Below are 144,179 nucleotides of genomic sequence, written 5' to 3' on the forward strand. Positions count from 1 at the left end.
ATACTGCAACCAATTTTGGCCATCATACTACAAAAAAGATGTTGAGACCTTGGAAAAAGTTCAGAGAAGAGCAACTAATATGATCCAAGGCCTGGAGACTAAAATGTATGAAGAAAGGCTGCAGGACTTGGGTCAGCAACCTGAAACAGTGAAAGAGCCACTCGGAACCTGTTCCCTCACAAAAGGAAAAACTGGGAGCCGCAAAAAATGCGTGCATATGCGCGTACATGCGCGCATGCGCAGAACAAGGTTTGACTGAAGAGTGGAGCCAAGGTGAGATATGCACCTACCCTGCATATTTGAATTGATTGGTTGAACTTTTTTAGTCCCACTTTTTATTTATTTTTTGGGACTGCACATGGCAGAGGACTGGGAGCCACAGGAGACGGCTGAAAGAGCCACATGTGGCTCCGGAGCCGCGGGTTGCAGACCTGTGGACTAGACTAAAGAAAAGAAGAAATAGGGGTGTCAGAACATCTGTATATTCTTATATTGGGGAGAGGAGAATCTATTTCATTTCTTTCTATTTCTTATGGAGGGTTCTGCCATTCTCCTGAGGAGGAGGGAAGAAGGCTCTGTGGGCTGTTTCTCTGCTTTGCTACAATGTATCCTTACCACTATTGCTACATACTTGCTCTTTGAACTCTCTCTCCCTTGATGTTACCTTGGGGTGAGAAAGGAATGTGCCTCGGGCCATCTGGCTTATCTTTCACTGCTGAAGGGAAGGTGCGAAGACCTAACAACATCGTCAGAAGCCTGGGAATGGACTCCGTTATCACCTCCTTTCCCACAGCGAACTTAACACCTGAGGATTGGCCCATTCAAACTGACCAGATGAACTATTGAGATGGGATTTTCCTGGGACTCTATTGACCTGAGTGGGAAACCTTCAGATCCTGCCCATTATGCCTGCTCTCAGCTTCTCCTAATAAAAGTTCCTTTTGGAAGAAACTGCTCCAAATCTTAGGATGAGGTTTTGAAGTGGGCCCTGACATGGGGTGACATGATAGAAGTATTTCAGTATTTGAGAGGCTGCCACAAAGAAAACGGGTTCAAATTATTCTCCAAAGCACCAGAGGGCAGGACAAGAAACAATGTTTGGAAACTGATCAAAGAGAGAAGCAACCTGGAATTAAGGAGAAGAGACTGGACAGTCACTTGTTTGAGATGGTATAGGTTCTCCTGCTTGAGCGGGGGGTGGACTAGAAGACCTCCAAGGTGTCTACCAGCATTATTCTATTCTAGTATAACCCCACTCATGTTTGATGTACAATTTGGGGTTCTCCTGGACTTAGATCTTCTACTTGAAGAAGACATTGCAGGGGTGGCTGTTCCAGACGTCTTCTTTTAAATCTTGTCGTCTTATCAGAGTGAGGAAGCCTGCCTTCTTTTTGTTCACTCCTGCTCTCTGGAATGATTCCCCCCTCCCCAAATATATGACAGGTCCCAAAGTTAAGACCTTGTTTTTCCCCCACCTGAGTAGAGTCCCTTTTGTTTTTATGTTATTTTGCTTAGCTGCCATTTTATATGTTATATTTATATGTTGTACACATTTTGGTGTTGTATGATTTAGAATTTTATTTTTTTATTGTTTCTTTTTATGCTGTATGCCACCCATAGTCACATGTTTGTGTTAGGTGGGCTTGGAAATCTAGTAAATAAATTCTCCCTTTCTATCATCTCATCAAGTAAAACCAAACTATATATGTGATTCTTACATCTTTTACATAAAGAATAGACATTTTTATCAATTCCAAATACAATTTGTTCATATCTTGATAATTACTTGGAAGTTTAGTCCTTAGTTAATCATGACTATAATATTGATCCTACTGCAATTTTCCCTCATGCTTTAAAATCGCTATGAATTACTGTAAGAAATTTGTGTGAGAAATTTACAGTTCTTGTAAAAAAGATTTCACAAAATAAATGTTTTAAAAAAAGAAACTGCACTGTAACAATGGGTTGCTCCAATGCAAAATTGTAATTTTTCTTTTGTTTACAAAAACATGCGCTAAAAGGGATATTCATACTTTAAATTGGCTAATTGCCAAGTGAATTTTAAAACAATCTGAGCTACTGAAAAGGAATTTGGATTATATAAAATTGTGGACAAACAGTGCAGTCAGCTAAAAAATTTTTTTAATCTTATGATATGGCCAAGATACATTAGCAGCATCTCCTGAGATATTCTCATTATTTAAATGTATATTATTATAGATAATTAAAGAATATTGCTATAGTGAATATTGGCTATTTGCAAGAACTTTGGCAAAAATATTGATACACAGTACTCCAAATTAGAAATCAATGGTTAAGGACTTTTAAGACTATTGTAACTTTCCTATGATCTTACAGATGAGATTAATTCAATAGAAGATATTTTTGACTTTATTAGACTTCTTAGAAAGATTTGGCATTATATTGGAATGTGTGAAAATGATTAAGTATACAATATGGAATAACCTCATTGTTATCTTATTTTGAATTAATATCTGTACACTTATAACCAACAGGCCCAGGCAACAAACTGGTTGGCCAGCTTTTTAGTTGCAACCAACATGACCAGGATGCTGCCAATGATGGTGTTCGTCGATCCAAAAAGTAGATCCTGCACCTGTGGGAATTATGCTAGGAAGATGATGATGACCTCTATATTTGTAAATATATTTTTGGGAAAAATAACATGGTTTAAAGATGTGACATTTTTTAAAAAATGGAATCCATCTTTATCTGAAAAGCTATGGATCTGGTGAAATGAAGCTTCTCTCTCTCTCTCTCTCTCTCTCTCTCTCTCTCTCTCTCTCTCTCTCTCTCTCTCTCTCTCTCTCTCTCTGATACTTAAGAGTATTTACTCTTGGCTAGTGAACTGACAACAACAACAACAATAGTAATAATAAAAGTTGGAAGGGACCTTGGAAGTCATCTAGTCCACCTCCCTGCTCAGGCAGGAAACCCTATACTATTTCAGTCAAATGACTGTCCACTCTCTTCCTAAAAATTTCCAGAGCGTTCACAGCTTCTGGAGGCAGGTTGTTCCACTGATAAATTGTTCTAACTGTCAGGAAATTTCTCCTTAGTTCTAGGTTGCTTCTCTCTTTGGTTAGTTTCCATCCGTTGCTTCTTGTCTTGCCTTCAGGTGCTTTGGAGAATAGCTTGACTCCCTCTTCTATGTGGCAACCCCTGAGATATTGGAACACTGCTATCATGTCACCCTCTTCATTAAACTAGACATACCCAATTCCAGCAACCATTCCTTATATGTTTTAGCCTCCAATCCCCTAATAATCTTTGTTGCTCTTCTCTGTACTCTTTCTAGAGTCTCAACATCTTTTTTACATTGTGGTGACCAAAACTGGATGCAGTATTCCAAGTGTGGCCTTACCAAGGCATTGTAAAGTGGTATTAACACTTCATGTGATCTTGATTCTATCCCTCTGTTAATGCAGCCTAGCACTGTGTTGGCTTTTTTGGCAGCTGTAGCACACTGCTGGCTCATATTTAAGTGATTGTCCACTAGGACACCAAGATCCCTCTCACAGTTACTACTATTGAGCAAGGTACCACCTATACTATACCTGTGCATTTGATTTTTCTTGCCTAAATGTAGAACCTTACTTTTTTCACCATTAAATTTCATTTTGTTAGATAGAGCCCAATGTTCAAGTCTGTCAAGATCCTTCTGTATCTTAAGCCTATCTTCTGGAATGTTGGCTATTCCTTCCAGCTTGGTGTCATCTGCAAATTTGATGAGTTCCCCATCTATCCCCTCATCCAAATCATTAATGAAGATGTTGAAGAGCTCTGGGCCCAGAACAAAGCCCTGGGGCACCCCACTACACACTTCCCTCCATGTAGATGTAGTTCCATTGAGGACCACATGCTGAGTATGGCCAATCAGCTATGAATCCATCTGGTGGTGATGCTGTCTAACCCACATTTTTCTATCTTATCAAGTAGTAGGTTGTGGTCTACTTTATCAAATGCCTTACTGAAGTCCAAGTAAATTATATCCACAGCATTCCTCTGGTCCACTATTTTGTCACTTGGTCAAAGAATGCAATAAGATTTGTCTGGCATGATCTGTTTTTAACAAACCCATCTTGGTTTTTGGTAATGACTTTGTTTGCCTCTAGGTGTTCACTGATTCGTTGCTTGATTATCTTTTCCAAGATCTTCCCAGGTATTGAGGTCAGGCTGATAGATCTGTAGTTTCCTGGATCCATATTTTTTTTGAAGATAGAAACTACATCAGCTCTTTTTCAGTCCTCTGGTAGTTCCCCAGTGTTCCAGGATCTTTGAACGATATAGTTCAGTGGTTCTGAGATCACATCTGCCAGTTCCTTCAGAACTTTGGGATGTCGTCCAACTGGTGCTGGTGATTTGAACTCATCTAGGGTGGCCAGGTGCTCACTTACCATTTTCCTTCCTATCTTATCTTGTGTTTCTAATCTGTTTTTTATGGTACTGCTTTTGATAGGTTGGACTGTTTTTTCCCTTTGTGTAAATACAGATGCAAAAAAACGAGTTGAGTAGTTCTGCTTTCTCCCTGTTGCTTGTCACCTTCTTGCCACTTTCTCCCACTAATGGACCAATCATTTCCTTATTTTTTTCTTGCTTTTTACATGTTGAAAGAAACTTTTTTTGGTCATTTTTGACTTTTGTTGCAAGCCTTAGTTCATTTTGAGCTTTAGCTTTCCTCACTTCATCTTTGCAGGCTCAGGTTATTTGCTGATATTCTGCTTTAGTTATGTGCTCCTCTTTCTACTTTTTATACTTGTCCTTTTTGTCTTTCAATTTATCAGAGTTCATTATGCAGCCATGCTGGGGGGTTTTGAGAGCTGTTATTTTTCTTCTTCGTTGGTATTATGCTAGACTGGGCTTTTATAATCTCACTTTTCAAAATTCCCCAAGCTTCTTGAGTTGTTTCCCCTTGAGGGTTCTCACCCATGGAATCCTTCCCAAACTCTAAGTTTGTTGAAATTAGCTTAATATCTTAAAGTCCAAGACTCTAGTTTGACTGTGTTCTATTGCTTGTGCTTGAATAATGTTGAATTCCAATATTGCATGATCACCCCACCCCCACCCCAAGATTCCTGTGGTTTCAACACCTTCTATCATTTCATCTCTGTTAGTGAGAATTAAGTCCAATATGTCTGATCCCCTAGTTCCTTTCTCTACTTTTGGGGAGACAAAGTTGTCTGCTAGATTTGTCAGGAATCTGTTTGATCTTCCACTTGGTGCAGAGTTTGTCTCCCAGTTGATATCAGGGTAATTAAAGTCCCCATTACTATTGTGATGTGCTTCCTACATACCTTAGTTAACTGACCAGCAAAAAGTTCATCTATCTCCTCTGTTTGGTTGGGTGGCCTATAATATACACCTATGTCATTTCTTTCCCCTTTTATATTGACCCAAATGCATTCAAGACAGTTTTCATCATTGTTGTGCTCTATTTCTGTAGAGATGTAGTTATTTCTTATAGAGAGAGCAACTCCACCTCCTATTTTATTTGGTCTGTTTCTTTTAAATAATTTAAATCCCTCTAACTGTGTGTTCCATTTATGGGTTTCATCCCACCAAGTTTCCATAATGGCAACAATACCATATCTTCCCTCATTTACCTTATACAGTGTAGTCAATGTTAAATGCCATGAACTGATTTCTGTATGTACTTGTTTGTTTTTTGTCCTTTTTCTATATGTAACTCCCCCCCCCCCATTTATCAAAACAGAGAGCAAGAATAGCTTATTGTCTGATAGCCTATTTTCTGGCATTGCTCAGTCTGGTGGAAGATCTCCTACAGAGCCACTGCCATGTCCTCTGTACTTCAGAGTCTCTTTTTCTTTCCCTCAGGACTCAAAAACTTGTCTTGTTTTGGCCTGTAAATTATTCCTGAATTCCTGTAATACAGATTATGGTCTGCCTTTCTCGGTCCCGTCTACCCAGTTTCTCCTTGGTTTGATACTTTCCCTCATAAAGATTGCTTCCTGGGGTTTTTTTTCCCTTTCTTTCACCTAATCAGTCTTCATGCTTTGCTTTCGCTGCCTTCTTTTTCCTTTTTCTAAGTTTTATTCTCTTGCATTAGCTGAAGGGTCTGCACTTGCTGCTCCATTCCTCTGATTTTCCTCAAGCACTACTATAAACTTATATTTTCTCCAAGAACCTCTCAGGTAATTTTCAGTCAGGAACACAAAGATGGTATAATATGTTAGATCACAACTGTACAATCTGATCTCTTTATCTTTGTTTCTTAAATCACTACTACAGATCAAGACTCGCAGGAATGTAAAGAGAGTGAGAATGACAATCTTATTTTTATTTTCCATGGTGGGGGAGGGGAATGAAGAAATATTTTATTTCTCAGGGTTTGCAGCAGCTTAAACAGAGGTGCAATTCTTTGATTCTTATTCTCAGTGTTGCAGAATCAGCATATAAACAATAAGGGTCTTCAAACTCCTTTTGTCAGATTGAGAGTGGAAGTGAACAATGATGCAGGGTGCAGGGATGGGGGCAAGTTGATACTAAAGATGGTGTTTGCCTTCCTGATTTTTTGATACCCCCCTTGCAAGTAGGTTTTTATATGAAAGATATATTTAGTATTGTAATGTATAGAACTAGCATTAACATTTCTTACTTCTCTCAGTAAATATATTACTAAATATTACAATTGTCCCTTGAAAGCCAAAAAGGAGGTTGTTTTCTCCTTCTCACCACCCTTTCTGCTTTGGAAACATAAAGCTAAAGTTCATATTTTACAGATATCAAGAAGTTATACCAGTCAGGAAATGGAGAGGACACATAACGAGTTAATAATTTTAAAACTATTTTCTCCTTGAGGAATTCATCTTTAACTAATTGTTGTTTCTTTTTATATGAGGCAAATGGACTAATTCAACCACAAATGTTTTGTAGGTATCACATACCAAAGACAATCAACATACAAATCTCTGTATGTTTTATGTTCAAAACAATATGAAACCATCTCTCTCTGTCACACACACACACACACACACACACACACACACACACACACTCACCAAATTCTGTCATGTAGTATCACAGATTCCTTTCACAAACTGCTCTGTACCTTTAAAAATGTGTGGATACATGTAGGCATCTCTCTCTCTCTCTTTTGTTTTATTCTGAGAAAAAAGAACTGAAAGATTAATGTGCTGTTGTCCCAAGATAAAGCTGAACCCAGATCTCTGTAAATTCAGAAAATTTTTAAACAGAAAGAAATAACATCACTTCAGCTGGTATTTTTCTTAAAGTGAGACTCAGGAAAAGGTTTTGAAAAAGTGTCAAAATGCTTGACTCAACCGACTCCAATTTTCCTTATTTTTGCTTTCAATTAATTTCTGTGGCTGAAATTTCCAAGCACATCTTTCATTTGGGGGGTTTCATAAGACAAGAGAGATTAGTTGGGGCAGGGAGAGAGCTCCAGCCCCAGTAAGAAGAGAAAAATGCACAGCAGAGAAGCCTCAGTTTAACCCTATCCTTGCTTGTTTTTCCATACAACATATTTTCTCCCTCCCAACTCCTGCTAAGAGGGGGGGGGGGGCTCTGATTTGGAGGAGAGCAGTTCTGGCAGATGGAAAGATTAATTCCTTATTCCACACGTGTTTTAGTTTTTAAAGCATCTGGGCTTTGATACACAAAGGTCCATGTAATGTCTCGTTATTTCCAAACACAAGCTACCTAGCTCTACCAATCCAAAGCACTCCGCAATTTTTCCACTCTTCCCTCTCTCACATATTTTTTTAAGGAAAAGAAGAACAAAATGGCAAGAAAACAAAGATGAAATACAAGTAACAGACTGTGTTATGTAGACCTTCCCCCATTCTATTTTACATTTCCATCAGAGGGCTGCCCATAAAAGATTTTGGAGGAACTCCAAATCTATGCGTTATTTATTGATGTCTGAGCTTTCACGGTAAGCGTAGTAAACAACTATTTTTATATAATACACGATGCAGATATTTTAAGATAGTTAAGTTGAACTTATGGACAGTTAGACAAAAATCAGCTCTTTAAGTCACCTTACTTTCAAGGGCTTCCCTTAAGAAAAAGGAGACATTTTTTCCCCATGAGTCACTAACCATTGAGTTGTTTTTATGGTCAGGCTTGGAATGTGAACTTCTCATCTTCCACTCATTCTAAACCTGATTATTCTTCAGTTCCTTAAACTTTTCTTCAGCATGTTTCGGTGGTAAGATGGGGGCTTCTTATAGCATTTTTTTATATTACTTTTACATAAACTGTACTAATATAGCAAATATTCAAAGTTAGCAGTTGATTTTTTTTAGGCAAATAGAAAGAACATAGTATCACACAGCCAAAATGAGAAAAAAAATGTTTTGAAGTTAATTCATCTTACTACTAAAATCATCAAACAATTAAAAGTTGAGTGACTATTTTAGTCAGTTAAGTTATTTAGATTTTAATAATTTAATTTGTTTTAGGATCAGGAACATTAAAGAGCAGACATGTCAAACACAAGGCCTTGGGCCGGATCCAGCCTGCAAAGGGCTCAGATTTAGCCCGTAGCATTGTCCCAGAGTTAGTAGGGATTGGCCCTCAGTGCCCCACACCTAGCCTACACCAACCCGGCTGGGTGCCCCATCTCCCCCGGCATATGCACAGGAAATGGCGAGCACTCGGGCTGGCAGTGCACAGCAGCAGCTGCAGCTCATTTGACTCACCTTGTCCCGCCCCTCCTGGCCTCGCCCCATCACACCTGGCCACACCCTGCTTCGCTGGGCCTCTTCTCATCCGGATCTGCTTTGCTGGGCCACACTCACCACACCTGGCCCCACTTTGCTAGGCCTCTCCTCTCCTCGCTGAGGCCATGGAGTTCTGTCAGCCGTGTGCCCCAAGGCATGGGGTGCAGCTATCCTTGACGGGGTGGCTCACACATTGCCAGTCGCCAGCAGTTCCAGGCTGTGGCGTGAATGCCACGTTCCCCTCTCAGGCCCTACCACGTGGCAGAGACGGTGACCGGGAGCCAGCCCCTGCCAACACTTGGCTTGCACCACCACATGCTCCCATCTCCCCGCCTTTTGTGTTGTTCTATATATGCCTGGCTGAACAATGTGTTTGGAGTTGCCTCTAAATGGGGGAGGGATGTGCTGTTCATATTTTCCTTGGGAGAAAGTTCTATAATTGGGGTGCTGTCTTTGAGAAGGCTCTGCTTGTGGCCACTGCTCTATAAACCAAACCAGTGGGATCATCTGGTCTTAATAGATGGTAAACAAAGATGATTAGGGGGCTGGAGGTTAAAACTTATGACAAATGTTTGTGGGAATTGGGTATATCTAGCCTACTGAAAAGGACTAGAGGAGGTGACATGATAGTGTTCCAATATATGATGGGCTGCCACAGGGAAGAAGGGGTCAACCTATTTTCCAAAGCATTAGAAGGCAATAATAGATGGGAACTAATCAAGAAGAAGGAGGAACGTGGTGGCTCAGTGGGTTAGGACGCTGAGCTTGTCGATCAGAAGATTGGCAGTTTGGCGGATCGAATCCGGGGTGCCATGTAGCAGAGTGAGTGCGTTACTTGTCCCAGCTTCTGCCAACCTAGCAGTTCGAAAGCACGTAAAAATGCAAGTAGAAAAATAGGGACCACTACGGTGGGAAGGTAACAGCGTTCCGTGCGCCTTTGGCGTCTAGTCATGCTGGCCACATGACCACAGAGACGTCCTCGGACAAGCGCTGGCTCTTCGGCTTTGAAACGGAGATGAGCACCGGCCCCTAGAGTTGGAAACGACTAGCACGCATGTGCGGGGGAACCTTTACCTTTACCTTAATCAAGAAGAAAACCAGCCTAGAACTAAGAACTTATAAAAACAACTAACCAGTGAAAAGGCTTTCCTTCAGAAATTGTGGGTGCTCCATTACTGGAGGCTTTTAAGAAGATATTGGATATTCCATTATATGGAATGTTATAGGTCTCTTGCTTGAGCAGGGGTTTGGACTAGAAGACCTCTAAGACCTCTAAGAAGACCTCTTCCAACTCTGTTATTCTTTGAGAGAAGCGCTGCCTACCTCTTCCCCTCCCCTCGTCCCTTCCTGGGCACAGAGAGACGGAGGGAGGGAGGAGGGGAAGGAAGGAGGGGAGGGAAACAGGAAGGAAGGAAGGAAGGAGATTGGAATGAGAGGGAGGGAGGATCTGAGGGACGCCCTGTCTTAGCATGGCCACCAGGAGCCCTGCTGCCCTTTCGCCAACCCCTGGTGGTCTCCCATCCTATTGTGGAGGATGCTTTGGTTACAAAGCCGGGTCTCCTTGCATGGAGAGGGAGTGGGCCTCCCTCTGACCCATGCACTTTGCCCTCCTGCACCCACCATGAACAACCTGGCCATGGAGAGCAAGCACAGCCTTGAGAAGGTGGTAAGTGCAGCTTGGCGCCCCCTTGGAGGAGTGGGGCTGGGCTAGGCTGGTCCTGGTGCCGTGGGAGCTCGAGGGCTAGGCTGGGTGCATAATCTCCACTGCCCAGGGCTCCAGGCAGCCCGTGCCACTGTCTGGGGCCCCCCAAGCATGGCCTGAGAGGGATTATGCGGCTCCTCCAGTGGACTATACCTTGATGCTTGCCCTGGTCCCAACCCCCTCTGCTGGAGACCCTTGGAACCATCCCAGGCCCCCACAGGCACCCCTGATGTGAATGATGTTGAGCTGGCCATGCCCACCCAGTAGGCCACACCCACCCCAGCCACACCCACCCAGTAGGCCATGCTTCCCCAGCCACACAGACCCACCCCTCCTGAGGGCAACCACAATGCTGATGCAGCCCTTAATGAAATTGAGTTCAACAGTCCTGTTAAAGACGAAACAGTTCCTGTTAATGGGAATAGGCTTTAAATTCCTTTTTCCTCAAATTCCTCACTAGATATGCTGTTGCTGATAAAGGATGCACTATTAATTATTTATTTATCTACCTCTGTCCTTTGGGAACCTGGAAACTGACATGTACAGGTAAATATCTCTAATTTCAATTGAGCGTGGTCAACTTTAAATTCTTCTAATGCTGTTGACCAGCTGCAAAGTCATTTTTACATAGAAACTGGGAAAAACATCTTTGTTTTTCCATTGAATTTGGCAATGAGAAGAGGTTATCTCTATTTTGGAGCAACCTGAAGTTTATTAAACTAATTCTACCCTTTAAAAAAGATAAATATCTATCTGGGCATAGATCAGCATAATGGGAAAAATGACCTTTTTTCCTACTATCGTTTAAGATATTTATTTGCATTTACACCTAGGTTTTAAGGTATTTATCATATTACAAACAGCTATAGTTTCTGCTTCAATGTATTTTTCAAAAAATCATTGCTGAATAGGTACAATGTGTGACACTATATTGTGGAAATAATGCAAGATATATAGTTGTTTGGAAACAGCTGGAAAGACAAAATAGACAAAGAGACTTAGAAATTCAACATTATAGTTGCTGTATCTAAAATGACTTCAAAGAAATTTCAAATTAACTAAAAAAATAGTTCCTAACAACCTTGGAATTTTACCATGGATTAGAAATCAATTCAATAAAGGAGGGCAAATGTATATTACACTCTTTACTGCTTCTTGATGTTGCCACTCTACAAATGGAAAATATTATTAAATAGTCATGGTATAAGACTCTTTTCCAAAATGTAATTGTTATACATTTTCTCTCTTTGTGATGAATTGGGCAAATTTTATCAATAAACTATCAATAAACTATCAATAATAACACGCAATAAGCTTTGGCATGTTTTTCACAGGGGTTGTCATAACATCTGATGGACATAACATTTTTTATGGTTTGGGTGTCATCAGGTGCTTTTCTGCAGCTTAAAAGATGAAAGGAATGAAGAAAATTACTTCTGTCAGTATAGAATAATATATGTATTTGACATGTGCAGGGTTGTGGAATGAATAAATGGATCTAAAAATAAAGATAATTGAAGTATTAAGTATTAATACAATTATTATACATTTGGAGAATGCCACCTGTGGGTTTCATGCTAATGTTAGTGTAGTGTATGCGACTAAAAGCATACACAGGATGTCAGCACAGCAGGGGGCTGGACAGCTCCAGGCTATAACCGCTTTTGGCGGGAAAGCCTGGTTCGAACAAAAGCCTGACAGCCTGGGGCATGATCAGCTCTGGCGGGAAGCCAGGGTTTAAATCTATTGGTCACCTGCACTGGCGGGAAGCCCAGGTTTGAATCCATTGGATGGTATTCACCTGGGCAGGCATAAAGATACGCCAGGTAACCCCTTTTCCCCAGCCTTGTTCCTGACCTCAATAAAGAAGTTAATACCCAGCTGAGTGTCCGTCTCTGTGTGCGACCACGCGACTTTACAGTTAGTCCAAGCATACCCACATGCTATTTCTGACCACTTACTGATATTAACATAATAACAGAAAAACATAAACAGAAAAACTACCTTTTTCAGGAGTGAAACATTTGAAACATTTGTTTTGATCCTCAGATGACACTATTGAAGAAAGTACTTCAGAATGCTTCAGAATTCAATGAAGTGAGGGAGACTGAAAATCTAGTACTTAAGGAACAGTTTTTTTCCTTTTTGATGTCCAATTACTGAAGTAATTAATATCAGTGGAGAAGGTGCTAATAGTTAATATCTGCCTTATGCAAAATGCTCGGGTCCAAATACACTGTGAATTATGTGTGTTTAGAATAACAGAATTACAATATTTGAAGGGACTTTGGAAGTCTTGGATTAAATTTGGATGAGATAGCAAACTATGTGGGTAGGAAAAGGTAGACACTCGAAACTGTACTTTCAAAAAGTCGAACTAATGTTTTTGGAGTTTTTGTTTGTTTGCAAGAGGCGAGAAATGACAGAAACCCAATAAAGTCTCATACCCAAATAACCAAGTGGTACATGTCTAATGAGAAATGCCAAAAGTGATGTTGATACACTCATTGTGAAAAGTGACACTGATTTAGATGTTACAGTTACGATCACTGCCATCATCATCAAAATGGATGCACTAGTAATTCTTCATCACAGAAATTGGAATGTTATGACCCAATGTGCAGAGGAAAAAAATGTTCTGGATTTGAGGGAGGCAAAATTCTCTTTTCTCCCACATTCCAAGTGTTGTGATTTCACTGGTTCCTTAGCTAGAAAAAGCAATTCATCAGTAAATACAAGTGTGTGTTTCAGCATCATTATCTGGATAACAAAAACAAAGCACCAAAGAATGACTGAATCAAATCAGCACATACTGTCAGGCAGCGTACAGAATTGTGGGAATGTAGAATAAAGATCATATAAATCAACTACAGTATATAAGTTTTACATTTAAAAAATTCAATGGGAAAAGAAATTGATGAAATCTCTTAATTCTTAATGCTTGGCAGCAACATATTCTAATTTATGATAGTGGCTACTATCAGGGCTTTTTTTCTCATAGAACGCTCAGAACGGAGTTCCGGCACCTTTTTTGGATGGAACATTGTAGGGTAGGCAAGGTGGGTTGTATGGCATGTGTGAGTTCCAGCACCTTTTTCTTTTACAAAAAAAGCACTGGCTACTATTTTATTATATACTATTATATACTATATTGGTTGGTATGCATTTCATTCTACACTTAAACTGTACCAAGATGTTTAGTAATCCATGTTCTCAGAATGAAATAATGAAATGTTTATTAATATACAAAAATATTTTAATTCAACATACAAATGACCCAGATTGTTGGGGGCAATTAAGCTGACTTTGTAATAATGCCGCTTGTGTGTGTGTGTGTGTGTGTGTGTGAAAGCCCTAATAAGCAGGCGTATACATAGAATGAAGGCTACTGCTAAGCTTGTAAGCCGCCCTGAGTCTTCGGAGAAGGGCGGGATATAAATGGAATTAAAATAAATAAATAAATAAAATAAAAATAGAGCATATACTTAGAGCTCTATGACAATATAATTTGGATATACACAGGAAATAATGTGTGCAATATCCGGCAATAGTCACATGAATAAGTTATCTAATTAAAAACTGTATGTTGAACATATCATTTAGTAGAACATAAAACATAAGAGTTGAAAGAGACCTTGGAGGTCTTCTAGTAAATGAACAATATATCTACAGATGGTGAAACAATCTGTTTAGCCAGACTTCCCCAACCATCTAAAGATGCTGTGATAATAAACTGTCAGAATTATCACCCAGCCTAATCCAGGCTAGGCGGGATTTGTACAAATTGCAGTTACAACACATCTGAAGGACCCCAAACTAGGAAAAGAAATAATAAGTACTAAAACGTTATGCCAAAATAAAAAAGGGGGGGGGAAAGGTATTTTGTTTGTTGACTGAAGTTACAAAACTGTTGAAAACACCAAAGCAAAGAACAGGGCCTCCAAGTTGCAATACTATAGTTCTAAGGTTAGGGATGGAACAGCAGCTTATGCCTTGCAAAAGCAACAATAACCTTTCTTTTGAGACTGGAGCTTTGTTTTGCTACAGCTCCTATTTCAGTACTGATATTATATTTTACATATATTATATGCTGTAGAAAGAAAAACCTTCATCAGAGTCCAGTCCAAGCCGGGAATAAACAACATGGAGACTGCTTTAGAAAGAAGGTTGTAGTTTATTGAAGAGGAGAGCCAGACAGGAAGATGGCTTTGGAAGAAAAGAGAGAGAGCACATGTAGAGAGTGGGTTTTTATACCTTTTGGGGCTCTTGAGGTTGTTTCCTGTTCCTGTTTGAGGCTTTGTATTTCCTGTGTCATGTACTTTGACCTGAGTCTGAATGTGCCCTTCTGATGGTGTTGGGTTAATCCTATTATGTCCCAAAGGTCATATCCTGCTTCCCTGGGGCAGTGGCTGATGACTGTTAAGAGCTTTGGAATGAGGGACTGTTGATTCTAGGGATCTTTCTTTCTAATCCCAGCTTCCTGACTCCAAACTTTCTGACAAACTTTCTGCAGACCTGGTTTCTGTCTGGGGCAGAGAGACTTGGGGAAGGGGGTTGGATTCTGTCTTTAAAATCCTTTGGGGAAATATATTCTGCCTTTTTAATATTTCTCAAAATATTTCTTTCTCTGGGTTCTTCCCACAATGCTAAACATCAAGATAAATTCAAAAGACTGTGTCCGTGCTGGACGGTTACAAACAAAAAGCAGTTTATTTCTGAACCTATCACAGAATCCACTATTTGATATAGGAGAGCTAGTATCAAAGCACTTTTAAAATTAATAATATACTGGATATTCTGATTTTGAGTTAACAACTTTTGTTGATCCGTTCAAGAACAAAAACAAAAAAAAACAGATAAGGGACTCTTACCTGATCGCTGAATGTTTCTAATGATATTGTTATTTTTAATGTGTAAAGAAAAAATATAATCTTCAAAATATTTTCACTTCTATGCAAATAGTTTGTTTGATATACTTATTTTCCACTCCTGATCAAACCACATATAATTTTGTTTCTATTTCAGAGATGTGTGAAAACAGATTAGAGCTCCCTCTATTGTTAAGTTTTAGTCCACAGAATTTGAAGAATTCTGTGCCTCAAACAACTTATTTCTCTCTGGCACTGTCAGCGTTTCTTAACCTCAGCAACTTTTAGACGTGTGGACTTCACCTCTCAGAATTCCCCAGCCAGCCTTGCTCTAATCTACACTGGAGTAGGTTCCTCCAGATACAGGTCTCTCTGTCCCCCAGCTATTCTGAATCCAGTTTAAAATGCACTGACATCAATTCAGGATGTCTTGGCTATTTTCAAACAGCAGGACATTACAATACAGTCATATTTACTTCTCTGCAAGTCTAGAATCTGGCTGCTGCTGAATACAGAAGACTACCAGCAAATCAGGGTTCATTTGCTAACCAACAACTGAGCTTTGCCCTAACCTCAGAGCTGTACCTAATTATAGAATCATAGGGCTGGAAGAGACGTTGGAGAACTTCTAATTCCTTCCCCAGGGCAGGAGACTTTATTGTACCCTAACCCTAAGGGACGCGGTGGCTCAGTGGGTTAGGACACTGAGTTTGTCGATCAGATGGTCGGCAGTTTAGCGGGTCGAATCCCAAGTGCCGCGTAACACAGTGAGCGCCTGTTACTCGTCCCAGCTTCTGCCGACCTAGCAGTTCGAAAGCACGTAAAAATGCAAGTAGAAAAATAGGGACCACTACGGTGGGAAGGTAACAGCGTTCCGTGTGCCTTTGGCATCTAGTCATGCCGGCCACATGACCACGGAGACGTCCTCAGACAAGCGCTGGCTCTTTGGCTTTGAAACAGAGATGAGCACCGGCCCCTAGAGTCAGAAATGACTAGCACGCATATGCGGGGAAACCTTTACCTTTACTAACCCTAAGTTGCAGACCCCATCAGTTAAAGAATTTCGGGGGGAAGGAAGGAGAGGCAGTCTAGGAAGACAGACTTCTCTGTTTTTGTTCCCAACCTATAGAATAGAATGGGCTGCCCCCATTCTCCACACAATCTCAAACGGCTTCAAGACCTGGCTCTGACAACTGGCATGGAAGGTCGAAGAATGTCATACAACCTTGGGGCCGGTTGGTGACTTAAGAGCACTCTTTCTGCCTTATAACTTTTAATGTTTTAACCTTAGTTTTAATTCTGTTTTTAACATCACTTATTTATTAAACACATTTATATGGCCACCCAATTCAGAGTTTAGGTGTCTTACAACATTAAAAATCCACAACATAAAAACCTGTAAAACCTCATCCCGCCTCCAAAAAAATCGCACTATATTTTTATGATTTTTATTTGTAAAATGGCCACTGAAATAGCCATTGTAGAAATTTGATAAATTACTGAGTTTCACAGGTAGTCCTTGTTTAGCAACCACAATTCGGATTTGCAACTTGGTCATTAAGTGAAGCAGCTGTTAAGTAAAACAGTACTAAGTGAATCTACAACTGTGCTTATGCTCTTACTTCAGCTTTTCTTTGCTTTACAGAACTACCTACAAGCATTGTATATGTGAGGATTGGCTATAAATTTAGTTTGTCATCACCATCATAATTGTGAATAGTTGCTAAATGAGGCAGTCACTAAATAAGGACTGCCTGCATTAGTTTTATATCCATAAGCTCAAATGAATACGCAATGTGGTTGATAAAAAAATCAGGTTGTAAATAAATTGTTCTCAGGCATTTTCACAGGTATTTCATTTCTGCTTGCTTTAATTGCTTTAGTTAATAAGCATTTTTTTAGCTGGGACTAGGATAATTGGAAGAATTGAACCCCAAAGTGTGGATTCCTGGTCTACATAAGGAACTTGGACAAATCTTCCTTGATTTCAGCTTCATCCCAAGGCCCATGGATATTGTCTTTGAAGAGTTGCAGCCTAATGAGGCAGTAAGGGCACAGACATGAGATGGCAATCAAAAGGAGAACAAAAAGAACAGTGCCAACACTAGAAATGGTTAGTAGTCCCATTAAGGTAGATAAAGCAAAGAGTAAGGTAGCTATTGTGTAACAATGTGGGGTTTGAGCTTTGAGCTTCTTCTGTAGCATAGGCCATAGGGCAAATATCTGGATAGCAAATGTCACCATGACAAAGGCATGTAAGGACCGTGGCAACCGTGAGGCTAAGCAGACTGAAGCAAAGAAAGCCATGTTGAGGGACAATGTACTGGACACAATAGCTGCATTTGCCCCATAATCGTAAAAGATCAGATGTCCTAGGAGCATTAGAGCAGACATAGCATAAATTGTATCAGTGCTGATGGACTCAGTTAAGGTCTTCAGGATAGGAGAGAAGCCGTAGGTGAATGCCACAAATACCACAGAATTCTTCAGATCTCCCCATCGTGTCTGGCCGCTTTGATTTCTTTCTAATCCTGAATCAATGGCATCAAAGAGTACATAACCAATCAGGGAAGCAATCAAGCCAGCTCCAAACAGCCACTGGGGAGCCAACAGACCCATATCCATGTACCACCAGATGACAACAAAGACACAGACGCTACATAACTGTTGTATCACCACTCCAGATTCAAACACCACTGCCCAATAATGATACTTTCGCGCATGGATATTCTTGCGCAACTTCTCTAAGAAACTTTGATCCACATAGTTATCAGGAAATGACTGCCTTTTGTACAACACTTTCTGCCAACGTTGCCTTGTGGTATGTTCCAGTTGGACACAGAGTATATTTCTTGCCATTGCCTCATACTTCTTCACAATATCATGCTACGATGTTCTTATCATCTAGAAACAAAATAACATAATTTACCAGTGGTAGATAATCACTCTCCACATATATAAACAATTTCCAACAATTTAATCAATAGAAAAGTGTTTTCACTAAAAGTTGATGGTTTAATTATATCACTTGGCACTCATAAGGCAGGTCAGAAAGAAAGAAAAATGCAGGGCACTTTCTATTAAAGTGAGCATCTGCTACATTGAGAGGGCTAGAAAGAAGAGAGAAGAGACAAGCTTTACTGCTACACAGCAGCCTTATTTGTAATTGTGATATTTTCTGACTATGAAAAATTCCTGACAACTACTATCAATGTTTGTAACATTGTAATTAGTGCACAGAGACTGCATCTCTTACTCATGTGTTTCCATTTTATGAACAATTGTTCCCAACCTAAGGGATTTGTGGTCCCAATTCACCTTAAGAATACTAGATTAAGGAAGGCTATTTTAGAACTACCATGCTCCTTTGTGCAACTAATAATGTTGAGATAAATGTAAAAATTTTAGCTAGCTGCTCTTCCTGGTAGTCAAATGGCGGCGCCTGGAATGGCTGTGGCTGCATTGGCTCTTGAAGGCGAATAGTTTTGGGAGGGATAGTAAGGGCTATAGGCCACATGATCAGGAAGATTTTAATGTGTTTGAGCAACATGGTGGAACTAACGTAACATACGACATACGACCGACAATCTTTGCTGGCCTGGCGAGTTTCTAGTTGTTTTGGAACTGTTGGTGAGACCGTTAAAAGTCGTTGGCGCTGTTTGAATTTGTTCTGCCAGCAGCAAGATCTGACTGCTGGCCCAGTGATGGATTCTACTGCAAATCAGGGCTGTTTCCAGAGGAGGCAGAGGAGGAGAGGACCTGGAGCTTATGAAGCGAAGGAACTGGATGAGGCTGTCGGCAGGCCCAGAGGAAGAGAGAGAGGCTTTTGGAGGAGTTGGTGGTGGCGGCAGCAGCGTGCTCCAGGGGCGAAAAGAAGCAAGGCCTCTTTAAGGAAAGGGTGGAAGAGTCAGGATCAGAAAAAGGAAAGAAGGCGAGGTTGTCAGAATACAAGCGAATTTGAGGGCTAATCCACATGGAGCCCCGTTTCCATCTGTCCTGTTTGCCATCGTTCACTCCCTAGAGACTAAAATGGACAATGTGAAATTTGAGCGGGCCCCGAACAAGGAGTATATATCGGAGGTGGTGACCCTTTGAGAGCTGTATGCAACGAAATTTCATTTTGATGTATGCCAATTGGTGTACATTCAAAGTGACAATAAAGTTATCATCATCAAAATTCTACAGCTTCTTGCCATCATTTTCCCCCGCAGACTTGCAACTGTGATAAGAGCAGTTCCTTCTACACAGAAATATTTGAGTAGAGGGCTTCTTACTAGGCGCCATTCCGTAAACACTACAAAATTAATTTATGCAGCAAAATTCTCTGATGATACACAATGAATACTCTAGTGCAGGGGTAGGCAACCTCGGCTCTTTTATGACTCATGGACTTCAACTCCCAGAATTCCTGAGTCAGGAATTCTGGGAGTTGAAGTCCATGAGTCATAAAAGAGCCGAGGTTGCCTACCCCCGCTCTAGTGCCAATGTAAGGCGTAATTTGCGTTTTGAGAAAGGCAATCCTAATACTGCAATCAAGATAGATGGGAAACCATGTGTAAAGTGGGGGGGCTGTTGTGGTGGAAAGATTTCATTCTAGCTTCCTGGCTGGAGTCGCGTCCCTGCTGCCCCTGTATTGATTTTACTTTCTGAACAAATGCACTTTCATTGCCTCTAAGTTGAAATGACTATGCTGTCATTTTTCTGTAGTCAATACTGGAGATTACAGCTACAGTAACGAGCCAGAAGAGAAAAAAAAGCTTCTTGAATAAATAAATAAATCAATAATAATAATAATAATAATAATAAAAACCCCTCTCTTACCTCGGTTAGAATTGTGTGTCGATAAAGGAAATTCTGCTGTGACGACACATCCGACTGAGGAATAGAAATTGGATTCGTGTTGCCCTCTGCTGGCCAATTTATAGACAAAACGCCTGCAAGCCGTTTATTACTGGATGTGCTGCACGCAAGTCCTTTTCGCAATCCAATATAGACGTTGTGTCACCTGGGAGAGGGTTCTAACCATATTTGAATACAAAAGGGATTGCATGTTGTGAGGCTTGATGGACCTGGGAGCACATTTCCTTAGATGTACATTTTATTGAATATTATCAGGGCTTTTTTTCCTCATAGAACGTTCAGAACGGAGTTCCGGCACCTTTTTTGGATGGAACCTTGTAGGGTAGGCAAGGTGGATTGTATGACATGTGTGAGTTCCGGCACCTTTTTCTTTTACAAAAAAAGCCCTGAATATTATAGAGAATCGCCAAACCCAAAACTCGCCCAACAGAACTGCCTCTAGGAAGATGGGCATTCAGTGATGACTCCAAATTGGAACCAAACTTCCCTTAAGGCTTTGCATAAAAAAGTATCATACCTCAAAAGGTACTATAGTATTCTATCTCTGACTGAGGACTGCAGACATATACAAAACGTGGATTGTAGCTGTTATTTGGGTTGAGGAAGGGAGGGAGTTGGTAAGGACCCAGTACATGGGATTTGAGGATGGGGTTGTCAAAATATTTGAACCAGGTTTCAGGTTGTATCAAAGTAGTTCAAAGCATTCAGCACTCTGTAGCAGTTCTCAAAAAAGAAGGCTCCAGTTGGATATTTTGGAATGGAATACACTTCTACCTGGACAAACTGGTTTGTGTTAAATCCTGTCCTGCAGCAATCAGAATATTTACTGATTGAGCTTTAGCATAATGAAGATAATCTTTGCATAAATATGTGTGCTGTGAAGGCTACAATTTATAGAAAGTATAATATTTACTTCTGGATTGGTGGAACCTTGGTGGAGCAGTGGGCTAATGCCTCCTTAAGTAACACCAGCTGCCTTGACTCAAGGTTGACTCAGCCTTCCATCCTTCCGAGGTAGGTAAAATGAGGACCCAGATTGTTGGGGGCAATTAAGCTGACTTTGTAATAATGCCGCTTGGGAGGGGGTGTGAAAGCCCTAATAAGCAGGCATATACATAGAATGAAGGCTACTGCTAAGCTTGTAAGCCGCCCTGAGTCTTCGGAGAAGGGCGGGATATAAATGGAATTTAAAAATTTTTTTTACTTATTATGAATTTACCCGAAATTTCAACAGAGATTATATGTTGTGGGAAATGTCAGATCAACTGTTATTAATGGGATTCCTTTTATTGTGGGTTAGGAACTTTAAATCTAAGTATGCGAGTTGTGAAACATCTGGGGGAAAAATAAGGCTGATGTTTTTCAGTTTATTGCTGAACAATCAACAAGGACCCTCTCTGTTCTTCCATCTCAAACAAAGGGCTTAAACTATGTCATTCGACAGCAACTACTACTTAAGTTTTTTCAGTCCTCTGGAGAACTGAGCATAAAGCTTGGTTTGAATTTAACTTAAATGGAAAATATCAGCTGCCAGATGTCTTATCAGAGGTTGTATTTGTAAAGTTCCAACTGTGGTACTTTTAAAGAAGAAAGCTGACATGCTGGACGACAACTCACAGGGGCATAGACTAACTGATGACAGGGATTTCAAAGTCCATTTGTTCCAGCGGATGAAATCACACTTCACGTTACTACAACATACTAGGTCTGCACTGTGACCCCATAAAATGTAAACATGTGGGATGAATAATAGCTTTGTGTATGCATAATGTAATGTACAGTCCTGGTAGCAGTATACATTTGCTTTCCATGGTTATAAAGAATCCAGAATTCTGGTAGCAATGAAAGGCAAACATAGCAAATCCAAATAGCCCAAATTCTTCATCTAGCACAAGGACAGCAACTTAAAGTCTGTATGTAATATATGAGTTATCTCTCTGGCTACTGTACCCTTCTGACCATAATGACACCATTTCCCACTACCTTAAAGCTGACAGAGGTAAAGACTGCAGCTATATTATAAAAAAGAATTAATACAGTGAATTTTTTAACAGTTTCACCCTTCAGAATTGAGGGAAAAATACAAAAGGCCAGCTATGATCTGACCTTCACTTACCTATGAAGGTTGGGTGACCTAGTCACTAAAAGGTTACCCATCCTTGACTCAACCATTTTAATTAAAACAGTTTTATTTTTAAACTATTTTTACTACTCCAATTTTTAGAGATATACCATACCAGGTTACTCGTTATGATAGCAATCATTCTCAGAGTTGGGTAAGTAGTATCTTTTGCTTTGTCTTAACTGATTTTCTCTTTTAATTGTCTTTATTTATTTTAATTAAATGAGAAGGACTGGGGTGACATGATAGTGGTGTTCCAGTGTTTGAGGGGCTGCCACAAAGAAGAGGGGGTCAATTTATTTTCCAAAGCACCAGAGGACAGGACAAGAAACAATGGATGGAAACGAATCAAGGAGAGAAGCAACCTGGAATTAAGGAGAAACTTCCTAACAGTGAGAACAATTAACCAGTGAAACAATTTGCCTTCAGACGTTGTGGATGCTTCAGCACTGGAGGTTTTTAAGAGACTGGACAACCATCTGTCTGAAATGGTATAGGGTCTCCTGCTTGAGCAGGGGACTGGACTAGCAGACCTCCAAGGTCCCTTCCAGCTTTATTCTGAATCTGGTCATTTATCTAAACCAGTGCTTTTCAACCTTTTCACAGATTGTACCGCTTTTAAGACATGACAATATTTGAGAACCATCGGTGCTTAGCAAGATGTCAAAAACTTGATGACCAAAAAAGAAAGGAAAAAAGTACCAGTTTTAATTTCTTTGGTGGCAGTTCCTTTGCTGAATCACTTTTCCTTTGCACTGACAAATGTATGACAAATGTATCCATATTTATTAATATGCACCACTACCTTGGTGGTCAGCCCTTCTTCTTTCCCTCTCTCAATCTCCTGCCAAAACCTTCTTTTATAGCCTCTCCTCTCTTGCCCCTTCTCCTTTTTTCCAGGGGCGCCACTCTGGGGCTCAGGGACAGCTCCAGTGTCAGCCACTACCCAGTGTCACTCCCCCATGCGGTCACCCACTCCCCAGGTGGCCATTGCACACAGCACTGGTCAGCTGGAGCTGTGCGCGCTGATCCTGGGGCCTCTGCCAAGCTCTCGCAGCCCTGCAGCTCCAGCTTTCTTGTCCCAAGTCCTTTCTGCTACTCCTGTGATAACAGAGGACACCGGAAGCTCTGATTAGTTGGAGCCACGCATGCCAATCATAGGCCCTCAGCAGAGCTCCAGCAACACTGCAGCTCCAGCTGACTCTCTGCCTGAAGGCTGCATGTGGCTGCTGGCCACCCCTGAGGCCGCCGGAAGCCCCAATCGCCTGGAGTCATGCACACTGATCCTGGGCCCTCAGCAGAGACCCAGCAACACTGCAGCTCCAGCTGACTGTGCAGCGCTGCCACCACTTCAGCTCATCAGCAATCACGTACCACCTGCCAGGTGCCAAAGTACCACCAATGGTACACACACCAACGTTTTAAAAGCCCTGATCTAAACTATGCAATGCTTTATGATGTGCAGTCATATCCTATGCATGGGATAATATTCTTTGAAGTTTGGATCCTCATGGATTCCAGTGTCCCTATGGACAATTGCTTTCATACCCAATAGACTTTATTTTCCACTTATCTTTTACTTTAAAGAAAAACAGAAGCTAGTTTACTGAAAAGCAAAGTGTCAGCTTTAGGCATAGAGTAATTATCATTTCCACAGATGTTTTGCTCAATAGATATCCCAAAAACATTATTTATAAAGAAAAAAAATGATAGGGGTCTGCAATCCCGTACTCTTTTGCATGCATTCTCCCTGCCAGGAAAAAGAAGGCAACAGAAGTAGAAACTAATCTGAGAAGCTAGAATGGAATCTTCTACTTTGTTACATGGATGTTTTGTGACTAGCCATGCCCCCTAGCAAAAATACTGTGCGAATAAGCCTTTGGGTTATTATTTAAGAATTTACATAATACCCTGTCTAATTTCCCAGTGTCCCTACCTGCCAAAAATATTTAAACATTCTTGCAGTAGGATACTGTATTTAAACTGCCTAACAAGATACTTCCTTTTGATTAACATGTGGATGTAATATGGCAGGTGTGGGGTTTTGTTATATTAACAAATGTGGGCACTATGCAACTAGTTTCATCTTAAAACTCATCAGACATAAGCATCCCGATGTTATTTTACAGGGTTCAAATCCCTTTACCAGGAATTAAACTCATAGACTTTTACACTTTAATTATGTATTGTTTAATTAACAGTACAGTTAGGTATCCATATTTGCAGGATCTATATTCACAGATTCATTTTTTACTCAGAAAACTCATACTAAAAATCAATGCAACTGGTAGTGGATAGGACACCATGTGACCTTTGTCTGTTGTAGTATCAGTACAGTTCCATAGATATACAAGGAAACAAAAAGCAGATCAGAGAGGCAATGCAAATTGGCAGAATTTCTACTGGTAAATTTGTGGCTTAGGTACATAATACTGGTAGTTTCTACGAATGGAGAATGAACTGTTTATTTGTATTTAAGACCAGCACAACGAAAAAGTACAGAGAAGATGGGTAAGATTTTGCTAAGGAGAGTCTTCTTTACAACAGATTTAGGCATCAAACCTCTTGTACCAACCACTCTGTAGAAAACACTTATCACTGCCAGGAAGGACTGTTTCCACAAACTGAAGGGGTATTATTCACTCCGTAATTTTGCAGGCAAGTCTGCCTGCTTCAGAAGGCTGCTAAGATCTATCCCGTGGAAATCAGGATGGAATTTGTCAGTTTTTCATGTTTTCCTTTGTAAACTATCCAGAGTCTCTGGGAGTCGCGCAGCATATGCATTTAATAAATAAGTAAATAGTGAGTATGGTAAGAGCCTGCGATGTGGGGATGAGGGTTGTTATGAAGCATGCTACCGGATTCAAAAAAAAACAAAAAACCAACCACAAAAAAGAAAGCTATCCCTGCCTGCCTGGTAGCAATTCTAATTTCCACTCAGAGAAAATGCTTAAAACAAACAAAAGAAATTGGATGATTTCCTCATTGTTGTTGTTAGTTGCGAAGTCGTGTCCGACCCATCGCGACCCTATGGACAATGTTCCTCCAGGCCTTCCTGTCCTCTACCATCTTCTGGAGTCCATCTAAGCTCACGCCTACTGCTTCAATGACTCCATCCAGCCACCTCATTCTCTGTCGTCCCCTTCTTCTCTTGCCCTCAATCTTTCCCAGCATTAGGCTCTTCTCCAGTGAGTCCTTCCTTCTCATTAGGTGGCCAAAGTATTTGAGTTTTAGCTTCAGGATCTGGCCTTCTAAAGAGCAGTCAGGGTTGATCTCCTCTAGGACTGACCGGTTTGATCGCCTTGCAGTCCAAGGGACTCACAGGAGTCTTCTCCAGCACCATAGTTCAAAGGCTTCAATTCTTTGGCGCTCAGCCTTTCTTTATGGTCCAAGTTTCACAGCCATACATTGCAACTGGGAAGACCATAGCCTTGACTATACGCACTTTTGTTGACAGGGTGATGTCTCTGCTTTTTAGTGTGCTGTCTAGATTTGCCATGGCTTTCCTCATTAGCCCCCGCTATATCAAAAAGCCCGCTTGCCTCGCACCGTGCAACAAGACCTTTTTTTTAAAAAAAAATCCACGAACCTATCAGCTACCTTTCAACCCCTGACGTCAAAGGAACTGCGTCCCCGGCGTTGCTGTAGCCACTCCCCTGACGTTATCAGAAAGCGATCGTACTCCTAGAGCAGGAACCAATTAGATACCGTTGGTTGTTGTGTTTTTTTTTTTTTTGAGAAACGTCACTTGCCAGACCCGGACGGTTGGGCTGCGCTCTTCCGAGGAGAGAGGGGTGGGGTTTGAGGTGATTTTTTTTTCCTTCAGTGCGCAGGCGCAGAACGCCCGTCGCGTTCTCTTCCCTTCCCTCAGGGCTCCTGTGGCTGACGCGTCACATTCCACGAAGGAGGCCGAGAGGGCTCCTGGTTTTGTTGGGAGAAGCGGCGACCGAGTCAGGGGGTTGATTGAGGTGGGCCGCCGACGCGCCTGCTTCGAGCCTGTCCTGGGAGAAGTCCCGCCTCGGCTTGGCCCTGTCTCGTAACCAACAGCAACGGCCACCGAGAGGATGCGTCGCCACCCCCTGGCCCGAAGAAGCGCACGGAGGAGACGATGAAGGAGGTGCTGCCCTGTCGGCTTCTGATACTGGCGGCCTCCTCCCTCCTCGGTTGCTTGCTTGGGTGAGTGCTTTAACCTCCCGAGAATCTAGAGGCGGTAGGAAAGGGACGGAGGGTAAGTCTTGGGTCTCGGAAACTTCTTCTTTCACATTTGCGCCGCTTGTTTCCTGTACGTATCAAACGGCGGTCGTTTTAAAACTTTCTCCTTGTCCAGTCCTACAGCTTCTAGTTCCTGGAGCGAAATTTTAATCTCACCAAGGCTTTAGACTGCAGGGGTCTTCAAACATGGCCCTTTTATGACTTGTGGACTTCAACTCCCAGAATTCCTCAGCCAGGCAAGCTGGCTGAGGAATTCTGGGAGTTGAAGTCCACAAGTCATAAAAGGGCCAAGTTTTGAAGACCCCTGCTTTACAGTCTAATTTCGGTAAAGAAAATGCCTGCTTCTGCTTGGCCAGGGGTTAACGCTTGAAACCAGACTTTTTTTTCCTCCCGAATCTCTGTCTCCATGCTTATCGGAGATAATACCTGTGTGCTTTTAAAAAAAAGTGTGCCTGGTTTATAAGAAATGAAATGCTGGGGAATAATTTCTCACATGGAATGCGCTTTTTGAAACACATGAGTTGAGCTGGGTAGGTAACAGCCTTTCCCAGCCAGGTGGGATCCTTCCTGCATTCTAACCCTGTCTGAAACTGATAGCAGTCATAGATATCAACACATCGTACTCGAAATTTTAAGTGTAGCTTTTGAGAAGTTGTGGTGACCAATAGTATTCTGTGCAAAAGGTGTCTTGAGAACAAACATGTTTTATTTTACATTTACTTTTTTTTAAAAAAAAAGATTCATAATTTAGATTTTTCTAATAAACCCCAAATGTTACAAAAAGCAAAGTCCGAATTATTAAAATAAAAAAAATATTTTAAAAATCAATAGTAAAACTGGATTTACTATTAAAATATTAAGACAATATATAAACAAGGCACTCCCCAGATATTGGTTGGATTGTTAGTATTGGTGGACGCCAGTTGAACTTACTGTGTTACGTTTGAGAGAATGGGAAAGGTTGTTAAATGCAAGGTCAGTATTTTAAATTGGGTCAGGAAATGAACTGGCAAGCTACATAGCTGTTACCGCATAGATCGGGCATGTCAAACTCGCGACGTCATGTGACGTGCGACGTATTGGGGCTTTTTCCTCATTGCCGGCAATGGGGTGGGCACGGTTTTGTCGTGGCACGTCCGACCTGCGGTTCTGCAGTTTGACGCCCCGACATAGATGATCACATGAAGTGATCAAGTAGACATCACTATTGTCTTTATATGACAATTTTTATGTGAGCACATAGCAGCTTGAATTTCTAGACTGTTTTTTTAAAAAGTTCTATATAGAGGGTATGAAAATAATTGTTATGAGACCATGAATAGTTGAAGCGAAGTTGTCCATCTAGATAGGGTCAGAACGAGTACCAGCCTAAACTGGTAAAAGAGACTAAACATTCACCTGTCTGAGGTGGTATAGGTTCTCCTGGTTGAGCAGTGGGCTGGACTAGAAGACCTCCAAGGTCCCTTTCAGCTCTATTCTATTCTAACAATGATTAGCTTCACTGTAGAATTCAGAAAAAATCTCAACTTGTATTTGATTGTTCGCATAGAGTGCAATTTCCCTTTGACTCACTCACCTAACATCTGGAGCAGTCACCCACTCAGCATCTGCTAATGGGTAGCTTTTCCACAGTACTAGGTATTGTAGTTTTCCCTTGTGATATCTGGAGTCAAGAAACTTTTTGAACTCATAGGGCTCTTCTCCCTTAACTAGAATGGGAGGAGGTGTTTCCTTGACTGGCCTCAAGCCAGATTTGTGAAAAGGTTTTAAAAGACTGCAATGAAATACCAGATGGACCCACCTGAGGCTTTTAGGCAACTTCATCTCCCTTGGCATCATGGAATACAACTTTTATGTAAATATATAAAAGAAAAAATATTTTTCAAAATGGAGAAAGGTTTGTTGGTGCAAGTAAAACCAATAGATGTCTTAAAGATTTATCCTAGATTATTGTGACTATATTTTAATTCTAACTGATAAAAGAAATAATATCCACAGCAAAATATATATTTTGTGCAAAATATATAGTGTGCAAAATATATATTTTCAAAGAAATGTCTGTTATTGCCATCAGGAGTCAAAGAATCAAGACAGACTGCTTGGAATTATTCAGAGAATTTTACATTTATATTGTTAGTTACAAACAAATTTTGATATTTTTATCAAGCTGTATATCACCGTCTAATCCAACACTCTGCTTCATAAGGAAGATTACAGATAGTCCTTGCTTACTAACTGCCTTGTTTAGCAACTGTTCAAAGTTGCACCAACTGGGGAAAAAAAGGATTTGTTACCAATCATTTACAGCTTTTGCAACGTCCCACAGTCACATGATCGTCATTTGCACACTTCCCAACTGTTTTTTTCCAAAAAACAGAATTAATTAACTTTTGGGCATCTTATGCTTTAACAACTGCAGTGATTTGTTTAACAATGGAAACTCAAGTAATATAAATCTAGCACCATCACATGATTTTTCACTTAGCAACAACACTGCTTAGTGATGGAGTTGCCAGACTCAGTTGTGGTTGGTAAATGAGAACTACCTGTCTCTAGCTACTGAGTGAGGACTTTCAAATCCAGCAGCTGGTCTTTTTATTAATAAGCTGTGCAATTTCTCCTAAACTTCAGATGAAGTTAAAAGAATGACCTAAGTCCATTAAGTCTAATATGTAATAACTGCTATTATGATTCTGCCAGTCGTTTTTTTCTCCAGCTAGACAGCTGGCTTCCTTGGGATTTTGTCTTCTCAGTTTTTTTAACTAAGACCAAGTTCTTTACCATTTTTACTATTTAAGAATTTGTCACCAGTATTTTTAAACTGCAGCATGCCGAACTGGATGCTTATCACAACTATTAATAGAACCCCAAAATCTAATTAGCTGCCTACTAGGGTTGTACAAAGCACTTAAGGAGTTGTGTTGCAAAACATACTGGCAAAAATAAATTTCATCTTCTCAAAGCATTGAGGCAACCATAATCTATAGAAAGCTCAACACAGTTGTTTTGAGTATTTCCTCGTCTTCTCTTGTCTTCTTCAAAGACAATACTAACCCCTGGCTAATTTTTTGTTGTTGAAGAATGGAGCTCCTCCATCTCCCTGAGTGTCAGCAAATATAGCTTTGGCTTTGGTAACTTAGCTCCAGGCATGATCTCAATTGCACAGTCTGTGGGGCGGTGGGGTGGAAGTGTGTCAGACTCCCTCTTGCTAAAGACTTTGGCCAGATCATAATACTCTTTAGAAATCGGCAGCTCTAACCTATCTCCTCCTTGCTTATTGGTGGTTTCTGCTTTTGCTTTCTTAACCGGAGGTGTGTGGTGGCTTTCACTAACTTGCTGGTTAGATATCAGCCCCAAAAGTACTTATGACACAGTCCTGAAGCTAGGAATGTTGCAGCATCACGGCAGTCATTCACCCTTACGACCGATCGTGGAAATACTGCAACATTCCCCCTGGCTATTCCCACCCACTCACAGAGACTTAACAGGCACTGGGCCTGTGGAAACTCACTTACCTTGTGAAGATCTCCATGATCAAGCAAGCTGTCTCCTCTCCAGCCTCTCTGCCCTGGTTTCTTTGCCTGCTCCTGGAGCTCCAGTAGCGGAGCAGTGAGACCAGAGGCAGAGCGGGACAACATGCCTGTTGTGATTCAGGGTCAGCCTGTGGGTTCGGCAGTTGGGTCGGACGACTCAGAGGAGGAGGAGGAGGGGGGTGTTGAAGAGCTTGCTGAGGGAGTTGGACAGCTTGATGAGAGCCCTCAGCCAGGCCCCTCTCACCTGGTCACGACGCAGACCCAGCTGTGTGAGCCTGACAGCGTGGATGAAGATGACCCACAGCTGGCCCTGTTCAAGGACGCCCGACGCAGGAGGCAGTCAATCAGGAGTAAACAGAGGAAGGCAATGGGGCTCCTCGGAAGGAGGCAGAGAGAAGCCACGCCCTGAACTGTATTTAAGCGGGAATGCGTGGGAGGGCTGGTTTGTTGAAGGCAACCGCTTGAAAAGCTCCTGTTTCTTGGTTCGTGTCTTGTTCTATTTGTTTTTGTAGCAATAAATTTGGCAAGTGTAATTCCAGCCTCTTGCCTTCTTGTAAAAGGGGTTGTCCCTGCCTTTTCTGCAGGGCCGGTAGCAGGCTGGTATAGAACAATGCCCTGCTCAGCTTGACTGATTCACCGAGGCTGCATGCACAGGATACCCGATCCAGTTTCGAAACGCTGGGCAGCCTCAGTGAGTCTAAAGAAGTGTGAGATTGTGTCCCTTAATGCTTCCAATCTCTGGGCCAAAAGCTTTTACCAGGCCTGCAGGGGCATGAGATGGTGCTTCTTCAGCTCTCCTTCCTCTGCTGTAAAAGCTTTTGCAAAGGGGAACAGAAGATTTCAGGGATGCGATCTTGTGCTACTTCAGGCCTCCATTCTGCAACAAAAGCTTTTGCAAAGGGGATGGAGGCCTGAAGTAGCATGAGATCATGCCCCTGAAGTCTTTCATCCCCAAAACCCACTGCCTATGATGACCTGATGAGGCAGGATGGGGGGGGGAGGAATCAAGGGGACCCCAGGGGAGCATGAGGTATCTCAGTGGGTTGCAGGAGGCCTTGGGCGGTCTGACATAGGTGGCCTGTTCCAGCACTAGCCCCCCCATGGTCTTCCCCACCCTGAGAATACCTCATTTGTGCTTACCAACCTGAGCATACGATTAACGAATGTGTTGTGCAAAGCAGGGAGGGATCACATTAAATGAACATGATCCAATTAACAAACCCTCAGGTTACGACTGTAATTGGTAGGCTCTATTACATTCATAACTTGAGGATTACCAGTCTGTGTGGGTCCCACCTTTCAGTTCCACAGGCTTGGTTAGGAAGGTCCCTGGCACTCCTCCCATTATCAAACCATCTAGCTGAGAAAAGGCTGTAAAACTCATTCCTTTCTACCACTTGGGGGCTGATCAGGCATTGGTGCACCTTGAATCCAACAGGGCCATTAGGACTCCCTTTACACCTGAGGAGGACATTGAAATCTCTACCCTAGCAGTCATAGGGATGATGGGGCCTCTTACCATCAGGTCTTCTACTTCACTGTCACTCTTGTATAAGACCAGCAGGGGTCAGAGTTCCCTCTCCCTCGCTGAATGGAAGGGAGGACTCTACAACCTGTTGCCCTACCTAAGTTTTCTCCCTTGCTTTCAGCAGCGTCTTTTTTCTTCGGTTGGCTTGGAGGTGGGGGAGCGGTCATCAGTCGTGGCATGAGACATGCCCCTCTTCCTTTCCGCAGTGAAAGCAGCCACCAAAGTTCTGCTGGGGTCTCCCTGCCCTGGCTGGAGGCACACACCCCTTTTCCCTCTAGGAGCCGGTTGCTTCTCCACTGAGCAGCAGGACCGACTCTCCAGCCCAGTGTGTTCGTGGAACTCCATTGGGTTGATCTCTACCTCAGTGACCATATGGTACCACGTGTTGTGACCCCGGCCCCAGAGGGTGCTTTATCATCGCATGCTGACTCGGAGGATGATATGGAGGAGGAGGAAGCTGACACGAGCAACATGCCAGAGGGGCCGACTCCCCTGCTGAGTCAGCAAGAACTGACTGTGGCTGACGTGCCTATGGACCCCAGCCAAACAGAGGAGGAAACAGAACAGCAAGTAGAGGCCGGCAGCAGTGAGGAGGAGCCCCTATTGGATGCACGAGAAAGACATAGGATACGTCTTCAACAGCAGCAGCAACTATTGCAATGCCCCAAGAGGCGTGGCCTGGAGACATATGGCCACACCCTACAGAGTATAAAAGGGGTGTGGCTGCGCAGGAGAGGCGTGGTGAACAATTTGTTGGCGTTTTGAAATTTGTAACGTGTCTGCATCTGGGCTTGGGAGCTGCTGGCCGACTGCCAAAGACTTTGGAGCATTGCCTGGTAAATTACAGAGGTGTTGTGTGATAAACACTGGGAAAGAGTTGGCTGTGAGGGGACCAGCTTCTGTGTGTTCAGCCTGTGTTTGGCTTCTGCTGGGCTTTTGAGCCTCTTTACGGCTACTCATCGGGAGGGGACAGAACACCACGCTTGCAGATTGTGCGACACCTTTGGGGTAGGAAATTCTGGTACAGTTCCTTGTTTGGTCCCGCTTACAAATGGTAGAGCAGCAAGCGTTTATGTCAATCTCCTAAGTGGCTGGCCAGGCAGTGGAAATCTTGAAATCTCTATTACTGGTCACTTCCCTGGCTTCAGGGCATGGATACAGGCTCCTGGGGCTTCCATAAAGGCATTGAGGTTGTCCAGCTCTGGGGCATTTTCATCATGGAGTGAAACCGACCAAAGTGCTCTTTTCCAAGTTGACCACAATGACATGGACCTGGGCCAAATTTGGGTACATCAGTCCATAACGTTCCACGTGGTGCCAGGCTTGAGGCAGGAAGTGGGCTAGGGGGGTTGGGTGTCCATTCAAACAGGCCACCAGGGAGGTTGGCTGGCGCTCCTCCCATACCAGGACAAAGTCCTTGGGCAGAATACTGGCTGCTGGTGCCGGTGCTGGAATTCTGGACATGACTGCTTGTGCCAGGACCCTGACTATGGCTGGGGCCACCAGCACTGCTGGTTGCAGTAGAGGAGGAGGAGCGGTGAAGCCCACTGTTGCTGCTGCCTGTGCTGGGGCACCGGCCACAGTCAGAGCAGCCCGTGCCGCTGACTGAAGGAGGAGAAGGAGTAGCCAGGGCCACTGGGGCTTTCACGGCTTCCAGCCCACCAATGGTAATCACAGCTCCTGGTATTGCCACAACACAAATTTCCATCCCTCTGAACTTCTCCCTTACCTGTTCCGTGGACAGGCTGCTGCTGGCAATCGGGAGCTTCCACTCAGTGAGGGTCGTCCCATTCAGCTAACTGCTTCACTTTCCACTTGTTGCCTCAGACCATCTTGACCTCAGAAGGGAGAAGGGGGTCTTCGGCCTCTGCTGCCTTGCCTACGTTTGTTGCCCAGCGAGTCTTCAGCCCCACGTACAGGACATCCCTTGCTTGCTCCTTTGTGGTGTGGCCGGTTGCTCGGCCTTCTCAGTCTTTGGTTTCAGGCATGCACCGGCTGATTGGGCTCCTGCTTCAGCCTGAGGGAGTGCCGGCTGTTCCTGATCCAGGGCCTCTCCCGGTTTTTTCTTCACTTCTGAGTCTTTGCCCGTAGTCAACATCTTGGGGTTGAACTCCAGGTGGGCTATTTCTTTGAGAACTGGCTTAATGCCAACTGTCCCACTGGGTTATACAGCAAATCAACTCCTGGGACTTTTTTTTTTTACCAAGAGTATAACTTTGCTGACGATTCCATATGGGTACCAAAGTAGAAAAGCCAGTTCTAAAGATTTTGCACGCGAACAGCATAGAAAAACTTTCCCTTTCCCTCCCCTGGACCTCCCATTGTCCATCATCCACCAATCATTTGCACTCGCTTTGTTTTGGGAAGAGTTTGTCTGCCTCGGACCTTCCCAGCTGGCGTCCTGGGGTTGTTGGATCCATCTCAGGCTTCCAGACAGCACAGTTGCAACCCGAATTTCCCTCCCAAGCCTCCCTTACATTCCAGTGCCTTCCCTCTCCTTTCCCATTATTGTCTGATTGCGAGTGGGGCTGCATAGCGAGTCAATCATGACATGCTTTGTACCAGTACATATTCTTTTATAATCTTCCCTTCTTTTAAACATTATAATTATTGGATCATATGGTAGCTTTTTGCTTACATCGTTCCCAAGGATTTTTCAGAAATGATAGATTTTGAGTATGTCATAGCACAGTAGCACTTCTAAGTTTGTAAATCCTTTTGAATTTTCAATATTTCTGCCCAAATGTTATCTAAAACATTGTTTGCTATGCATCCTAACACTAGATAAAGAGAAGAGAGAGCAAATTCTTTAGCAATGACTATATACTGTTCTTGTTTCATCATAGCACCATCTTCATTGCGAATGCATCTCAGTCCATTTGTATTTTATTGTTGTTTTTAATTTAACAGATTTCCCAGCTGGCATGTATTTTGTAAAGAGAGTCCTGTATCTGCATCTTTGCATTTACCAAATGAGAACTCTCCCTTGTCAAATGTGGATGAGAATATCCAGGAAAAGGTAAACATTTATAGGCTATATGGAATTATTTTAGTGCAAATAATTGATGAATTAATGTAGCCACTTGGTAAGAAACTACAAAAACTGAGGCAAATTTTGGTGGTATATCAATCTTTTAATTAAGCAACAAAAATAGCCTTAATAGAATTTATAAATATATGCAGAAAAATAAAAGCAAAAAATAATTTTCTAAAACTGAGAGGTTTATAATTTGTTTGTTTAGTTCTGTTGAAGAAACACATTTTCAGCTGGATATTATCAAAAGAGAGCTTTCTGTAGACCTTTGCTCTTTGTGTTGCTCTTTCAAGCTTTTTTTGTAGCTTGAGGGAATAGGAATTAGTATGTCTATATTGCACACTTCCTGGAGCATTCTTGAAATGTTATTTTGAGGAAGCACAAACTCACGTGGCTAAAATAGGAATTAATATTAATTAATTAAAATAAGATTACCGTAATATTCTGAGACAATGCTGTTTCTGACATAGCTCATTTTAATCTGTGAAATCATTCTAAAAATTATTCTTCATTTAAATCAGCTGATAATTTTAAAATAATAAAATACAAGTTCTTGCATTTTTTTGGAAAATTTTACAGTATTGGAGAGAAGAGTATAACTGCAGAAGTGGCAACAGTAAAACAATGAGAGGGTCTTCTGTTTAAGTTATTTTTATCTTGTACTCATGAAGTTATAGCAAGTTCTAAAGTAGCAGTATGGAATTAAAATAGCTAACTTTAATGATTTTTGCTGTTAATGATGTAAGATCAGAGAGTTGGTTATTGATGTATGCTTGGTTATAAATCAAGATCTGTAAAATATTTTGGAATCAGAGGATGTTGGTTTTTAATTAAATGCAGTGCAGTGTTTACATGATACACAGATTAGAGGGATCAGTCATGTGGTATCATAGATGCTATGTATCCATGGGCAGGTAAATCAATAATAACAGTGAGGAAGAGCTAAGATATGATATAATATTAGTTTTGATACTCATATGTTGGCCTTGAGAGAGCTTTAGAAAAAAATGTATATCCCAATTAAGTTGTAAATACCAAATTTAAACCATGTAAAAGAAAAAAAAACCTTTTTAAAAAAGTTTAAATATATTCCATTTTCAAGGTGGTGTTTTTATGTAAATGGCAATTGCATTTATATGAACATGTTTTGATGTCCTATAACTAGGAGGACACTGATGGATCTCTTGGAACATTGCCTTTGCAATATATTGATTCCACTACAAATATTTATTCTGACGATGATTCAACTGACACTATAATGCAAAAAGAGGTAAGTTTTTTAATCAGTATTTTTAGAAATCATTTTTAAATCATCTGATGAATTTTGATAATACAGAATAGAATTGAATTAGTGTATTATTGTTTTAAGGGGACGCGGTGGCTCAGTGGGTTAGGACGCTGAGCTTGTCGATCGGAAGGTCGGCAGTTTGGCGGGTCGAATCCCGAGTGCCGTGTAACAGAGTGAGCGCCTGTTACTCGCCCCAGCTTCTGCCAACCTAGCAGTTCGAAAGCACGTCAAAATGCAAGTAGAAAAATAGGGACCACTACGGTAGGAAGGTAACAGCGTTCCGTGCGCCTTTGGCGTCTAGTCATGCCGGCCACATGACCACGGAGACGTCCTCGGACAAGCGCTGGCTCTTCGGCTTTGAAACGGAGATGAGCACCGGCCCCTAGAGTCGGAAACGACTAGCACGCATGTGCGGGGGAACCTTTACCTTTACCTTTATTATTGCTTTAATTACTTATATAGTTCAATTTATTACAAAATGGCAACTGAACATGGACAGTACAGGTCTATTTATTTATGACCTAAACAACAACAAAATGATTCCAACATGTATTAAATCCAGGATTTAAGATTGACCCAGATTGTTTAGCATTATCTTACAACAGGTGATCCTAGTTTAACAACCACTTTTCAGTGACTGAATTTGCAATGGTACTGAAGAAATGGTACTTATAACTGGTCCTCAGACTTCCAGCAATTGCAGCATTCTCACAGATATGTGATCGCAATCTGGGCACTCAGCAGCCCTGGTGCTTTCCCTTGCCACTGCTTTGCTGCTGCACATTTGGGGCAACTGGCCACATAGCCCTCAGTGTCCTTCTTTAAAGAGGGACACCAGAATTGTTTCTTAAGAAAGTGTAGGGTTTTGACGAACCCCAAGTGTCCAGCTATTTTTGAGTTGTGGCCAGCTTGCATTACTTTTAGTCTCAGAGCTGCTGGAACATATAGTTTCTCTCCGACCCAGGCCAGGTTGTCTTTTTATTAAACACAAGTTTTTATGGTTCAAAAACCACTCCTCTGTTTCTAGTGCTTTCTTAAATTTGTGGGCTGTTGTCTAGTGGCACAGGGGTTCTGGTTTGTGCCCTTGTGACTAGTGCTGCCAGCTCTTTTGGGGACAGCATTGGTTTAACTACTTCAGATTTTACACCAGGGGTCTTCAAACTTGGCCCTTTTACAACTTATGGACTTCAACTCCCAGAATTCCTCAGCCAGGCACGCTGGCTGAGGAATTCTGAGAGTTGAAGTCCACAAGTCGTAAAAGGGCCAAGTTTGAAGACCCCTGTTTTACACTGTTGTATTGCAGCATTCTAGACAGGGTGTCTGCCAGAAAAAAAATTTCCCCCATGAGGTAATGAATCGTAAAGTTGAATTGGTGGAAGTGTTGAGCCCACCGTGCTTGCTTTGGGGGACAGTTTTCTAGGGGTTCTCAGTGCTTCAAGATTCTTACGATCAGTCCACCCCTGGAAGGGTATTTTTCTCCCTTCTAGGAAATGTCTCCACGTCAGGAGAGTCCCATCATACCACATAGGCCTTCTTCTCCCAGGCCTCCACCTTTGTTCAGTTTTAGATAATTTTTTGGACATGTATGCACAGAGTTGTAGCTGGCCCTCCTTGTTTCTCTGGAGGAATATCGCCTCTACTGCCATGTCGCTGGCATTGGCTTGAATGACAAAAGCCTCCTCCAGATCTGGGTGTTTCAGCACCAGCTCTGCAGAAAAAAGTCTCTTTAGCTTTTCAAAAGCAGCCTGGCATTGTACAGTCCATTTCAGTGGTTGGCTGGGTGTTGGCTTATTCCTGCATTTGGTCTTTAACAGATTTGTAATGGGGAGTGCAATCTGTGCAAAGGAAGGGATAAAATGCCAGTAACAATTTGCAAAGCCCAGGAAGCTGTGTAGTTGCTTTCTGGTACAAGGGGGGGGGCATTCCAGTACGGCCCGAACTTTCTCTGGGTACGTCTCCACCCCCTCGCTTGAGATTTGGTAGCCCAGATAATAAATACGATCTTTGTGGAATTCACACTTTGAAAGTTTGGCATATAGCTTGGCATAGTGCAGTTTGTTTAATATCGCTCTGACCAGTTTGATGTGCTCTGCTTTGGTCTCAGTATAGATTAAGATATCATCAAGACAAACCAAAACCCCCTTGTACAGGTGCTCATGAAGAACCTCGTTGATCAGTTGTTGCATGAAAACAGCTGGGCTTCCCTGCAGTCCAAAGGGTAGCACCCTAAATTGAAAACAGCACAGGGGGCAATTGAAAGCAGTCTTCCATTCGTCCCCCTTCCTTATTCTTATTTGATAGTAAGCCTCCTGCAAGTCTAGTTTGGAGAAAATCTTTCCTTTTGACAGGTTTGCTAGCATATCCCTTATTAGAGGAAGGGGGTATACATTTTCCACGCACACAGCATTCAGTCTCCTATAATTCATGCAGAGACGAAGAGAACCATCCTTCTTTTCCCTAAATAGCACAGGGGCAGCCACTCGTGGTCTGGCAGGTTGAATGAAACCCCGCGCTAAGTTTTCGTCAATGAACTTGCGAAGTTTGTCCAACTTCCTAGGGATCATGGAATACAAATTTGGCTTTGGGAGTTTCGCTGTGACAGTCGACTGCTCGGTGGGCTTCTTTTCTGCACATAAAGCAAGCAGTGGAGCCTGTGCGGTTCTCTCTGCTTCTCCTTTCTTCTCTGGTTGCAGCTTATTTCCTGGTCTCACCGAGCAGTGCTGATGCTTGTGCCGATCTATTTCTCCTTCTTCTGCCAAGAGGCACCAATTGTACAATTGCCGGGGGGGGGGCTCCGCGTGCCACACACATGTGTTGTACAGGCCTTTGTTAAGCCTGGTCAGCTCTCGGAATTCCTTTGTGTATTCAGCTGCCAGTCGTGGCCCTTGCTTCACCATTTTGATGAGGTCGCGAGCTTTCTGGCCTGCGAGGTGGTCTTCAAACCGATGTCGGAGAGCTGACCATCCAGTCAGCTGCTCTATCCTCCAGTGCCAGGGTGACTGCCCTGACCTTCTCATCGTTCGCCGGCAGCGTCCTCCTGTATACTTGCATGTAGGTGAAGACCTGGGCAAGGAAGAACCCCAATCGCTTGGGATTTCCATCGAACTTCACCTCCATGGGATGGAGTTAGTGAAGGCAAGGAATCAAAGCGAGGTCTGCGGAAAAAACCTGCTCAAGCAGTATATCAAAAGCAGTATTCATTACTCCCCACCCCTCTCCAGCCTCTCACTGTTTGAATCTTGGCCAATCCACGGATGGTATATTGTTTTGGTAACTGGCTTTTTCGGTGCGCTCTTCAAGGTCTCTCTCGGTTTCATTTCTCTCTGGTTCCAACCGCAAACCCTCTTCCAGATAAGGCTGATGGTATTCGGGCACATTCTTTCCTCTGGGGGAAGAGCAGTATGGCACAGACAGAGCAAAACATATTGTATATGCCCACATCAGACTCCCCTCCTCCCAACATAGTGGCAGGCCCCAAAAAGCATATATAGGTTAAAAGAATAGTAAGACATTTCTTTGGGGACCTGACAGTTCCATTTCATTCCATTCCTACCTCAAAAGTATAGCACTTGTGCTGAGCAGATACTCAAAATCTGCTGTAGCTAGGTACAGGATCCTCACACAAGATTATACAAATATTTGTTACAAGTAAAATCAATGTTAACCATACATAAATTTTAGATATGATACCTTGCATGGGAATGAAAATTCTGTTCCCAATTGTGGGTGATAAGTCAAGGACTAACTGTATGCATAAAATGTTCTGTTGGAGTATATTGATAAAAAGTCAAAATATTGTACAATTTTTAATACCTTAGTCCTATGTTTCCCTGAAAGTAAGCCCTACGCCCAAAATAAGTCCTAGTGTTGGGGCGAGGTGCACACCTATAAATCATGCTAGCAGTTGGAGCCACCCCATGCGCCCCACACCAGCTTACCTTAGGACGGCTACAGCCAGGCCTTCCACACCCTGACACTGTCACGCCGCTGCACCAGTTCTTCTGTGGCAGCTTGCGGCCACACATCACATGTGGCATCACGATACTGCCAACACTCGCAGTGTGAGGCTCGTGCCGATCTTGCCACTGCTGCCACTCATAGCACTAGGCCACGATGGTCATCGCACTGATTGCGGTGCAATCGGTGGCAGCGATGCAGTTGGTCTGACGAGCCTCATGGTGTGAGCAGCGGCAGCAGTACGCAAGTGGGCGCAGAAGAATTCAGGCAGTGGCACAACAGGTGTCTGGGTGTGGGACGCCTGGCTGTGGCAGTCCGAAGGTAAGACATCCCCCATAAATAAGACCTGGTCCCTCTTTTGAAGGCAAAAAAAGAAAAAAGTCTGGGTCTTATTTTCGGGGAAACACGATATGTGAATCTATTATAAAAACCCTAAGGTACATGTAGATCTGTTGGATATGCAGTATATAGTTATATATATGCTAACTTTATTTCCAGTTGTAGCTCACCCTTCATAAAAATATTCCAGGATCAGTAACAACATGCAGTTGCCATAATGAAACAATTGTAAAACCACTCACAAAAAATACTATCAGAAAACAAAAGGATTTAATGAATGCTTGTATTTAAAAAGCATATACCTTCCTATAACTACATTAGAAAAAAACTGACTACCTGAACAGGGTAAGTATTTAAATTTACTGGGCTAATTACAGTCCAGTTTGAAGCAGAAAAGCATCCTGAATTAGCACCTGGAATATTTAGTTTCTTTTGGTAGGAAGTTGGGACATAAATTGAATGCCATATGCTAAATAAATAAATTGAATAAATAACTTTATTAATAGCTTCAAGATTAGCTTTTAGCTATTAGCTTTTTCTGTTCCCTCCCTCTTTAAAATCTTTTGTTCAGTTAGTTTACTCTGTATTACTAAAACATTTAACATACGCTTCTTTGTTCTGAGTAATAAAATGTTAGTTCTGAAGTTGGTAGAATTCATGTTAAAACCTGTTGTGCTTTTTTGAACAGAACATGGAAAAGGGGGACTTAAAGAAATCTGAAATTCAGGAACAATCTTCAATTAATTCAGATGAAGCTTCTTTCATCATAACTGATATTCCTGAAAATATGTTCAGCCTACCTACTTCTGAGATCTCACCAGACTCTCAGTCCAGGTAAATATTTCTGTTTTTTTCATTTTATTATTTACTATTTTAAATTTCCTTTGTATATTTTATCTACATGGGTTAGTTGTATGAGTAAGCAGCTTCTCTATGTATCCTGTTCTCTTTCATATTATATTTATTATATATTATGTTATATATTGTATTGTATTGTATTATGTTTTGTTTTGTTTTGTTTTGTTTAGCTGGCTCACTTATTCATGGCAAGTCATTGATACTATATTACAGTTGATATTTTTAAAAAATCTTTTCAGTAGTACTGTTTCATAATTAGAATTTTCAGTCCAGCCAGATAGTACTAGTATTTATTTACTGTTAAGAAGTAAGCAAACCTGGATAGTCTCATTAGCCAACTCAGAGCTTCTTGGTGCATGGTAGAAATTTTTACTAAGTCTCATCAAATCAGCTGATCATTATGCTGTCCTGCTAATCTAAATGGGAAGCTAGTAATAGACTTTCAGAGCTTATGAACTCTAAACAGCATTGGCAAAGAAGCTGAAAAAGCAGATAATATTTTTGCTGATTCCCTTTATTGATGATCAGGAGATAAAAATAAGACCCTGAAAGTGTACAACAATGGGAAGTCCTTGAATTATAACAACAATTGGGATTGGAACTTCTTCACTAAGTGATGTGGTCATTAAATGAGGCATGTCCTATTTTACCACATTTTTGCCACAGTTGTTAAGGAAATCGGGGTTAAGTGAATCCTGCAGTTATTAAGTGAATCCAGCCTCCCATTGATTTTGCTTGCCATAAGTCAACTGGAAAGGTTGCAAATGGCCATCAGGTGACCCCAGGATGCTGCAACTGTTGTAAGTGCATGCCAGTTGCCAAGAATCTGATTTTTGATCATGGTTGTAAGTACATGGCCTGGTCAAGAGATAGGTGTAACAGTGCCTTTGAACACTCGGGGCACTATGTGCATTAATCTGGAGCTCCATTCTTAGCTGCAGAGGCATTTCCTGAAGGCCTCTGACAGCGAAATGGAGGTCTGGGCTGATACACATGTGTGAACGGCAGCAAGCAGCCGCAGAACAAGTGGGCTGGCGAGGCGAGGCAGGTGTCAGGGCACGGAAGGCCTGGCTGCAACGATAAGTGGATGTGGGACGCTTAGGCTAGCTCCACCTCCTGACCCTAACTTGATATTTAGGGATGTGCCTCACCCCCAAACTAGGGCTTATTTTGGGCTAGGGTTTATATTAGGCCATCCCCCACAAAAATCAAGCTTGGGCTTATTTTGGGGGTAGGTCTTATTTTCAGGGAAACACAGTAAATGATTTAAACCTCTCACTGTATGCTGCTGCTTCTCTGTGAACAGAAGGTGGGGCAATGTGGCTGGGTTGTAGATCTTTACCTAGAGGAGTAGGTTTAAGGCATCAGGTAATAATTCTGCTAGCTTCATTCAGAACAACATCTACTTCGCCAGCATATGCTGATTTGTACCAGACTGGGAGTAATGGTTGTCTTAAGTAATGGTTGTCTTAAGGACCCATGTTTTGGCACCCCAAGTAGAGCTTATTAATTTCCTGAGGATGTTATTTTTTCCACTGACCTTCAGTTTAGTATTGGTATGTTAGGCTCCTATCTAGAGTGAGCCCTAAATAGTTAAGCCTAAGGCAATACTCCAATAACATCCCTTTCCATATAATATGCAGCTTCTTAGCAGCCTGTGAAGATGGAAGGTACGTACCATGTTTCCCCAAAAGTAAGCCCTACCCCCCCAAAATAAGGCCTAGTTTTGGGGTGAGGCCACGCCTAAAAATCAAACCAGGGCAGGGTAGGGTGGTGGAGCTGCCCCACGTGCCCTGCACCCACTTACCAGGCCTCCCAAGAATCAACACCTGCCTCTCCTTGTCAGCCCACTTCTTTTGCGACATCTCCCAGCCTGCATTTCACAGTCAGAGGCCTTTTCAGAAGGCCTCTGCAGCCGAACACCGAGCTATGGATTCAATCTGTAGCTCGGTTCTCGGCTGCAGTGGCCTTCCGGAAAGACCTCTAACTGCCAAATGCAGACCAGAGCTCCATTCTCAGCTGCAGAATAAAGTTGCTCCTTCGGCTGCAGAAGAAGTGGGTCAGCTGGACCGGGCTGTAGATGCTGCCGCCGTGAGTTGAGTGGAAAAGACACCTCCTGAAAATAAGACCTGGCACCTCTTTTGGAGGCAAAAAAATAAGACTGGGTCTTATTTTCAGGGAAACACTGACCTGAGTTTTTGTTGGATTTCAACAATCAGTCCAGCTCTCCCAGGGCTTCAGTTCAACCTCTTCAAATGTTTTTCCTTGTATGGCCATTGCTCAATTGTCAGTGTACATATAGTTGTTAGTACCTTCAGGGAGAGGCTGATCGTTGATGTAAATATAAAAAAGAGTTGGAGCTGATATACTACTCAGTGGTAAACTGTTCCTTTGGTTCCTTCATCTACTTTGCCTTCCCTGGAACTCCACAAAAAACATATGGTTCTGAAGCAAATTCATTTTAATTTTTAAATTAAAATTTGGTAATAAAGTAAAATAATCCACAGACCATTCAGTAGACCCTGAATCATTTCCTGCTCCATTCCATTTGATACCAATACTTTTGACTTCCCCACATTTCTTCAGTATAAAAAGTCATACCCATATCAAAGTATGTCTGAATCCACATCCGAGTCTGATATTAGTCTGGCTTAGCTTTATACTGAACAGTTAGTGTTGGAATCACTTTGTATGACAGTGAAGTCATCTAAGATGTTGATTGATCAGTTTGACTTGGAAACTACTTCATGCAAATTTATTTCAGTGAAAAATTCCCAACTTCTGTTTAGCTTCCTCATTTCATGCTGCTTCTTTTCTACCACATCCAGTTCTTCAAATACCTGAATTTAGAAAACATATAATTTTGGATATATTTTTTGCTAATGTTATTTAGACATCATTCAAATCTTGGATTTGAACTGAAATGTAGATCTAAAAGCATGACAAGTGTTAATTTTTTTCACAAAAGATTGGGTTTGATATATTTATAGTGTAATCTTGTTTTTTATCTCTGAATTGCATTCTAAATCTTTGGTTTCTTTCCATCTCCCTTCAGTGCAATAGAAAATTCTAGTGCTGATATCCTTATAGTTAGCGCTACTGAAGTTGAACAGTCAGAATCTGACTGTGATATAAATGGAGCACTTGAAGCTGATTCTCAGAGTGAGCCTTCTTCACTTGTTACTTCCCCAGAGGGGTGAGTATTAAAATGATTTTTGTAACGATACCTTAATGGCAGTTCTGTTTTTTCTATTTTATGTACTCATATGTCCATATAATAATTTATTATAATGTATTAAAAGTTTTAATGACAAACGTAGCTGGAAATCTTTGTTTTGAATGTTTACATATTTTATAGCCTTGTAGGGCAGCATACAGAAAATATTTCTTCACAAAGGAAAGGGAAGTTGACGAAATCGGAATTTGATCCCAAAATTTCTGCAAGTGAGCAAAAAACAACTCCGAAGTCTGCTTTGAATGCTTCGGGTAACATAAGAGCAGAGGTAAGTAAACTTTTCCTTCTCCACTTAAACTACTCCAATGAAGCCTGCTTCTTGGGTTATTTCCACAGCAAAATTAGTCTGCAGAGACCTTTGCTGTTGGAAAAAAAAAGAATTTGTTTCTAAGTACTGCTCTCTGTGTTTGGAAAAATGTTACCAAGAATTTGAACTACATGAATTTACTGAGCATTATCCAATCCATTTAAATAGCTGTAGTTTAAAGCTAACTAAAGACTTCATAATTAATATATTGTATGTCCCAGACCACCTGCGGCTACAAGTCCTGCAATGTAGCCACAATGCTAAGCAGGCAGGCCACTTTGGGTTCCTGAAGACACTGCCTCTCGCAGATCATCAGTTCTGGTGGCCAAAGATGAAGAAAGACATTGAGAACTATGTGGGGAGCTGTGCTGTTTGTGCGGCCAGCAAAAGACTACCAGGGAAGAGTCTGGGGCTGCTGCAGCAAGTGGCTGACCCAGCCAGATAGAAGAGATAGCCATGGACTTTATAGTGGAGCTGCCTGAGAGTGGGGGGAGCACCGTGATTTGGACTTCATTGCCTGTACTGGCCTCTCCCCAGCCCAGAAACTGGCGAACATGTTTTTGCAACACATCTACTGACTGCATGGGGCACCTAAACGCTTCATTTCAGATCGTGGGGTCCAGTTTACTGCTAAGTTCTGGAGGGAGTTTGTGAGGATGATTGGGTTCTCTCAGGCCAGAGGCACAGTTCTGCTTTTCATTTGAGTACAACTGGATCTGCAAGATGAGCTAATGCCATAGTGGAGCAGTACCTGCGCTGCTATGTCAAGTACCAGCAAACAAACTGGGCAGAGTTGTTGACATTTGCAGAGGGGGCGTATAACAACGCAGTGCACACCAGTACTCCTTTCACTCCTTTTAAGTTAGCAACAGGTGGAATTCGTGCCAGTACCAGAGTGCCCACAGGAGCCTCCATCCTTGAGCACCCTAAGTGATTGGGTGGATTCGTTCCAACAGGTCTGGAGCAATGTGAAGAAGGCTTTAGCTAAGGCAGCTGAAAGCCAGAAAAAAACATAAGAAACAAGCTCCCCAGAAGACGTTCCATGTAGGGCATAAAGTACATGTGTCAGGGCCCACTTCAAAACCTCATCCTAAGAAAGCAGGAAACAGTTTCTTCCAAAAGGAACTTTTATTAGGAGAAGCTGATAGCAGGCATGATAGGCAGGATCTGAAGGTTTTCCGCTCAGATAAATAGGTTACAAGAGTCCCAAGCAAACGCCACCCAATAGTTCGGCCAGTTTGAATGGGCCAATCCTCAGGCGTTAAATTCGTTGTGGCAAAGGAGCTGATAACACAGGTCTTTCCCAGGCTTGCAGCAATGTTATTGGGTCTTCACACCTTCCCTTCTGAAATGGGAGATAAGCTAGATGGCCGGAGGCACATTCCTTTCTCCCCCCAGGGTAACATCAAGGGAGAGACAGTTCAAAGAGTAGATATGCAGAAACAGCAGAAGGGAAACATTGTAGTGACAGAAACAGAGACAGCCCACAGCGTGTTCCCCCCTCCCCTTCAGGAAAACGGCAGAACCCAGAATAATGAAATAAAAGGAATGGAAAAGAGTCTCCCTTAATAATATATGGGTTCTGACAACATGTCTACAAAGTATCTTAAGCTGAGACAAAAGTTGCAAGAAGTTAGGGCCAAAGTACATAGGTCTTTTCCCCACAGTGAAAGTCATTAACTCGGTGACATTAAAGCTAAGACTACCAAGGTTGTTCGGTAAAGGGCACCCAGTATTCCATTGCAGCATACTGAAGCCATACAAGGAATCCACACTGAGAACAGTAGTAGTAGAAGGGGAAATACTGTATGAAGTTAAGCGAATCCTCGATTCCAGAATCCACAAAGGGAAATTGCAGTTCTTAATTCAATGGGACGGTTACATGATGTCAGAATTTGGATGGATAAAAGCCCAATACATAAAAACGGATCATTGCTGTGGTCTGTTGGCTGCTAGCTCACAGGAGGAGGGGGAATCTGGGTTAACATCGGAGCTTTTGGAAGGCTCCAGTGAGCAAGAAGACTCAGAGCCAGATGCAGAGCCGGGGCCATCTGCCCACGGTCAGGCAGAGAATCAGCTGTTTTAGAGGCCTGAGTGAGGAGGAGGAGGAACACATGGGGCCCATCCCAGATGTGTGTATGCGTAGAGAGGAGAGGAGAGCAACGGAAGGCAGTGGGCTGGCTCTCAGGGAAAAGGAGACGTTAGCCAGCCCCTCCCTGGCTGGAACATAAATAGAAAGAGTTTGAGAGTGGCCTGTTGTCGCAGACAACCATTTTGAGTTACAGGATACTTCAGTCGGATTTCCTTGCCAAGATTTCTTCACTAAGACCCAGCTTTAATTCTATCGTACCGGTTTGCTATTGTCTAATAAAGTTAATATTAGAGAACATAATGCCTCTGGTGCTTTGCTTCATTGGGCTTCTCAGCCAGAAATCAACACTTTAAGCAGTGGTATTGCATGAATAACATAGAAAGTTTTTTTCAAACTGGGTATGCTGCGTTTTTTATTGTGGCTTTGTGCCTGGATTCATTTATGATAATGAGTTGATAAAATATTTGTTGGTATAGGACAGAAATTTATTTAATAGTCTATTTTGTTAAAATGAGTTATTTTCAAATAATTGCTCCAAATACAACAGGAAGATCTGCAGAGCAGGAGCCTTGCCAATTAATTGTTGGGTCTATTAATGATAGCCTATATTTTAAATGATCAGTTCAGTATAAACTGATCATTTGGATACCCATCACATTGCCTACATAATCTTGATCCTTAGTTAATATCAATAAATTTTATTTTTACTACTATTTTGCTGCCTTGTGCAGAGAAAAGCAGGAGAAATTGAGCCTACTTCTGTAATACCTCCAAAGGACCCAGGAGATATTCCCACATTTGATGAATGGAAGAAGCAGGTTATGCAAGTGGAAAAAGAAAAGAGTGAGTTTAATTGTTTTTAAACAAACTTTGAACAGAATCCGCCTTTTAAAATAAAATGGTTAAGGTTCATTTTGTAGTGCATTTTTTTAGTTTCCTTTAAAGAAACATGCTCTAGTTTTATTCAATATCATTAATGTCAAGTCTTTTTTTATTCTGAGATGCATTATACAGATTTTCCAAAGGAACCAAAGCATTGTTAATAGCAGTCCACAACATTTCCATAAAAAAGCGGCCTTAACTTTAATGATGTAAGTCTGCTTATAAACTCATGTGAAAGAGAAAGTACACCCTCCTTGAGTTCTGTGGTTTTTATGTATGAAGACATAGTAAAAATCATATGGCCCTTAACAGTTCTTAAAAGTAGGTAAATATAACCTCAGATGAATAGCAACACATGACATTGCGCCATATCATCACTTATTTTACTAAAGGAAAGCCAAAATAGAGAAACCATGTGTGAAAAACTAAGTACACTTACTGCTTTCATAGGTAGGAAGAGGCTAAGTAGCAAAGAATAAATACATCAACAATTATCTTAGAGAAGCAATTGTTGCTGCCCCTCAATCTGGGAAGGGTTATAAGGCTATTTCTGAAGAATTGAGAATCTATCTTGATACAGTGAGGAAGATTATTCAGAAGTGGAAAACATTCAAGATAGCTGCCACTCTTTCCCAGGAGTGGATGTCCCAGCAAATTCATCCCAAGGTCAGACCATGCAATGCTTAGAGAAATTGCAAAAAATCCAAGAGTTATTTCTCAGACTTTACAGGCCTCAATTGGTATGATAATGGTTAAAGTTCATAACACTACAATTAGAAAAAGCATGGTTTGTTTGGAAGGGTTGCCAGGAGAAAGCCTCTTCTCTCTATAAAGAATATGGCAGCACAGCTTAGGTTGCATCTGAACAATTCACAAGACTTTTGGAACACTGTCCTTTGGACAGATGAGACCAAAGAGATGATTGGCAGTAATGCACAGTGTCATATGTTTGGCAAAAGCCAAATACAGCATATCAGCACAAACATTTCATGCCAACTGTCAAGCACAGTGCTGAAGATGTGATGATTTGGGCTTGTTTTGCAGCCACAGGATCTGGATACCATGCAGTCATTGAGTCTACCATGAGCTCCATTGTATATTCAAATTCAGAATAAAGCTAGGAGAGACCTTGGAGTACTTCTAGTCCAACTCCTGCTCAACCAGGAGACCCTATACCATTTCAGACAAGTAGCTGTCCAGTCTCTTCTTAAAAACCTCTAATGAGGAAGTACCCACAACTTCTGAAGGGAAGCTGTTCCATTGGTTAATTGTTCTCACTGTTGGGAAGTTTCCTTAATTCCAGGTTGCTTCTTTCCTTCATTAGTTCCCATCCATTGTTTCTTGTCCTACCCTCTGGTGCTTTGGAAAATAAGTTGACTCCCTCTTCTTAGTGGCAGCCCCTCAAACTGGAACACTGCTATCATGTCACCTCTAGTCCTTCTTTTCTTAAACTAGCCATACCCAAAATCTGCAATCGTTCTTGATATGTTTTAGTCTCCAGGCCTTTAATTATCTTACTTGCTCTTCGCTGCATTTTTCCCAAAGTCTCAACATATTTTTTGTAATGTGGTGATTAAAATTGGATGCAGTATTCCAGGTGTGGTCTTAGTAAGATTTTATAAAATGGTACTAATACTTCATGTGATTTTGATTCTATGCCTCTCTTTATACAGCCAAGGTGTCAAGGTCCCGGCTGACAAACCCAACCAAGCAAATACCTTCGAGATGTTCCAATCTCTTAATGTAAAACTTTATTGAGTACATCATTTCGGCACATATGAAAGCAAAACCAGCTCTGGCTAACTCCAACCCAAACCCCTATAGTAAAGGTATAGAATTCCCCCTCCCCAATCCTGGACAGGTCACATTGCCTAATTAGGTGCAATTATGTTGTTATGAGAAAGTATCTCTGAGTCTGACCAGACACCTGGTTAATCATCCTTGGTTCTCATGGACTGCCTTTATCTTTGTAGCCTTCATTCCATTCCCCCCTCCCTTTCCCCAAGTTTGTTGGCAAGCTGAGAAGCAATAATTGTCGTACCAGCAAAGAGTTCTTCAAGCTTGACACCAGGATTCTATTAGCTTTTTGGTGGCTGCCACACATTGTTAGCTCATATTTAAGTCCAGTAGGACTCCAAGGCCCCTCTCACAGTTACTATTTTTGAGCCAGGTTTCTCCTAATCTGTACTTGTACCTTTGGTTTTCCTTCCTAAGTGTAAAACTTTTCTTTTCTCTACATTAAATTTCATTTTGTTGGATAGGGCTCATTGCTCAAGTTTGTCAACATCTTTTTGGAACCTGAGCTTGTCTTCTGGGGTGTTGGCTATTCCTGCCAGTGCCATTGCAAATTTGATGAGTTCTAGAGACAAGTATGAGGCCATCTATCCAAGAACTAAAGCTTGGCTGAAACGGAGTGAGGGAGATTGCCAGGAATGCGAATTGGCTGATCTTGCGCTGCTGCAATCTGCCTCGTTTCAGCCTGCTTTCTCTTGTAGCAAGGGAAGCTGAAACCGAGCGAGGGAGTTTGCAGGAGTGCGAGATCGGCCGATTCGCATTTCTGGCAATCTCCCTCACTCCGTTTCAGCTTGCTTTCTGCAAGAGAAAGCCGGGCTGCAGGGCCGCCTCCGCGGGTACTGCTCTAATGCAGAGAGGGAAGGACAAAGAGGGAGGGAAGGAAGGAAGGAAGGAAGGGACAATGGGAAAGGGAGGGAGGGAGAGAAAGAGAGAGAGAGAGAAAGAGAGGGAGAGAGAGAGAAGGAGAAAGATTTTTTTTCTTGTTTTCCTGCTCTAAAAACTGGGTGCGTCTTATGGTCCGGTGCGTCTTATGGTCCGAAAAATACGGTATTTTCTCAACCTTGCTCCTGACCGATGCAATATACAGGTGGTCTATGGAAGGCAGGCTGTTTGCAGTTGTTCTTTCTTCAGTTCTAACTATCCGTTGAAGTCAGTACCTGTTTGGTTTTGTTGTACCAAACCAGACAGTTATAGAAGTACAAATGACAGACTCAATAATTCCTCTGCAGAACTGTTATCAACAGGTCCTGGAGCCGTCTGAACTTCCTGAATTGATACAAAAAGAACATTTTTTGTTGGGCCTTTTTAATGATGGTTCTAATGTTAGGTGTCTATTTCAAATATGTATTTTAAACACACACACACATACACACACACACACACACACAAAATACCAAAATTAAACAGCTCCTTACTAATAGTGGTAGTCCTCACTTAACACACACTTGTTCAGCAACCATTCAAAGTTACAGCAGTGCTGAATAAGGGATGCTTACAATGGATACGTATAATTGGGGCCATTGAAGCATTCAGTGGTGATCACAATCTGGGTACTCTCCAGCTGTCTCACTTATATTGTAGCATCCCATAGACACAGGATCACTGTTTGTGAGCTTCGCTTCCAGCTTCTGACAAGCAAAATAAATGTGGAAGCCGGCAGGAAATCACAAATGGTGAACATGTGATCATGGGATGCTATGACCATGTGGGATTTGCCTAACAATAGCAACTGGAAGTGTCATAAATAGGTAGAGTCAAATGATGTATTTTGTAACCATGCTGCTTAGCGACAGAGTTTCCAGTCCCAATTACTGTCAATGAAAGCTACCTGTAGAATTTTGTTTTCATTCATTGTAAGTTCTCTCTTGTCTTTAATTACAACTGATCACTTTCTCCTGCTTGATTCCCACTGTGCTTTAGGTGCCTCTGATGATCTTGAAGTGGCACCTTTGCTTTTTCAACAGTTCTTCATTACTAATAGGACTGTCTCTTCCTTTACTGTTGTCCTTCATTCTGTTCATGTTTCTAACATGCAGTGTACTTGACCACCCCATTGAATATCAGTGGTAATTGGATGCTGACTATGAAAGGCAATTCTCAAAAATTCAGAGGCAAAAAGCCTAAAACAAGAATAGCATATTACTACAAGAGATACATGGATACCTTCCCTCCAGCCAAGAAAAGAGTAGATTCATGAGTAGGAGAAAAAAGTACAAGAACTTGAATAATTTCATTATAAATAGGACTTATATTTGATACATAATAGTTATTAGGATTCATTACAGTTTAATTAACTTTTCTTTAATATGTCTATTGATCAGAGTTTTTGTATCCTTAAATGGGGACATGGAAAAGATACTCAGCAGATTTATAGATGACACAGCTGGGAAGGTTTGCTAGCAGAATCAGAAGTCAGGGTCAAAGTTCAAAAGGTTCTTGAGATACTTGAAGATTGAGTATTTTCCAGTAAATGGCAAGAAATGTAAGGTTCTGCTGGGAAAACTAAGTGGTGATTAGGGCGTAATCTGGCCTGATAACTCTGTGGAATGGCAAGATAAAGAGAAGACATTCAAATAAATAATAGGTATCATCAGTAACTTGTTCAGATTCTGATGCTACCCTCTTCTGCTTGAAAATTATTGATTTATTTTAGAAAAATTTACGTACCATCATTTTTGAGTAAAAGAATAAATAAATTTTGTACAATAAAATGTAAGAGCAGCGTATATGTTTCTTAAAAACAGACTTCTACAAAGTAATGAATGGTGGTATGCTTAATTTTAAAGAAAAAAAATGTGTCCACCAAGAACATGAATATTATACTAGTAGAAAACAGATGATCTGGGAATAGCTTTTATCCCCTGTGTTTTCAGTGTTTTGTAAACTTCTGGTAGGATACCCTATTAGTCATATTTCATGACTGACCTTGCAATACCTTAGGCTGTATATTCATTTAAATAAATGGTGATTTTATAAATCCTTTTTATAATACCATCATTTCACGTTATACCTATTGAAACTAATATTGTATTAACATGTAGGTAAAATAAAAGAGACTTCAGAATAATTACAGGTAGCTGATAATATGGTATGGAAATTACTACTGATAGGTTATTAGTACCAAAGAATGTTAGTTATTTTTATGAGTTGCTTTAGCTTCAGAGCTTGGTGATAAAGATTTAAAGTGTTTCTTATTAATTCTCTGGTACATTTTGTCTGGTATGCAGGTCAATCAATGCATCCTTCTTCCAATGGAGGTCAACATCTTACAAAAAAAGTCCAAAAAAATAGAAATAATTATGCTTCAGTTGAGTGTGGTGCCAAAATACTGGCAGCTAACCCAGAAGCAAAGGTAATAGCAACACCTAACAATGCTATCTATAGTTTATCTTTTTAGAAAACTGCTGAATGTGGGTTCATTTGTTTCTAATAAATATATTTAGCTGCAATCAAATTTGAAATATTCTACGGTACAAATAAGTTTCATTTCCCACCAGCATTGTAAGAGGTTTTCACTGCTGCTTGTAGAATAAATCAGCCTGTCATTTATCAGAAGTAGAGAACAGCATCAGTTACATTGAGCAGCAGTGGCGTAGCGTGGGGGGTGCAGGGGGGGCCGGGCGCACCGGGCGCAACATCTGGGGGGGCGCTCTCTCACTCGAGTGCTAAAATCCACAGGTTAGGGGGCGCAAATTACTTGCCTTGCCCCGGGTGCTGACAACCCACGCTACGCCACTGTTGAGCAGTGATAATACAAGCCAAAAAATATCCTATATATGCCATTTTAAACAACTTGCAGACATGAGACGATGTGGAAATAAAATATAAAATTGTGCACCTTTTGTACTTCTGCCATTAATTGTATCTGAGTTTGTACATATACATATATGTAATGATACAAACATTCTACCAAAAAGCCAAAAGATAATTAACTACGTTACAGTTTCTGCTAATGAATTATGTTCTCATTTTTGATAGAGTACATCAGCAATATTAATGGAAAATATGGACCTCTATATGCTAAATCCATGCAGTACTAAAATCTGGTAAGTACATTTTCAGTAAAGTGACTATTTTAATTGAAGAATTTCTTTTGCAAAAGTAAAAAAAGATTTCAAGAAACAGTGCTAGGCATCACAAACACATGGTGTACATGATTTATTATTGATTATGTGCTATCAAATTTGTATCAACCCTGAAAAAGTCACATAAATAGATAAATAGACCAGCTTGAGAATGATCTATCCCCAGTCTCACTCTTCAGGTGCCCTGATGGAGTGCTCATTATTGATTGAGTCCATCCACCTTGCTGCTGATAATCCTTTTCTTTCTACCATCCTCAGCATTATAGATTTCTCAAGGGAGTTATATCTATGAATAATATGTCTAAAATATGATAGTTCTGTTTTTTCCACTGTGCTTCCCGCTTTCATTATTGCAGCTTGCAGAGCATTTTCAACTATCAGTTGATTATTGATGTTTCTTCCTTTAATTAAAAAAATATTCAGTCTCTAGCATATGGATTTAATAAATCAAAAAAAGAACAAATAGCTTTGTCTTACTCCTTTCCTGACTTGGAATCAGCTCTTTTGCCATATTTTGCTAGAACTATGTCTTCCTGTTCTGCATATACTTTTCATGAGTACATGTTTTGGGATTTTTTCCTAAGTTTATTCCATGTGGTTAGTACAATCTAATGCCTTCCTACAATCAAAAGAAGAACTTCTTTTTGGTATTTTTCAAGTTTATTCGGCCTTTACCCTGCGCGGCTTCGGCAGGTGTCTGGCAGGTGGAGGAAGCTCCACCAGTCTCACCTCACCTCATGGCAGCAGCACCGGCCGGGCTGGGCTGGGCGGAAGGTGAGCCAGTGGCAGCAGCCGGCGGCAGACCAGCCGCAGGTGAAGTAGAAGCCAAAAGTGGCCAGGGGCAGCCCTGTGTTTGCCTCGCATAGCTGGGATGAGAGTTGCAGCGCCCGCCAGGGCCTGAAGTACGCCAGGCTCAGCCCATAGCCCTGCGCCTGCAGCACTGAGTAGGCGTGCAGACTGGTGCTCAGCAGCCCAAAGGTGGAGGTGTGGGCAGTGCGGTTCCACTAGCGGCTGCTACCAAAGGGACCGTGGCAGGCTGGCGGCGGGGGGATGCTCCAAAGGTTGTATGGAAGATCTGCGCTGAATCGCCCTGCACCAGGCAGAAGCAGCCCAGGAGGGCGGCCCAGAGCAGCCTGTCCAGGAGGGCAAAGAGACCCCACGAGGCCAGAAGCAGCACGGGCTGCCGCTTGGCGCCCACTGTGGCCAAGAAGTGTCCCAGCAGCAGCAGGACCAGCAGGCAAGGCAGCCGGAGACTGGGTCACTCCAAGGGCTTGGCAGATGGGATGGAGGCTGGGGCCAGAGGTAGCATCTCTCCCACTCCCTTCGGCCCCTGCTCTTTTTGCCTCCCTTATGTGAAAATAATGACATCCCCCGAAAATAAGACCCAGTGCCTCTTTTGAAGGCCAAAAAAATATAAGACCAGGTCTTATTTTTGGGGAAACATGGTAAATAAAAATCCACTTTATATATTAAATATTAGTAGTGACTAACAAATATCACAAGATGTTATAGTTATAGATACAAAGTAGGAGATATAAGAAACATAGCCAAGACCTATAAAGGATTCAAATGCCTGTAGACAAACACTCAAAGTTTAGGGCACAAAAAGGATGAACCTGAAATACTAGTACATGAAGGTAAATATGATATAGTTGCCATTACTGAAACATGGTGAGATGAAACTTATGACTGGAATGTACTGATGGAAGGATACAAACTATTCAAAAGACCCAACAAAAGAGGAGGTGGAGTTGCATTATATATAAAAGTTCACTACATCTCTACAAAAATCTACAAAACAAAGGATAAAAACCTCCTAGAATCCATATGGGTCAATATAAAAGGCAAAAAGAATGACATTGCTATAGGCGTATACTACAGGCCACCCAAGCAAGCAGAAGAAATAAATGAACTTTTTGCTAAACAACTAACATGTATGTAGGAAATATACCACAGTAGTAATGGGAGACTTTAACTACCATGATATCAGCTGGGAGAGAAACTCTGCAGCAAGTAGGAGATCAAACAGATTCCTAACCAACCTGTTGGCAACTTTGTTATCCAAAAGATACAAGAGGGAACTAGAGGAAAAGCTATATAGACCTAATTCTTACTAAGAAATCCAAGAAGAAACCAGCATGGTTGCACAAAGCTCTCTCTGATAAAGACAAAAAGGTCAAGTACGAAAAATGGAAAGAGGGACACATAACTAAGGCAGAGTATTGGCAGATAGCCTGAATCTGCAAAGATGAAGTCAGGAAAGCAAAAGTTCAGAATGAACAAAGACTTGCAACAAAAGTCAAAGATAATAAAGTTTCAACATCTAAATAACAAAAAAAAAGTCAAGGAAACAGTAGGTCCACTTAAGAAAGAGGATGGCAAGAAAGTAACAGGCAACAGAGAGAAAGCAGAACTGCTTAACTGCTTCTTTGCATCAATCTTCACACAAAAAGAAACCATAGCACAACCTACCGAAAACATAAGTGTAAAAGACAGACTAGAAATAAAAATTACAATAAGCAAGAAAATGGTTAGAGGATACCTATCTGATCTTGATAAATATAAATCAGCGGAACCTGATGGATTACATCCCAGAGTTCTGAAGGAACTGGCAGATATTATCTCAGAACCAGCATGAAGCAGCATGAAGTTTCTTTGAGCTTGACACTTATATTGATAAATTTTTATTAAGCCTTATTTAACACAGTGATGCTTTCTTTGTATGGAAACCAACTGTTTGCCCTTTTCAGTGGCTCTACATGGATCTCTGCTCATTCATCGCCGAGGGGGTCCTCAAATCGCCTTTTCAAGGCTTGCATAACACAAGAATAAATCTATTATAAACTAAAATAGAGTGAAAAAAGAAAAAGGAAAAATAAAGGTACAAAAAGAAAAAAACGAGCAGAAAAATAGAAAAAAGATACAAAGAAATGTCTCCCAATCTTCATTTCAGCAATTATATCTACAGTTATAAATTGACTTCTCTAAAGATACGTTGTGACTCTTCTTTGTATACCGATAGTCCTTGACCTATGACCACAATTGAACCCAAAATTTCCATTGCTAAGCAAGACAATTATTAAGTGATTTATGTCCCATTTTACTACCATTTTTGCCACTCTTGGTAAGCAAATCACTACAGTTATTAAGTGAATCATGCGATTGTTAAGCGAATCTGGTTTTCCCCACTGACTTTGCTTGTTAGAAGCTAGCTGGGAAGGTTACAAATAGTGATCATATCACCCTGGTGGGATAGTGTAACATTCAAAAATACGTGCCCAAATTTTGATCAAGTGATCACGGGGATGCTGCAATGGTTTTAAGTATAAAAAATGGTCATAAGTCACTTTTTTCAGTGCCGTTTTAACTGAATAATCACTAAGTCAGTAGTTGTAAGTTAAGGACTGCCGGTAGTTCACCCTATCTAATCGTCAAAAACATAAATCATATTCATTTTTTCTTTTTTATTAAGACATCCATAAAATTTTCTACTCACCAATAAACATACTGGGTTTGTTTCTAATCAAACAACTCAGTTTGGCCCTTTCTGTGAGTTCTCATCAACTATTCTTCAATCATATATATTACCAAATCTTTCCATCTTTGAGTATACAACAATCTTGTAATCATGTAGTCATGTGAAAACAAATGTTCCATGATTTTTTAAAAAATATTTATCCATCAGTCCCAAGAGGAAAGGTTCTGGTTTCATCCAAGTATTTAAAATTCCCTATCGTTAAGATTTGCGAAAGCTGTAACTGGCTTTATCTTTATTCAGAATTCTTCATTAAAGTACCTGTTCATTACCAAGTTTTGACCGTGTAATATTCTTAGAGCTGCAGTCCCACAGTCACATGAGGGGAAAAAAAGTGTATTTGAAAGCATGCATACTCTTTCTAGAACACATTCATTTCTTTGATATATTTGGCAGTGAGGTGAATAAAGCAAGTTGTAAGGACCTGCCTTAATTAGGCCTCCCAAGAAAGCAGAACTCTTGAAACAGGCATTGACTCAAAAGGAACTTTTATTAGGAGTTAGTGATAGCAAGGAAGCAAAGCGAGGTCTGAGAAAATAGCCCGTGCAAGTAATATATTAAAAGCAGTGTTTGTTACTCCTCCCCCCAGAGCGCCACTGCCTGTTTGAATCTCAGCCAATCCACAGGTGGTATATTATTTTGGTAACTGGCTCCTTTGGCACGCTCTTCAAGGTCTCTCAGTTTCATTTCCCTCCAACTCCAAGTGCAAACCGTCTTCCAGATAAGGGTGATGGTATCCGGGCACATTCCTTCCCCTGGGGGAAGGGCAGTGTGGCATAGGCAGAGCAAAGCATATTGTATATTCCCACATTGGAATCCCCCCTCCCAATAGATTGGCAGGCCCCCAAAACTGGTTATAGAAGCATGTAGACGTTAGCAGAAATAGTAATATATTTTTTCGGGGGTATAACACAATTAGTATGGCAATTAAAATGTCTCCAAGATAATCTTTTTGTCAAGGTTCTGACTGATGATCCCAACGAAGTAAGCACAGCTGAGACATTCCAATCTCTAATGCAAAACTTTATTGAGCACACAGTGTCGGCACTGATGAATAGAAAACCAGCTCTGGCTAAATTGGTGCCAAATCAGTATATTAAAAGTATAGAAACTTTCTTTCCCTCTCACAGTGCAGGTCACATTACCCAGTTAAGCTTCAGACAATTATTATGAGAAAGAATCTTCGGTTCTCAGAAAACAAAATCTTGAATGACCTTGGTTATCAGGCTCAGCAGCTCCGTACCTCCAATACACATTCCATTCTTCCCTGCTCCCTCCTGGGTCTGTAGGCAAGCCAAGAAACAGAAATAGCCGAAGCAGCATGAAGTTTCTTTGAGCTTGACACTTATGTTAATAAACTGTTATTAAGCCTTATTTGGCACAGTGATTTTTATTGTATTGCTGATGCTTTCTTTGTATGGAAAGCAGTGAATAATACCTTTGAGAAACTTTCCATATCATTTTGAAGCACATTTCTGGGATCAATTGCCATAAAATGGTTGTTGGCTCAGTCAATAGTTTTACCTATTTTTTGAGAAATATCTTTGAACATGCTTTGAACATATTGTAATTTTTATCTGCCCTGAAGGTTTGTTGTTGAATTGTGTGAACCCATTCAAGTAAAACAGCTGGATATTGCTAATCATGAATTATTCTCATCCACTCCCAAGGATTTTTTGGTGTCTATCAGTGACAGGTATGTCTCATGATCAAAATACAATTGTAGAATTTATTGTCACGAAGTTTAGTGAAACTGAAAGTCAGTTTTTGTAATTTCATAATTTTTTACTATGTTCATGACTTTAGCAGACAATCTAGCATACTTATTTAAAGTTTAATATTCAGGCCTGTTTTTTTTAATAAATTCTCATTTACAGTTCTTTGCAGAAAAAAATAGAATGCTTAACTTTACAAGTACATAAGGCTTCAACTAGTTTTTATTGTGGTTACACTGAATGCTTTTTAAAAATAATAAATTTAGCTAACAGGCTGCCTTTAGTGCTTTCCATTTTAATTTCATATAACTTTATCAGATGTGGACAAAGAAAAATGCCGATACAAAATACTAACAGGTGATTTTAATGCAAGTAAAGGAAGAACAATACCTGGAGAAAAAGTGACTGGCCCATATGGAAATGGTGAACAAGATATAGAGGCAACAGACTAGTAGATTTTGCTGAAGGATAGGAACTTTATATCATGAACTCATTTTACAAGAAAAAAGCTAGCAGTAAATGGACATGGAAGAGTCCATATGGGTGCACAAGCAAAATTGACTACATCATGTCAAGTGATAAAAACCATATCCTGCAATTGTACTGTCATCAATCATTTTAATGTTGGAAGTGATCATTAGAATGGTATAAGCTAAAGCAAAGAAAGACTGTCAGAAAGAGCATGTGAAAATGATAAATACATCAAAAAAACCCCCCAAAAATAGTTTGTTAGAGAACAGCTAGCACCCATGTGCATGCGCAAGTGGGCCATGCATACCTGCAGTGGCACCAGTGCCTGTTCAGGTGCCTGTGCACATGTACAAACATGCCGTTAGCACCCACGCATGTGCACAAATGTGCCGCTAGCACCCACAAGCATGTGCAAATGGGGCCACTGGTGTTTGCACATTGGTGCTAGCGCGGGTGGGGGGTGCACACACACTCGCCAGCCATTCCGCGTCCCATGGCCAACAGGCTGTGGCCTGGTACCGGGCCACAGACCACAGGTTGGAGCACCACCAGAAAAACACTTTGTACAGTCAAAAATCTATGGTGAAACTATTGATTTAATAAAAAAATGATGGACAATGAAAAATACTGAAAAGTTTCGTTAATAAACTGGATTATGTTGAACTTTGCAAGGCCATAAGAAAATGTATCCAAGAAACATCAGTTTCATGTGAAGCTTGGGAAAAAGGCAATTGAAGAAAACAAAGGGATTAATAGAGCAAAATGCAAACTTATAAATACAAAAAAGAAGGTTTTTGCATTAAAACGTGAAGATGGCTCTGTGTATAGAAGAATCCAGGAATGTTAGAAATAATTGGAAAATTCTATTAAGAGTTATACAAAGATCAAGAGTACTCAAAAGTAACAACACCCATGAAAGAAGAAATGCCAGATATCCTAGTGGAGGAATTATGGTGGCGCAGTGATTAGAATGCAGTATTGCAGGCTACGTCTGCTGGCTGCTGACTACCAGCAGTTTGGCAGTTCAATTCTCAGCCTTGACTCAGCCTTGATAAAATGAGGACCCAGATTGTTGGAGGCAATATGCTGACTCTAAACTGCTTAGAAAGGGCTGGAAAGCACTGTGAAGTGGTATGTAAGTCTAAGTGCTAAGTGCCACAAAATCAATGAAAAATGGCAAAGCTTCAGGAAATGACTGCATTACGGTTGAAATGCTGAAAGCTGGCGGTCACAATTTACACAAGATACTAACAAAGCTATACTTGAGATGCCTCAGAAGAAAAAATACCCAATGCATGGAAAAATGCTGAAGTGATTCTTATACACAAGAAAGGGGTCCAAGATGATTTAAAAAACTTATCACCCAGTAAGCCTTCTTGCAGTCATCTACAAGGTTTTCACCAAGATACCGTAATACCAAAAAGAATATCGAGAACATTAAATAATGCTCAGCCAAAGGAGCAGGCAGGGTTCAGAAGTGACTACAGCACAATGGATCACATCCAGGTTTTTCAGCAACTCATTAAAAGGCACAATGAGTACACTATGCTTCTGTGCATGGCTTTCATTGACTACGAAAAGGCATTTGACTCGGTATTCCAGCAAGCAATGCATTACTCAACCAAAGCATAGACACTGCTTATATAAACTTACTACATTCATATATGAAAAAACAATGGTGACGATTTGCCTTAATGATCTTAAAGTGGAAATTAACATCGAACGAGATATCTGACAAGGCGATACAATATCACCTATCCTTTTCTTAGTCTGCCTTGGAGAAGTATTTTGCAAACTAGACTGGGCAAAAGATGGAATAAAAATCAGTGGCGCCAATTTAAATCACTTAAGATTTGCAGATGATGTTGTTCTCTTCTCACAAGACCCAGAAGAGCTACAAGGACACATACAAGAGCTGCACAAAGCAGGAGAAACATTTAGCTTAAAAATAAACCTAAAAAAGAGCCAGGTTATGTTTAATAAATTCACCAAAGAATTTTTTTATATGTGGAAAAGAACTGGACATAATAGCCCACTATATATACTTTGGCCAACAGATCCCAATGGAAGGTGATACAATAAAGGAAATTGAACGGTGTGTTAAATGTGGTCGGCAGGCATTCAGCAAGCTAAGCATTATTTTTAAGAACAACCTTCCCCTATGCCTGAAGAGAAAGGTTTCTGATCAGTGTGTGCTACCTGCTCTATGCCGATGGAATATGGACACTAACCTCACAATCGATACAAAAGCTACAAGTGGTGCAAAAAGCCATGGAAAGATACATGCCCAGTATTACAAGACAAGATAGAAAGACCTGCACATGGATTAGAGAACAGACAAAAGTATATACAGTAATATCAAGAGAGTAAAATAATTGAAATGAAAATGGGATAGTCCCATAGCAAGAAGAACCGATGGCAGGTGGACCAAGGCAGTCGTAGAATGGATCCCACTTGATAAAAAGCATCCACAAAAGAGACCTAGAATAAGGTGGATCTACAATTGCGGTCCCAATTGGCAAAAAAAAAAAAAAGCTCAGGACCATATTGGTTGGAAACTTGTGGAAGAGACCTTAATCTTACAGTGGATAGACAATTGCTAAAATGATGATGATGATGATGATATCAGCTGTAAAGTAGAAAGCATTGTATAATTTATGACATTTTAAGAAGTATCTTATTTGCTATTTAATCAGAAAATCATTGTGCTTTCTGATTCTTTATGCATTATTCTCCTAGGTACCCAACAAATAAGTGGGTCAAGCTAGGTACTTTTCATGCCAGAGATGAAAGAAATGTCCAGAGTTTTCCTCTGGATGAACAAATGTATGCCAAATATGTAAAGGTAATTTATTTTTGGTGATTGCAACTTACTAAAATAGACAAAGAGGAATTATATTATTAGGAGCACATAACTACAAAGTTGTGTGTGGCACTATATGTTGACCTGCTGTTACTCATGTGGGTAACTAATACATGTATGTATTTAAACAAAATTTCACTTGTCAGAAGAGGACAGATGAAGTAAACTCTAGAAGGGACCATTTAGATCAGGGGTGTCAGACTCGCAACATCATGTGACGTGTCGGGACATATTGTGACTTTTTCTCCATTGCTGGCAGTGGGGTGGGTGCGGTTTTGGCATGATGCATCCAGCCGGTGGGCCGGCAGTTTGACACCCCTGATTTAGATCATCCTATAAACCTTCCACAAGAATCTTGTTTATAGTATGTTTATAGTATTATATATATCTAGTTTATGTCTCATAGTTTATACTGTGTAGTTTATACTATACAGTAATCTATGGTTTTAGTAGTCCTGATGGGCTTCAATTCAAATTCTCCTTATATATCAAAAAATGAGCATTTGTCACCTATCAGTGGATTTCTTATTAATCTCTTCCTATTACCAGTTCTTTTTCCTCATACTCTAATAACTGCTTTTCTGTGACTTGAATACACATCATTGACTCTCAATCCTTAGAAACCTATATTTGAACGCTAAATGTATATTGCATGTGCTGTGTGAACTTATGTGTGCTTGCAGAGTGAAACTGATTATGGGCCCTTTTTAGTCAGTATTCAAAATACAGGCCTAAGGCTTGGTCATGCTTATTGATGATGACAAGGGAGATCTGAATGGTGGGTGAGAGGAGTTGGATCTTCCTGGTCCAATTGGTCTATTGGCATTGTTCAGTGCCGTCTACTATAGTATTTATAGTCTGATCCTGGACAGATCTGTGTGGGGAAAATGGGTTAAGACTCAGTCCTGGCACAGTAGAATGACTGTTCCTCCAGAAGCCATCTGGAGGAATGGCTGTAATACCATCTTTGACTGATTGGTGGCATTCCCATTACAGAGCAGGTGTACAGTCTGGAGGATTGTCTTGGAGTCATGTCATCTGTAATAGTAGGCAGAATGAAAGAATAGTCTCTGGGTAGTTGTGGAACAGAAGGCTTTATTGATTGTCACTCATTCCCTGTAATCTCTTACTAAATTACTTACAAAGTTCATTATCTGGTGGCTAGATTCTGTTCTGTTCCAGCCTACAACCGGCCCTGCAGAAATGTCAGGGACAACCCCTTTGTTATACTGTATTCAGTAGGCTGGAATTAAGCCAACCAAATTTATATGCAAAAACTAAACGAAACAGTTCAAAACAGAGTAAAACAAATACAGACCGAGACTATATCAGAAGCTCTGCAAACGGTTGCCTTCAGCAACCAGCACCTCCCACACATTCCCCTTTTAAACATCAGTCTCAGGGCGTGGCTTCTCTTTGCCTTCTCCCGAGGTGCCTCATTGCTTTTCTTTGTTCACTTCTGCATGTCTGCCTCCTGCTTCGAGCGTCCTTGAACAAAGCCAGCTGTGTATCATCTTCGTCTAATCTTTCAGGCTCACACAGCTGGGTCTGAGGAGGAACAAGACAGGAGAGGCCTGGCTGAGAGCTCTGCGATGCATCTGCAACCAAAGGCTCTCCAACCCCCCCTCCTCCTCCTCCTCAGAATTGTCCGATTCAGCTGCCGAAACCACAGGCTGACGCTGAATCACAAGATTCTTACAAAGCTAATTACATGGGACTGCCATTGAAAAACATTTAGGAACCTAATTTGGTCCAAAATGAAGTAGTCCACCAACAGTTTCTATCTGTTTTATCATTTGCCATATATATTGTGGGAGCTTCATGGATTTTATTTGGCTTCTGGATGCAATCCAAGTTGTTGGTTATTACCTTATAGCTAAGTGTTTGTATCTGCAAGACTGTTAAAGAGAATTCTGCCAGTCCAATAAGAAAATCTAATAGAGGGCATTTACAGGTACTTCCACCTAGTGAATGTCAGCAAGGTGGGACCCAGAAATAAAACACCTTAATGGTGGCAGATGTTCTACTGGGTAACAGCTTATCCCCCCCCAAAAAAGATGGCCTTATCCCAGTTGGTAGGTTAGAAAATGGTTACAACCCACACTCCTGTAAGTCTTTTGAAAACACAATTAGTGTGTTGCTAAGGTGAATGAAGATGCCAGTGCTTGATTTATGTTTCTTGTTTAATCTTGATTTTAAAAATACTGGCAACCTCATAAAAGGAAGCCCATTTATTTGACTCATTAGTTGCATGGATTCTATCGATATCTAGAATATTAGGCTAGAAATTTCAATATTGCTATTACTGGTGGCTTCTTTCATTCCATTCCTTTGACATCTGCTGTTAGCAAGGGAAGATCAAGTTCTTGGCACTTCTGTTCATTATCACAACAGTTAATTCTGATTAGGGAGGGAGGCTATCCTAATGGTGATGACTTCCTAATGATCTTTGACATTGGCAGTTTTTTCTTTCTTCCTTTCTCTTAAGAGAAGCAAAACCCGCTCCACCCATTGATGGACCCAGTGGGGTTCCAGAGAGAGCTTGAGGATTTCTGTAAGGATCTCTTCGCTTGTTGAAAAGGGCAGATGACTTTGACTTTGGACCATATAACTCAGACATATGAAACACAAGGCCCGCGGGCCGGATGCAGCCCACGATTAGCCGATATTTGGCCCTCGGGAATGCCTTGGAGATGGTGAGGGACTGGCCCCCGCTGCCCCACCCACCCCGGTGGCCCGAAGGTGCGCACACAGGAGGCGGTGAGTGCATAGGGGCCAAAGGACAGCAGCAGGGGCTGAGTAGCCCACTGTGAATAGCCCTCCAGCAGCGCTGAGACGACACCAGAAGCACGTGGAGTTGGGTGGGGGCACATGATGGACACACCACTGGACACACCTATTCCATCCCATCTCTTTTCGGTTGGAGAGCAGGTCACCACTGGTCATCTCTTCAGCCCCCTCATGGGTCTTGCTCTTGGCCCGTGAGTGGAGCACATTCCCCTCATGCACTTCAGTACCCGCCATGGCTGCCAGCCGCTCACACAGGTCCATCAGGCTGCCGCCCAGAGCTACAAGTCCGCCCAGCACAAAGGAGGCAAAGCGGTTGACTAGGAAGCCCTGGGTAGAGTGGTAGAGCACACCCAGGGCCAGCAGGCAAAAGGCCACCCTGATTGGGAAAAGCTGGATCCCCATCAGTGCCATGGCACGCAATCCTGGCTGGGACTGGGCGGCCATGGCGCCAATGGGGATCTGACTTTCCCTGCTCAGGGTGGCCTTTTGCTTGCTGGGCGTGCTGTACCACCTGTACTCAAACTTCTTAGCCAGCCACTTTGCCTCCTTTATGCTGGGCAGGCCTGCCATTTTGAGCGGCGGCGGCAGCTTAATGGACCTGAGTGAGTTGTTAGCGGCAGGGGCGCAAGCCGGGGACAAGGTGCAGCTTAACGATTATGCACAAGTGGAACAGGCTTCACGTGCGAACCAAGGACAAGATCTGTAAGGTGGCCAAGGAGATGACCAGCAGTGACCTGCTCTCTAACCACAAGCAAAAACAGATGGGACGGAGTAGGCACATCCAGCGGTCTACATCACATGCTCCCTCCCCTGCCCTCTTCCGCCTGCTGCTGGAGGGCTGGCCCAGTATTTGTAGCGGGCTGTGGAACGCCAGAGTGCATCTGTTGAGGGGCTGGCAGGCTGTGGCTGCTGATGGACACTGTCAGCCACCATGTGCTCACTGGCCTCTGTGTGCGGGGGCCAATGGTGTCATGCAGCAGCCGCCCCTGCCCCTGCCTCACCTTGCCTTGCCCTGCGGCCACAGCACCTCCACCCTGCCCCCTGCCTCACCTAACCCCACAGGACAAACCTCCTGCCCATCACCGCACCCACCAGAGACCCCCTGGTTCTCCCCCAACCCTGCCCTACCCCCACAGGTGTCCCCCCCACAAGCAACGTCAAGGTGGCCATGCCACCCTGCCCACGCCCACCCAGTGTGCCACGCCCATCCGGCCCCCTGAAGTCACCACAATGCTGATGCAGCCCTCAATGAAATTGAGTTTGACACCCCTGATATAACTCCTATGCAGCCACTTTGTGTTCTGGAAAACGAAGCACAAGAAGAGAAGTCTGAAGCAGCATTGAAGGAAGAACTGGAGTGAGTCTGATTGTACATGGATAAGAACCCATATTAGAGATTACCATGTGATGATAAAGGCAACAAAATGCATTATTTCTTCATCCTTATTACATCCACTGATACCCATTTAACAGTCTTGTTCAGGTTCACCTGGTTCCTATTGGATAAGGAGAGCCCATTGGAACTTCTGCTGAGCCACTGTGAGGACTATTTTTTTTAAAAAATATAACTTTTACTTAGTTTACTTTACTTAGTAAAAACTAATACAAAAGAATAGAAAATAGAATGAAAAAAGTGCAGAAAAAGGAAGAAGAATAAAAAGAAAATAAATATATAAAGTGACTTCCAATCTTCATCACAACAAATAAAAAAATTTAATAACTTCATACTCTCCAAGGCTATCGCTTCCTCCCGTATTCCATTCCTTATTTATGAGCAAATCCATAACATATCAGCTTTTCAATCCTGGTTTCAGTAAAAAGTCCCTAAATGGTTGCCAGAATGTTGGCAAAAATATTTTATTTGAACCATGATCAACCAACTTTATATTCCTTCCTTTTACTTTTAAGAGTATTAATCTTTAATTCAATCAAATATTGCCGTAGGATTTGATTTCAATTCTTCTCAACACTGAGATTTCTTCAAGGCTTTAGCAAGCCTCTTTGTAAATGCAAGAAGAAAACATTTTCCAGCTCATTCTCTTGATTGGTCGTTTGTATTTTCCTTTTAATTTTTAAAATCAAGCCATTTTCTTTTGCATATCCAGAAGTGTCCTTTTCCAAATTAGTCTCTTAGCCTGGCATTTGTATTTCCACATTCTATAGTTTTTTTATCTTGTGAAATAAAATTTGTTCAAGATCTGTCATTCCTTCATTAGCATCTTTTAGATGTACTGTGAACCCATACTGTAGAAGCAGACCTGAGTTTTGATAGTGTTGATATTGTAATTGCTAACTTCTGGTTTCATTCTTCAGAAATCCCCTGTACTATGTTGAATGTGTAAGCATTTTGTCATTTTGTAAGTCCCAATATTAATTGACACGAGGTGCATATTTTTTGCCTTAGAATCTTTCATCCTTCTAGTATCCAGTTTGTAAAATCATACAGTGAGAGGAAAAATTATTTGATCCCCTGCTGATTTTGTATGTTTGCCCACTGACAAAGAAATGATCAATCTATAATTGCAATGGCGTGTTTATTTTAATAGTGAGAGACAAAATAACAACAACAAAAATCCAGAAAAAAACATTTCAAAAAAGTTATAAATTGATTTGTATTTTAATGAGTGAAGTAAGTAGTTGACCCCTTCGCAAAACAATACTTAGTACTTGGTGGCAAAACCCTTGTTGGCAATCATGGAGATCAGACATTTCTTGTAGTTTGCCACCAGGTTTGCACACACCTCAGGAGAGATTTTGTCCCACTCCTCTTTGCAGATCTTCTCCAAGTCATTAAGGTTTCCAGCTCCCTTGAGTTCATTGACAAGATCTACCCATGTAATTCTGGGTTGATCCCTCACCGTTCTCATGATCATTGAAATTCTGGCTGAGGGGACGAGGTTCTCACCCAAGATTTGACGGTATGTGGCCCTGTCCATCATCCCTTTGATGTGGTGAAGTTGTCCTGTTCCCTTAGCAGAAAAACACCCCCAAAGCATAATGTTTTCACCTCCATGTTTGATGGTGTGGATAGTGTTCATAGGTCATAGGCAGCATCCCTCCTTCTCCAAACACTGCAAGTTGAGTTGATGCCAAAGAGCTCGATTTTGGTCTCATCTGACCACAACACTGTCACCCAGTTCTCCTCTGGATCATTCAGGTGTTCATTGGCAAACTTCAGGCGGGCCTGTACATCTGCTTTGTTGAGCGGGGGGACCTTGCGGGCGCTGCAGGATTTCAGGCCTTCACGGCTTAGTATGTTACCAATTATTTTCTTTCAGCTGCCTTGAGATCATTGACAAGATCCTCCCATGTAGTTCTGGGCTGATTCCTCACCATTCTCATGATCATTGAACTCCATGAGGGGAGATCTTGCATGCAGCCCCAGACCAAGGGAGATTGACACATATTTTGTGTTTCTTCCATTTGTGAATAATCGCACCAACTGTTGTCACCTTCTCATCAAACTGTTTGGCGATACTCTTGTAGCCCATTCCAGCCTTGTGTAGGTCTACAATCTTGTCCCTGACATCTTTGGAGAGCTCTTTGGTCTTGGCTGTGGTGGAGAGTTTGGAATCTTTTTTTTTTTAATCCCATTTATATCCCGCCCTTCTCCGAAGACTCAGGGCGGCTTACAATCTAAGAAGCACAAATCAATGTGCTTAGGAGTAGAAATGGATCTGGGGAAAGTGAAGTCTATTAAGGGCAGGCTGCCCGAACTCGCAAACAGTTGCAGAGTTTTTTACAGTGAGGGACAAAACCATTGCAGCATTCCCATGCTCACATAATTAAACTTTGGGTGCTTGGCATGTATTTATGACAGTTGGACTGTCCCAGGGTCATGTGATTACCATTTGCAAACTTCCCAGCTGGCTTCTCACCAGCAAAATCAATGGGGAAGCCAGATTCACTTAACAACCACATGATTCACTTAACAGTTGCAGTGAGTCAAGGTTGACTCAGCCTTCCATCCTTCCGAGGTAGGTAAAATGAGGACCCAGATTGTTGGGGGCAATAAGCTGACTTTGTAATAATGCTGCTTGGGGGGGGCGAAAGCCCTAATAAGCAGGCATATACATAGAATGAAGGCTATTGCTAAGCACATTGGTTTGTGCTTAAATTGTAAGCCGCCCTGAGTCTTCGGAGAAGGGCGGGATATAAATGGGATTAAAATAAAAAATAAATAAATAAAATAAATTTGCTTAACAATTATGGCAAAAAGGTCATAAAATGGGACAAAAATCATTTAACAACTGTTTTGCTTAGCAACAGAAATTTTGGGCTCAGTTGTGGTCATAGGTAAAGCACTATATTAGTTTTAATGTTTACTTGTGAACAGCTCAGCGTCATTAGTAGTTGTGTGGTATACGTATAAATTTAATAAAATAAATAACTGGTATTACTTCTACACTTATTCAAGAAGGCAAACAGAAAAAAACATAACATTAAGTAACCATAAGTAACTTCATTAGCTTTATAATCCCATTTCTTCCATTTAAAAAGAAATAGAAGTAATAAAGGGAGGGAGATGGGCAGTTAAGAAATATTAAATATAAATAAAATGAAAATGAAATGAAAATAAATAAAAACAGACCCCCTTTTGTGGATTCTTTGTTTACATATTATCTGTGTAATCAGCAAAGTACGGTCGATTATATCAAAATAAAAAAATATTCATTATTGTACAACTTGAAAGTCTTGCATACTTCTGGACTATAATAGTGACATTTATTTCTGTTGTATTGGGGTTTTTTCCTCTAGCATTCATCTGTAATTATGAAGCATGCCAGGTGTTCGGCTACATAACAAATAGCTGTGATAATTTAACTGCATGTTGTGACCTGTAGTGAGCATCTTAATCATTTTCTGCAAAAGCATTGCAGTATATTGGGTTGGGGGTGAGGGGAAGAAGAACAATTTGCAACATTCACTTTTATTAATTGCATAACAGCTAATTTATTGCCTGCAGCATGCATATTTTTGACTGATTCTTTCTTCTTTTTCTTCTTTTATCTTACTTCAGATGTTCATCAAGTATATAAAGGTTAGCAATATCTTCATAATATTGAAAGCCTAAAGCATGGGTATACTTTCTGGCTCCGCACACTAATGCATGAAAAGAACAGAGCCTGCCAAGATTCCTTCTGTTAACTTTATGTGAAGTTTTATTTTATCTTTACTTTATACAAAAACTATTAATTCATTTTCACTTTTCAGTTATTAAACATTTTTTATTTTTCAGGTGGAGTTGGTATCGCATTTTGGATCGGAACATTTCTGTCCTTTAAGCCTTATAAGGTATTAATGAAAAATATTTCTATTATTAAGCTAAATATCCAGACAACACATTGTTTATTAAGCACTAATGATTTGTAATTATATATATATATATATATATATATATATATATATATATATATATATATATATATATATATATATATACACATACATACATACATACATACATACATACATACATACATACATACATATATATATATATATATATATATATATATATATATATATATATATATATATATATATGCAGAAGCCCATCCTCAGGGAACTTCTTCCTATCAGAATGTATACTTCGGGCTATTCTATTTGTTGCATTTATGTGATGCCTTCCTACTGGTTGATTACTGTGTTGATGGACGGTGATTGGCTATTGTTTACTTGTGCTGCCAAGTCCTCAACTCCTAAATATCTGATAAGCTGGTGATGAATTCTGGGCTTTACTCCTGGGCCCGTTTCCCAGGCTTTAATCATTTCCCTGGCTATCTTGCATGGCCTACAGTCTTAGTAGCTGCGAAATTGAATGGATGTCCTTGTTCATTGCAATGTGAGGTTGCCAATGAACTTGGGTCTCCTCTTCTGGCTGCTTGCTTGTGTTCTTGCAGTCTGATGGTAGCTTCCTCCCCATCTGTCTGCATAGTCACAGGGGCAATCCATGCAGAAGATCTGGTAGATTACATTGGAAGTATCTCCCACCTCCAAGCAATCATTGCAATGCATGATTTGTCCTCATATGGTAGCCTCTGGGTGGTGTGCAATGCAGATATTGGAAGCTGCGTACTACTGCTTCCAAAATGTTTTTGATACGTGGCAGGATGTGCCATATAGTTGTTCTTATACCTTCTTTCTTCATTTCTCTTCCTTGCATATTGGACAGGCATCTTGTAATAAATGCTTGTGGATAACCATTCTCCCTGAATTGTTCATGTAGGCAGCTTCTGTCCAGTTTAGTTTGCTGGGTACTACAGTGGGTTCTCACTCTGCCATATAGCGTTCTGACACAACTCTTTTTATGTGATAGTGGATGGTTCCTGTTGAAACTAAGACTGCTTAGAGTGTTGGTGGCCTTGTGATAGACTGTGGTTTCTAGGTTTCCATCTTCCTGTCTGTTGACAAGCACATCTAAAAATGGTAATTGTCTAGCCGTTTCTTCCTCCCTTGTGAATTGTATGTCTGGGAAGATGGGGTTCAGTAGGGTATGAAAGTCTTTCAGTGCATTTCTTTTGATGATGACAACCCTGTTGTCCACGTGACGGCACCAAAATTTAAGGGTGTAGTTTTGAAATGCACAGTGTTCTAGTTCGCACAGGACAGTTTCTGCAATGACTGTTGATATTACGGATCCCATGGGAGTCCCTTTTATTTGTTCATACATTTCCCTTTTGAATGTGAAGAAGGTACGTTGGCAATACTGGAATAGCTTCATGATTTGTGTCCAGGTTAGGTTGGTTGGATCTGTGTTGTACTCTTCTTTTAGTTTTTTAATCTATTACCTTGTACGCTAACTGAGGAGGAATGGATATAAATAGGGACACTACATCAAAGGAGACCATGATCTCATTAGGAGCCATATTTAAGGCTTGTAGTTTTGTCAAAAATTGCACAGATGACGTGATTGTGCTGTTCGAGGGTAGGTCAGGAAGCTTAAGCATTGTGCCAGCCATTTAGCCAAGTTGTAGATAGGGGTATCTCATAGTGCTACAATTGGTCTGAGGGAGACTCCTACTTTGTGTATCTTGAGGAGTCCATAAAATCTCGCTGGGGCGACATCTGTTGCTTTCACTTTCCAACGTTCTTTTTCTGTTATACAGTTGTTTTGTTTGAGTTGGCTGAGATAACCATTCAGTTGTGTAAACATGATTCTCATCTCTGATATCTTTGCTGGCCCATATGGTGAGGAATCATTGAGCAGGGCGAATGTCTTCATTTCGTAATCTGTGCGGTTCATCACTGCCATTGAGCAGCCTTTATCAATTAAATAATAACGTACTGATCTTGTTTCAGGTCTTTCAAGATGCATTGCTCCATTGGGCTGAGTGTATTATTTGGTTTGTGTGCGACCAGCATTGCCAATACTTTTTGTCTGATAGTATGTTTTCCTGACTCTTCTACTCTGTTGAGTATGGATTCTAATTTATTGTACCACATAAATGTGACATATAGAATAGCCCAAAGCACCCATTCTGGTAGATAGAAGGTCCCTGAGGATGGGCTCCAGCACGAGTCTGAAAGCTTGGAAGACTAAACGTCTGATCTTGGTGACCAACCCAAACTGGATCTTGCAACATTATCCTGGGACACATATAGTTACCTTCATTTGTAGTCATGTCTGTGATAACCTCGACTAGTGACAGTCTAGAGAAATGCATTGCACTTCAGTTTTATCAGTATGCTAGGTTGAAATTAAGTCTTTTGTGTAAAAGGAAACAATCATGATTTATTACTTCTTTAAATAGTTTAACATATGATTTACAGGGTGTTTGGAACTAGCATGGTTGAAGAATATGAAGAAATTGCTGATTCGCAATATCATTCTGAAAAACAAGAACTGTTTGATGAAGATTATGGTAAGCAGTTGCTCACAATTTAAGATTAATTATAATTTCTTAATAATCAAGGAAGGACTCACCTGGAAGACTTCATTTCATTTATTTATGAATTAGAAAACAAGCCTGAGTTAAGGAGTAAGTAGGGTTGCTAAAAGAACTACACAAGTGTAGATATTTATTTTTGTAAATGGAAAACTTTTAAGGAACTCACATTAAACAGTTAGAAAATGGATAACTCCCTCTAAATCCCATGTGCACACATACATTCACATTGCAAAGTTATTTGTACATTGTATTATGCAAGAGTACTGTGGTATCTATCACAAAATTCAGCTTTTATTTACAGAGATCAGCAAGTTTGTGAATCCTTTAGAAACTCTTTGTTGCTGCCATTAGAGTCTTCATTAGACAGATTTAGGGAAGTAAATCATTACCCACTCAAAGGAGATCTTTGCAGACTTCATCTGCATTTAATTAAATGAGTCATTTTTATGGTTATAGTACATCACAGAATATAGAATCAGGGCTAGAAGAGATCTCAAAGCAGAGACTTTACATGATCCTGGTTCTGCAATCTAGTTTTTAAAACTTCTGAAGCCAAGCCATTAATTGTGCTCACTGTCAGGAAATTTCTCCGTACTTTAGATTGATTCTCTCTTAACAAGCTTCCACCCCTTACTTCTTGTTGAGGATTACCTATAAATAGTATTAGGTAGCTTGGCTTTGTACTAGCCATTTGGCTTGTGCTTGTTTTTTCCGATAGTGGCTTTAGCCATGTCTGTGAGTTTTGGCTTGTTGATTATTCCCAGGGGTATTTACAAAATGGAAAATACATTTTGCTTCAGATGAGAAAGAAACATTGGAAGTTCTGAATTGCAAATGCAGCACAATAGAACTGGAACCTCTTGGTAGTATGTGTTTCAACTGAAACAAAATCCAGATGGGTGTTAACAGGTGAGCAGGGACATACTGGTACATTGTGTCCTCCTGTTTTCTGCATGGACCACCTACTGATATTTACGTTGCCTTCCTTTTTGCTAGATGGGCACCCATAATTATTACAGAGTTGGTTAGTGGGAACTGAGTCTTCATGTGTAAGATGGCTCCACTCAATAGACAGAAAATGTCAATCATTAGAACATTCCAAAGATACTCACTCTACAGATACAAAACCTATTATTTGTGACTACCGGCACATAAAGTGACGTACTAATAAATAAGCAACCTTATACTGGTAAAAATATGCTTTAAAACAACGTCCTAAAACCCTTGTGAAATAGTAATTAAAACTGAATTCCAAAAAATAGATGACTTCAAAGTCATCCCAGTAAGTTCTGAGACCTAGTTATAGTTTGACAGCTCAGTTATAATCCTTGAAGATTTTAATTTCATCTAAAATTAAAATTGGGGACAAAAATTTTTCAGCATGAAATATTTTATTTTTCTTTCCCTTTGCTTCCTGCTTTTTAAATGTCTGACCTGCTTAAGAAACTCAACAGTTTTCAATTATTATAAAACTCATTTGGTTAATATTATGGATTTTTGCATTTTAAAACTATGCTATATATATTACTGAGGTATTTAGAGAAACAATGTAGTGATTAAGAAACAAATTTCTGTATTTTTTTTTGGTAAACAATCACAAAATGGACCTAGAAAATATCTAAAGTCTATTCCAGTTATCATAGTACCTTTGCATTCTTTAGTAAGGACATTGGTTTAGTAAGTGTAAACTAGACAGACAGACAGATAGATAGATAGATAAATAGTCCTCATCTTACACCCGCAATTGAGACTCAAATGTTCAGTCATTAAGTGTGATGTCACATGATTGTTTTGCTCAACAACCACAATCCTGGCATTTCCAGTTCCAGTCATTAAGCAATCCCCTCAGTTGTTAAGTGGACAGAGTGAAAGAGTTGCCTGCTGGAGGGTCTTGGACCTGCATGGATCTGAATTCCTCCAGCAAGCAGCTATTTTGCTCAAAATGGGCTGCTCATAAAAGGGTTTATCCTTGAGCAGGTCTGAATCCCTGTGGTCTAAGTTTAGATGTAATCTCTGGTTTGAGTAAGGTACAATGGAAAACGGTGGATTTGTCGTAGGTTCTTAGGGAGCTCTAGTCATTGCATTAATGATATGTTTAATAGGAAAGGGTCCAACAAACTTAGGATCCAATTTTTTGGAAGGCTGTAGAGATTGCAAGTATTTTGTAGAGAGGTAGACTTTGTTTCCAACCTTAAAAGGTTTCTTCTCCACCTTTTTTTTAATTGACCTGAGCCTTATAGGCTGCTCTAGCCTTATCCAGAGCTTTTCGTACTACTAGCCGGGTATTTTGCAATTGCCTAATTCACTCTTGCAAAGAGGGAATATCAGGTTCTTTAGCGGGTAATTCATGGGAACAAACGTTTGACCATTTGCAACCTGGAAAGGGGTGAACCCAGTAATTGAATGCACACCATTATTATAAGCAACCTCAGCAAAAGGCAACAAATCAGTTCGATTATCTTGTTGATAGTTGATAAAGCATCTAAGAGACTGTTCTAGAACTGAGTTCAGTCTCTGTCCCACCAGTCATTTGAGGATGATGACTAGATAACAGCCCCTGACTAGAACCCAAAAGGTCCAGAAAAGCTTTCCAGAACATGGAGGTGAACTGAACTCCCCTGTCTGAGATTATACATTGTGGGGTCCTGTGAAATCGATAGATGTGTTGCAGAAAGAGTTTACCCAGGGATTTAACTCTTGGAATCTTTGGGCACAGGATGAAATGGGCCTGCCTAGAGAACAGGTCCGTAACCACGCAAATAACTATTCCCTGCACTTTCAGGAAGCTCCACAATAAAATCCATAGAGATCTCTCCAGGGTGCTGAAGGGCTCGCCACTGGCTGAAGTAGCCGGGGGAATTTTTCCCTGCTGCCACTTAGCTGTAGCACACGTGGGGCAGCTGGCCACATAGTTTTCTATGTCCTTTTCCAAAGAAGGCCACCAGAAGTGCCTCTTAAGCAGATGTAGGGTTTTGACGAACCCAAAGTGTCCAGCTATTTTCGAGTCATGCCCAGTCGCATCACTTTTAGTCTTAGAGCTGCTGGAACATATATTTTCTCCCCGACCCAAGCCAGATCATCTTTTATTAAACATAAATTCTTATAATTCCAAAACCACTCATCGGTTTCCAATGCTATCTTGAACTCTTGGGCCGCCGTCTTGTCCAGTGGCATTGTAGCACTGGTTTGTGTGCTGGTGGTGACAGGTGCTGCTAATGGTTTAGGGGTTAGCAGTGGTTAATTACTTCAGATTTTACATTATTGCATTGCAGCATTCTATTATTATTATTATTATTATTATTATTATTATTATTATTATTATTATTATTATTATTATTATTGAATTGTGGTTGGAAGTGGAGGGCTGTCTGTACTTTCCATTTTATTGAAAAGTTTTATAATACATTTTTTTAAATAGAAAAAACTCCCTCCTCCCCCTCCCCTCTCCCCAACCCTCCCCTCCCCTCCCCCCTCCCCGACTTCCCAGAGCTGAATACATAAGCTAAAATATGCTAACAACAAAAATAAAACATTAAATTCTATCACACTTTAACTCACCATAGTCATAATTATATTACTAACAAATAACAAATAACTAATAATATATCATATAAAACCACTAATTCAAATGCTAAATGAAACTTTTAGTCCCATATTTATTCTGAATATATTCAATCCATCTTCTCCATTCCACAATATATCTCTGTTGCGATTGTTCTTTCAAATATGCTGAAATCTTTGCCATTTCCGCCAAGTTAGAAACTTTCAAAGTCCACTCTTCTATAGTCGGCAGTTCCTCCTTTTTCCAATATTGCGCTACTAAAAGTCTTGCTGCCGTGATTAAATTCAACATCAATTTAGTGTCTATAACAGTAAAGTCTGTAATAATACCCAACAAAAACAACTGCGGAGAAAACCGTATCTTTTTCTTAAATATCTTTTGCATATTCCACCAAATTTTAATCCAAAGCATTGCAGCATTCTAGACAGGGTGTCTGCCAGAAAATTCTTCCCCCCAGGGAGGCAATGGATTGTAAAGTTGAATCGGTGGAAGTACTGAGCCCGCCGTGCTTGTTTAGGAGACAGTTTCCTAGGGGTTTTCATGGCTTCGAGATTCTTGAGATCAGTCCACACCTGAAAGGGTATTTTACTCCCCTCCAGGAAATGTCTCCAGGTTAGGAGAGCCCATGGTACAGCATAGGCTTCCTTCTCCCATGCCGCCCACCTCTATTCTGTTTCAGATAACATTCTGGAGGTGTACACACAGGGTTGTAACTGGCCCTCCTTGTTTCTTTGAAGGAGAACCGTTCCTACTGCCACATTGCTAGTGTCGGCCTGAATAACAAAAGCCTCCTCTGGATCCGGGTGCTTCAGTACTGGCTCCGTGGAGAAAAGTCTCTTTAGCTTTTCAAAAGCAGCTTGACATTCCCCCGTTCATTTCAGCTGTTGGCAGGGTTTTGGCTTATCCCCACCTTTGGTTTTTAGCAGATTGGTGATGGGGAGCGCAATTTGTGCAAAGGAAGGAATAAAATTTGCAAAGCCTAGGAAGCTCTGGAGATGCTTCCTGGTGTGAGGGGGCCCACACTCCAGGACAGCTCGCACTTTCTCCGGGTCCATCTCCACCCCCCCATCCTCCGTTTGAGATTTGATAGCCCAAGAAATCAATGCGATCCTTGTGGAATTTGCACTTTGATAATTTGGCATACAACTTGGTCTGCTTTAAGACTACTTCCAGCAGTTCCAATTTTGGATCCACTTTCTCCTTTAAAGGAGGGGTAGGCTTCGAATTTTTCCTTTTAGCTTTTTTCTTTCCTCCGTCTCATGTGATGGTCACCTTCTGAGCCCTTCCTTCCCAGTCCTCTTTCTTTCTGACCCCAAGCAGCCACCTAGCTCTGTCGCCTTCTGCCCAGGGTCCAGCCTCTTCCAGGTCCCTGGAAGTGCCTTCCTTGGGGTCTGCCAAAGTGATGTCTTCACTCCAGGCCTCTATTTCGCCCTCTTCCATTCTGCTGATAGGAAGGGGCAAGTCGGTTGCGACCCACTTCAGTAGGGCAGCTGCCTCTCCGGGTTGGGCAGTATGCAGACTTCACCTTATGTGAGGACCTACCTCAACTAGGCCTCCAAAGAAAGCAGAACTCTTCAAACAGGCATTGCCTCAAAGGGAACTTTTATTAGGTGCTAGTGACAGCAGGGAAAAAAAGCAAGGTCTGATGAAAAACCCGCACAAGCATTATATTAAAAGCAATATTTGTTACTCCTGCCTCCAGGGTCCATTTGAATCCCAGCCAATCCACAGGTGGCATATTGTTTTGGTAACTGGCTCCTTTGGCGAGCTCTTCAAGGTCTCTCTGGCTCCAAATGCGACTGTCTCCTAGATAAGGGTGATTGATGCATTCCTTCTCCTGCGGGAAGGGCAGAGTGGCAAGACAGTGCAACACATCCCCAAAGCATCCCCCCTCCCAACAGAATGGCAGTCCCCAAAGAATGGTTACGAAAGTATGAATGCTATAGGAAAAGAAGAAAAACATTTCTTTGGGGATCTGACACTATTGCTGCAAATGCCCTGTGCCACAAACCTTGTTAAAATCCTGCTTGGATTTCAGGATGGACCTTTTATAGCCAGCCCCTAGATACCAGAGGGACCCTCACAGCAGCAGCTTGTAACCTTCCCTGCCAATTTCCCCACTGACGTTCTTGGCAAGCTGGCAGAGAAGGCTATCCCATGATTGCAGGGTGTTTGGGAATCAGCTGTAAGTGCAAATGGCTTGCCAAGGCCCCAGATTGCAATCACCTGACTGAGGGAGCTGCAACAGCCATTGTCAGCTGCCAACTCATGCTTGCTTGTGCTCTGCTGCTATTCGGTGACAGATTGTCACGAAGTGTGGGGAGGAGGAATGAAAGGGGAATGCTTCAGGAAATGAAAGTAAGCGTTGTTCTCCTTGAGTTGCTGCCTCAAGATCACCGAGCTGAAAGAAGGAGGGGGCCGCATATCAAACTGAGCTTGGATTAACTGTTATGAAAACATCTTGCCCAAACCTGATTGGTTATAGTGGCGTGGGCAATGAGAGACAGTTAAGGGAGGGAAAGTAAAACTTAGGGATTTTGGCGTGTGATTTTCAGTTGTGGCTTTGCTCTACTGCAATACACTTGACCTTGAATAAACTACCTTTCTCAACAAATGGAACCAAGGATCGTTTTTATTTAGAAGTGTAAATTGTGGCAGATCCGACAGCCATAAATGTAGGCTTAGATTATAAGTCCCTTTGTTCGGGGCCATTGTAATTTCAAATAACCTTGAATGAATAGTGATTAAGCAAGAACTACTTGTATTTTAGAAAGCAGTTGTGAAGAATATTTTTCATTCTATTTATAAATCATTAAAAAATATAGAATTATTGAAATACGACCAAATCCACATCCATTTGTGAGTCGAAGCTTCATAAAATGAGTCTACCAGTATGGATATTACTATAACATCATTCTGGTAAAAGTTATTCCTCAGATCCTATATATGGCTTTTCTAATGAGGTTAATAAAAGCTAATAAGTTTGATAGGGCCTAAGGTAGAAAATAACAGTGTTAGAAAGCATTATATGTTCTTCATTAAAAAAAACCCCACAGGACTAAATTTTTCATTCCATTTTTCAGAATTGTTTGTTTAGCTTGCATATTTGTTTTGAAATATTGCTACAACAAGGGGTAACACGCATAAGGAGCCCTGTCAGGTCCCTATAGATCCCTATCGGGAGGATGCCATTCTGGCGGAAGGGGGGAACCTTGGGGCTTCCTGTGATGTATCTATTTTACTTTGTTCCTCTTTTGCTTTGATGTATCTTCCTGGGAATGGGAAGGAGCAAGGGTGAGCCTGGGGCCATTTGTTTTGTTTCAACTCCAGAGATACAAGTTCGCAACACTTGAGAACAAATTCTTGTCACCTTGTCGGCTTGGAGTTCTCATAACACTTTTGCACCTCTGGATTGGCTCCCTATGGACTGGGCAGTTGGAAGGGGTTTTGAAGAGTGGGTTTTAACTTGCAAATATTTCTTTTATTCATTTTTGAACAGATTATCCTTTGGACTATGATGTAAGAGAAGAAAAATCTTCAAAAAACCTACTTGGTTCTGCCACGAGTGAGTATACTAAAATCTACTTTTCATCTTACAAAGTTTAGGAAAACTGTTAAAACCAGGTTGCTCTAACAAAGGGGTCTCCAACCTGTGGGCTGGGACAGGCTGGCCAGTGTGCGCACATCCCCCCACTTGTGCTAGCCCCACAGCTGCTGGACACAAAAACAGGACGGTGCAAAAACAGGCTGCTGTTGCAGCTTGAGGTGCGAAAACAGGATGCTGCAGCACTGCGGGGTGCAAAAACGGGACACTGCTGCACTGAGGGGCGCAAAAATGGGACACTGCCACGGCGCGGGGCACAAAATCGGGATGCCATTGCACCTCGGGGTGCAGAAACAGGGCACTATGCACAAGAATGGGGAGGTGCTAGCGAGTATCATGCAAGCGCTAGCACTGCCCCATTTGTGTCAGGTGCATGCTTGCGGTCCTGGGCACGCATGTGCATGCATGTAAAATGCTTCCCCCTCCCTTTCCTTCTGGTCCGCCAACCAAGAAAGCTTGGTGACCTCTGCTCTAGCACACAGGTGTCAAACTCAATCGCTTCACGTGATTTATCATGACATATTGCGAAATTTTTTGCCTTTGTGGAGCTGGGGTGGGCAAGGCCCCAAGGCCTCCCTGAACCACTAAGATACCTCATGCTTCCCAATCCCTTCTTGCTGCGCCGGACTCACTTACCTTGAAAAGATCTGTCTCTTCTCTGCCGTGGTTCCTGCTTTTGAGGGACAGGAGAGTCGATGGAAGCCCCTGGGGGCCATAATATCGCACAAGTTCAGGCACTGATCCTTTTCCCCAGAGAATGGGTTCCTGCTGTTTGCCGTGCCTGCCTCCTGTTCCCCCCCCCCAACTCCGGAGCCATGTAGTCGCTGCCCCTGGAATGGAAATTGGGGGAGGCTTCTGCATGCCTCCAGAGGTTGGATCCAGGCCTCGGAGGACTGCTCCAAACTGCTGCCGCCCACAATGGAGCTTCTGGAGGTTGGATCCAGGCCTCAGAGAGGTCTTCCAAGCCGTTTGCACCCAGAACAGAGATCAGGGGAGGCTTCTGCATGTCTCTGTAGGTTAGATCCAGGCCTTGGAGGGGTTCTTCAAGCTGCTGCTGCCCGGAACGGAGCTTCCGGATGTTGGATCCAGGCCTCGGAAGGACCCTCCAAGCTGTTTGCATCTGGAACAGAGATCGGGGGAGGCTTCTGCATGCCTCTGGATGTTGAATCCAGGCCTCAGAGGACTGCTCCAAGCTGTTGCCGCCTGGAAGGGAGCTTCTGGACCTCCCCCGACCTCTGTTCCAGGTGCAAACGGCTTGGAGGACCCTTCCGAGTCCTGTATCCAACCTCCAGAGGCATGTAGAAGCCTCCCCTGATCTCCGTTCCGGGCAGCAGTAGCTTGGAGGACCCCTCCGAGGCCTGGATCCAACGTCTGGAAGCTACGTTCAGGGCGGTGGCAGCTCAGAGCAGTCTTCTGAGGCCTGGATCCAACCTCCAGAGGCATGAAGAAGTCTTCCCCGATCTCCGTTCTGGGCGCAAACGGCTTGGAGGACGTCTCTGAAGCCTGGATCCAACCTCTGGAAGTTCTGGGTGCAAACGGCTTGGAGGAGGCATCCAAGGCTCCAGAGACAACAGGGTCACTTTCTCCCTCAGCGTGGAAAGTTCTGGTGGGCTGGAAGCAGCTGCGAGGGGCCTGGCCTTCTCCCTCAGTTGAAGGCTTCAGACCTGCCCTGAGGCAGATAGGAGTTGGGGGCAGGAGCAAGAGACAGGCACCTTTTGCCTAGAGAATGAAAGTTTCTGAGGTCCCTGATTTGGCGCAAGTTCAAACACTCGCACAAGATCACAGATTCCAGAAACTTCCATTCTTGGCACGAAAAGCATTTCCAAGCCAACTCTCCTCTCCCTCAAAGGAAAAGAAACCACGGCAGAGAGGATTTTTGCAAGGTAAGTGAGTCCGTCGCAGCAGGAAGGGAGGGGAAAGCAGTTGTGAGGAGTGGGGTGGAATAGGGTGAATGTTGCAGAGCCTCTGCAGTCGCTTGTAAGGCCTAACGACTGCCGTGGTGCTGCAATATTCTTAATTGTGGGACCTGCTTATAAACACCAGGGGGCACCGATCGTGTAACTTCAAACAAACGTTAAGTGAATGCTCCTGATTCGGGGATTACCTGTACTTTGTGTATAGTAGACATTTTTAATAGCTTTCCATGCATTTTCTGCTTTAAAATGTATCGTTCATCGGGAACATTACCTCTTTCAGAACAGAATGAATCCTAAACCTTTTATTGTTTAGCAGTACTTTGGGTTCATTTCAGATGTTTGATTCTTATCCAGCCCATTATGTAACTTAGACAATATTCTGTATTATTGACAACTCATAATGAATAATAGAAATTTCTGCTGTCAACATGTTGATGGCATTTCACTTTAGTATTCTGGATGATTACTTCGTGTATATGTATATAAAATGCAGATAATTGGCAAAATTCTTTAAAAGGTTGCAGACCAATAGCTCAAGTACCAAACAATTTCTCCTTAGTTCTAAGTTGGATCTTTCTTTAATGATCTTCCACCCATTACTTCTTGTCCTGCCCTCAGGTGCTTTAGAGCAGGGCTTTTCAACCTTTTCACCGATTGTACCACTTTTAAAATATTGTAACATCCAAGTACCACCAGTCACCTAGCAAGGTGTCAAAAACCTGATGACCAAAGAAAAAAGAAAGGAAAAAAGTGATGAAGTACAGGTAGTCCTCGACTTACAACAGTTCACTTAGTGACTGTTCAAACTTACAATGGCACTGAAAAAGGTGCCCCCCCCAAGCCACAGCCGAGCAAGACACCTGCCTGCCTGCCCGGCGGCGCTCTTCCTCCTGTCCGAGGTTTTCATTGTTGTGAGCATTTCTGTTGAGGATTGGCAGCAGGGGTGGGGTGGGAGGTGTTTGGTTTTTATTCCCCCCCCCTGTCTGCTGGGTGGTTGCAGCAGGTTTTGGTCACTTCACATGACCCTGGAACACTGTGACCGTCATAAATATGAATCAGTTGCCAAGCATCTGAATGCAAATCACAAGACCCTGGAGATGCTGCAACATTCCAGCTGATCGGTGCTTCTTCTGGGCTCAGAAGTGCCAGGATCAACGCCGAGCTCCAGCTGCAGCCTGGCGCCGATCCTGGCGCTTCCACTGAGCCCTGACAGCCCCGAAGAAGCACTGATCCTGGCGCTTCCGCTGAGCCCTGCAGCTTCAGCCATCTCTCACTCAGGCTTGTGCGGTGCTGCCATCAGTTCAACTCATTCCCCTCCCCCCACTACCACTTTTCTAGGATGGTTGTGTACCACCTGCCAGATGCCAATGTATCACAGGTAGTACCCGTACCACTGGTTGAAAAGCCCTGCTTTAGAGAATGTTGAGTCCCTCTTCTCTGTGACAGCTGGATGGCAATTGTCATGTCACACTTTATCCTTCTCTTCAGTAAGCTAGACATACCTAGTTCCCTTAACAGATTAGCCTTCAGACCCCTTACCATCTTTGTTGTTCTTCTCTGTACTCTTCCTAGGGTGTCAGGATCTTTTTTTGTATCGTGGTAACCAGAAGTGGATGCAGTGTGCCAAGTATGGCCTCACTACTGCATTGTATAGTGATAATAGTTCTTCATGTAATTTTGATGCTATTCCTTTGTTGATGCAGCCTAGATTGACTTTTTTTGGCAGCTGCAGCATCTGCTGGCTCATCCTTAAGCTGTGATTCACCTGGACATCTAGATCCTTCTCACAATTACTACTGTTGAGCTAGAGACCATTCGATTTTTCCTGTCTAGGTGCAGGACCTTATTTTTCTCACTACTAAACTGCATCTTGTTGAATGCTTGTCTGTCAAAATAACAGAATGTTAAAATAATAAGAGTTGGAAGGGACCTTAGAGGTCTTCTAGTCCAACCCGCTGCTCAAGCAGGAGACCCTATACCATTTCAGACAAATGTCTGTCCAGTCTTCTTTTAAAAAGCCTCCAGTTATGGAGCACCCAAAATTTCTGAAGGCTGATTCCACTGGTTGTTTATTAAACTTATTGTCAGGAAGTTTCTCTTTAGTTCTAGGTTGCTTCTCTCCTTGGTTTAGTTTCTTGTCTTTTTTTTCTGGTGGTTTGGAAAATAGGTTGACCCCTCCTCTTCTTTGTGGCAGCCCCCCAAACATTGGGACACTGCTATCATGTCACCCCTAGTCCTTCTTTTCACTAGACTAGACATACTCAGTTCCTCAACTGTTCTTCATATGTTTTATCCTTCAGTCCCCTGATCATCTTTGTTTCTCTTCTCTGCACTCTTTCCAAAGTCTCAACATCTTTTTTATATTGTGGTGACTTTTTAAACCGGTACCAATACTTCTTGTGATCTTTATCTATCCCTCTGTTAATGCAGCCTAGGATTGCATTGGCTTTTTTGGTGGCTGCAGCACACTGGTGGCTCATATTTAAGTGATTGTCCAGAAGGACTCCAATATCTGTCTCGCAATTACTGCTATTGAGCCAAGTTTCACCTAATCTGTACATTTGGAGGTTTTTTGCATAAGTGTAAAACCTTACTTTCTCACCGTTGAATTTCATTTTGTTAGATAGGGCCTAGTGTTCAAGTCTGTCGAGAGCCGTCTGGATCTCGAGCCTGTCTTCTGGGGTGTTGGCTATGCCTGCCAGCTTGGTGTCATCTGCAAATTTAATGAGTTCCCCTTTATTTCCTCATCTAAATAGTTTATGAAGAGTAATAGACCTCAGAGGCAACCTTAGGATACCCCACTTTTCATGTAGATGTAGTTCCATTAAGAACTACATGTTGAGTGTGGTTTGTCAGCCAGTTCCGAATCCATCTGGTGGTGATGCTGTCTATCCCAGATTTTTCTAGCTTACCAAGAAGTAGGTGATGGTCTACTTTTTTGAATACTTTACTGAAATCCAAGTATAGTGTGTTGACAGTGTTTTGCTGGTCCACTAATTTAGTCTCTTTATCAAAGAATGAAATAAGTTTTGATTGGCATGATCCTTTTTTGACAAACACATGTTGGCTTATGGTTATGACTTTGCTTGCTTCCAAGTATTTGCAGGTGTAGTGCTTGATTACCTTTTTCCGTATATTCCCAGGTATTGATATCAGGCTATTTGGTTGGTTTTCTTTGCTCCTGGCCACTATTTACCAATTATTGCTGAATTCTATCTACTTCTGAGTCTAATCATTGAACCTTGACTTTGTCTTCTAAAGTGTTGGCAATTCCTCCCAGCTAGGTGTCATCTGCAAATTTTATGAGTTTCCCTTCTATCCCATTGCATAAATTATTTAAGAAGATGTTGAAGGGTATTTGATGACCAAAGAAAAAAGAAAGGAAAAAAGTGATGAAGAACAGGTAATCCTCGACTTACAACAAGCCACCCCATTGTATGCTCCCTTTAAATCTAGTTCCATTGAAGATTACACATTCAGTGTGGTTGGTCAAGCCAGTTAGAAATTCATCTCTAACCTTGGTGGAGCAGTGGGCTAATGCCTCCTTAAGTAACACCAGCTGCCTGCAATTAGTGTAGGTTCGCATCCCACCAGGCTCAAGGTTGACTCAGCCTTCCATCCTTCCGAGGTAGGTAAAATGAGGACCCAGATTGTTGGGGGCAATTAAGCTGACTTTGTAATAATGCCGCTTGGGGGGTGTATGAAAGCCCTAATAAGCAGGCATATACATAGAATGAAGGCTACTGCTAAGCTTGTAAGCCGCCCTGAGTCTTCGGAGAAGGGCGGGATATAAATGGAATAAAAATAAATAAATAAATAAATAAAAAAAATCTCGTCGTGATGCTGTCTAGTCCACATTGTTCTATCTTGCCAAGAAGTAGGTTGTGGTCTGCTTTGAGTTAAGCAGTTCTGCTTTCTCCCTACTGCCTGTTACTTCCTTGCCATCTTCCCTCTTTAGCAGAACTACAGTTTCCTTGACTTTTTTCTTGTTATTAATATGTTGGAGAAAACCTTTTTTATTGTCCTTGATTTCTGTTGCAAGTCTTTGTTCATTCTGAGCCTTTGCTTTCCTCACTTCATCTTTGCATGTTCTGGCTGTCTTCTCATAATCAGCCTTAGTTATGTCTCCCTCTTTCTATTTTTTGTACTTGTCCTTTTTGTCTTTCAGTTTGACAGAGAGATCTTTGTGCAGCCATGCTGGTTTCCTCTTGAACTTCTTGTTTCTCTTTTTCAACGGTATTGCATTGGACTGGGCCCGTATGATCACACTTCTCAGTGTTTTCCACGCTTCTTGAGTTGTTTTCCCCTTTAGGATTTTCATCCATGGAATCTTTCCTACGTTTTCTCTTGAGTTTGTTAAAATCAGCTCTTTTAAAGTTTAAGACTCTGGTTGGATTATTTTCTATTGTTTGTGTTTGTATTATATTGAATTTCAGCATGACATGGGTCACTTTCACCCAAGGTTCTGGCAACTTCAACTCCCTCTACCACTTCTCTGTTAGTAAGGATTAGGTCCGGTATAGCTTTACTTCTAGTTCCATCCTCCACCTTTGGGTGACAAAGTTGTCAGCTAGGTTGATTAAGAATCTGTTTGATCTCCCACTCGCTGCAGAGTTTGTCTCCCAATTGATATCTGGATAGTTGAAGTCTCCCATTACTTCTATGGTATGCTTCCTACATACGTTTGTTAATTGGTTGGCAGCGAGTTCATCTATTTCTTCTGATTGGTTGGGTGGCCTGACTTTTTTTTATAGATCTGCGTATATTATGCATGCATACAGTGCATATATTAGCCAATCTTCACTTAGCTAATTGAAGATAACAAGTGATGGATCATTTATAAATTATCAATATTTCCTGGTTTTTCAGCTCATAGTACTACTGGTTGAGAGAAAGAAAAATTGGGAGTGAAAGAAATCTTTCACTTTTTAATGACAAATTTTCTCCTAATCACCTAAATGGCAAACATATCCTACAAACATTCATAATAATAAATTGCACTGGAGATGGTTCAGCCCTTAATTACTTCATCTCCTTTTCTATTTTTAATGAAAATTAATGTGTACAAATCTAATTAAATAGTTAATTCTTTAAAATAAAATAGTTAATTCTTTAAAATAAAAAGTTCTACTCTGAGTACTATAAAATGTGTATTTAGATCGTATCAGGCAACAAGAATGCAGTACTTCAAACCAGCTTTCAGATTTTGAATCGGTTTCACTCTGGATTTCAGGATGCGCAACACTGGAATAAATTTTATTTTCTTAATTCTAATCAGTAGTGGTTCACAAAATGCTGTTGTTTCACATACGATTTTAAATTCTTGACTACCCTCATTATGAAAGAGAATTTTCATTTCGGTTTCATATAAATAGATATAATTTACTGTTCAAAAACTATATACCTAAGAGAACAAGTGTCAGTAAAATTGATTTCCAACTTTAAAAATAAATGGTGGGATATGTCTCTGACACTTTTTTAGATGCCATTTTAAATATGGTGAATATTGCTGCTAATATACTTGGAGCAAAAACTGAAGAGGACACAGCAGAACAAGGTAGGCATATACAATGTTATCTAATAAATTATGGAATAAATTTTAAATGGCTCTTCTGTGTAGATGGACTTTCTCTCTGTTTTGCATAATAATAAAAACTCTGAAATTGTAAGAAATTAACATTTCTTACCTTATTTTTCTTCAACAGGTTATAAAGTAAATAAAGAACTTTTCATTTTAAAAAAACAATTTGAAGTAATAGTAAAGCAATAAGTAAAGTCAAAAATATTAGGGAAATATTTAGCAATTGATTAACAAACCAATAATTTAACCATAGCAATTAAAATCACCTCCCAAAAAATGCAGCTATCTATGGACCAAAAACATTTACAGAAAGAAAGCTTTTAATATATGTTAGTCCCACTAGCTCAACCAGACCAGAAAATCAACTCCACAGGATGACTAGATTTGCACTATAACAGAACCTTGCAAATCTGCTTGTGCTTTTAATACCCCAGTATTATTTGTCTGAGCCACTTCTGAATGTTATCTTGCTTCCCAAGACTTAATGTTTCAGCCTTCTTTGCCTAGGCAACAATTCTTGCATATTTCTCCTCACTCTCTAGAATCTCTCACATAAGACCCTGCCCTGTGAGAAGGAGGCAAAATGAGTTTTCTTTGAAAGATGTCCATTCAGGACATTGAACTGAGACAATTACTGGTTATTTGTGTACCATCTAGATCAGACATATCAAACTCGCAACGTCACGTGACGTCGCACAATGTATCGGGACAGTTTTGCCATTGCCGGCAATGGGATGGGCGTGGCTTCTGGATGACGCATCCGGCACACGGGCTGGGAGTTTGACACCCCTGATCTAGATCCTCTGTAGTGAGAGAACATGTAAATCTTACATAAATAAATATTACACATTGAATAGTATACTAGCAAATTAAAAACAAATAATTTCTTCTGAAATCACAATCAGTTCAATGGAATTTCATATAATTAAACTGTATGTCTTTTCAATAGGAAACAATATTTCTGAAAACGCAACTGCCACTTCCAGAGAAACACCCAATCTACCAGAACCAACCACTGTTCCTTCTTTAGAGTAAGTAACGTGTGCTAGATAATTAGGCTAATCTAAATGTGGTTTGGAAAATTAAAACTCTGGAAGAGTAAATGTTTGCTTATGCAAAGAGTTCACTTTTCATCCTGAAAATATGAAAGCAAGAAAAACAGAAAAATGGAAATGAAGAATAGGGTTTTTTTTGTTTTCTCTCTGAGACATTCCTTCCACAAGTAAAATTGAAAAATTTAATTATGAAATTTATTCTAATATTTTCATTCTTTTTGTGTAAAATGGTTCAGATACGAAAAGAGCTTATGCTTAGAAATATATCAAACAAAAAACTCATGAACATGTGAAAGAATATTAATTCCTTTAACCACTTTTTAAAACAAGGATGTACTAAAGTGCATGTTTATTGTATTAATTTTTCAACCTGTGTTTGTAGACTTGTTTCTCCAGAAATACCAGCAACTGAAAATGAGATGTTAGTTTTGGAAATCACGGGAGAGAGACCAATTGTTCAGCTTGTTCATGAATATGAAGAAGAAGTCAGTCAGTCCACCGTGACCCTGCTGCCAAGTGATGAACAAGAAGAGGAAGTATCGTGGTTTGAGCATGAAACACAGATCTATTGTTACGATCTGACTGCTGCCTGTTGTATTTCTCATTTTTCAGAGTATGTATTCAAGCGGTGTTCAGCAATAGCAGTTCTCCATCCTCCCTACAATAAAACTGATAGCATTTTGGAAAAACATAATTCTGTTACTGTTTCACAGACACAACTAGTTCCAACCAAATCATTGCATATTTTGGTGCATGAGCAATCTTCAGAAAAACCAGATGTCTTAACTGAAGACTTATCTGAAATGGCAGTAGGTGTTCTAAGCAGTGTGTTAAATGAGGCTACAATTAATCAGACTGAAGTTACTTTTGAACTGGAGCCTAGTCATCCACAGACTGTATCACAATCCATCCTCTTAGATGTTACAACAGGAACCAGATCACCATCCATAGTAGAGGTGTCCTCTGAGCCTACAAAATATGAAAATGTATCTGAAAACCCAGAGGTCCTTTCCCAAGAGGAAATCCCTGCTGAAGAAAATAGACTTGCAGTATCTGTTACAGACAAACCTTCTACACCAAGTATTATACCGGAACTCAGTGTGTTGAACACAGAAGAAAAAACCTCAATGGAAACTACTTCAAAGCCAACAGAAACTGTTTTACAGTCCGAATGTACAGTAGCCATAGAAAACTATGGCGTGGAAACAAAAGTTAGTTCTTCGGAAACAGAAAAGCAGGAGGTGTCACTTGTGGAATCGTCATCCTTGGAAATAAAAGATGATGAGCAGACTGTTGAGGAAACATTTCTTGCAATTTCAGTTTCTGGTGGGTTGCCAAGAACCGCCACGGACTTTTATGCTGAACTACAGAATTCCACAGATTTAGGCTACACAAATGGGAATCTTGTTCATGGGTCAAATCAAAAAGAGTCTGTGTTTATGAGACTCAATAATCGCATAAAAGCCCTGGAAGTAAATATGTCTCTCAGTAGCCGCTATTTAGAAGAACTAAGTCAGAGGTACGTACAGCAATGGAATTCTTACTGTCTGATTTTTTAAAAAAATAAATAAATAAAAATCATGAAATATATTCTTTATATAGATAGTCCTCAAGTTAACTCAGCAGTTAGGATTGATAATTTTGTCATTACGTGATGCAGTATTAAAGGTCAATGTCACATGGCCACATTGCTAAGCAATAGAGGGTGGTGGAGGCCTTGGGAGGCCCCGTGCAGCTGCGTACAAGTTGAGGAAGGAAGTGCTGCAGAGTAGCCCAAGTTCAGGAAAAGCAGGGGAAAGAGGGTGCAATGTATGGAAGTAAAAGGGGGAAAGAACATGGTACATGTGGGAGCAAATGGGGGGGAGACCCAGATCATGCATTGTGCAAGAAAAAGGGGAAGGAAGGCATGTCTGTGAGCAAAGGAGGGAAGGACAGCAGAGAGCTTGAAGCAGGGTATAGTGTGTGCAAGCACATAAAGCTACAGGGGAGAAGATTTACCTGAGTGAAGTGCAGCCTTCTCTGCTTGTTTTCCCATTGATTTTGCTTGTTGGAAGCCAGCTGGGAAAGTCACAAATGGAAATTGCGTGTCTATGGGATATAGTGTAACCAATGAGTGCGAGCTGATTGCCAAGTGTCCAAATTTGGTTCACATGACCGTGGAAGTGCGGCAACAGCTGGAATTTTGAGGGTCACTGAACAAATGGCCATTAAGTGAGGACTGTAATTATTAATGCATAGAGAAATGATTTTGTATAAAGTTTTAAATAAGAATACAAGGAAGGTCCAGGCCACTTGGGGGACTTAGTATTAAAAAAATAATGTATGTTAATTGTGCATGATGGTCTCAGAAATCAAGGAAGCATAATTTTACTCTGATGGCCAAAATTTCTTTTATGTATAATTGTAAAATCATCATGCAAAGCATCTTTGGGTACCGTCCCAAAAATAATTTAAAACCAACAATCCTTTCCTTGGAAGGAAAGATGTGCTTGTCAGTTGAGCAGCCTAACAATGTGTTGTTTTTTTTAAAAAAAAGGGTTTTGGTTTTGTTTTGTTTTTCTAATTGTGCAGATATAAGGATGACTAAATGAAATTGGGGAGAGGTGAGAAATGACAGTAAGATTTTCTTTTACTTTGTAGGTATCGAAAGCAAATGGAAGAAATGCAGAAAGCTTTTAATCAGACAATAATAAAACTTCAGAACACTTCATACATAGCAGAACAGCAGGTGTGCTGTTTTTTGTTATCTGTAACTTAATGGTTTTGAAATTAAAGAAACAAGTTTATTTTACAAGTGCTCCCTGAGTTATGATGGGAATTGGAGCTAGGTTTACCGCCACTAAGCAAAGCATGATGTAACGTGACTGCATCGCTTAGCAATAGAAATCCTGGCACTGTCAAGGTCCTTAGGGTCTATAGCAGGCTTCTTAAAGAAAAAGTGACAGTGGTTTACTGGAGTGATTTGCTGGCTTCCCCGTTGACTTGCTTTTGGGAAGCTGGCAGGGTAACTGACAAATGACTATCGCATGACCACAAGGATGCCAGAACTTCCAAGATTGGTCATAAGTCAATTTTTTCAGCGCTGCTGTAACTTTGAACAGTCGCCAAACAAATGGATATAAACCTGACTACAAGAAGCCATTTTTGCAATATCAAGAATAGCTAATGCTTCTTTATTATCATTTGATGAATTTCTTATTAATAAAAAATTTAAGACCACCTTTATTTATCTACTGCATTAGCATGACTAAGTCCGTTTGTGTTTAGTTTTAGGGGAAACTAGAGAACCCATGACCTGTTGGATCATCCTTTCAGAGATATTTCTTTACCAAATTCTTCAAAGCCTTCAGTAGTTATAGAACTTCTAATATAGTGCCTTCAGTGGACAAGCTGGGATATATTCAGAGATGTACCTGCCTTGAAAATAGCCTATGTTGCACAGTCAAACATCAGCACAGGAATTGTTTTGTGACATTTAGTATTACATCATAGACTACTTTATGATAATGCTTATCATAAAATGTTTCATAATTTTTTTTCAAATGTCAATTACATGGTAGCTATAGGTTCTAAATTTTGGACATATTCTGTAATTTAGCCCATTTGATATATTTTAGTTCCAAGATAGACAGCCAGACAGGAAATTGCTTACAATTTCTTCTTCCCCTTCTCTCTTTACAAAGCAGAGATTGGAGAAGAAGGGATTGCAAAAGAGAAAGGCATACAATGGAGAATATACCAAGCTGTTTGTGTAGTGCAGGGGTAGGCAACCTCGGCTCTTTTATGACTCATGGACTTCAACTCCCAGAATTCCTGAGCCAGCATAGCTGGCTCAGGAATTCTGGGAGTTGAAGTCCATGAGTCATAAAAGAGCCGAGGTTGCCTACCCCTGGTGTAGTGCATGTGACTGCTGGCGCCAGCATATTGCTTTTGTGGTGTACTCCCCAATATGTGCCTCCTTACTCTCATGTAGTCCCTCTCCAATAGAGGTAAATATTAATTCCCTTTTTGTTAATTATCCCAGCACCCAGATGAACATTCCAAAGGGCAAAGGACACAAGCAAAAGCCAAAGTTTGAAATTGATTAATCTTGTCAATATTAAGCCAGAAAGGACAGTTATGGTCACTGATTTCCCACTTACCATATGATGTTGCTAGTTCCCATTGTGGTTGCTAAATAAGGATTGTGTATATTATACAATTTCAGAAATACCGCATTTCTATATAGTAAATACTTTTAAAGATTAAGAAGAAAAGGAAATCATGGGTGTTTTTTTTTACTATTTATCTAGGATTTCAAACAGACAGAGGCCATCCAGCTTCTACAGGCTCAACTAACAAATATGACACTCATTGTTTCCAATCTGTCATCAACAGTAGCTGAACTAAAAATAAAGGTAAACATCTGAATAATACGAAAGAAACATGTTTTAAAATTTAGGTACCAATATTTATATTTCGAACACAGTTTTTTTAAAAACATGAAATAGTAGTAATGGGCTTTTAGTTTCATAGAAGATAGATTTTAACTAGAATTCAGTCATATGGCTTCTTTGTCAAAATAATTGATCTTGAAAATGCTAAGTTGAAATACATTGTACAGTCCATAACTAACACTTTCATGTGAAAAAGTTGTCTACAATTGTTAGTCATATGAAAATATGCTTATGTGTTGCCAACTGGTTTGGACAAAATACTTTAAAGTATTTTGAATAGGTTTTCTATAGGATAATAAGCTCCTTATAATAGGAAGAATTAAAAGATAACCAGTAACAAATTTATGGCAGGCTTCTTACTGTACCTGTAGGCTGACATAATTGGATCCAATTATGGTATAAATAGAGCTGTTCCCATTAATAACATAAGGCTGTACTATGATGACTGTATACAAGCAAATAATTCTTTCATTTTTCAGTAGTTTTTAAGAGAATTGTAGAAATTTGTATCATGGAATAGGCTTGCATGAGGGAGACTCCATACAGAGTTGAATTTATTTCATTCCAGTCAGGTCATACTATTGAATGCTATCCATTGTAGCTGACATTCTGTTGGACTTAAAGGGATACCTATGGGGGCAATAAAAGGAAAAGGCTTGAATCCATGGAGCAGGGTGAGCAGTTGTATCTAGGAGCAACTGCTCTAAGTAACAACAGAATAGAGAGTTATAGCTACATTATATAGAATAAGACATTTTCATTTCTATGCCTTGACAACTTTTTATAGTCTACACCAGAGGTCCCCAACCTTTTGGGCAGAGAGGTTTTTCTGCGGACCGGAGGGGGCGTGGTTTTGTGTGTTGCCTGCCTCTCGCAAATGGGGCTTTGCTTGTTTGTGCAGCCCGGTTGCTGGCATGCTGCGGCCCGGGGGTTGGGGACCCCTGGTTTATACCACGGGTGTCAAACTCGTCACGTTACGTGTTGCGACATATCATGACTCTTTTTGCATTGCCGGCAATGAGTTGGGCGCGGCTTCGGTATGATGAAACCAGCCCGTGGGTCGGCAGTTTGACACCCCTGGTACATACACTCAATTATCATAGCTTAAAATGACCTTTACCACTTTGTTAACTGCTAGATTGTTCTATTTCAAGTACAAAAGATTTGGCACAAATGGCATGCTTTTTTCACCAATTTTATGGTTGAACAGTATTTATGAATATCACAGCTGCTATAACTGAATGTGATTGGGTAGAAAATATCATTTCGCAGAGAGGCTAAGAGAAAATAATTGTATAAGATCTGGAAATGCATCAAAGAAGGAAACTTGAGCCCTAAAATACAAACTTTCTTCTTGGCATTTACAAGTTTGGTCTTACTGTCTCTGTTTGTTAAGAGACTGCTAGATCCATTTCAACTATCTGTCTGGATCACCCACATGCAAATTCAAAAATGGACATACACAACCTCTCCCGCCCCTTCAAAAAATAGGTTGCTCCATAGGCTTTTCTAATCTTACCTGTATTATGTGCAGTCCTTTCAACCCTGGCTCCATATTCCTCCTTTATACAAGATTGCCTTGCACTCTTCCTTATTCCATCCCCAAACCCCACATTTCCTGTTCCACCTACATGGGAACCCTCCAGAGAAGAACTAGCTTCATTTTGTTCACCTTTCAGAGAATGTATCTTGGAAATAAAAATGGCAAACATTCCTAGCAGCCTGGGAAAGAAATTAAACACCAAAACAAAATTAAATTACTAGAAGCCAACATGAGTTTATCAAAAGATTTATTGGCAGACAAACCTTATTGCATTATTTGACAAACGATTAAATTAATGGACAAGCGAAATGCTGTAGACATGCAGGTAGTCCTCCACTTACGACTACAATTGAGCCCAAAATTTATGTGATTAAGCAAGGCAGTTAACTGAATTTTGACTGAATTTGCCCCATGTTACATCCTTTTTCCCCCGCAATTGTTAAGTGAATCACTGCAACTCTTTAAGTGAATCATGTGGTTGTTAAGCAAATCTGGCTTCCCCCGCTGATTTTGCTAGTCAGAAGCCTGCTGGGAAGTTTACAAATGGTGATCCCATGACCCTGGGACAGTGCCACTGTCATAAATACATGCCAGTTGCCAAGCACCTGAAGTTTGATCAGGTGAGAGCATGAGGATGCTGCAATGCTTGTGAGTGTGAAAACCACTCATAAGTCACTTTTTTCAGTGTCGTAACTTTGAACAGTCACTAAACAAATGGTTGCAAGTCGAGGATTACCTGTAAAACAATATAACAGTAAACAAGAACAAGCAACAAAAGACAGCAAATTGGAAAAGAGGAAAAACAAATCTACACCATTTAAAGAAGCACTCAAATACCCCTTGGCAATGGCCTGGGCAAATAGCCAGCAATTTCCAGAATCTTAGAAACACCAGCATGGCCTATCTGGATCTTGAGGGTGAACCTTATTCCAAAGAGCAGGTGCTGTGACAGTGAAGGTGCACTTTCGGGACCCGACAGCTTTATTTAATCAAAGGAACCCAGCGTGTGCCAACCCTGCCAGACTGAAACAATGTGGAAGATATTACAGCAGACAACTTGTAGTATACTTGGGCTTCCCTAAGGACCGAGTATGCCACAACCTACTTCTTGTTGAGATAAGAAAATGTGGGACACACTGCATCACCACCAGATGGATTCCTAACTGACCAACCGACCGATCAACCAACCACCCTCACCATGTAGTCCTCAATGGAAGTACATCTGCAGGAAGAGAAGCATGCAGTGGGATACCACAAGGTTCTGCCTTATGCCCAGTACTCTCCAATATCTTTACAAATGATTTAGATGAAGGGATAGAAGGGGAACTCATCAACTTTGCAGACAACAGCAAACTGAAGGGAGTAGCCAAGGCTTTAGAAAATAGGTTCAAGATCCAGAAGTACTTGAATTCTGGGCCCTATCCAACAAAATGCAATTCAGTGTTGAGAAAAGTAAGGCTGTCATGGCAAAAAAATAAAAAAGGCACAGGTATAGAATAAATCAGCAGTTCCCACCCTGTGCGGTGGTTTCCAACCAGGCCACAGAAACAGCCAGCGAACACACATATGTACATCCTCACTTGCGCAAGTAGCTGACAAGCCCGTGCACATGCTCCATTTGTGTGAGCAGCATGCATGCATGCACATTGCTTGTGCAAATGGAGCTGTGAGCACGTGCCCACCCTTGCTGGCCACTCATACTGAACCATCCCATTCCCCTCCCCCCCCCCCCGCCGCCGCCAGTCTGCAAATCTGGAAAGGTTGGGGAACTCTGGAATAGATGGTACTTACCTCAACAGCAGTAGTTGTGAGAGGGATCTAGGTGTCCTAGTGAACCACCACTTACCTTTGAGCCAGCAATGTGTTGCAGTTGCCAAAAAAGCCAGTGCAGTCCTAGGCTGCCTCAACAGTGTGATCGTATCAAGATCACATGAAGTGTTAGTACCTCTTTATACTTTTTGGTAAGATCACATTTGGAATACTGCATCCAGTTTCAGTCACCACAATACAAAAATGATGTTGAGACAGAATGTAGAGAAGAGTAATCAAGATGATTAGGCGCTGGAGGCTAAAGCATGACGAGCAGTTGCAGGAACTGGTTATGTGTAGTATAACAAAGAGAAGGACTAGGGGTGACATGATAGCAGTCTTTCAATACTTGAGGAACTGTTACAGAGAAGAGGAGGTCAACCTATTCTCCAAAGCACCTGAAGGCAGGTCAAGTAACAGGGAAACTTAATCAAGGAAATATCCAAGCTACAACTAAGAAATTTCCTATCAGTGAGAACAATTAATCAGTGGAACTGCTTATTCTAGAAGTTGGGGATGCTCCTTTACTGGAGGTATTTAAGAAGAGATTGGGCAGCCATTTGTCCAGAATGGTATAGGGTCTTCTGCTTGAGCAGGAGTGTGGGCTAGAAGGCCTCCAAGGTCCCTTTCAAGTCTATTATTCTGTTATTAAAGTAAATCGCAGATAGAAGAAGGACACTTGATATATTTGGAAAGTGTTGGGGACAGTTGCATCTGCAGAGATTACATTACTTAGTTAGCTATAGGTAAAACTTAGTATAATATAGCATAGATACCCATTTATATGTATACAGTTACTTCTATATTTAACTTTGATTATACAATCTATACAATTTCTTTTTCAGGTCTCAGATCACCAGAGTTACCTTGTGGTTTCTTTGATATTCTGTGCCATTCTAGTTTTCATGTTTTTTCTTCAACGTTGCAAACACAGACCAGAATTGAATAATGATTATTTCTCAAAGGTTCTCAAAAGTAATCACTATCCGAGTCCTAAAAGGTAACTTATTTCTCAGTTTTATTATCTTAGTCTAGATCAGGCATGTCAAACTGCTGGCCCACAGGCCGGATGCATCATGCCGAAACCGGGCCCACCCCATTGCCGGCAATGGGTAAAAGGTCCCAATATGTCGCGTGACATTGCGAGTTTGAAATGCCTGGTCTAGATCACTCAGGAAAACTAAGAACAATTGCATACTAAGACATACTTATGACTAAACTTATAAAATGCTTTTCGTTACATAAATGCTTTCCATTATATAAATATGTAGAATGAAGGTGTGTTGAAATGTGTAATTTATGAATGAAAATTATGTGAAAAAGTGAAATTATCAAATGGCTTTTGAAAGAACCTTGCCACTCAGGTAAAGTTGTAGAGAGGACATCAAAAATAGCTTAAGAGCAGTTGCTCATCCTTCTAGCACACGGGTGTTGAAACTCGTCATGTCACGTGACGTGCTGCGACATATCACAACTTTTTTTGCATTGCCGGAGCTGGAATGGGCATGGCCTCTGCATTATACAACAGGCCCGTGGGTCAGCAGTTTGACATCCCTGTTCTAGCGGGAAATTAAATAAGCTATTTCAGTATTTATCTCCATTTAGCATATTGAAACAGCAAACACAAAAAAGAAAGCCACACCCAAGTGCAGAATATTGTTACCCCCTCTCTTGTGGGCCCTAACTTCCAAAATAGCTACCAGAAATTTGCCTCTCGCTTGCAAAAGCAGGAGATATGATGGCTCTATTTAGAAGCCATTCAGCAAAAACTAATGGATATGGAGCTCAAGCATTTGCTCAGTTTGGTTCTCATTTCACAACGCACATCATGCTTTATTTCTTGAGTTCTATAAAGAGAATGTAGAGTACACAATGGTATAAAGTTATTTTATCCTTTGTACAAACACATTTGAACCACTTAACAAAAGTTTCTGAGTGCACTTTCAGTTTATATATTATATATTTTGTACAAATATCTCCAAATGTTTGTTTGTTAATCAGAAGAGATTTGAAATAGCGTATTACCTCATTTATCCATCAGAATAAATTTGGGTAAAACATTCTCCTGTACTTAAAAAGCATGCTCACATTTAATGGCTATGGAATAATGTCACTCTTAGAAATTTGTCTTGTTTAGCCAAGAAAATAAATTGATAAATCTTTCTTCTGAGTACACAATGTTTCTCCAAATATTGGGGAAGGACAACTCCCAACAAATATGTTCAATACAGATCCTGGGAGATACAACTCGGTAGTAGGTGTACGACTGACTATACATTGTTACACTCCTTGGAAGTTGTAAGCTTCAACATGCATGCAAATTTCTGTAGCAATATAAAGCCTATACTTGGAAATGTAATGCTTTTACAGTACGCTCTTGTGCTAGAGGAAAATAGGAAAATAGAGGCAATAGGTTCCTCAGAATGCTTCTAGAATAGGAGCCTGGATTTTAGAACTTGGGCAGGGAAAGCTATTTAATGTACCTTTGGTGATAAGGCACTGTTTTTCTCCTGCAGGTGTATTTCCTCCTATGATGATATGAATGTGAAAAGAAGAACCTCCTTTCCACTCACTAGGTCTCACTCTTTTCAGCTAAATAGCAAAGAAGGTAAGGATAGCTCTGGTTTAACTACTTGCTTCTACAGATTGCTGGTGAAATCTCTACTGTATTTCAGTTCAGAATAGTTTTCATAATCCGCATTATAATTTGTTGCAGAAATATAAAAGGTAGTGGAATTAAAACCTGATAAGTAGTCAGATTTGTTTCTTTGTGTATGTGTGTTAGCATTATTTTGAGTACCTGTGCAATACAGCAAACATAGCTCCACCGAGTGCTGCTATCTTTAGCAGTCCTTCCCCAGAGACAATTTATCAGGAGGATTTTGACTATTAACCGAATATTGTACTTTCAAAGCTGAGAATAGACGGATTTTGCTTTAGAAGTTTAAGAGTGCTATTGCTGTTTGACTTTTATTTTAATTTCCTTTAGAACCTCATATAAACTGATAGATCATTGCCAAATATAATAAAGATTTGTTTCCCATGGCACCACAAAGACATGTATGGTCCTATAATATGGTGCTTGTGGAAGACAAGATTTCAACGAAGTTGAAACATTAGAGATAAAAGATACATAGCTCTCAAGGTTCTCAATCTTTAGCTTTAGCATCTTGTTTTATCTCTTAAATTGTGCCTGTTTCTTGAAGTTCCAGTATACTTCCAAATCAATTTTGATGTACCTCTAACATTTCCCCTGAAAGGTAACTACAGATTATGCTGCAACTGGCACTTGGGCAGATTTTTTGAATTCTTTTGGAATTCACAATGAAATTTAAATGCTTGTTTTTTATTACTCTCTTGGCGATTAGAGGTACATCAAAATTGATTTAGAAGTAGTATTGCCCAAGTAAAGATTGACAAACTAAAAATAGGGGGTTGACCTATTCTCCAAAGCTCTAGACAAGAAATAACAAGTGAAGAACATTAAAGGGAGATTCAACCTAGAGCTAAGGAGAAATTTCCTGACAGTGAGGACAATCAGTGGAACCTCCTAGAGTTGTGGCTGCTCCATCACTGGAGATTTACAAGAAGAGATTGGATAACCTTGAGCTAGTGAGAATAGAACTGCTGGCAGTCAGGACAGAAGTACATCAAAATAAAAAAATAAAAAAGCAAAGATACAAAAAAAGTGACTTCCAACTTCTTTTACAGCAGATATAAATAAAGCTTACATTAAAGATAAGAATTATCTTGGTGTGTCCGTTGTAAATGCCCTTTCAATATGATTTTTATTTTGTCAAATAAAATTTGTTCTACATCTTCAATAACATCTTTTGGACATTATACATGGAAGCAGATGTAATTACTGTCATTGTTGATACTGTGGCTACTATTTTCTGATTCCATTCTTCAAAAGTCTCAGAGTTTTTATTGTCATAACATTTTGCATAATAGCAATAGCATTTAGACTTATATACCACTTTTTTTATTGAAAAGTTTTACATACAATTTTTCCCTTAAAAAATCCCCCCTCCCCCCCTTCTCCCTCCCCCCCTTCCTCTCCCCCCTCCCCCCCGACTTCCCAGAGCTAAATACAAGGTATATATAAAAAAAACAATCATAAACAACCATATACTAACAACCATAGACTCTAAAATCTATCACTCTCTAGCTTATATAGGATAAAACAAACCTTAGTAATATTAAATATATATAAATATATATTAAAAAACTAATATAGAAAAAAAAACAAAGAAAGAAGACTTATTCAAATATAAAACTTCTTAACCCTATACTTGTTCTGAATAAACCCAAGCCATTTTCTCCCTTCCATAATATAACGTTCCTGCGAGTAATCTTTCAAATAGGCCGAAATCTTCACCATTTCGACCAGGTCAGAAACCTTTAAAATCCACTCTTCTATAGTCGGCAGTTCCTCTTTCCAGTACTATCCCCGTAATTAAATTCAACATCAACTTAATATATTCCATCAGGCTTTTATCCAAAAAGCCTTGACCTTTTTACAAGTCTACCATATATGAAAATATGAAAATATATTACATCTTTATCACCACACCTCCAACATTTAGGCTAATAATTCAGATACATGCTTAGCTTTTTAAAATCTAAATACCATCTATAAAACATTTTATAAAAATTCTCTCTTAGATTTCAAACTTGTATAAATTTTACATTCCTCACCCAAATCTTTTCCCACCTCCCACTACTTGACTGTAAGTACGTTGTGAAAGTTCCATAGACTTCTGCTGATCTTGTTCTTTTATCTTTTTTGATCGTTTTAAAGCAGCACGCGTCACCCTCTGTTCTCTGGGATCATCCAAAAGTGTTATAACTTGATCTCCTCCAGCACCATTCTCCTCTGTCTGTCCATCTTCAACCTCTTGATATTCTCCTTCTCCAGATCCCTTTGCAGCTTCCAGGAGTGTTAATGGGGTTGCTTTTAAAACATTATTGTAAAAATCACGCGCTTGCATCACAGTGACCAGACGGTACCTTTTACCTTCATGCATCACCATCAACCCCGCTGGAATCTCCCATCTGAACCTTATATCTCGTTGCTTGAGCTCTTGCACAAGAAATGTAAAATCCTTCCTTCTCCTTAAAATCTTTGGAGGAATTTCTTTTAGAACCAGAACTTCTTGATCAGCAATCACGACCTTAGTATCATAGGCAGCTTGTATAACTTCATCTCTAATTTCCCTTTTTGTAAAATAAACCACCACATCTCTAGGCAACTTTCTCTGTCTAGCAATCCATGAGTTCACACGATACACTTTATCCATGCCTCCTTTTATTTCAGATGCTGGCTGATTCAATACCACTTCGAGAGCCTCAGAAACCAGCTGCTTTAGATCTTCCTTAATATTCTCCTTTAAACCTCTGATTCTAATGGCAAACTGCATCTGGAAATATTGAGCAAGACTCAATTCTTTATCCATTTTGTGTCTTAAATCTTCATTCTCCAATACTTTTGCTTCTAATATGGCATTCTTTTGAGTCGAATCTTTAACTTTTTCATCCAAATCTTCCACACATTCAGCCACTTTATACACTGAAGACAAAATGTCTACCTTCATCACCCTGTACTTCTGTTCCATCCTCTCCTCCATTCTCTCCTCCAACTTCTTCAATTTCTCCTCCATCTGTGCAAATTTATCACCCATTGATTCCAAAATTGATTCCAAGATTACCTGGGTATGTTTTTCAAGAGCAACTTGTAAGTCCTTCGATGTCACTACATCAGGAGGATGCAATGCCTGCAATGATGATTGTTGCACCGGGGAAGTTCCAGCACTCCGAAGAGTTTTAGGGGGAGGTTTAGCCGCCATCTTTTACTTTCAATTGTGACGCACTTTCACTTAGAGTTTAAAAAGTCCATCAAGCTCGAGAGTAGAATAAAATAATCCTCTTCACCTTTTCCTCTTGTACCGCTCTGCCTGCTCTTTTTATTCCATAGTCCTTCCTTCAGGCAGGGGTGGTCGCAGACGCCTGGCTCTGCTCCATAAAGTCAGGAGCAGAGGCGCTGGCCAGCTGGGAGCGACCCAGGCTACGGGGGAGTTCAATCCTTCGGCCGCCCAAGCTGCAAGCTCAGGCGGCCCCGGAGAACTCAACCCCTACCTGGGGCCTCACCCCCTCCTCTTCTCCCAAGGAGGGGGCTTCAAATTCGCCCGAACAGCTGATCAGCGCTGTTTCGGGCGAAAATCACTCAGCTGAGCCGCGGGCAGCCCGGGAAGGCTGCCTCCGTCGCCGCGGAGCCACCGGAAGTTTATATACCACTTCACAGTGTTTTACAGCCCTCTAAAAATGGTTTATAGAGTCAGCATACTGCCCCCAACAATCTGTGTCCTCATTTTACTGACCTCAAGGATGGAAGGCTGAAGCAACCTTGATCCAGTGAAAATCAAACTGCTGGCAGTCAGCAGAATTAGCTTGCGATACTGCATTCTTTTTTATATATAAATATTTTATTGGTTTTTAACAATAGCAATCTCCAGTGCATGGTGTACAGCATGTTGTCTTGGTTTATATATTTGAAAAAAAATAAAAAGCAATAATAATTAACAGTCAATAATGATTAAATTCGATAATTCCATAATTAGTATATTAATTAATTTCCAAGGATTCAGTTAGTAGATAGAAGAGAAAAGATTGATACTCTCACCAGTTCCACGCATGCTGTTCACCGATATTCTTGTTCGTGCTCTTGGACTTTGGCTGCAGGTAGCTTGGGCTGGATGCTGATGCAGTACCAGCCTTTCTCCTGTCAGGTCGGAGGGCTTCCCCTGATCAAACGAAATGACCACCGTCATTTCGTGATCAACGGAGCGCCCCTCCTTCACGGTCACCTCTTCAGGGCTACTTCACCCATTTAGGGTTCCCCTGGCAGGATGAAATTGGCTGCGGGGAGCGGAGCTTCACTATCCCACGGCCATGCACTATGGCACAAAACCAGAAGTCTCCGCAATACTGCATTCTAACCGTCCACCACCACAGCTCCTAATAGGCCTGTATATCTTTCCTCTGCCTAAAAGTTTTAATGCCCTCTAGTGTCCAATTTTTGAAATCATGAAATTGCTTATCTATGTTGTGTCTTACATAAACCAAAACAGGATCTATGTCCCACAAAAAAAGTGTTTATATTTAATTCCAAAATCTTGTTATAAAAGTCATTTTTCACTATTTTATTTTTTCCTTCCATTCCATGCGGTTTTTCCTAAGATCCAGTCTTGATATTACTAGCAACAGGCTTTCCAATATTCAGAATCTCTCTTTATCTTGTATACTTTTATTAATTTTAGTCTTTCCTCATGAACTAATTACATATGGTTAGATTTGCTTGAGCTATGTGTTGAAGAAAAACAATTTTTATGCAGTCGTTATTCTTCCTTAGTTTTAGATTTACAAATAGCTTAATCATCATGTCCATACTATCTGTCTTACTTGTTCCCACATAGATCCCATTTGTGTGATCTAGTCAAAACAAAAAAGTTGTTCTCATTCAGTTGATCTCATTCAATAACAGTGTTTTATATTTTTTTCACAGAATTCATCTTTGGTTCATTTATTTTTCACTCATGCATAACATGCAGTAATGGCAATTATGGATACCTACTTTTATGCACAATCATAACAACCGAGATTACACTATATTTTCTGACACAGGTTTTAGCCCTTTGATTCCTAAATAAACCCTTCCATTGATTTGCATTCAACGATGAATCCCAGAGTGTGATGTAGTTAGAGATTATCTAGTACAATCTCTGTTCGGTGCAAGGATCCATTATCCCAGCATTTCTAACAGATGTACATACAGCCTCTGTTTAAACATCTCTACTGAAGGAGAGTCATCCTGAAATTGCCTATTCCATTATTAAACAGGTTTTTATTATTAGATTTTATCCGATGTCCAGTTGAATTTATTTCCTTGAAATATAAATCCACCGATTCTTATCTTGTCTACTGGAATAGCATTGAACAATTTGGCTTCATCTTCTACATGAAGACAGCTACCATATCTTCTCATAATTTTCTCTTCTCTGGGCTAATCTAGTTTAACTCTTCCAGCTGTTCTTCTTACCAGATCCTTGCTATCCTCTGGGCGGGCTTCAGTTTGTCCATTCTATAATGCTCTGCCAATGCGATATTATATAGTAGGTGTAATCTGACCAACACAGAATAGAGAACTGTGATGGTTTCCTTTGATCTTTATCCTGTAATTCTATTGATAATTCTAGGATTACAGGAGCTAGTTTTGGCAGTTACCATGCTTTTGTGAGAAAAGCATTACATTCATACCAATGTCATAGCTTTTCCTTCACTCCTATTTAACAAACTCTTTTATATTGTATCTTGGTGACAGACAGATATAAAGATAGGTTTTAAGTTTCTACTTTGGGGGCACTTATCCTTCTTTTCATATTATTTGAGATATATTATGGACCTAACATGGGGTGCACAATTTAAAGTATACAATATAGAGTTTAAAGTGTACCAGATAGCAACATAATTGGACAGTTTGGAACAGGATCCCCACAGACAATCAACAGAACTCTGCCTAAGGACCATCTTACCACTGCACTGCCATCTCTTATGCCCAGATCAGAAAATGTTCCTGCCTTCTGCTCAAGCTCCATCCTATAAACCAGTGGTCCCCAATCTTTCCGGCTTTGCAGACTGACAGAGTGGGGAAGTAGGGATGGTTCCATGTGAGTGGTGGGCGGGCCCATGCACGTGCCATACCAGAAGCCTGCCACTTCCACAGCCCAGTTCCAAACGGGCCATGGCCCAGTACTGGGCTGCGGCCTGAGGGTTGGGAACCCCTGCTATAGACCATGTCTCTCCACCTTTTCTGCCATATTCCATAAAAGAAAGGACAAAGTCTCCAGTTATGTGTAAGGTTACAAATTCTAAAAGATGTCTAATTTACAGAAGTTATATACAGATTTTATTCTGTTCTGTTCTGTTTTATTCTATTCTATTCTATTCTATTCTAACATGACCTCAATAGTGTAAAATCTACTCAAAGAACAAGTTCAGAATCTCCTTTAAATGTATCATTTATATTGATGCTACATTATTTTTTCTGGTTTTATTGACTTTTAATGTTACTGCCTGTCTTAATAAGAATGAATATACATAACACATAGAAAATTACTAAGATACTATCTATATATCCTTTTTTTTTCTTTTAGTCAACCCAGATGACTTCTACATTGTGGAACCATTGAAGTTTTCCCCAGAAAAAAAGGTACGTTATTGTAGCTGACTTAAGAGCAGCATTATATAAACGTGTCCTAAGAGTTAAGAGGCCTTCACTTAACAATCTAATTTTATTTTATTTCACTTATCTATATATCAAATTATTGTATTTTACTCCAATTTCATGTTAAATTGTTTTTACATAGGACTTTATTAATAATTTATGTTTGGAACTCTGTATTTTGATATGGCCAATGGGCTAATCAGTAAACTAAACTAAACAATCTTTTTCTTTTTTAGAAGAAGCGTTGCAAATATAAAAATGAGAAAATTGAAACAGTCAAGCCAATAGCTGAAACAAATCATCAAATAGCTAATGGAGAAATAAAAAACAAGAAGACTTTTACCAATCAGAGAGACTTCTCTAATATTGGTGATGTATATCATTCTTTGTACAAAAGCCCGCCATCAGAAGGAAGTTCTGAAACCTCATCACAATCTGAAGAGTCCTACTTCTGTGGCATTTCAGCGTGCAGAGGTTTGTGCAATGGGCAAATCCAAAAGACAAAAACTGACAAGAGATCTCTTAAACGAAGACGTTCTAAAGTCCCAGAACAGCAGAAACTCATAAAAGCAATACAGACTAAGACGGGGTCCTTGCCAAGCCTGCACGATATCATCAAAGGAAACAAAGATATAACTGTGGGAACATTTGGTGTCACAGCTGTTTCTGGTCACCTTTAAATTTTATTGAACACTTTATAGTGGAAGTTCTTGTATGACAAATTCTGTTGTAGTAGGGTGATAGGCTAAAGTACTGAGGAGCATCTAGATATTTTGATGGGGTTTTTTTTAAAAAAAAACAACAACCAATAGCATTTTGTCAACAGTTTTTCAAAGCTGCTTTTATACATCATATCAATTTTCCCAACCATGTTCTGTACAATTCCCATTATCCCCTGCCAGCATGCCTAATACTTGCTGACTAGGAATTATAAGAATTCCAAAGTATCCAGGGGGCAGCTGATTGTGGAAGGTTATTCAGTAATTTGAGGTTGGATGAAGACTGGGACATGGGGACTATTTTTACACTTTTTGTGTAAATGTGTATGTGTTTTTTCATTTGACTTAATTTTTGTCATAATAGCTGAAATGAAAGTACACCAGAGTGAATAATAAGGTTGGTCTTTGGGAGTAGTTTCAAGATTATGTTGTATAAGTTAACTTATTGAGCACTTTCAGTAGTGCCTCCTCGTTTTCTTAAAAGAGCTAATGTCTTTTCTAAATTTCATATGTAATGTGACTTATTTAAAAAGTCTATGTTTTGCAGCTTTCATGTTAGTTTTTATAGTGATATACTTAGTCTACACAGCGAATGAGATGGACTTATTAAAAGTATGAATTGTGAAGTGGGCCTAAATCACAATGAGAGTCAGAAAGGGTTAGACTGTTTGTGTGAATCATAAAAAATTGCGACACTAGGATCTGTAATAAACAACAGATTTATGGTGTCAATAGAAACTGTGAATTACAAAATAAATCTGAACATTTTTATTTAAATACGTTTACATTTTGTTTTACTCTGGGGCTAGGCTTTCTCACTGCATATTCCGGGGTTAAATTAGTATTTTTAATCATTCTTTCCATGGCTGCTATTATCATGCTTCCATTGCACCTTCCAGTGCATTTTTATCCCTGTTCCTTCTGTCTAGTGCTATTACAATGTTGTATCTCTCATACAATAAGATAGCTTTGCCAAATAGGGAGATAAAGTGCTCTGCTTCATATAATGTTATCCTTACATGTGATAAAGCAAAATTGTGGCAGCTCTATTCATAATGATTTAGAAAGACATTAAGGAATAAGAAGTAAGAAGTGTACAGAAGAAAACAGCTGAAGAAAACAGTAATTACAAACATGTTTCTGCTAAAAAAATTGAACTAGCAACCTTCTACCATACAAGGCAATTTTTTTAGCTATTTTAATACTGTTAATATACAGATAGTCCTCCACTTAACAACTGTAATTGAGCCTGCAATTAGTCACAAGTCATGATAGTTTTTAACTAGGTCATCATGTGATAGTGTCTGATTTTACAATCGTTTTTGCAGCAGTTGTAAAGTGTATACTACAGTTGTAAAGCCAATACCATAGTCATTAAGTAGATCCATGTTTCGCTAACAGCAGTTTCTGGAAAAAAAACAGGTTACGGTCACCTAATCGCAGGATGCTGTAATTGGCCATAAATATGGGCTAGTGCCAAGCACTGCAAATGGGGACGCTGAAATCAGAACTTTGAATCTGGGTAACAAGCCCCTTTTTCAGGATCTTCTGTAACTTTGGTCACTAAGTAACTGGTTGTAAGTTGAGGACTACTTGTAGGTCTAATATAGATAAGGTCTTTGAAGCTCCTAGATCAGGGGTGTCAAACTGCTGGCCCGTGGGCCGGATGCGTCATGCCGAAACCATGCCCACCCCAGCTCCGACAATGGGGAAAAAGTTGCGATACGTCACGACACATCACATGGCGTTGCGAGTTTGACACCCCTGTCCTAGATCCTGGCAACAATGGCCTCATCTGGATGGACATTTCTTCTGTGGCCTGCTGGAGTTGGCCTGTGAGGAAGTCAAATGCTTCAGGATGCTGAAATAGAAAATTTGTCTGGTGGTTAAATTTGCAATAGGAAGGAGGGGAATGAAGGTTGACATTCATCTGAGCCCTCAAAAAAATGGTTACTGCCCTGTTCTGACAGTGGGCAACTAGGCAGTGCAAAGAAACTAGACTCTCCAGACACAGTCCCAGAATTACCAGGGAACAGAAAATGGTTTGCTTCAAAATTATTCCTAAAAGTAGAATTTGGCTTTAATCAAATCTTTGCAGTACAAGCATTTCTGGACTTTTTTAATAAAATTTTTATTGATTTTTTTCATACATTCAATAGTACTTATTCAACAAGCTTGTCTGAGTTTTACATTCACTAATACAGATACTAATACATTCACTAATACTAATCCTTTATTCTTTTCTCTAGCCATTGATAAAATAAGTCCCAAGTTTGATAATATTCCGTTTCTTCTTTTTCTTTCAACCTCAAAGTCAGTCTGTCCATCTCCGTACATTCTAGTATTTTTTAATTATTTCTTCATCTGATGGTATTTCTTCATTTTTCCAATATTGTGCGAATATAATTCTTGCCGCTGTTATTACATGTAACATCAAATATATGCTTTGTTTATCAGTCTTTTCTGGCATAATACCTAATTAAAAAATCAGGTTTAAAATCTACATGTTTTCCCAACATCTTTTCTAGCCACGTATGTATTTTTTCCAATAACACTTTGCTTTGGCACATGTCCACCAAACATGGTAATAAGTACCTGACTTGTGTTTACATTTCCAACATCTATCTGACATGTTTTTAAACATTTGTGCTAATCTTGCTGATGGCAAGTGCCATCTATAATACATTTTATATAAGTTTTCTTTATAAGGAGTTGACATTGTACAATTATAGTTTCTTTCCATGTTTTGCCATTTTTCTCATTCTATATTATATCCAATTTTTTCCCATATTATCATTGTTTCTTTGACTTGTTTGCTTTCCATTTTCAAATTCAATAGAAAATTATAGATTTTCTTAATTTCTCATCAGAGGTTAATAATATCTAAGTATCAGACAAAGTTTGCTCCTTATAAAATCCATATAGTTTAACATCTTTATCATATCTAACTTGCATTTGTAAGTATGCCCATCATGATAGATTTATATCCTGATTTTCTTGTTTAGATTTTAAATTCCCTTCAGAATTTAGAATATCTCCATGTCCATTTTTTTTTCAAAATTAACTAAATTTGGATGTACAAATGCTTCCATTGTTGGCAGCCATCCTGGAATTTTCAGGTATATTTTACATCTTATTTTTTCCCATGTTAGTAGTAATACATTTCTTATATAGTGGGTTTGAAAGTACTAGTGGATTTTATTTTTCCCATACCATAAAAAGCATGCCAACCCAGTTGTAAATCATGTCCCTCCAAATATAACAACCTTTTATTTCTAAGTTATCCATTCTTTTATGCATGTTAATACAGATGCTTGATAAGACCCACTCTGGCATACCAAAACCTCCATTTTCCTTGGCTTCTTGTAACATTTTCATCTTAATTCTAGCTTTCTTTCCTTGCCAAATGAACTTCAAAATTAATGAATTTAAATCTTCAAAGAATTTTTTCTCAAGTTTTATAGATATTGCTTGGAATAGAAACAAAATTTTTGATAATATATTCATTTTCATTAGCAGTTCCTAATATTGACAGTTGCAGATTTTTTCCAAGTTGTCTTATTTGATTTAATAATTTTCTATAATTTATCTTCTTTTATCATTGAACATCTTGCTGTTAAGTATATTCCCAGGTATTTAACTGTTTTAACTATTTGTATTTTTTTCTGACTGTTTTTTGCTTATCTGAGAGATTTTTAACTATAGTTTTTTCTCTGTTTATTTTCAGTCCTGCTATTTCTCCATGCTATTCTATCTTCTCCAGTAGTTTAGGGATCGTCTCCAAAGGTTCTTCTAGGATAAATACCAAATCATCTGGGAATGCTTGCAATTTGTATATTTCACCTTTTATTTCTAGTTCTTTAATTTCTGTATCTTGTCCAATATTTCTGTTTAAAACTTCCAAAGTTAAAATAACAGTGAAGATAATGTACATCCTTGTCTTGTGCCTTTTCTTATCTGAAAGTTCTCTGTGTAGTCTCCATTTACAATCACTTTTGCTGTTTGTTTTTTATATATTGTTTTAATTATATTTATAAAGTTTTGTCCAAAGTCCATTATTTTTAATTGTTGGATCATAAATTGCCACAAAAAATTATCAAATGCCTTTTGAGCATCTAAAAATATTAGTGCCAATTGTTTCCCTCGATGCAGTTCATAATATTCCAATATATCCATTATAACATAGATTATTTTTAATTGCCTCATTGGTAAAAATCCATTTTGGTCTGAATGTATAAATTCAGTTAAAAATCTTTTCAGTCTCCCCGCTATTATTAATTTAATTTAATTTAATTTTATTAAATTTATATACCGCCCTTTCCCGAAGGACTCAGGGCGGTTTACAGGGTATTTAAAATCAAACAGTACAAAATACAAAAGTTAAAAAACAATTAAAAAAAGATTAAATTATCCCTTAACTAAAAACCTCAGTTTATTGAAGTAAAAATTTTATAATTCACATTTAGTAGTGATATCGGTCTAATTGTTTATTTGTGTCAAATCTGAATCTTCTTTTGGTATTAAAGTAATATTTGCTTCTGTTCATGTATTTGGGAGTTTAGAGCAACACAAAAGTTCATTATATACATCCTTCAATGTTACACTTAATGTATCTTGTAAACATTTATATAGCTCCACCGGTAGTACATCTGGTCCCACCGTTTTCTCATTTTTTTGTCTTCTTATAGCCTCTGTTAGTTCCATCATTGTTACTTTTTCCTCTAACATAGTTAAAGTTTTCTGAAATTTTTGGTAAATTATTTTCTTCCAGATATTGAATCATTTTCTCCCGTGAAATTTCTTCTATATCATACAATTTCTTATAGTATTCTTTAATTATCCTTTTATTTCTTCATTTTTAAATTGTAAACAGCCTTTTTCATCCACTAAGTTATTTATCAGTTTTTTCTCCTTCCGTTTTTTAAGTTTGTAAGATAACCATTTTCCTGGTTTGTTTGCATTTTCAAAAAAAAAAATGTTTTGCTTTTTTAATTTGCTGTGCCAATTTTTCTGATTCCATCAAATTTAATTTATGTTTTATTGTTTCCATTTGTCCTTTCAGTATTTTCTTTTGTGGGTTTATTTGCAGTTCTAATTCTAATTTTTCAAATTCTTCCCTTAATAGTATATATTGTTGTCTTTTTTATTTTTTTGCCATATATATTATAGCTACACCTCTAAAATATGCTTTGGCATATTTTGTTTCTTCTGTCTGTGTCTGGCCTTTTCTCTCCTCTTGTTGATGTTGTACTCTTTCATTTAGAAACGCTTGGCTTCTTTCATCAAAGTCTTGTGCCTTCCAAGTTGCGTCCAGTCGATATCTTGTATTATTCCAGTTGATAAGGGTTAGCCATCTGAAGTTTATACCTTTTGCAATTAGCTTTGTAGTTAGAAAGTGATATTGTCTTCGAGTGTCTCTTATTCTCTTAGGGATCTGCTTTAACACCACAATTCTTTTTATATACAAGTTTTATTGATTTTTTAATATTTACATATACATGTATTTGTGAAGCAATATGGTGGTTGGGTAGTCAAAATAACAAATAACAAGTTGTAAATAGTTCAGGTTACATCAACAGGGATTCCCTCTCTGATTCCCTTAGTTATCACGTAGTCAAAATAGTCAAGTTAATACACTTCTAGTTGTAACCTAGTCAATTAACAAAATTTTCAATATATTTTCACTAATACATATCAATATCCTGTTTTTAAATTTTATCTAGTTGCAATAGAATATTCTAGAATAGCCTATAGTGTACAAAAGAAAGCTTAATTTTTGGGTAACCCACAATTCCATATTTCAATAAAGAATAATTCTCTTCTCTACAAAACTTACATTGTTCATTACAAAACATTCTTATGTTTTACTATTAAAGCCTAGTTTTCATCTTAACAAATCACCAATTATTAGAAGTATATTTTTTATCTTAACCGTTCAACAATTATTAAAATGCTATCTTTTATATATAAAATTCTAGATTCTATAATATAATTCAAAAGTAACAACTAATATATTCTATAAGTCATCTTAACTGTACATCAATTGTTAAAATACTATCTTTTGATATATCATTCCAAATTCTATAATATAGTTCAGAATTATATTCTAAGAGCTTACTTTTGTTTTCCCTTGCAGATCTAAAAGCTAAATGTAGAATCAGTTACATTTTTTAGAGATTCCCCTTAATCCATTGAAAGTTATTTTTATACTCTATTTTTAGGAATCCCCAAAAAGAAACAAGTTCAGTTTTTTAAATCTAACTCTTGCCTTCCTTTTGTGCCAATCAGGCTTCCCTCTTGGCATCTTTAAATTCTCAAATGTATCTTCCTTTCTTCCTATACCCCTTATTTGAATCCAGGGAATGTATCCAAATGTCAATTTTGCAAGGAAAATGTCCCCTTTGTATCCATTGTAGTTTTGCTTTGATAGTTCAGTTTTTGATGATTGATGTAATATAGTTGTCATTAGATCAGTCAAGTCTTTTTGTTCTTCCAATTCTATCTGGGTTAGGTAGAAAGTAGTAGCTGGTGTTATGGTTGTCATTTGGTTAGTTGAATTCTCAGTATAGTGTATTTGAAGGCCTTTAGTGTCTTCACTCTTAGTATTGCTTTCTTCAGGTGCTGTTGCTTTTTGAGTTGTAAGTTTTGTAGTTGCCATTAAAGTTTGGACTTTAAGGTTTTCTGTAGGTTGCTTTTGTTTTTTCTTTGAAATCTCCTATTTTAGTGTTAGTTTCCACTTCTATTTGGTTTTGGGTTATCTTTTCCTCATTTAAAGTCAGAATTTGATTTGGTGGCTTTGAGTTGTCAGATTTTTCTTGCAGTTTGGCTTTAATTTGCTCTGTCATTGCCAAAATTGTGTCTAGTATCAGTTTATAGTCAAGTGGTGGGATATATTCATCCATTTTGTTATTGTTTGCAGCTAAATCTTCCATGGAGGCTATTTTAATAAGAATCAAGGATTATCCACCTCCAAAAGAGTTGTTTTCAGTGCCAGGTGTTCCCACACTTATCTTTAAGAATAATGTAAAGGACATCTCTGTTATTCAGTCAGCTCTCACAACAGAAAAAAGAAATTTACTTGCTGTACCAAGTTTTGCCACAAGATGTCATCAATGACGTATAAAATGCAATGTAAAAACTTTCTCCCCCCCCCAAATTAATATAGAACTTTTGTAACATTAGTCCAATTTTTCCCTTAATTCACAGCTTAGAGAGAAAATAGGATAGTGGATCCCCAGCAAAAAATAGGAGCTTTTTAGTAAATACAGATGAAATTGCTTAGATTCTTTGCTGAATTAATTAAATTTCTTTTAAAGCTTTAAGGCTTTAAGATTTGTTCCCAGGGTAGATATTCACTGTTTTTTTTTCAAAAGATGGGGAAAGAAATTTTCAGGTAAGTCCCACAGGAAGATGGTTAAGGGAATAGGAAAGGTAAAGGCCCACCCAGGTCCTCCAGATTGCTTCTTAGTGCTGGGTAGTGCTTTTGGCTTTCGGCAGGGAGCAGCTTAGTGATCAGCCATCTTTATGGCCGGTCTCTTTTTCTTCGCAGAGAGCTGCCACTCTTCCGCAATTGCAGGGCGATTTTTGACCCTTTTCAGGATCCTCCAAAAAAGAGAGAAATGGATGGCAGGAAGTGGACTGTTCCTACACGTCCGGAAGCACCCTGCGCGCAAACTGGAAGCCTCCAATACCACAATTTCTTTATTCTTATATTGTAATGGTTCATCTCTGGCTCTTTTCAGTATCTCATCTCTTATTGTTTTCTTTATAAATCTTACATGGACTTCTCTGGGTAGTTTATATTTCCTAGCATAACTTGAGTTCATTCAAAATATTTCATCTATCTCCATTTGTATCTGCTTGGTCTGTTTTTAAAGCCCCTGCCAATAAATTAATAATCACTTCTGCTATATCTTCTTCTCTATCTTCAGGGATATTTTGAAATCTTAAATAGTGTGCCACTCTTCATTTCCAAAACTGCCACCACTCCTTCTAAACTTTGATTTGCTTGTTCTAATTTTTCATTTTCTTTCATTAGTGCTTCCAATTTTTTGTCAATGTCATCTGATTTATTTTCCATTTTCTGAATTCTTTGTTCCATTTTTAGCAATCATTTGCTGATGAGCCTCAAATTGTGTCTTTATAACCAGCATTTGTTCATTTAATTTATCAAAGTTACTTTTTGTCTCTTCATGATTTCTCTGTATTGATTCTTGAATTAATTTTAATGTAGTTTCCATCTCAGTTTGAGCAGTATTTATTTTTTCTCACTGCAACATTGTTTCAATAGATCCCTGGCTTGTTGGGCTAGATCCGTGGTGGCAAACCTATGGCATGGGTGCCACAGGTGGCACGCAGAGCCCTCTCTGTGGGCACACACACCATCGCTCCAATCCTAGGCCTTCAGCTGGGTTTTATAAAACCTTTTTGCTTTAGGCCTCTGCTGCCATGTGCAAAAAAAAAAGGTTCAATCAGTCAATCTATTTCAACTTCTTGCGGGGGAAAAAAAGATCTCGCAAAGTTGGGATTAATTGAACTTTTTAGTCCCACCCATTCTGCCATTACCACCGCAGCCATGCCCACCCAATGGGCCACACCCACCCAATGGGCCACGCCCACCCAGCACCTGACAATACGTAAGTGGTTTTTGGATTGCAGTTTGGGCACTCGGTCTCTAAAAGGTTCACCATCACTGGGCTAGATGTTCCAACTGAGGTTACAGAGGAAGTTTTTTTTCATAAGTCTGGTGAGATTTGGTGCACTCATTTTTCAATTAAGTGAATTTATAAATCTACAAAGGGGAGAAAAAGGAAAAAAGCCAACTATCTTAGGCTAAAATCCAACCATAAAATGAGCCAACTACTTTAGGCTAAATCCAGATGCTCCAATCAGTTCAAAGATGTAAAAAGTCCTCTTTTTCCATATAATTCCTGTTTTAGTTATAAGGTAAAGGTTCTCCTGCACATGCATGCTAGTCGTTTCCGACTCTAGGGGCCAGTGCTCATCTCCGTTTCAAAGCTGAAGAGCCAGCGTTTGTCCGAGGACATCTCTGTGGTCATGTGGCCGCCATGACTAGATGCCAAAGGCGCATGGAAGGCTGTTACCTTCCCACCGTAGTGGTCCCTATTTTTCTACTTGCATTTTTACGTGCTTTCGAACTGCTAGGTTGGCAGAAGCTGCCACCAGTAACAGGCGCTCACTCTGTTACGTGGCACTCGGGATTCGACCCGCCAAACTGCCGACCTTCTGATCGACAAGCTCAGTGTCCTAACCCACTGAGCCACCGCATCCCTTTTGTTTTAGTTATATCCAGGGTCAAAAGATATGATTGTGTAGAGTATTTTCTAGTGTAAAGTCATATAAAGCTCTTTGTTTACACCAGGTGTTATTTCAAGGTCAAGAGCTTTTCAATTTCTTTTAGTATTTGGTATTGGTGTAGTAACTCCTTTCACCACTAGATGTCCTTATTCACTATATTGTCTATATCCAGGTTTAAGGAAGTTTTTTGAAAAGTTTTCTTTTAAAGTTCTTTTTAAATTATTTCTCATAAAAAATTGAATATAAAAAGATTTTCCACACCCTAGGGATTAAGTAGTTTTTCTTTAAGTCAGTCTGAATTCCATTTTTAAGTATTCTTTTATATTTCTTCAATTCCTTCCCCTCTTTGTAATTTATCGCCGCTTTTAACTCTCTTCTTCCCTTGTCTTTTCGGGGTCTTTGCTTCAGAAATTTTTTCCAATCGGGATCTTTATTTACAAGTCCATAAGGAAGAGGAATAAAACAATCTCACCCAGTTTCAGCACGTTGTTGACAATCAGCTGTTCGGCAGCACACCGTGGCTCCTTGCTTTTTTTCCCCGGCTGATGATGACTTGGACTGCCTCTGCTTACAGGAAGCTTTTCTTCTGTCTGTTTAAAGAGGTTCCTTGGTTTGTTTGCACTGACCGCCATCTAGACCAGACTCCCAAAGCTTCCCTTCTTCTTCGTTGCCCCTTGGGGTCACTGGACCAAATGAAATCGGGCTAAGAAGCCAGAGCCCCAGTTTCTTCTACCTGTCTCATCATGGCATCAGACCGGACTTATGATAAGCCTGTTAACAGCCATTACAACTGAACTCCAAAATTGTAGTTACAATGATGATTCAAATTTACAACCTCAAGAGGCCTCCGCAGTCAATGTTAATTTGATTCATCACTCTTGAAACGGCAGCCATTTTAGTCATGTGGCCACCCTTTAGGACCCAAAGTTCACCCATAGTTACAATAGCCAGTTTCCAAGGTTCATGTAGTCATGCATGGCTTTTCCCTCTGGTCATGTGACCAATCAAAATCCAGGAATTTGCAGTTGCTTCACATTTTTACCCCTCAATGGTGCTGCATGAAGGAAAAATTAAATGCACAGATGTAGAATAGGTGGTACCTGGCTCAATCACAGCGACTGTCAGAAGGATCTAGTTTATCCTAATGGACAACCACTTGAATATGAGCCAGGAATATGCTGCAACTGCCAAACAAGCCAATACAGACCTAGGCTGCATCAACAAAGAAATAGCATCAAGATCATGTGAAGCGATAGATATTAATGCTTTTTGATTCTATGCCTCTGTTTATATAACCAAGGATTGTATTAGCTTTTTTGGCTGCTGTCACACACTGCTGAATCATATTTAAGTGATCATTCACTAGGACTCCAAGGTCCCTCTCACAGTTACTGTTTTTAAGCCAGGTTTCACCTAATCTGTACTTGTGCCTTTGGTTCTTCCTGCGTAGGTGTAAAACTTTGCTTTTCTCCACATTAAATCTCATTTTGTTGGCCAGGGAACATTGTTCAAGTTTGTCAAGATTTTTTGAATCCTGAGCTTGTCTTCAGGAGTATTAGTTATTCCTGCCACTTTAGTGTCATCTGCAAATTTGATGAGTTCCCCTTCAATTCCCTCATCTAAGTCATTTATGAAGATATTGAAGAGTACTGGGCCTAAGATGGAGCCTTGTAGTACCCCACTGCTTACTTCTATCCATATGAATGTAGTACCATTGAGGACTACTCATTGAGTATGGTTTGTCAGCCAGGTAAAAATCCATCTGGTGGTGACATTGTCTATTCCATCTTTTTCTAGCTTACCAAACAGTAGATTGTGGTCTACTTTGTCAAATGCCTTTCTGAAATCTAAGTATACTTTGTCCACAGCGTTTTGCTGGTCTACTAATTTGGTCACTTTATCAGAGAATGAAAAAAGATTAGTTTGGCATGATCTGTTTTTAACAAACCCATGCTGGCTACCAGTTATAACTTTGTTTCTAGATGTTCGCAGATCTGTTTTTTGATTATTTTTTCCAATATATTCCCAGGCATTGATGTTAGGCTGATTGGTCTGTAATTTCATGGGTCTGTTGTTTTTTTATCCTTTCTTGAAGATGGGACCCACATCAGCCCTTTTCCAATCCTCTGGTAGTTCCTTAGTGCTCCAAGGTTTTTTAAAGACATGATTCAATGGTTCTGAGATAGCATCTGCCAGCTCCTTCAGAACTCTGGGATGTAATCCATCAGGTGCAGGTGATTTATGTTCATCAAGGTCAGACAGGTGTTCTCTTACCATTTTCTTGTTTATTTTTATTTTTATTTCTAGCCTGTCTTTTACAGTTATGTTTTTGGTAGGTTGGGCTATAGTTTCTTTTTGTGTGAAGACTGATGCAAAGAATAAATTAAGCAGCTCTGCTTTCTCTCTACTGCCTCTTACTTACTTGACATCTTATTTCTTTAGTGGAGCAACTGTTTCCTTGATGTTTTTCTTGTTATTAATATGTTGAAAGAAACTTTTTAAATTATCTTTGACTTTAGTTGCAAGTCTTTGTTCATTCTGAGCCTTTGCTTTCCTGACTTCATCTTTACAAATTCAGGCTATCTACTGATATTCTGCCTTAGTTATGTATCCCTCTTTCCATGTTTTATACTTGTCCTTTTTGTATTTCAGTTTATCAGAGAGATCTTTGTGCAACCATGCTGGTTTCTTCTTGGATTTTTTAAAAATGTTTTATTGATTTTCTAGTTTTACATTTAAGTATTTAACAAACAATGTGGCAGCTGGGTTAATCGATAATACAATAACATACAAATATTCTTACATTACATTTTCCCTCTCTTTTCCCCTTACCATTTACTGTCTTCTGTTTAAACTAATACAATTCTTATTAAATCAATTAAATAAAAATGACATTCTTACATTTATCAATAATTTTTGGCTTATACATAGCCTTATTATTTTAACATTCAGTCTTTATAGACAACCAATGTCCTAATTAGTTTTCTCCAATTTTTAATTTCCCATTAATATTTAACTTTTAACATTTAAAATTTATAAGTCTCAAGTTTTAAATAACCAAAGTTCCCATTTTCATAATTCATCACAAAGTCTAATATTCAGAATACACATCTTATCTATTTAGATATATTCTATTTCTCACTATTTTACATCAACTAATTAATAATACAGTATAACATTCTTATTTTCTATTAATTTCCAAATGTCTTAAATTTAGTAACCAAGATTTCCCTTGTTTCAACATCAAATACTTCCTCTCTCTTGTCTATTATCACATATTTAAGCTAGTACAGTTTTTATTATATCAGCTAAGTAAAAACATGTTTATTACATTTATCAATATATTTTAGCTTATGTATATCTTAAATAGCTTTACATTCAACGTTTATAAAGAAATCAATATTCAAATTTAACTTTTAATATTTATACTTCCAAATTTTAAAATAACCAAAGTTTTCTTTATCTCAGTTCATAACAAAATCTAGTATTCAAAGTACACATCTTGTCAAATCGAGTATATTTTATTTTAATCCTTACTAATAAAATTTTCTTCAGCCTTATTCTAGATTTTTTTCTTTGCCAATTCACCTTCCATATCTGTGCTTTTAAATCATCGTATAGATCTCCCTCTGTTATTATATATATTGTTTGAAGTAAGAAAGGCCATCCAATCGCCATTTTTTTGAAGGGGCTAACAAATCATCTCTCTATTTTTCTCTCTCAGTGTAGTTGTCCTGAGATGTTTATCTTCCCTTCTGTCTGTTTTTCTTCTTGATCCTCAGGTTTCTTCTGGTTTATATAGAAAGTCTTTTCCATTTTCAAAGTTGTCACTCCCTTTTCTGGGTTTTCCATTAACTGTGTTTGTTGATCAGTTGAATCTTCTATCATAGTATTTAACTGCTCCACTTCTTCTATTATATTCTGTGTAGTTAATTCTTTGGTTGTGTTCAAAGTTTGGGTTCGTATATCTAGGCTGACATCTTGTTCTTTTCTGCAGCCTCTTATTTCATCAATGGCTTTAAGAATTCATTTCATGAATTACTTTCATCATAAATAAAATCTGTTCCTGACCTTCATCCATGTTCTCTTAGTGGTGTGAATTAAAAACTTTACAATCAGAAAGTAAAAATTTTATCACTGAGTATAAAGCATAGCTGGGCTTCTCACAGCTGATTGCCAAGGTTACAAAAGTCTTATCTATAATCTGGGCTTCAAGCCAAGTCTCTTTTAGACAATAAGAGGTTGTAATATCAGGTTTAGCCACAAGATGTCACCCATACTGATTAGGATTTTCTTTTTTAAATCCAAGATTTTTATAGTTCTTTTTCCAATTTTACTTCTTTTTTGTGAGTAAAAACCCAAATCTTCAATAAGAATGGGAAATCTTTTAGTCCTCAAGTTTTAGAAAAATAAAAATCCAATTAAAATAAGGTTATTGTTTCAATGTTTTAAACTCCCCTGGATAGTCAGTCGCCTCTGTTTTTAGAGGGTGTTTTTAGAGTTTCCCTTCCCTCACTACAGGGGGGGGAAATACCTTGGGCAGCTTATACAGGTGGAAAAAATAGTTAGGATTGAAGAGAGGTTCAGATCTCACCCAGTCTCATCCGTGCTGCTTTGTAGGTGCCTGGTGGTAAGTTTGACTTTGGTCTTCTTGGAATTTTATTTAAAAAATTGAAAAAAGATTTAGAGTTGAAAAAGATTTAAACATTGAAAAAAGAATTTAAAACTAATGATATTTGAGAGTTGAAAAAAGATTAAAATTGGAACAAGGAATTTAAAAATAAAAAAATAGAAAAAAGAAATTTAAAAAATGAAAAAGACGTTTTCTTAGAGAATTTAGAGGTTTTAAAAATTCAAAGTCATGTGCCATGTTTCCATACGGAAAACAAAAATTAATAAGAGCAATCAAATAAATCAAGAAAAAAGGAAAACAGAAAAAAAATCCAGCAGGGGATGAAATAAATCAGCATTCAGCCAGCCAATTAACCTTTAAAGATATGTTCAAAAAAAAGTTCAAAAAGTGAACTTAAAAATCCTAGGCATGCTTATGACACGTTCTGCCAGTTGAAAGGTGGAAATGCCCATTGACTTTACGCTGCTTCCCCAAGGAATTGCAGTCTTTAAGATTCCCCTGCCAGGTGGGTCCACAGGCATCCAAAAGTCATATTGGGTCATTACCTAGTGCCCCCATTCAAATCCAGGGGGAAAAAACTGCCAAAAAACTAGCTCTGGCACCTAACACAGCAGATTGTGAGTAAAAGAAAGAAAGCTTTTCACCCTTCAGCAGCCATCTTGGGAAGAGGACGGCATCCTTTTCTCTTTTTTTCATCTTCTTTCCCCCTCCATAGTAGTGACTCTGCAAAGCACAAACTTTGCCTCATTGTGCTGTGATGAGTGAAAGAGGAGATGCAGAGGGAAAGCGAAGAGTTATTTTATGCTTTGCAGAGTTACTGCATTGCCTGGATGGAAAAGCATGTTTTCAAACTGGACTGGAGAAACTGGATTTTGCCAACATGGAGAACAAAATATAACCTATACAGTAAAAGACATATACTCTGTGTATATTAATGGTCCTAGTAACAGACCTTCTTTGAGGAAGATGGGCGGTCTAGAGATATGAAATATAAATAAATAAATAAATAAATAAATAAATAAACACACAAACAAACAAATATGACTAGCTTTCCCGAGGAAATCACCATTGCAACTATTTTTTTAAAAAATCAGAAGCTGTTTTAATGACTCATTTATGCCATTCTCTACATAAAGAAATTGCAGCATCTAAATGCCTGAAGCATTGCAGGGAATAAGTGAGTGGTTAGCAGATACATAATTCATCTTTCCTCACATTTATTAAACAGACTGCTAATAGTCTGGCATCTAACTGACCCTGAGTGATATTGAAATGCTAAGCAATGCCAGACCTAGTTATTGTATGAATGAGAGCACCAGGAAATTCAACAGCCGTAGGCTAGGTTGGGAAAGCAAAGTGACATCCCAAAAGAAAAGAGTGGCAAATCGCTTTCATATTCCGGCTAAGTTAGAAAAACATGAACCTGTTTGTATAAATACTAGGAGCTGAGCTTGATTCAATGGAGGCTTTACCCTAAAAAAAACAAGGCAAACAAAGACTTGCACAAAGAGAATGGCATCTGCACATAACAATCACAAAAGGATATAGGTTGAAGTTTGTGGCTTTACAGTAAATTCTCAGATTCTTGCTGATTACTTTGCAAGCCAGGTACACAAAGCAAAAGTGTGTCAAATCTGTCCAAGGCATTTAGAATTGTTGAAAGAAAAATCTTCAGGGTCCAGTCCAAGCCAGGAATAAACAAAATGGAGACTGCTTAAGGAAAGAAAGTTCTGTTTATTTAGTTGCCAGAAACTCTAGTGACACGGCATGTTTCTGGGGTGGCTGACAAAATGGAGCTGGGAGTGGGTGGGTTTTTACACCTTTTTGGGGTTTTGTGTTTGGAGTTGTTCCTGTTTGAGGTTGTTCCTGTTTCTGTGTCATGTACTTTGACCTGAGCTTTTGGTATTCTAATGGTGGTGGGTTAATCCTATTATGTCCTGAAGGTCATGTTCTGTCCTTGGAAGTCTTTGTTTTTCTAATCCCATCTGCTCAAACCTTCTCTGGGGCTGGGGCTGAAGGCATTTTGCTTCTGAAGAGGTGACCCAGTGTTTCTGAATAGGATTATCAAATCTGCATTTCTACAGAGCTGGCCTGCTCAGTTTCTGCTTAGAGGAAAGGGAGAAGTTTCTGCCTTTTAAGATTTTCTCCATTATTCCTTTGAGGAAATATAATATTCTGCCTTTTTTTAAAATATCCCCCAAAATATTTCCTTCTCTGGGAGTGGTGGTGTGCTGATTTCCTACAGTAGCAAAGTTAAAAAGGAACTGGACTCCACATCTGTTGTCCACATAGATATCCTGTGGGCAGCTCATCATATAACACAACATTCAAATCACCTGTAAGCTATATTCCTGCGTTGGCAATATATATTCTTTAAACAAGTATGTAATAATTCAACCTAGGATTGATATGTGCTCTTATCATCTGACATCTATTTTGGAAGAAGACATGTCTAGATGTTAAGTACTGAAAATGTGTTAAGTTAGGATTGATAGAGTGAGTTTCTGGTCAATAGGGAGAACAATAAAGATGACAAATTCTCCAAAAGATCTGAAAGCAGGACAAAAAAATAACGGATGGAAAAGTATTAAAGAGAAAGAGAAATCAAAGCTAGAATTAAGAAGAAATTTCCTGACAGCGAGAACAATTAAGCAGCAGAACAGCTTGCCTCCAGAAGTTGTTGGTGCTCCATTCCCTGGAGGCTTTCAAGAAGAGATTGGGTAACCATTTGTCCAGAATGGTATATATATAGTCTCCTGCTTGAGCAGAGGTTTGGACTAGAAGACCTCCAAGGTCCCTTCCAACTCTGTTATTCTATGGTTGAGCAAGAACATCAAACCTGCAGAAAAGTTATAGCATTAACAAAAGGCAGCTCCTCTATTAAAGTCACAAATACACTGCTGAATCAAATACATTATTCACGTTTTTATTTCAGTGTTATACTAGTTCCACTCTAGAAATATTAATTGCTGTTGAAATGTTGAATGAGTTTCTCCTTTTTATGCGGTGAATGTTCTTGTTTATATTTTACAGAAAGAGAGCTTGGTGGAGAGCTTTTAAAGCTCAAGATCAAAGTATCTTTTCCATAAAGAGAAAGTAAACCTTAGACCTTTATGTCTGAAAGACTCACTTTAATTTCTGTTTGCAAAATTTTATGTCACTATTTTTCAGTTCAAATCAAAGAGATCACACTAGAAGTCGGATGTCAGGAGAACCAATGGTATGGAATAATTTAATATATATAAATTGTCAGATTGTTCCACTTTTAATGGAACTCATGAAGCACACAGAGTAAACCACAAACTGCTGTGGGTAGAAAAAGCTCACTGCTGCTTCTTACAGAAAAAAAGTTTGCTCAGCAGGAGGCATAATCACTGTGCTTGTAAGTTTGGTCTCAGTGAAAATATTTTTTTTGACTATTAAGTTTAAGAGAATTTTTTTTCAAAGATCATAAATGTTAGAGAACACTCTTCACTTGCCTCTGCTTTGTTTCTGATAAAACAGATGTTCAACGTTCTTTCAAAAGAAAGTAGTTCCATTAAGTGAGTGCAGTTGGTAAGCCAGTTACAAATCCATCTGTGGGGATGCTGCGCATTACTGAAGTTTTAGAAAACTATGTCCACAGCATTTCTCTGATCAACTAATTTAGTCACTTTATCAAATAATGCAATAATATTTATCTACCATGATCTGTTCTAGAGTCTAAAGTTGCCAGGAATCCAGCTTGCCCCAACTAAATACCATGATTTAGCCGAGGCATATAGGGAGAAAGAGTGCGACGTCCACCCCTACCACTGGGCTACGGACTGCCCCATTGAAATCTTACCTGGGACCAAGCTCCCAAAGCCAAAAATGTACTCAATGACGCCCGGAGAGATGAAGGAGTTAAGAGAGTACATTGATAAGAACCTGGCTCGGGGTTTTATCCAACCAGCAAAATCACGTGTAGCAGCTCCTGTATTGTTCAAAGAAAAGAAAGCTGGGTCGCTGAGATTATGCGTGGATTTTAAAGGGTTAAAAACTGTCATCATAGAGAACATGTATCCCCATCCCTTAATGAAGGACATGTTGGCCCACCTGGCAAAAGGGAAAGTTTTTACGAAGTTGGATTTAACAGAGGCTTATTACCAAGTCCAGATTAAGGAGGGGAAACAAATGGAAAACTGCTTTCAATTGCCCCCTGGGAAGCTTCCAATTCAAGCTGATGCCTTGAAGGGCAAAAGTGTATTTATGCAGTTAATCAATGAGGTCTCCATGATCATTTAAAATAAAATACAGCTGAAAGGGACCTTGGCGGTCTTCTAGTCCAGCCCCCTGCTCAAGCAGGAGGACCTATACCATCTCAGGCAAGTGACTGTCCAGCCTCTTCTTAAAAATCTCCAGTGAGGGAGTGCCCACGATTTCTGGAGGCAAGGTGTTCCACTGGTTAATTGTCCTCACTGTCAGGAAGTTTCTCGTTAATTCCAGGTTGATTCTCTCTTTGATCACTTTCCAACCATTGTTTCTGGTTCTGCCCTCTGGTGCTTTGGTGAATAACGTGACCCCCTCTTCTTGGTGGCAGCCCTTCAAATACTGGAATACTGCTATCATGTCTCCCCTATTTCTTCTTTTCTTTAGACTAGCCAAACCCAAGTCCTGTAGCTGTTCTTTGTATGTTTTAGTCCAGGCCTTTGATCATTTTAGTTGCTCTTCTCTGAATTTTTTCCAAACTCTCAACATCTTTTTTGTGATATGGTGACCAGAATTGGCTGCAGTATTCCAGGTGTGGTCTCACTAGGATTTTTATAAAGCGGTACTAATACTTTGCGTGATCCTGATTCTATGTCTCTGTTTATACAATCCAGGATTGTATTAGCTTTTTTTGGCGGTGGCTGCATACTGCTGGCTCATAGTCAAGTGATTGTCCACTAGGACTCCAGATTATTATTTTTTTTGAACCAGGTCTCATCTAATCTGTACTTTGAGGAATTCCCAAGCCTCAGAGTTCTGTTTTATTCTGTCTGTCAGAACCATGACAGAAACCACATCAGCATTTTTCCAGTCCTTTGATAGTTTCCTGCTGCTCTAGAATCATATAGTAGTGGCCAAAATTGTGGTAACCTTTTGGGAAAGGTGTACAGTAGAAATGCCACCTTTGGTTAAGTTTCCACCAATTTTTCTTCTTTCTTTATAACTGTAGCCTTGTTCACTTAATAATACTATTTTACGTCGCTTTCTGGGCAACCAGTCAACTCTTTGCACCATTACTTTAATTTTATTATGTTTTACACGCTCAATAAATGAAAGAACACAAAAAACCCAACCAACTTGATAGCGATCACATAACACACAGTTAAATGTCTTCCTCTCAGCTTCAATACATGACTTCAATAACTGAATCCTACTGTGATCTGATTGGCTCATTGCCAAAACAAGATGGCTCTCTAAACACTCATGCTCATTGGCTACAATCGGATGAAGCAAAGCTGCCTGATATCACCCTAAACAAGTTGTGCTTCCTTTTTCTGGTTATTTGGCTATAACGTTTCATAAAATACAGTACAGATAATTGAACAAACTTTGCCGCATTACATTGTTGATTAAATTATCTTTCCATTGATATATAATTTTATGGTACTACTCCAAAAAACTGGTGTTGTTAGCCATCAAACCTCAAAAATACACTTTTCCCAAAAGGTTTCCATAATTTTGGCCACTACTGTACATAGGAAGTTAATATTTTATAATGCAAGTACTTGACTGTTTATTCACACTAGGCTCTTTATGTCATGATTTCTATGAACGGCCTATGTCTGTATACTCACTCAGTTATGAAAAAAGGTAGCATCTGTCAGACCTGCCATCTTCAGCATACTCTGCTTCACTTGGCATCCTTCCATAAAATGCAAGGAAGGGGGGGAAGACACTTGGGGAAGTAAGGAATGGGCATGAGAATGAGAGGGAAAGAGGGGGTGACAGGGTGACAGGAACCAGAAGTGTCAATCCAAAAGGAACCCACCGATCAAGGATGGAGAATGAGAACTGAATGCGAAACCCCACCAGAGAGGCACCAAACCTCAAAGCCTATCATGGCTCCGTAGATGAGCAACTGATCCCTGAGTGTGGAGAATGGAGAGGAGGCAGAGTCAGCACCAGGCAAACTGACTACTCGGGAGGAGGGTGCCCCCCCTCTCCACAGGCTCACCTGGAGAATAGGATTTAAGGCAGTGATGGCGAACCTTGTAGAGACCGAGTGCCCAAACTGCAACCCAAAACCCACTTACATATCGTCAGGTGTCGGGTGGGCATGGCCCATTGGGTGGGTGTGGCCCATTGGGTGGGTGCGGCCAATTGGGCAGGCGTGGCCCATTGGGTGGGCATGGCCCATTGGGTGGGTGTGGCCCATTGGGTGGGTGTGGCCAATTGGGCAGGCGTGGCCCATTGGGTGGGCATGGCCCACTGGGTGGTAACGGCAGACTGGATGGGACTAAAAAGTTCAATTGATCAATTCCAACTTTGCGAGATCTTTTTTGTTCCTGTGAGAAGTTGAAATTGATTGAGTGATTGAACCTTTTTTTTTCACATGGCGGTGAAGGCCTAAAGCAAAAAGGTTTTATAAAACCCAGCTGAAGGCCTAGGACTGGGGCAATGGCGTGCATGCCCACAGAGAGGGCTCTGCGTGCCACCTGTGGCACGTGTGCCATAGGTTTGCCACCACGGATTTAAGGAGATGCTTTGGGGAGGGGCTTTTGTTGGGAGCAAATGTATTTGCCAGCAACACTTGCCACAATTCAAGAAGCCTTTGCAGTGACCCAGCTCAGCTCCAGATTGGGCCATGGCACCAGCAAACTCTCTGTGCAACAGAGATGCATGTGACCAATTCCTGAACTGTTTTTGAGGTGTGTACACGTGTTAGAGCCTTGCTCTTGGGCTTAAAGTGAACTGTGGGGATCTTGGGGAAGGTTAGTTCAATAAAAGGGATTCAAGCCTTCGTATTTGTGTGTTCTGCCCCAGGCCATAACAATTTGTTCCCAGCCACAGACCAACTTGCTTCCCATCACCGCATCTCAAGAGCACGTATCCCCTGTTGCTGGAGAAGATGGAGCAGCTCCTCACAGACTATGTGCACCTGTCCCTGCAAGTTGCTCTCCTTTCTATGCAGCTGGGGCAGCTGCAGGCTGGCTGACCACATCACAAATGCTCTGTGGCAGTTCTGGACTCATTGGCTCATTGGCTCAATTCCCAGCATTTTAGGGAGTGACAGCTCTACATGAGCCTTCAAGCCGAGGACTTCCCCACTGACCTGAACAAGGTGGGGTTTCTGATTAGTCTTCTGATAGGGTCAGCGACTCATGGGCAATTCCCCTGTTGACTCAGCCCAGCCTGCTGCTGGATGACTATGCCGAGTTTTGCCAGCAGCTATAGGCTATATTTGAGGACCCTGTTAATGCCGAGATAGTGGACCAGCACCTGAGAGAGTTGTGACAGGGGTGAGGGCCGCTTGCAGATTACATTAGTGAATTCCAGGTGGAATTCAGTTGAACAAGGCTGCTTTAATTTTAATTTAATTTAATAATATTTATATACCGCCCTTCTCCCTGAGGACTCAGGGCGGTTCACAGGGCAGAATAAAATACTAAATACAAACATTAAAGGAAAGCTTGTCCCCTGAACTGCTGGATGAGTTTGCCTGCACCAATTGCCCCCCCCACAATGCTTCAGGACCTCATGCATTTATTCTTACTCATTGACACGTGGCTCCAGCAGAGATGGGCGTGACAATGGACAAAAGTCTCGTCAGCACCCACCAAGACATGTAGGCACCGGTACAGGCACCAGAAGAGCCTATACAGTTGGGGGCCACCTGACCTGAGCCAAGAAAAATCAATGGCACCACAAAGGCCTTTGCTTGTATTGTGGTGCACAGGGCCATGTGGCAGTCAAGTGCCCTGCAAAGGTGACCAAATTGGTGTTGGGATCAGCATTGGGAAATGGGCAGGGCCTGGCCTAGAGGGTTCTGTAGGCTGGGTTCCCTGGAATGGGGACTGCCACCAGCCTCAACTGACTTCTTCACAGCACCTCATTCTCACAGCAATTGTGTACTTGCCGGGTTGGGTAGAAGTGAGGTTCAGGCCATGGTGGACTCTGGGGCCACAGCCAACTTTATGCATTCAGACTTTGCCATGCAGTGGTCCATCCCACAGCAGCCGGTAACCCCGCCGGTCTTGATGGAAACAATTGATGGTTGGTGTCATGCCCCCGTCGGAGCCTGAATCTGCAGAGGAAGATGAGCCAGAGCTGGAGCCAATAGAGGTCAAGGGGGAGGTGTCGTTGGCTTTGGAATAATATGGGGAGGATCAGGCTGAGGCAGGCCAGGGCCTTTCAGGATTGGGACAGCTTGTAGGCAGGGAGGAACAGGGGCAGGATGACCAAGAGAAGCTAAGCAGTGAACATGAGAGACAGAGCTCAGGCGATGAGCAAGGACCACCCCTTCCTGATCCTCAAGCATGGAGAGTGAAGAGAAGGCAGGAGCAGCACAGGCTGACCTGACTACTTGGGAGGAGAGCGTCCTGCCCCTCTCTACAAGGCACACCTGGGGACTGAGAGTTAAGGAGACACTGTGGAGAGGTGCATTTGTCAGGAATAAATGCTGAATTCATGGAGGGCTGCGTGCCATTGTCATACTGGAGTGGTTGTAGGCCCACGATCCAAAGGCCATTTGGTCATCCAGAGCAGTACAGTTCACCAGCTTAAGGTGTGCCACTCATCATCTGCATACCTGCACATGGGGTGTAGCGGCGAAGCCGGACTTGGACTTAGTGGCAGAGTTGGGAGACTACACTAATGTGTTCAGGGAGAAGGAGGCAGAACTGTTGCCTCCACATTGCGCGATCAAGCTTTTGCCTGATGCCAAGCTGCTGGTTGGTCAGATTTATGCATTCTCAGAACCAGAGTTGGTGGCCTTCAGGGATTTCATCAATAAGACTCTTTGGAAAGGGCTTATCTGGCCTTTGACCTCCCCATTAGCCGCACTGGAACGCTTCATGAAGTAGAAGTTGGGGAAGCTTAGACTGTGCTGTGAGCTAAAAGCTAAATGCAATCACACTATGGAACCAGTACCCGCTCCCATCTCTGCTCTGCATCTGACAGTTTTTTGGAGGTGTAAGTGCATGGCTGTAAAACCTCTTGGTCATTTTTCTGAAGCACCACATCACTGGCATCCACCTGGATGACAAACAGGGCATTCAAGTCCAGGTGCTTCAGCATAGGCTCATCTGCGGACAAGCACTTGAGTTTTTCAAATGCTGCTTGGCATTCCATTGCCCAGCAGTTTACATAGTTTACATCTAATGGATGTATAGTTTGGATATTCTTTGAGCATAAGCACATACATGGAACATGTATTGCATACCACAATAATATCAGTCACCTGTTCCACGAGTTTGTTGTTTGAAAAATTCCTTTGTTTTTTGCCATCTTTAGGCCCAGGTCTATCGCTATCTGTAGCACTTGGTCTGCCGCCATCTGTAGGCCCTGGTCTACACCATCTGTACCACCTGGTCTGCTGCCAGCTGTAGGACCTGTTCTACCGCTGTCTGTAGCACCTATAGGCCCTGGTGTACCACCCTCTGTAGCACCCGGTCTACTGTGCTACAACATTCCACCACCCCCACTAACAGCTCCACGGCTACGTGGCTCCCATTTGTTGATTTGTCACGCCGGTGTTCTGCTTCCTTCAGCAAACAGGGCTTCCTGGATGGTTCACAGTAAGCTCTCCTGGCTGGATCTCCTCCCTTCTCTACTATCTCACCAGTTCTCCTGTTTCTCCTCTCTGCCGGTCGTTGTGCTGCCCTCAGTCGGCTTTCCTCTCCACCTTACAGCTGATTCTCCTCTCTGCTTTGCAGATCTTTCTTCTCCTTTTCTCTTCTCCAGTCTTTATTTTTCTGACTTATCTTTCCCTCTTTCCCTCTTCTTCTACCATTTTGTCTGAGTTTAAGATATTGTAGCTTAATAGCAACTTCTCTTCCCACAATGTAACCATGCTTCCTCTATGGCCACCATCTTGGGGAGGAGTTAGTCATAATTTGAGACTATTGTATTCATGTATGCCATGAAATTCTGAACTGTGCCAGATGTTCTCGTCATGAAAATTTCCCAGGATTCTTAATGTCTCCCAATGTTATCTCCATCAATTTTGCAAGGAATGTTGAGATAGCAAACTGAGCAATACAACAATATAATCACTCCACACAGAAGGGAAATAAATTGCTAATCCCCAGCGTCACAATCCACATTTTTCCATAAATGAATTTTGTACATTTGTCTGGCAGGTCACAAAAACCATTTGAGAGGCTGCTATGGGAGGAAACCATAGGGAACATTGATTGTAAAGCATGTAAACTTCCAATTGAAAACCTGCATTTCTCCCCAAGCTTCCTGCTCACTATGGCACCAATCCTCCACAGCATTACAACTCTTTTTCTGCATTATTAGAATTTGGTGTTTTGGGGGGAATGTTGATTCCATATTTTCAGTAGATTTCAATAAGGCATTTGACAAAGTAGACCACAACCTCCTACTCCTTGGTAAGCTAGAAAAAGGTGGAATAGACAACATCAACACCAGATGGATGTGTAGCTGGTTAACAAACCATACTCAATGAGTAGTCCTCAATGGCACTACATTCACATGGAGAGAAGTAACCAGTGGGGTACCACAAGGATCCATCTTAGGCCCAGTACTCTTCAACATCTTCATAAATGACTTAGATGAGGGAAGTGAAGGGGAATTAATCAAATTCACAGATGGCACCAAACTGTCAGGAGTAGCCAACACCCGAGAAGACAAACTCAGGTTCCAAAAAGATCTTGACAAACTTGAACAATGGGCCCTATCCAACAAAATGAGTTTCAGTGTGGAGAAAAGCAAAGTCTTACACTTAGGCAAGAAAAACCAAGGGAAAAAAATACAGATTGGGAGAGACCTGGCTTAAAACAGTAACTGTGAGAGGGACCTTGGAGTCCTAGTGGATGATCACTTAACCATGAGCCAGCAGTGTGCAGCAGCAACCAAAAAAGCTAATACAATCCTGGGTTGTATAACTTAGAAATGGGGGAAATAGTTCAAATATTCTAAAATGGAAAAGATGAGGACCTAGAAAACTACCTGTTTATTTTACATCTTTAGTGAGCAAAGTATTAGACTGTTAAGCACCCAGGGCCATCTACAAATGAGATCAAAATGTCAAACTGAAGCCCCACCCCTATTTTATATGCAGGACAGGGCTTTGATCTCCTGTTGTTATCTCCATCTTGATTTTGTTGATCCCCTTCCTGCAGATTCCACTGGAAGCAGTACAAACATAGAAAAGGTAGACCTACCAACAATCCTACCAACAAGGATTGGCTAATGTCTTAGAAGACAAAAATTCCCTGCAAACTCAACATCAGGCACTACTGCAATGCTCTCTACATGGGGCTGCCCTTGAGGACCACTCGGAGGCTTCAACTGGTGCAGAATGCGGCCGCGCGAGTTGTGATGGGGGTTTCCCGATACTCCCATGTAACACCTCTACTCCGCGAGCTGCATTGGCTTCCGGTTGCCCTTCGGGTGAGATTCAAGGTGCTGGTGATGACCTATAAAGCCCTAAATGGCTTGGGTGTGGACTATCTAAGGGAACACCTGCTGCCGGCATCATCTTCCCATCGTCCTGTGCGCTCCCACAGGCAGGGCCTTCTCAGGATACCGCCGGTTAAGGAATGCCAGCGGGTTATTCCCAGGGGAAGAGCGTTCTCTGTGGGCGCGCCGGCCCTATGGAACCAACTCCCCATGGAACTTAGGACTGCCCCCGACCTTCGCTCATTTCGCTGGGACCTGAAAACTTGGCTCTTCAAGCTGTCTGGCCCAGGCTGAGGGGTTTTAATTTTTATTGGGTTTTAGTTTAAATTTTGGGGACTTGATTTAATTAATTTTTAATCTGATTTTAATTTTTGTATGTTTGTTTTTAACCCTCCCTGTAAACCGCCCTGAGTCCTATGGGAATAGGGCGGTATATAAATTTAATAAAATAAATAATAAAATAAATAAATAATCCAATAAGGATAATGCCAAGTGTAAAGTCCTACTTTGGGGTAGAAAACATCAAAGGCACAGAATATACTATTGGGGAGATCTGACAATGCATTTGCAATGGATCTAGATGTCTTACAGGACCACCATCTGAATATGAGCAAACAACGTGATATAGCAGATAAAAAAGGCCAATAAGACTTTGGGCTGCTTCTATTTTCTGGTTTAGACTGCCCTGGACACCACTTTACAAGAGACACAAGAAGATTCAGTGGTTGCCAAGACAACTGCCAAGTTAACAGGGAGTTTGAAGCCAAGCTGTATGAGAACAGTTAAAGGAGCTGGGCATATTTAGCTTGCAAAAGTGAAGATGAACAGGGAGATATGACAGCAATCTACAAATATCTAAAAAAAAACCTCTCCAGTGATACTGTGAGTTGATGTGTTCTCTGTTGAAACTGAAAGTAGAACAAGAACTAGCTACTTGAAATTAAAAGAAAGTAAGAATGAATATTAGAAGGAATTTCTGAGTGGAAAGAACTGTGAAGACGTGGGCCACCATTGGAGGTTTTCAGCTGGGGTCTGGAAGATCTTCTGTCAAAAATGTGGATTCTCGACTAGATGGTATTTAAAACAATCTCTTCCTACTTATATATTCTACAGTTATTCTGTTTTACCAAAAATAAAAATTATGTGGCACCAAGCATTTATTAATCTGAGTGATGATGCATCATGAAATATCAAAACAGTGTTTAAAAATGATTGTGATTTCTTAAAAATACATTATTAAGGAATTTGTCAGGTCTGCCATCATAAACGCTTCAGCCTACTTTGTTTTGCTGGCTTCTTGCCATAAAATGCAAGAGAGGGGGGAGAACGGGAATGTAGGGGGAAGAGATAACAGGAAGAGAGAAACCAGAGGTGCCAATCCGGCCATCCAAGGACATGAACGTGAGAATGGAATGTGAAACTACACCAAAGAGGTGCCAAACCTCAAATCTGTTACCAAAACACTGGATTTAAATATTTTTGGACACTCATGAACTGGTCAAGGGGAGAGGGTCCGGAAAATGGGGAAAAAGCAGGGTTTGTGTAGGAATATTCAGATTCAGCTTTACTTATGGTGTAACCACTTGGGTTTAGTGAAAGTACCGGTATATTTTTTGCTACAAATGGAGTCAAGGGTCTTTCATTCCTAAATGCCCAAACTGGGGCCAACCTGACAGTATTAGTGATCAAAAAGCTTTCTTTGACTATTATAGCATTAAAATGCTCAGTTAAACAATATTTTGCCAATGTTTTTTACATAACTAGAAACACATCTTAGCCCTAATTTTAGCTTACCATGTTGTGCCTACCAGTCCCTGCACTTACAGTGCATCACACAAATCTAGTCAAACTGAGTAAACAATGGTTAGTTCAAGAAGATGTGTAGACTGTATTCTGTCTAAAATATGAAACAAGGCTTTTTCCATCCAATGGATGCACCTGAAAAGACTAGCCCACTTCTAATGCAATGGAAATCTCAAGTGAAACTTAGAACACACCCACCACTTCTTGTAGCCAGTATGAATCCACTGAAACAGCACAAAAGGAGATTAATGAGCCTTCTCCACCAGCTTGTTTATGCAGCTAACAATCAAGATGATACTGACCTAGGACCCTGGAATTATTCTATCATCACATATCATCAGAGCTTGCAGGCCCAGTTACCCATTCAAGTTTCCATAAAGAGTGTTGTGGCAGGCTTTTAACATCTAATTTACCTTTTGATTATAAACCAAAATCTATGAACAAAAGTAATTCAGTGAAATAGTCCATACAACTGCCCTTATGACTTGGGGACTGTACTAATTTTTCAGTATATGTAGAGTTAAGGTTAAACCTAAGGTGCATGTAAAGCTCTTTCAGGTCCTTCGTGTTGGACAAATGCAACTCTGCACTTTTTTTTTTTTTTGCTAAACTACAAGTCTCCTTACAATTGGCAACCTTACTTATACGCCATACAATTCTTGTAGAGGGCACAATAAGAAGAGTTATGGTGAAAAGTGGGTGGGACCAGACGGAAAGGACTGCGAAGGTTTGTTACAGAACAGAACAGAACAGAACAGAGCTGGAAGGGACCTTGGAGGTCTTCTAGTCCAGCCCCCTACTCAAGCAGGAGAACCTATACCATCTCAGACAGGTGATTGTATAGTCTCTTCTTAAAAAATCTCCAGTGATGGACCGCCCATAATTTCTGGAGGCAAGCTGTTCCACTGATTGATTGTCCTCACTGTCAGGAAGTTTCTCCTTAATTCCAGGTTGATTTTCTCTTTGATCTGTTTCCAACCATTGTTTCTCGTCCTTCCCTCTGGTGCTCTGGTGAACAACATCACCCCTTCTTCCTTGTGGCAGCCCCTCAGATACTGGAATACTGCTATCATGTCTCCCCTATTTCTTCTTTTCTTTAGAATAGCCAAAGCCAAGTCCTGCAGCCGTTCTTTGTATGTTTTAGTCTCCAGGCCTTGGATCATCTTAGTTGCTCTTCTCTGATTTTTTTCCAAACTCTCAACATCTTTTTTGTGATATGGTGACCAGAATTGGCTGCAGTATTCCACTGCAGTAGTCTTACTAGGGTTTTATATAAAGTTGTACTAATACTTTGTGTGATCTTGATTCTATGCCTCTGTTTATACAAACCAGGATTGTATTGGCTTTTTTGGTTGCTGCTGCACACTGCTGGCTCATAGTCAAGTGATCGTCCACTTCTCAAGGTCCTTCTCACAGTTACTGTTTTTAAGCCAGGTCTTGTCCAATCTGTACTTGTACCTTCAATTTTTCCTGCCTAAATGTAAGACTTTGCTTTTCTCCACATTGAAACTCATTTTGTTGGATAGGGCCCATTGTTCAAGTTTTCTAGATCTTTTTGGATCCTGAGTTTGTTTTCTGGGGTCTTGGTTTTGTTTGGGGGGGGGGTCGTAGATGCCAGAGGTTTCTTTGCTTTGGTTGGGTTTTGTTTTTTTTGCAACAGATAGCTATGCTTTTTAATTAAGCTTATTTTAAGGATGATACCACTTGAGGGTGGTTTGGGGGCTTCTTCAAAGCACCTCCTTGTGGACGCAATTACAGTATCTAGCATCAAAACAGTGGGCGGAAACTGTGAGGTTTTCAGAAGTCAACCCCAATGTTTTTCACCTTTGAGTGCAGTTGCTGTGTGGAGATACAGTGCAGGAAGAGAGCATCTCGATGACACGGCATCTAAGATTATCTTAGCAGCAGTGAGGGAGACTCAATTTATGCATCTTTCAGTCATGCAACAAAGTCAGTATTGTGGTTATCCCCAGATCTTCTGGACAAAGAACAGTGCTCTTTCTAGCTCAGACTGTGCTCCTCAAGTGGGACTGTACCATTCTAGTGAAATTGTGCCAAATCAGGACTTTTGCTTACCACTGCCTGTGCCAGAGAGGAAAAGGCATAGTCAGAATCATAGAGATGGTACATGCCTTTGTTTCCTGGTGTTATTTTTGCTGATTCTACTTGCCATCATGGGGGTCGGGCTGGCAATGTTTCAGATCTTTCACTTGCAGAAGGAACTTAAAGAGGTAACTTCTCAATTTTTAAATAGGGGGAAAGTACGTAAGATATCTCCACTAGTTGGGAGAATGGGTCTGGACTTATAGAAACTTACTTAGCTATGTAAACTTCATGGGGTTGCTTTTCTTTCCAAATATACCTGTATGTTTCTTGCTTTCACAGTTTTCCAAATCTGGATGTATTCCTCCATCTCCTGATATGCTGAAAGGTGAGAACTCCTAGTCCTGTGAAGATTGGGAAGAGGCAAAGCAAAAATTGTGTTTTCTGGTAATATTATAGCTGAATTTCACTTCATAGCTTTGCACATGTTATAATCCTCCCTTTATGACCATGAAATAATGGAATGAATCTTGGTTAGGAAATGAATAACTGGTGCAGGCTTGGAGTATAGGCAAAATGGAGAGTAAGACAAGAAGGCAAGTCCAAAAACTTTAAGGAACAGATTTATAAAGTACCACAGTACAGAATAGGGCTTTTTCATGCAAACGCCTGTGTGAAAGGAAAAAAGACCACGTTGCCTACATTTCAGAGCCAAATTTTAATATAAAATCCTGCTCTTGATTCCACAAATTCAGCAATAAGAATCAGGAACATCTGTGGAGGGAATCATTAAAATGGCACAGGTAATCAAAGCCTCACCCCTTTCTATAACTTTTGCATACAGTATTTAAAGGGGGAAGGTTTCAGTTGCTCTGTTGTATCCATCATGTTTTTTAAAAAAAAATATTTCATTCATTCATTCATTCATTCATTCATTCATTCATTCATTCATTCATTCATGCATGCATGCATTCATTCATTCATTTACTCATTCATTCAATTTCTATAGCAGTTTTATTACATTGTTGATGTTCTTGACTTCCGCTGCACTTGTCCTTGGTAGCAACTGCTCTTAAACAACATAGTCTTTTTCTGCTATACATGCCATGCATCCTTAATGCATCTAAAATCCTCCTAAATGATTACTGTCTTTGGCTAACCTTTCCCTGGTCAACGTCAAATAACAGAATAGAATAGAATAGAATAGAATAGAATAGAATAGAATAGAATAGAATAGAATAGAATAGAATAGAATAGAATAGAATAGAATAGAATAGAATAGAATAGAATAGAATAGAATAGAATAGAATAGAATAGAATAGAATAGAATAGATAACAGAGTTGGAAGGGACCTTGGAGGTCTTCTAGTCCACCCTTCTGCTCAAGCAGGAGAACCTATACCATTTCAGACAAGTGACCGTCTAGTCTCTTCTTAAAAACCTTCAGTGATGGAGCGCCCACAATTTCTGAAGGCAAGCTGTTCTATTGGTTAATTGTCCTCACGGTTAGGAAGTTTCTCCTTAATTCCAGGTTCCTTCTCTCTTCGGTCAGTTTCCAATCATTGTTTTTTGTCCTGCCCTCTGGTGCTTTGGAGAATAACGTGACCCTCTTTTCTTTGTGGCAGCCCCTCAAACAGCCAGTTTGCACCACTTCAGCAGAACCAGTAGCTATTTTTTTTGTTGCCCAGGCCCAGAATGGACTTCCTGAATCAGCATCCACACAGAGAACCAGTTGTTCAAATATTTGAATCCCACCACTGCCCTCAAATACTGGAATACTGCTATAATGCACCCCTGTTTCTTCTTTTCTTTAAACAAATCCAAGTCCTGCAGCTGTTCTTCATATGTTTGAGTCTCCAGGCCTTTGATCATTTTAGTTGCTCTTCTCTGAACTTTTTCCAAAGTCTCAACACTTCACATGATCTTGATTCTATGTGTCTGTTTATGCAACCCAGGATTGTATTAGCTTGTTTGGCTGCTGCTGCACACTGCTGGCTCATTATCAAGTGATCGTCCACTAGGACTCCAAGGTCCCTCTCACAGTTATAGTTTTTAAGCCAGGTCTAGCCTAACCTGTTCTTATACCTTTCATTTCTCCTGCCTAAATGTAAAACTTCGCTTTTCTCCATGTTAAAACTCATTTTGTTGGATAAGGCCCATTGTTCAAGTTTGTCAAGATCTTTTTGGATCCTCAGCTTGTCTTCTGGGTGTTGGATATTTCTGCCAGTTTAGTGTCATCTGCAAATTTGATGAATTCCCATTCTATTCCCTCATCTAAGTCATTGATGAAGATATTAAAGAGTACTGGGCCTTGTGTTACACCACTGCTTACTTCTTTCCATGTGGATGTAGTACCACTGAAGACTACTTGCTGACTACAGTTTGTCAGCCAGCTACAGATCCATCTGGTGTTCATGTTGTCTATCCCACCTTTTTATACCTTAAAGGTAAAGCTAAAGGTTCCCCTGCACATGCGTGCTAGTCGTTTCCAACTCTAGGGGCCGGTGCTCATCTCCGTTTCAAAGCCGAAGAGCCAGCACTTGTCCGAGGATGTCTCCGTGGTAATGTGGCCGGCATGACTAGATGCCAAAGGCGCACAGAATGTTGTTACCTTCCCACCATAGTGGTCCCTATTTTTCTACTTGCATTTTCTATGTGCTTTCGAACTGCTAGGTCGGCAGAAGCTGGGACGAGTAACAGGCGCTCACTCTGTTACATGGCACTTGGGATTTGACCCGTCAAACTGCCAACCTTCTGATCGACAAGCTCAGCGTCCTAACCCACTGAGCCACCGTGTCCCTTTTTATACCTTACTTAGTAGCTAACGAAGGTTGTGGACTACTTTGTCAAATGCCTTACTGAAATCTAAGTATACTATGTCCACAGCATTTCGCTGGTCTACTAATTTAGTCACTTTATCAAAGAATGAAATAAGATTGCTTTGGCATGATCTGTTTTTAACAAACCCACGCTGGCTGTTAGTTATAACTTTGTTTGCTTCTAGTTGTTCGCAGGTCTGTTTTTTAATTATCTTTCCAGGATCTTCCCAGGTATTGTTGTTAGACTGATTGGTCTGTAGTTTTCTGGGTTTGTTTCTTTTCCTTGCTTGAAGATGGGAACTACATCAGCCCTTTTCCAATCCTCAAGTAATTCCCTGGTTCTCCAGGATTTTTGAAAGATATGGTGCAATAGTTCTGAGATAACATCTACCAGCTCCTTCAGAACTCTGGGATGTAATCTTTTGGGTCCTGGTAATTTATATTCATCAAGGTTGGATGGGTGTTCTCTTATCATTTTCTTGCTTATTTTAATTTTTGTTTCTACTGTATCTTTTGCAGTAGTTTTTTTATGTTTATTGGGTTATCATTTCTTTTTGTGTGAAAACTGATGCAAAGAATGAGTTAAGCAGCTCTGCTTTCTCCCTACTGCCTGTTACTTCCTTGCCATCCTCTCTCTTTAGTAGACCTACAGTTTCCTTGACTTTTTTCTTTTTATTAATATGTTGAAAGAAACTTTTTTTATTGTCCTTGATTTCTTTTGTGAGCCTTTGTTCATTCTGAGCCTTTGCTTTCCTGACTTTATCTTTGCATGTTCTGGCTGTCTGCTGATAATCAGCCTTAGTTATCTGTCCCTCTTTGTATGTTTTGTACTTGTCCTTTTTGTCTTTCAGTTTGTAGGAGAGATCTTTGTGCAGCCATTCTGGTTTCTTCCTGAATTTCTTGTTTTTCTTTTTCAGTGGTATTGTTCTGGACGATGCTTTTATGATTATATTTTCCAGAGTTTCCCATACTTCTTGAGTTGTTTTCCCCTTTAGGATTTTTGTCCATGGAATCTTTCCTAGGTTATCTCTGAATTTGTTAAAATCAGCTCTTTTGAAGTTTAAGACACTGGTTGGATTATTTTCTATTGCTTGGGTTTGCATTATATTGAATTTCATATGATGTGGTCACTTTCACCCAAGGTTCCAGCAACTTCAACCCTCTCTATCACTTCTTCTTTATTAATTAGAAATAATTCCAGTATGGCTTTACTCGTAGTTCCCTCCTCCACCTTTTGGATGATAAAGTTGTTGCATAGGTTGGTTAAGAATCTGTTTGATCTCCCACTTGCTGCAAAGTTTGTCTCCCAGTTGATATCTAGATAGTTGAAGTCTCCCATTACTACTGTGGTATGCTTCCTACATATGTTTGTTAACTGATTGGCAAACAGTTCATCTATTTTTTCTGATTGCTTGGGTGGTCTGTAATATATACTATGGCAATGTCACTTTCCCCCCCTTTTATATTGACCCATATACATTCTGGAGAGATTTTATCTTTGATCATGTGGCATTTTTGTAGATATGTAGTGTTCTCTTACATATAGTGCAACTCCCCCTCCTCTTTTTGTAGATCTAATTCTTTTGAACAATTTGTATCCATCCATCAGTACATTCCAGTCATGGGATTCGTCCCACCAGATTTCTGTAATGCCAACTATGTCATACACACCCTCGTGTAATATTGCGTCTAGTTCACCCTGTTTGTTCCTCAAGTTTTGAGCATTTGTATATAAGTATTTAAGCCCTTTATGCCTGTCCGTAGGTATGTTTCCAGCATCTCCTGATTGTTGTTTGAGTTTTTCTTTTTTCTCATCACTCCCTACTTCATTGTTTGATTTGTTTTCTTGGGATTTATGATGATTTTTTGTTCTAGAGATTTTAAAGATTGGCCACCCTTCCCCCTCAATTTTAGTTTATAATAAGTAAAGATAAAAATACCATTCTAAATTTATATAAAACAACTTAAAGCCTTAGTACATAATCCTTCTTCTTCTTCTTTTTTTTTTTTTGGCCCAGGCAACAATTAACATTTGCAGCATTTTCTTTGAAAAATTTGTTCCTTTTGTTCTAAATGAAAGTCTTTGTTACTCATCCATCTGGACCAGATTTCTGTAAAAATTCACATTTATTTGTTATTCTCTAATGTCCCCTGACATTCAGTGTTCTTAAATACAGTCTTCTCTATTTATGATATCTTAAAAATATAAAGTTATGCATTTTCATAACTAGAGGATGCCTTGTTAGTAAATGTTTTTCACTGACATTTGTGCTGTTCTGAAGTTGGTTTTGGCAGAATATTCCAATTTAATTTTACTGGAATGCATAACATTTCCTAGTCTAGACCAATCCAGATTTCCTCATACAGTATATCAAGTTATTTGAGGCAATCAGTCAGTGCTGATTCTTTGGTTTTGACCTCTTTAGGATTGCTTTATGAGACTGCTTTAAGAGACAAAATCCAGTTAGGTTGCCTCTTGAGTTTTCTACTTTGTATATTCTGAATCATCCTTCTGATGGCACCATACAGTCATGAACTGCTTTTTTTTCCTCTTCTGCTGCAATGTAGGAACTCTGAACAGAACAGCAGAAAAGAGAGTCAAGAGGAGTGCACATTTAACAGGTAGGCAGCAAAACCTCAGATTGCTGATATACAGTATCTAATTCCCTTCCCTTGCTCTGCCACCTCACCCCCAGAGAACTTGTTCCCTTTGTGAAAGCATGTTTGAAACCTTTGCCTTGGCTTGCTGCCAAATTGTTAGCCTGGCCATCAGGTCAGCAAAGCTGAGGAAGCAAAGTCCTTTCCACATCTACAGCATAATTATCGTCATTTCCCATTTTTACTATAATATAACCCACCAAGAAGCAATTCCAAATCCTGTGGAGTTTTCCCCAGGAACAGATTTGACAAAAGTATAGGCTTTTTAAATCTGCAACCAAAGATCCTCTGCATGTTTGCCAAGGAAAGTGAGAATCGTCCAACCCTCAGAGGAGCAGATGTTGCCTAACATTCTTATCTTGAGCACACTTGGAATACTGAATCCAGTATTGAATTTGAGACTCTAGAACAGGGGTGTCAAACTCGATTTCATTGAGGGCCACATCAGCATTGTGGTTGCCCTCAGGGGGCTGGGTGGGCGTGGCTGGGTAGGGCGTGGCCGAGTGGGTGGGTGTGGCTGGGTAGGGCGTGGCCAGCTTGTCGCTCATGCCAGGGGGCACCTGGAGGAGCCTAGGCAGGGCTGGAGGGAGCCGGGGGTCTCCAGCAGAAGGGAGTGGAACCAGAGTAGGTGCAGGGGCCTGATCCACCATAGGAGCCTCACCAACTCCCTTGGGCTGCATGGGGGAAAACTGAATGGCAGTGCAGGCTGTCTGGGGCCCTCAGGGGTGGGCACCTGGTGCAGTCCTTAATCTCTTAGGGTGCTGGGAACCCTCAGCCTGGCCCCACTTCCCTGAGGGGATGCCCGGCCATGCTTACCTCCTCCTCAAGGCTGCTTCTGCTGTGCTCACTCTCCTTGCCCAGGCTGGGATTCCTGGACTGGGGGGGGGGGCGTTGAGGGGCTCCTGCTGGATGAGGCTGCTGCTGCAGGTGCCACCACGAGGTGAAGCAAGGCGAGGCAGGGCGGGGGGTGGCCTGGCTGCGGGACCCGGAGGTGTCCCTGCCAACTCTGTTATTCTGTTATTCATTATTTGAGGGGCTGTCATAGAGAACAGTGGTGCAACGACTCAGTGGTTAAAGACGCTGAGCTTGTCAGCTGGAGAGCTGAGAGCCCAGGTTCGAGATTGGGAGCTCTGCGCAATGGGATGAGCTCCTATTACTTGCCCCAGATCCTCCCACTAGCAGTTCAAAAACATGAAATACAAGTAGATTAATAGGTACCACTTTGGTGGGAACGTAACACTGTTCTGTGCGCTTTTGGCATATAGCCATGCTGGCCACATGAGCACAGAAAATTTCTTCAGACAATGCTGACACCCTCGGCCAAGAAACAGAAATGAGTTGGGCACCACTGACAAGGAAACCTTTGCCTTTACATCAGACATGTCAAACACAAGGCCCGGGGGCCGGATCCGGCCAGCAAAGTGGTTTCATGTGGCCCACAAAGCCATCCTGGAAACAGTGAGGGAACGGCCCCCACTGCCTTGGCCCTGGCCCAGAGACCCTCCTTCTGCCAGAGACCCTCAGATCTGTCCCACTCCTGCCCAGGCCCCCATAGGCACCCTTGATGCGAACAATGTAGAGCTGGCCACGCCCACCCAGTAGGCCATACGCACTCTAGCCACGCCCACCCAGTAGGCCATGCCCACCCAGGCCACACCCACCCGGCCCCTTAAGGGCAACCGCAATGCTGATGTGGCCCTCAATGAAATTGAGTTTGACACCCCTGCTTTACATAGAGAATATTCTCTATTCTCCAAACACCTGAGGGCAGGACAACAAGTAACAGAGGCAAGATTATCAAAGAGCTATCCAACCTAGAATTAAGGAGAAATTTCCTGACAGCGAGAACAATTAATCATTGGAATGGCTTGCTTGTGGGTGTTTTTCATCATTGGAGGTTTTTAAGAAGAGAGTGGACAGTCATTTCTCCGGAAGAGTGTATTGTCTCCTGGATGAGCAGGGTGCTGAACTAAAAGACCTCCAGAGTCCCTATTATTCTGTATTCTATTCTTCCTATTGCAGGTAGCATTTGGCAAGCTTAACTTGCACACCGGGTAGTACTAGTTTATAAATAGGATGGCCCATGCCAACCGACAGAAGAACAAGCTATTTTTGTTACCTTTTAACATCCCACATCCTTTTAAAAAGCAAGCAACAAGCTGTCCTAGAAAAAAGACAAGGTTTAATATCAAAATTATAGTGACACTTTACTCCCCATGCAGAAGATCAGCCTTTGTACTCTACTGAAGAAAGGCAATTTGAGAGAGTTAACATCATATTTTCTTCCCCATCCTGTTCTCCTCTCACAAATGGCCTGTACTTGAATCTTGACTGGGGTCAGCTGAACACTGCAATATGTGACCCCACTCTGCCTATGGAAGAATTCACCAAATATGGATAAGTAAAGGGATTCATTTCTGAATATTCTCTAAGAATCATGGCAATCACCTAATATGCAATGAATTGCTATTTGGTGCGTTTCAACTGAGGACCAAATTAGTGCAAGTTGCTGTGCATGCTGTGAGATGCAGGTAATATTCTAAAGCAAGACTTAGGCATAATAATCAGCAGTGAATCAAGGCATCTGAAACAAGAAAACAAGGAACAAAGTAGCAGAAGGATCCACCTGGGAATAACTGAAATTCCAGCCAGTTGGCTAGAACTGCAAGATTCATTTGGCCTAAAGCAGGGGTAGGCAACCTAGGCTCTTTTATGACTCATGGACTTCAACTCCCAGAACTCCTGAGCCAGCATGGCTGGCTCAGCTGTAATGTATTGGGCTTTGTCTTGTTAAGGGAACACCACATGGGTTAATTGCTGGAAGGTTGCTTAAGCAGGGAAGCTGGCTAACGGCTCCCAGCTCCTCAGACAACCCGTCTCCAGCACCGCCATTGGCTGCCTCTAGGGCAGCAATAGGTTGCTTTACCTATTGGCCGCCACCTAGAGGCCAGGGTATAAATTGCTGCATTTGCAGCTCTGTTTCTCAGTTCAGATCCTGGAAGCAATAAACAATGATCTTTGCTGAACTCACTTGCCTCGTCATTGAAGCAACGAACCCAGTATACAACATCAGGAATTCTGGGAGTTGAAGTCCACAAGTCATAAAAAGCCA

At 40.5% G+C, this 144,179-nt stretch overlaps 3 protein-coding genes across 7 annotated transcripts in view; 2 read left to right on the forward strand and 1 right to left on the reverse strand.

The window, feature by feature from the left end:
• Positions 1-16,158: 16,158 nt before the first annotated feature.
• Positions 16,159-20,168, reverse strand: PIGC (phosphatidylinositol glycan anchor biosynthesis class C). 2 transcript variants are annotated; one of them, XM_081324382.1, is made up of 2 exons: positions 20,118-20,168; positions 16,159-18,200 (listed from the first exon to the last, which is right to left on the reverse strand). In XM_081324382.1, exon 2 carries the CDS (start codon positions 18,153-18,155, stop codon positions 17,250-17,252), a length of 906 nt encoding a protein of 301 aa, XP_081180508.1. In that variant the 5' UTR covers positions 18,156-18,200; positions 20,118-20,168; the 3' UTR covers positions 16,159-17,249. The 2 variants fall into 2 exon arrangements, with proteins under 2 accessions (XP_081180508.1, XP_081180509.1); XM_081324383.1 differs by lacking the exon at positions 20,118-20,168 and adding an exon at positions 19,056-19,124.
• Positions 20,169-26,086: 5,918 nt separating this feature from the next.
• On the forward strand, positions 26,087-106,973 carry SUCO (SUN domain containing ossification factor). 4 transcript variants are annotated; one of them, XM_081324381.1, is made up of 24 exons: positions 26,087-26,454; positions 34,462-34,570; positions 35,751-35,855; positions 40,858-41,003; positions 44,083-44,223; positions 44,386-44,530; positions 47,393-47,504; positions 52,565-52,689; positions 53,316-53,383; positions 58,546-58,653; positions 61,883-61,988; positions 69,817-69,837; positions 70,036-70,091; positions 72,570-72,661; positions 79,750-79,815; positions 87,253-87,327; positions 88,301-88,382; positions 88,789-89,925; positions 91,047-91,134; positions 92,699-92,803; positions 97,040-97,194; positions 98,711-98,802; positions 105,407-105,466; positions 105,717-105,969. In XM_081324381.1, exons 1-24 carry the CDS (start codon positions 26,387-26,389, stop codon positions 105,731-105,733), a joined length of 3,279 nt encoding a protein of 1,092 aa, XP_081180507.1. In that variant the 5' UTR covers positions 26,087-26,386; the 3' UTR covers positions 105,734-105,969. The 4 variants fall into 4 exon arrangements, with proteins under 4 accessions (XP_081180507.1, XP_081180504.1, XP_081180506.1 ...); XM_081324378.1 differs by having other exon boundaries at positions 26,099-26,454; positions 105,407-105,462; positions 105,714-106,973; XM_081324380.1 differs by lacking the exon at positions 87,253-87,327 and having other exon boundaries at positions 26,099-26,454; positions 105,407-105,462; positions 105,714-106,973.
• A 28,515-nt stretch (positions 106,974-135,488) lies between these two features.
• Positions 135,489-144,179, forward strand: part of FASLG (Fas ligand) — a gene marked incomplete at both ends in the record, with an annotated part of 9,879 nt that continues 1,188 nt past the window's right edge. Inside the window, 3 exons of the mRNA XM_081325542.1 lie at positions 135,489-135,779; positions 135,934-135,979; positions 140,978-141,031. Coding sequence (XP_081181668.1) covers positions 135,489-135,779; positions 135,934-135,979; positions 140,978-141,031 — 391 coding nt within the window. The remainder of the gene's footprint in view (positions 135,780-135,933; positions 135,980-140,977; positions 141,032-144,179) is intronic.

Source organism: Vipera berus (genome assembly GCF_964194415.1).
Source record: "Vipera berus genome assembly, chromosome: 3".
Taxonomy (NCBI): domain Eukaryota; kingdom Metazoa; phylum Chordata; class Lepidosauria; order Squamata; family Viperidae; genus Vipera; species Vipera berus.

Excerpts from the sequence above, each read along its gene's own strand:
- PIGC (XM_081324382.1), bottom strand. The coding sequence starts at position 18,155 with ATGGCAAGAAATATACTCTGTGTCCAACTGGAACATACCACAAGGCAA.
- SUCO (XM_081324378.1), top strand. The coding sequence starts at position 26,387 with ATGAAGGAGGTGCTGCCCTGTCGGCTTCTGATACTGGCGGCCTCCTCC. Across the intron at positions 47,505-52,564 it reads GCAAGTGGAAAAAGAAAAGA|GTCAATCAATGCATCCTTCT; the intron begins GTGAGTTTAATT and ends TCTGGTATGCAG. Across the intron at positions 69,838-70,035 it reads TGTTCATCAAGTATATAAAG|GTGGAGTTGGTATCGCATTT; the intron begins GTTAGCAATATC and ends TTTATTTTTCAG.